This window comes from Crinia signifera, chromosome 5, assembly GCF_055691185.1.
Source record: "Crinia signifera chromosome 5, ASM5569118v1, whole genome shotgun sequence".
NCBI classification, from domain to species: Eukaryota; Metazoa; Chordata; class Amphibia; order Anura; family Myobatrachidae; genus Crinia; species Crinia signifera.
This window is the reverse complement of record NC_139221.1, coordinates 94,754,539-94,898,717: the sequence shown is the minus strand read 5'-3', so window position 1 is coordinate 94,898,717 and position 144,179 is coordinate 94,754,539. Positions and strand designations below refer to the sequence as shown.

Genomic DNA, 144,179 nt, shown 5'->3' with positions numbered 1-144,179 from the left:
TAACCGCAGTGCCAATGGACTGAATTTATGCAGCAGTATCACTGGACTGGAATTATACAGCAGTTTCACTCGAGAGGATTTTAATGGTAGTACCACTGGACTGGATTTTTACAGCAGTGTCATCGGACTGGACTTTAATGGCAGTATCAATGGATTGGATTTATACAGCAGTATCACTTGACTGGTCTTTAACGGCAATACCTATGGACTGGACTTATACAGCAGTATCACTTGACTGGTCTTTAACAGCAGTATCACTGGACTTTAACAGCAGTATCAATGGACAGGATTTATACAGGAATATCACTGGACTGGACTTTGACGGCAGTATCACTGGAGTTTAACGGCAGTACCACTGGATTTTTATGGCAGTATCACTGGACTGTAATTATACAGCAGTATCACTAGACTTTAACGTCAATACCACTGGACTATAATGGCAATATCACTGGACTATAATGGCAGTACCAATAAACTGAACATATGCAGCAGTACCAATGGACTGGACTTATACAGCAGTATCACTTGATTGTTCTTTAACAGCAGTATCACTAGACTTTTACGGCAGTACCACTGTACTAAACTTATGCAGCAGTGTCACTGGACTGGAATTATACAGAAATATCACTGGACTGGACTTTAATGGCAGTACCAATGGACTGGACTTAAACAGCAGTATCACTGGACTGGACTTTAGTGGCATCCGGTGATGTCAGCAGCCTGCCCCCAGCACCCGCCTCACAGCCGCATTGTCATGGGAATGCCCAGCATTTTCATATGAATGCCCATGAAACACCAGTGAACACTCTGTTTGCCGTGGAATCACGCACCCTGTGTCTGCACACGCGCAGAAAATATCGGTCTCCTGTGTGAACGCACGTGGGACTGCACAAATTAGAATTACCCCCTTTAATGGCAGTATCACTGGACTTAAACAAGGAAAAAATAGCTACCTAGGTAGCGTTAGCAGGTGCTGCCAGTGGTGGTTTGTCAAAAGCAGCCACTTAATGGTGAGATAGTCTCACACTAAAGACAATAAAAACAATCAATTTGATACACAATTAAAATGATTATGGGATAATCATGAATATAAAAACAAGTATAATAAAATGGACTCAGTAAATGCGGTGCGGGGCCTGGCTGGGCACAATTGTAATCCATGGGGGGGGGTAGAAAATTATGGTATTCAGTTCAGACCATGTCGCATTTAAGCTGATTGTAATAGGCAACATTGGAATTATTTTTACTGTATTTGTAGGAGGTAATACTACTAGGTACCCTGTTGCATCCTAGTGGAAGCGCAGACTTTTGTATATTTTTTACCAACAGCAATGGAAAATCGGATGGTGAGAGGATGGCTGGCTGGTTTGGGTAGATTGCAAATGGTGGAAGTGAAGGTGTGGGTCTGGTCTAATGGCTGCTGATGCGTTTTGTTGTCTAATGGTACAGCTTTATCAAGGTATGATAGCTTTGATAAAGCTGTACCCTTAGACAGCAAAGCATCCATTTTATTATAATTGGTTTTATGTGTATGATTATCCCATGATCATTCTAATTGGTATTTCATCAACCAAGCGTAACTTATCTGTTTGTAATTTTCACTGGACTTTAACGGCAGTATGTCACATATCGGAGGCTTACCTCCAGAGCAAGGAGCATCTGGCGGGGTGCGCATGGTGGATGAATGGGATCGCAGGATGGGGCTGACCAGACAGCTTCTCAGGAGGAGGCGACAGGCTGAGTCTTAGGTGTGGTGGTGTCTGCCATCTTGCTCATGTTTATGGTTAGTGCTGGTGCTGGTGGCTTGTGCAGGATGCAGATGACTCTGGTTTCAGCAGGTGTCCTCTGTACAGGGGGGGCGCCATGTTGGCCAAGACCAAGGCCCTTATTCAGATCTGATCGCAGTACAAATTTGTTCTGAAAATGGGCAAAACCATGTGCACTGCAGCTGGGGCCGATGTAACATGTAGAGAGTTACATTTGTGTGAGTTTTTTATTATAACATTTTAAAGAATTTGGGACAAAATAGTACATGTGTTGGCCAAAGTATGGAGCATAAGGTAATAATTTCCTGCAAGACCACACCCCACACAGTGAGGTCACACCCCCTTTCATTTCTTTTTAAAAATCTGATATTTATAACTGGGACCACCTGTTACCAATTTTCAAGTTTCGACAATGCTTAACATATGATTTAATCTGCATCGTACACAAGAAGACTTCTGAGATTATATATGTACTGTATATATGTTCAGCAGCTATATTGTACCTTAGAGGTTTATGCCCAGGCTTCCTCCACTAGTTATGTGCACCAACAAGCATGGCCATGCACGAAGACTTATAATGGACTAAAAGACTTTGAAGGATGAGAGACTATACTTTATACTCTACAGATTGTCATTAAGTTACTGATACTTTTTTTGCAATATACAGTACATATGCTGGGATTTGTATGTTAACTGTGTCTTAGTTAATTCGGTACTTGTTTAGTTTCACGGTGGCAGCATGGCCGCGCTCTACTTCCGGGTTCGGCGCTCGCCAAACTTTCTAAAATAAACGAAATAAACTCCATGCCAACGTGGATAGTTCATACCCCCACTATCCACATTGGCATGGAGTCTATTTTAGATAGTATGGCGAGCGTAGCGAGCCACCAAGCCCATAGCGTGGGCGAGAGCAGCGAGCCCCACAAGGGTACTTAGACGCGCAGCCATGCTGCCGCCGTAAAACTAAACAAGTACGTTCATTCTCATAGTAAACTATAAATGCACGTGAATTATTCTTATTTATAAACAAATCTACTGTAAACGGAACATTAGTTTGCAGTTTAAAAGAGCAGAGTTGTATAATAAAACACTTAAAAGTATATGTGGATTTCACTATGTGGATATTTATATTGTAAAGATATATGTAGAAGTACAATTTATTCAATAAGAACACTGTAACGCTGGGTTGTACTTACCTTCTGGGAGTGCACCCCAGCCCACTCCTTGGAAGCAGTAATACAGGTTGAGTATCCCTTATCCAAAATGCTCAAGACCAGAAGAATTTTGGATAAAGGATTATTCTGTGTTTCAGAATACTTTTATATTTGAATGAGGTATCTTGAGGTATTTTCCATTTATGGTGTATAAACACATGAAATACACACACACATATATTTTATTTGTGCATGAAACAAGGTTTGTGTACTATCTCAGGTACTGAATTTGAATGCCAAGCAATCATTTTCTTGCACATATTTAGTGACAGTTACATATTGTATCCCCAGTAGTGTTGTTAGAGATGTCCCCAGTAGTGCCAGTTACATATTATGTCCTCAGTAGTGCTGTTACAGATGTCCCCAGTAGTGCCAGTTACATATCATGTCCTCAGTAGTGCTGTTACAGATGTCCCCAGTAGTGCCAGTTACATATCATGTCCTCATTAGTGCTGTTACAGATGTCTTCAGTAGTGCCAGTTACATATCATGTCCTCAGTAGTGCTGTTACAGATGTCCCCAGTTGTTTTTCACTTTCTGGAATGTATGGTTTTCTGAATAATATGGATAACGGATATTTGGATAAGGGATACTCAACCTGTGGTGATGAGGACTTGGGAGTACTGTAGGCACTAAAAGAAAATAGAGAAAAGATAAATATTTATATCTTGATGTAGCATTATGGGGAAAGAGTTGATCACCACTAAACTTATTCTTAACTTTGCATATGGGCTAGTGGTTAAAAGGCAGATTCAGAGTTGGAAGCATAAAAGGCATGACTCATAGTTGGGAGCAAGGTAGAAAAAGGAACAATGAGTAATTACTAACTGCATCTGCACATATTCCACATACTGTACAGTACATTTGTAATTTTACATTGCAATTCACAGCTAGAACATATATCTTCCAACTTAGATTTTAGCTGCACATTTCAAAGCCCCATCTGTAGCACAACATAGTTTCTGCTCATTTACAAAAAAAATTCTCACAACTCCACAAAGTCATTTACTGTATCTATGCTGGAGAGTAACATCAATCTTATGATACATATTGGCATTCCAAAGTCCGCCCGTTATTATAGAATTGCAAGTTGAGAGATGTTTAAATTCAAGTCCTGCAGTAGTTATGTGGTAGATCTAGGAATGAGTTTAAAGGTGAGAGAAGGGAGCATTGATCTGTGGTGCCATTAGAGATGGAAAGCAGCATGAGCAGGCACCATTAGACCTTTATCTTTCTGACTTGTACAGTACTATACTTGCACCAGACAGTTCTTCCTTAAGCCTAGCTAATAAAGTAAAATCCATGTACTGTAACTAGTTAACTCTCTCTCTCTCTCTCTCTCTCTCTCTCTCTCTCTCTCTCATATTTGTATGCAGACTCAATTGTCTTGTTTGTATGACAAAGGATACTGCTTACTTGGGTAGGGTGGCTTACAGCTTAATAGTTGCTGTTTATGTGATTCGTTAATTTTTTGTATCTAAAGGTTCACAGGGAAAATGAGTGTACCTCCAGGTTCACACTCAAAAGGAAAATGAGCATATTAACCACCTAATTGTTTGTATTCAAGTGTACAGTGTACATTTGTTATAACTATAATATTGCCTTAACCCCCAGTGGCTATAGATCCTCAAGTGACATTACCCCCAGCACCACCAAATTTTCTATTTAAATAGAATCTCCCTAATCCCCAGTGAATATAGATCCTTCAGTGGCATTACCACCAGTCCCACAAAATTCTCTATTTAAATATAATCTTCCTAATCCCCAGTGACAATAAATCATCCAGTGGCATTCCCCCCGGTCCCACCAAATTCTCTATTTTAAGTGGAAAGGATTATCTTGATGGAAATAACCCCCACTCACCCAGTGTCTATAGCCAGGCCAACCATTGGGGGGGGGGGGTTACTATTTATCCACGCCCGGCTCTGATGGAGATTCCTGGGTCCCACTGCCCCCTCCTGTGCTGCCACTAGCCAAGGAGTTTGAGTAGAGAGGACAGGCCCGCGCTGCAACACACTCAAAACATTGTGGGATCAACCCGGCACTGTTTGAAAAGGATGATTTTCAATGCCATGTGTCCTCTATGGACCTTTTTCCTTGGACCACACTGACCTTGATTCTGGTCCCTATATTCACATAAAGGTATCTTTATGTTCAAACAGTAGGTACTGACATCATAAACAATCCCTAGTTTCACATAAAGGTATCTGTATGTTTCATTCTGTTGTCATACATTGTAATAGGAATACTTGGATCAAAAAGTACTGACCTGGGGAACAATCCCTATGTTCACTTAAAGGTATCTTTGCTCAGCCCAGCCCATGCTGCTCATTGCTGTGAGCTGAGTTGGGGAGAAGAGGCAGGGACAGCCTGCCCTCTCTCTATCTGACCGGGTGGTCACACCTCTCTGTTGGCCACACCCCTCTAGAAAATAGCAGGACATGGGCTAAAGAGCTGATAATAAGTATCTGTACTGATCTCCGTAGTTAGGTTTTGAGAATAAAAACAGAGTGTAATGTATGTGTATATTTATTCTTAGTCACCACCCCCCCTTGCATTTCATGGTCAGCGCCACTGTTCCAGACTCTGAAGCTTAGGGATGAGTAGCTGCATGCCCTGTGTCCTGCTGAAACCATACAATGATACTGTTAAGGAGGCAGAGCAGAAGCAAGAAGGACACATTCTGCCCCCACTACAGTTCCTGGGTAGATGCTGACATTGCTAAATGAATAGAGTTCAGGGATAAGGTATATCCCCTTGCCTCATTCACGGGTATCTCACATCAGACAGTATAGACAGTATAATGGTTAGCAATACTGCCTCACAGCACTGAGAACATGGGTTTGAATCCCACCATGGCCCTAACTGTGTGAGCTTGTCTATTCTCCCCATACTTGCATGGGTTTCCTCCGGGTACTCTGGTTTCCTCCCACAATTCTAAAATATACTGGTAGTTTAATTGGCTCCCAACAAATTAATCCTAGAAATACTGTGTATGTGCATGTACATGTGGTAGGGAAAATAGATTGTGAGCTCCTGATGCGAATGTTCAACTATACTCTGTAAAGCACTGCAGAATATGTACTGTATGCGCTATATAAGAAATTGTTAATAAATAAATCACCCCCAGAGTAATGCAAAGACAGGGGAGACCCCAGCAACATACAGAAGAGATCAGTGCCATGAAATCCCTACACTAATGTCAAACTAACATCTTGCAGTATGGAAGTCAAATTACACACACACCTGTAGTAGATAGATAAAAAAAAGCAAAAAAGGTTAGGGGTTACTGTGGGGGAGGACAATGATCGATGGGGTGGGAAACACATGTAAAGTATGTGTTTGATTTAAAGGCTGCTGGGGCCCAGTGAGGAGGTACACTAATGTTCATATGGACTCAAGAGGTAAAAAAAAAAAAGGAAATATAGTAGCATTGTGCTAAATCAGATTTCCTATGTGCAAAATGTTGGACATACATATGTGTCACCTTGTAATGTTGCAACCTTGCAGTTGTTGCCACGATGCAGTGATGCTATGACATGGCATGCAGAACTCAGTTGATCCTGTGGGCCTCCCTTTTATAACAAATAGATGCACTAAGCGATTTACAGCCAAGGAGTTTTCTCCATCATACTGGTCATACACACTAGGCAAAAAGTCCAATACCTTATGAGAACACATCTATAGCATCTAAACAGATTCTGTTGATCAATTTTCTATTGCATTTTAGAAAATGAATCTGTTTGTTGCTATAGGCAATACCTTCACTTGTCTTGTTTTAGACATTTTAGTAAATCTACCCCAAGTCTTATTTTTTCCTGGTACTGTCTAGGAAAAACAATGAGCCCAATTCTATCAAAAAAATATGCTGGTTACTTTGCTTGGGACTACCACAAAGCCTTGTTAACCAGCAGAGTTTCATGTACTGTACCTCTATTTACCAGCCAATCTGCTTTTAACTGCCATGATAACTGGTTGGTTGCCAACCAACCAGTTCCAATGACTGGAGCTGGTTGGTTGGCATTTTATCTCCAAGACATAGTACATGGACACCAGAATTACAGTAAGTAACAGTTCTGTACTTTTGTGTGAAATAAGCAATGGTCTCTAACTAATCCTTGATACATACTCTTATATAAAAAGATTAGAAAAGGATTAATAGCACACAGAGTATACAATATCTCTTGGGCAGAAAAAAACTAAAAAAAGATATAGTAAATCTTGCACATTACAAGGTAAAACTATAACATGCATAATTTTAGTGATACATTTATATCTACCTTATATTCGTATCCCTAAGGTTGCATAGGGTGATATACTCTTAATAGGCTTACTCTGGTCTATCTAATTAGCCCCAAAAGGCAGTGGCAAACACATGATTTTTAGAGGGGGGTTTCCAAATGTAATCCAAAATCTCCCACTATGCAAGGCATTGGAGTAAGTGTGCGAGCATGGTGGAGCATTAACAGCCCCAAAAAATTGGACTTTTTATACACTGGATACTGTATGGAATACAGTATTAATATTTAACAGTACATATGGTCTATAGTATAGGCTCTTTCAGTCATTTAAATAAGATAAGTGGTCAGGAAAAGGTCATATTATAATAAATACACATACATAATAGAACCAGTATCACACTTAATAAACTCACAATCTCCCACTTCATGTTAAGGCTCCTGTCTCTTCCTCCTGGCAGCTACTCTCTTGTCCAGTGCGATGTTTGAGGACTCCAATACACATATACAGTAACTGTGGTACACTGCATGATGTGGTGGCAGCTCTACTGATCATATTAAATACCAGTGCTATTGTTCTCATAATTTAAGGCACTTGCCAAAAGGAGGGTGGTTTCTGCCTATGAAAGGCCATCGCGACCTGCAGCTTTTCAGTTATTCGCTTTGCCTAAGGCAGGCGAAGCATAATCCCAGATAGCAGCCCTGTATATATGGCGATTCAATAGGTTAGCCCAATTAAACTAAGCATTTAAGCATCAGGGAAAATGGAGAAAAGCATCTGTTATTCACTCCCAATGTTTTACTGTAACTGGGATATTAGGATACCCTCCTAGTGTTTGTTCCATTTCTGAAGTATCTTATTTCTATTTATATAATCTCGGTTAGCCACAGAAGGCATAACATGGCAATTTTCTTGAAATTGCATAATAGCATTAACTACAATATACACTACAGATTGAAAACTATAAGATAGAAAATTACACTTTAGAGGACATAATTACACACATAAGTCTAATTTATATTTACAATATTCGTTAATGTAGCTTTTATCATTTTGTCAGAACCATTTGGGGATATTATGACAGTACTGAAACCAGGCTTAAACATAAGGATTTGCATTCATTCAGTTTTAGATAAAAGAAGCTATTAGATAAATTTTGAGTTTCATTAAATTTCAATGTTTCACGGTTGATAGAAAAAGACAATCAAAATGCAAACATTCATAACATGGGTTCTTAATACTGAAACTCCCCATCTCCTAGACATCATTAACATTCTAGTATACACTAATGACTCTGCTGCTTCAGATATTCAGCTTTAGTAGCACAGGAATTTGATGCATGGTCCAAATGAAAATTTAGGTAAGACAGACAGAGACAATTAGGTTAATTTAAAAGGGATTACCTGACAACCTGATATTAATATAGCATACCTCTGAACTGTCCCAATATTGGCAGGACAGTCCTGTTTTTTGGGAATTATTTTGCATTACACCCAAGGCCGGCAGTTTTTCGTAATCTGGGGTGGGTGTGGGGTCGAGGAGTTGGAAGCTTCCCCTGCTGAGTGCTGCACTGTACATTAAGTGCAAAAAACAGCTCCTGTACTTGTGTAGAAGCCAGTACTGCACCCAAGGCACTCTCTGGGGGGAAACCTGCAACTTCCGTATCCTGGATGTTCTGAAAACGGGAGTCTGGATCATGAGGCCAAGCCCTCAACCAAGGAGTTCACTCCCATTTTCCAAGTTGAATGGCTTCACTACGTAGACTGTACTCCATTAAACTTTAAATTCAAGTATTTTCAAATTCAATAAACACAGATATTGATTAAAATGTTTTCACTAATTAAACCTGCAATTAATAAATCATCTGCTACATGGCATATATACAGCAATACATTTGTGTATATTACTTTGATACTAAGTTTGTGTTTATGCTTTTGCCACCACTACTATATGTATCAAGTCTTTAAAAGCAATAACTGTAAGTGTACTATTGAGATATTTTGCAATTAACAGTACCACAAAGGTGACGGCTATATATTTTTGGAAAATTACCTACTTCTAAGGTTGTGTGTGCCAACTCATTGTGTTGGTGCTCACCAAGGCAAGGCAAGGTCATTGTTCTGCCTCCAGAGTTCATGGCTGGCTCTACCTAGACCCTTGTTGGGCCTTTCACACAGGCCTGAACCCTAGTAACTAGTGCCCACATTCCCTACAATAAACACCAATAATTTTGGAATAATAAATAAAGATAACTTCTATAAAGGGGCAGCATGTATCTGTCTCAAATCCTTAATCAGAAGTGGTGATAGACAGCCAAGGCTGGTTCCCACTATAATACAATATAGTGAGGCACCATGTGCTAATTAAAAAAAAAGTACAAGTCTAGTCAGCACACAGAGATATTGCATCAGTAAATGGAGTAATATCAAATACTACCAACTTAAACTGTAAAGTGATGTAAAGACAATAAAGTGCTGAGGTTCTTCCAGGCCTTCCCCATATTCTACCATTGTAAAGCGCAACAGAATCTGCTGCGCTATATAAAAAACTGTAAATTAATAATAAATAAATGTAATAGAATATGTGTGGGATAAAACCCACACCTACATACTCATATGTTTCGACAGTGCTACTGTAGTTTGTCCCACCATGTGACACATCATGTGAAAAGTCACACTCAGAAGCAAATTTCATAATATGAGTTGCTCAGTTTTGAAGAATTTCACCAAAAGTTTGTTGTACCTTACAGCCCCTAATTGTGCAAGCAACCACTTGATAATGCAAGTGTTTCTGAAGCTCCTGGTCTAAATTGCATACTCAGCCCATTAGAAATGTGTTAGCACAGTGTGATAGATACTGTTAATGTGTTGAGCTTCTGTCATTTAACCCTTTGAGTGCCAACATCTCTGAGAGAGATGAGCAAAATATCCACATTTGTTATACAAATTCAAATACAATATGTTGTGCAATAAATGATTATATTTCCTATATAAGGTAAACATTACAGATCATTATTATGAATAAAAATGTTTGCTTGGCAATGGTGGGACTTGTAATTCACCAAGTCCCTGCATGGGGTGCAGACTTGCTAGGACTTGTAGTTCCACAACAATACCATAGGTGTTATCTTATTTTTATACTGAAAGCATCAACCCAGTGCCCATCACCCAGGGGCACTGGGGACAGCCCCGGGCTTCAGACTGGGCAGGGTTAATGCTGGAGGGAGGGGCCTTATATAATAATTGTCCTCCGGCTGTGGCATAACACTACTAGCTGGTTGGAATTGGTGCTATTTCTCAAATTATGAGGGGGCCATACTCATTTTGTCCCCCATATTTTGGGAACCAGGACCGTCCCTGAGCTTGGTGCATGTTTTTGAAATTCCAAGTATCCCCTATTCTAAAACCAGGACTGGCTCTTTGAGCCCGGGACTGGTAATTGCCGTTTTGGAGATGGACCACACACTATTTGTAATTAATTATTTATTTATTTTTTATACAATGAAGCCTGCATGGATCTGACTGATCCATGCAGGCTGTCAAATCGTGTTTGTATTTAAAGGCCGCCAAATACGAATACAAATAGAAAAAATTATGGCCACCTACGCCATCAGGAAATACTGTACAAATCCCATAAATATGGCAGATTCGTAATTTTGCCATATTTCTGAGTCGTCGGCCATATTCCTATTTGTTAGTAAATTTTCCCTACTGAGTCATCCAGCATTAGATTAATTCAAGGCCACGGGAAGTGATTGGAAACAACTACAGATGTGTGTAACCAACCATGTTAAGCAGAATTCAAAGTAAATCAAATTGTGTTTATTGAGCTTATAACAAATGATATAGCAATCTGATTGGTATACCATACCGTTAACAACATTTCCTGATTAAAGCTGCATTTATATAGTCTAAACTAATATTTAGTTCCTGTACAGTACATCACAACCTTAGTGACCAATAATTATGCTTTCTGGTAAACTGACCGTCTAAACTTTGCTGGAATTTATGGAAGCCTCTCTCACCATCAATAGAACCCGCACCTTAAAAAATTTACTACTTAATATTATTTAGTTACTCCTATTTATTTGGTAAATGTAGGTAGTACCTTTTGTTTCTTTGATATCTATTTAAATGGTACCTTTAGCTAGTACTTTTAAATTCTTATGCGATGTTGTCTTTCTGAAGTGTCCTGTCCACTAAATTTTTGTTTCTGTTATCCGACAAGGACACTGTATAATGGTACTGAATCCCTCGCGTGGTTTGATGCGCTTGGCACACTATTATAATTTAACACTATACCAACATGAATAGCAAGTAAGAACAAGTCAGTTTAAAAAAAAATTATGTCCACCTTTTCCTGTCGACCATTTTCATGTTGAACTTTTGCTTTTGTTTACTTTTTTCAATGTACTTATTGACTGGTACTATCGACCATTAGTGGTCGACCTATTGACTGTTGACCAAATCGTCTAATCGACTGGATCCCAGGCCAGACGAGTTTTAGTGAACAATAATCATTCTGGAAAAGGAGGATATCTAAGGGGATGCACTTAAATAGTTGATTTCACATGCTCAGGTCCATGGTAAGCACACATAACACTGCCATAAAAAAAGTATCTCTACATCCCTATATACTATACTATTGGCATAGCCATGGTTGGGTTAATAAAAATGGCTTTGCTTGGCTCAATCTATCTTTCAAGGATTGTAAATAAAGAATTCAATCTATTTAGATTATGACATAGATTACATTTGTTGACATGTAGTAAAATGGTTAAATGCTGCCAGCTGTCACCATTTTATTAATCTCATCTGTTTTTTCTATAATAACCCAATGACAAAACTGATAGTCAATAACTTACAGGAAACAACCAATAAACTTTATAGAAGCACATGCCAAAGGTGTCCCTTGTCACCTTTACTATTGAATCTATGCCTAGATTCCCTGCTTTGTATGCTTGCCTCACTTAACACTTTTGTAGGTATTCCGATAAGGTAATGAAAATTCTAATGTTTGCTGACGATTTATTGCTTTTTTTGCCAGTTGCTTAGCTTGGTCCTTATACACTGACACCTGTCCTAGCTGGGCTCATAACTGTAATCTCAGATAAGCCCTGGTTAGCATACCTTATCTAGGATCAAATTACCAAAGCATCTTTCACTACTGTATCTGCTTTACATCATGAAATCAATTTAAAATGTTACAATGGAACAAAAAAACTGGCATAATCTACAACTTTCCTTCTTATTCAGTGCTCACCTTATAAACATGGTGTCTTTAAAAAAAATACTGTACCCACTGCAAATATTACTGTTACTTCTGTCTTCTAAAGAAGAAATAACACTCAACGCCTCTCTTAAAATACTCACGCCTTTCATAAATTGATATGATCTGGCAAAAAGTCAAAAATTAGACTCAAAATTCTCCAACATAATAGGAAGCAAACAGGCATTAATTCCATCACCTATAGTGGCTATCTGCCGTTATATCAAAGATTGGCTTCTTTCAACCAATCTATAAGCAAACTCTGAAATAGAAAAACAACTTCTGCCTAATATTCACTTAATAGAGTTTCTCCACATGGCCAAAACAGATATCCCTATAATACTTCTAGAAAACCCTCTACCCTCCAAGAGATCAGTATGGTTTAAAAATGCCCAGATATTTGAAATGGAACCCATGGTATTCTCTAATTCAACCCAACTTTTCAGGACGAAAATTCAAACAATTCCTTTCACACTTGGTTCATTGCGGGCCTATCTTTAATAAAATGCTTGGAAGAGGTTAATTCTCTTAAACCCTCCGCAGTCACACAAGTTACTTAAAAAAAAAACTTTAACTGTAACCACTCCTTCACTTTGCAAGAACAACATTATACTATTAATCTAATACTACACCCATCCTTAAAGCATTGGTCTAATCCCTTAGGTTAAGCAGTACTTCTCCCACATTACCCACCCACCCCAAGATAATATCTTTCTTTTAATCCATGATATGCAGAACCCTTTTTTCCCAAAACATCTAATCAGGTGAAACAACTTGGCCTAAACAATTCTCCCATCTTCAACAAACTGAAATTTTATCTGCGCTCTTGTATTCCCTAAACTGAATACCTTAAAAATGATTGAACTGTGTGGCAAGGTGAGTATGTAAGTTGGTGTGTATGCATGTGTTTTATTAAAATTTTACTTTCAGATGTCTGTTTATTTTAACATTGGGCATGCTGTTAGACTACAAGTCCCAGCCATCCCTTTAATGCCCCACATGGTGGGTCTTGTGGTTCTCCAAGCTCCTGCATGTGATGGAGGCTTGTTGGGACTTGTAGTTTAACGGGGTGGGGTCCTGGGGTGCACACCAATTGAGAGGTGCGACCATGCGGAGACCTTTCAGTAGAACTACATACAAAGTCAAAGTTGCTGGTGCACAAATCAAACTCCCAATTTAATGAATATTGCAATAAAATTTCGGATTTTTAGCGAGGTTCTTCGCTTATTTATGGCACGGACGCGGTGGGCAAGCCATTACTTATGGCCATAAATAAGCGAAGAACCTCGCTAAAAATGCAAAATTGTATTGCAATATTCATTAAATTGGGAGTTTGATTTGTGCACCGGCAACTTTGACTTTGTATGCAGTTCTACTGAAAGGTCTCTGCATGGTCGCACCTCTCAATTGGTGTGCACCCCAGGACCCCACCCCTGTATATCTAATGCCGTGTATTTACATACATAATAGAAGGCCAGAGACCCCTTCTGCGCCTGGTGGTAGCACCCACGCCCACCTGTCCTATATATTGGTTTTAATTAGGTTCCTGACATGTCTTAGACTGCATGCAGAGCAAGGTGAGACGTGCACAAATGTATAATGGATTATCAGATGGGGGGGTGCATTTTTGGGTTGTGGGCCCCCTTGGACTGGTGTGGCTGTTTGGCCTCAGGAGCAACACAAATTAACTTATTTTCATATTCCCTTTCATCCCTATTGTGTGTTTTATGTCAATGTAATTCATTTCTCACCTTTACCTCACTACTTCACCTCGCACTACTTTATCTCTCCTTTTGTTACCTCTCATTTACTTACCCCTGCTATTTTTAGCAGCTTCTCTCACTAACCTATCCTCACTTTGTTTCACTATATATTTCGGTACTCTTTACCTATCACGGCGCCCATCGCGGGCATCGCGGGTACATTTATGTCTGGCCGCGACGCGACCGACGCGATGCCCGCGATTTCCCATTGAAAACCATGTTAAACATGGAAATCGCGTCGGTCGCGTCGCGGCCGGCCATAAATGTGCACACGATGACCGCGACGCGATGCCCACGATTTGCCATAGGAATCAATGTTAAAAGGCCCGATGGACACGATTTTCATGTTAAATGGCTGAATGGACCCGATTTTACCATAGCAAACAATGTTAAATGGGCCTTAGAGCCCAAATAGTTACCCTGAACTCTGAAATGGCCCCCCCAATTGTTTACGCCACCCCACGATCAACGTCAACCCGAAGCGTGGCGAGCGCAGCGAGCCCCCGAGGGGCGGCGGTACGCGTCCTCTGACCTTTTCATACCCCCACTATCCACGTCGGCGTGGAGTTGAGAATAGAATAGTGTGGCGAGTGCAGCGAGCCACCGAGCCCGAAGCGTGGCGAGCGCAGCGAGCCCCGCGAGGGGCCGCGTATACCTTCACAGCTATACGCGTCCCCTCGCGGGCTTCACAGGTATCCGCGCCTGCTCGCCACGCTTCGGGCTCGGGGGCTCGCTGCGCTCGCCACACTATTCTATTCTCAACTCCACGCCGACGTGGATAGTGGGGGTATGAAAAGGTCGGAGGACGCGTACCGCCGCCCCTCGCGGGCTCGCTGCGCTCGCCACGCTTCGGGTTGACGTTGATCGTGGGGTGGCGTAAACAATTGGGGGGGCCATTTCAGAGTTCAGGGTAAGTATTTGGGCTCTAAAGCCCATTTAACATTGTTTCCTATGGTAAAATCGGGTCCATTCAGCCATTTAACATGAAAATCGTGTCCATCGGGCCTTTTAACATTGATTCCTATGGCAAATCGTGGGCATCGCGTCGTGGCCATCGTGTGCACATTTATGGCCGGCCGCGACGCGACCGACACGATGTCCATGTTTAACAGGGTTTTCAATGGGAAATCGTGGACATCGCGTCGGGTCCGGGCATCTTTAGCCCGCATACGACGCGACCGACGCGATTTTTTACCTCACGATGCCCACGATCAAGATCGTGGGCGCCGTGCTAGGTAAAGAGTACCTATATTTCTTTCAGTCTTGTGTTGCCCTGGGGTCAGTCGGCTGCATGGTTTTGGGGTCCCCTAGATTTGTACCCCCCAAAATGTTAGGGACTTGCCCAACTAATGAGGTCACCTGGACGTTGTGGGCAAGCCGTTACTTATGGCCATAAATAAGCGAAGAACCTCGCTAAAAATGCTAAATTTTATTGCAATATTCATTAAATTGGGAGTTTGATTTGTGCACCGGCAACTTTGACTTGTAGTTTAACAGCAGAACCCAATATTATTATTATTTATTACAGTTTTACACAGAAAACAATCAGCCCTACATCCATTACCAATATAAATTATAACCTACTAGATGGATAGAAACTATTTGTATTTGAAAACTTATGTATGAACCTAGGTGTCCCATTAATTTGGTGGATATACTAGACTAAGCAATTTTCAGGAATGTCCCAATCAATGCTATTAGTACTCCTATCGTCAAGGGCATATCCAGAGTTTTGTAGGCATCATAGCAACATTTTGAAGGAGCCTGCTGTGGATACAGCTTTCCACAGCAGTGAGTGGGTGTGCATCATTTTCGTTCTCATTCAACACCATGTTTTGGTTTTGGCAAAACCACCCTCAAGTGTTTTGGTTCATATTCAGATTTTAGGTTAAGTTAAAAAAAATCAATAAAGAAATCAAAAATCATTGAGAAAAAATAAAAAAATTCATATAAATTTTGCAATCCAAAATCACAGGAAGATGCATACAAGGGCTCAATTTGGATCAGTTTGGATCAGTTCTTCTTGGAAGAGCTGAACTGGGTTTTGGTTTGGTTCAGAGCCACAACATTTGAGTACCGTACTGCACTGCACATCTACAGGGCATAACTGTATGCCCCGAAACAGTGCTCTAATTTAGTAGTGCTTTAATTATTTTTATGCCCCATATTAAATCCCTAGTTTATAATATGAATCACAGCACTGCATTAATTCATATTATTTCACATTGTAGGACTGCCAGTAAATATTATGCAACACAGTACCCCAATTCACAATATGATCTAATGTCCCCAGTTACGATGATATCACACAGTTTGTCTAACTTTGTATTAAGCCACTCTATAGCTCCTTCACTTGATAATGTGAAGCATTACAATACGTTAGCCCATATTACTGTATGTAACATTGAATGTCCTTTTATAAGAGATAGATATAGTTTTATAAAAGATTACAATAAGCAGGTCCAATGGGGTAAATAGCTATAGTGTTAACCCCAAGGTTGCTGGTAGAGTACCCCAGGATTCTATATTTGGACCAGTGGTTTCTAACATCTTTATTGGTGACACTACAAATGGTATTTAATGGAAAGTATAACTTTTTCGGTACTTGTTTCCTAGCACGGCGCCCATCGCATTGTAAACCATAAGCCTTACAATGGTATGCAATGCGATGTTGCGCGATGGCACCCAATGTTATACAATTTAAAATCGTATACCATCACATTGTATGCCATTGTATGCCATATACAATGGTATACGATTTTAAATTGTATAAGTACCCTAATGGGTGTTTTTAATGTTAAATGTCCCCCTATAAGATTATCAATTGTATAAGCACCATAATGGGTGCTTACAATGTTAGAAGTACCCCCATGCCATCCCCAGTATCAACGCCAACCCGAAGCATGGCGAGCGCAGCGAGCCCTCGAGGGGCGGCGGTACGTGTCCTCCGACCTTTTCATACACCAACTATCCAAGTCGGCATGGAGTTGAACTTAGATAGTGTGGCGAGCCCAAAGCGTGGCGAGTGCAGCGAGCCCCACGAGGGGACGTGGAATATATGTAAAGTAATACGCGGCCTGGCGGGAGGCTCGCTGTGCTCGCCACGCTTCAGGCTCGGTGGCTCGCTGCGCTCGCCACATTGTCTAAGATGACGTGTATAGTGGGGGTATGAAAAGGTCCGAGGACGCATACCGCCGCCCCTCGCGAGCTTGCTGCGCTCGCCATGCTTCGGGTTGGCGTTCATTGTGGGGGTAGCGTGGGGGTGCATTTAACATTGTAAGCACCCATTAGGGTGCTTATACAATTAAAAATCATATAAGGGGGCCAAAATCGCATCGCATCACATCGCATCGCATGTGGCTATATAGCATGCGATGTGATACAATGCATAAGATGCCATACGACTGAAAATCGTGGGCGCCGTGCTAGGAAACAAGTACCCCTTTTTCAAAACATGGTAGACACATTAGGAGGGGTAAAACAAATTACTCAGGATCTAGATAGATGTAAGGAATGGTCAAAGTGTGGCAACTACAGTTTAATATCATCAAATGTAAAACTTATGCAATTTGGTCTTAAAATTCCAAAGTTTAAATCGTATATAATAAAAGCCTAATGCTGCTCCTCATCCCTATGGAGGTAATTCAAGTGCATCCTGGGGCACCAACAGGATGGCTGGGCCCCGGTAAAATGAAGGGAGGGGGCGTGGTTACCGGAGGGCCATGGTCGCACCCTTGTAAAAAAAATATTTGTTTGTGCGGGCAGCAGGCAGAACAAGCACACAGCACTGAGCAGCATGTACTGAACTGGGGAGAGAGGCTGTGCAGCTGCCTGTCCTCTCTCATTGACTGCCTGGCTCTTTGCAACACAGGAGGGGGAAGCGGGACCTGGGCCCCTTTATAAGACCTGGGACTGGGTAAAAAGTACCTGCTCTCCCCGCTCTACACCACTGTGGTCTACAGCACAAAACTTATCAGGAAAGATGAAGATCTTATTTCATTTGGATTTCATTTATGTCCCTACCATGTTGATTTGGGTGCCATTTAAAGCCAGAGGTGATTGATGTACATTCAAACCATACTCACAGAGGACACTGTTTCATTGTAAGTGGCATCCACTTGTCCCATACTGGCTGAGCTAGTTTTAATGTAGGTACATTAGGATGCAAAATATTGTTTTTATTTTTATAGTGCATTGTACTAGCATCCAATTTTGGTGCGATGCCAGCAGAACTTGGACATTTTTTAAAAAGGGCATTTAAAAAAACAAACTCCAATGTTTTTTTCAAAGAGGCAATCATTTGCAAGGCGTGGTTTTGCCTTGAAAATGATTACCTCTTTCAAAATAACATCTGACTCCGGCTGTCATCCCACACGATTAATGAACTCAGATGTGTTTACATCTGCCCCATTGTCTAAATGTGTCACATTGATAATGATTATTAACCCTTGGTGCAACTGCATTGGTGGGTTTTTTTTTGCCTTTAGCATAGCTGCTGCCTAGAGCTTCATATAGGGCTACATTAACTGGTACTCAGAGCAAACTGTGTTTTTTTTATATTGCCTTCATTGTTGTGTTAGGAGCCCAGTGCTCATAATACAACCTTTTTGCTGTACAGTATACATCGGAGCACACACAAGTTTTTGGTAAAGTTGTGACAAATTTGTGGAAAAAAAGCTGTTGTTTTTATATAACTTGTGTGTTCAATAAAGTCTAGTAGGTGCCATACCCTACTGCATTAATAAAGATATTCCACAGTGTGAATTTGTTATTTGTGAACAAGAAACAAAAGCTGTAATCATTTTTGTACAATTTGTGTGTTCAGTAAAACTCAATGTCATGCCCTACTGCATTAATAAAGATATGCTCAATATGGATCATGATTGATAAAACAGTAGGAGCAGCAACCAAGTTTTAGTGCTGTGACTGCCGCCAGTTATAAAGATCATGAAATTAGCACTTCAAAAGCTTTCAAAGCCATTGCTCAATGGCATAGAGGATTTAAGAAAGAAGGTCAACAGAATGAGACAGATATAGTATTTGTGTTTCTGATGCTCATGAGGATGTTGATGATGAGGATGTTTTTTATGTCAACAATATAGTCAGTCACACGTGGCAGCAAGTCTTGTCCATGATAAATGGAAGGCCATTTTCATGACTGTGCATAAGACCAAAGATCCATCTTTTCTGTGTGGGATCATTTTTACCCAAATACAGATAACAATTATCAAGACATATATAGTTTTTAAAGCTACAATAAAATTAGGTATGGTCCTTATCCATCTAATAACCTAATCCCTTTTATGTCATTTGCATTGAGTCCATGGAAAGTTTTTGGGAAAATCATATGGCATATGGCTTCTGATGTTCACTATATCAGCAACATCTAAAGCCATATCGCACTGTGTGTACACACTATAACTCTTAAGCTCTGTGCTAGCTCTAAGATCTAATTTCCTATGATTTTCAAAGGAATAATTATATTTTTTCCCTTATATCATGTACCCACTGTACTGTATTAAGATATATGAACAAATGAGATATTAAATATATGTACCAGTCAGTGCACAGTCTACTTACTGTAATTGTAGTCTTAAAATGTATATATTTATTGAGTAAATAAATAATTGGGCTTAAAGTCTATTACAAAGAAATAAAAAAAATGAATAAATGTCAAGGTGATTAACAATACAAAGCAAAATAAAATATTTCCAAATTGGGTATTGTGTTTCATTTATGTAGTTATAATTCCTTAATGGCATTGCTGCTAGAAATCCAACAGCAATATCATCATTATATACTGTAGTACTATCTGAAGGAGACAGCCAACAAATAAAACAGAAAGCAATGTCTTCTTATTTAAAGTTATGTCTATCATTCAAATTGCCTCTGTAATAATATTATGAATAAAAAGGTTTGTGACCCTCATTGATTTACCTCTGTTACTATATGAGTATACAAGCTGTGTCAGGCTACCATCTATTGTAATTCAATTGCTGCTTCTGACTGCAGGATATACAATAATTACTATTCCTAATTATTTTATTGTAGTGTGTCCTTTAATTCCTTATTCAACCAACTGCACATGATACAGAGGGAGACATTGGATTGCTGAAGATAGGATTCAATTTCTACTTGGTAATAAGCATAGGTGGCATTACTATTATCGCGTATAAAGTCTAAACCAGAAATGTCCAAATGTATTCAACTTAAAGCACATTGAACAATTTGCTAAATATGTTCCATACATTTTTTTCAAATCATTTTTATCATGAAAAAAAACACAGAGAAGTACTGTACCTAGCAGTTCACATTATGAGCCTGATTCAGACCTCCTCGCTGGGCTGCTAGTGTTCGGAGCCCATACAGATGTACATCACACATACAGATATGCGCTAGATGCATTATAATGAGGGACATGGACATGGGGAACATATATATACTGAGCTGTACAGCACCCAGGCAGCCATTCAGCAGCACCACTTGGTGATTGCACCAGCCAGATCGGTAGCAAGTAAAAATGGTACAGATATAGGACAATACAGGGGTGACACGGGGTACATATTTGGCTAGCTGCACAGATCCTAGGCAGCCAGTAGAACAGTACAGGGTACAGAGAACAAGACATAACTAGACATAACAGCAACAGAAGAACAAAAACAGAGCACAATTAACAGTACAATACACAATACAGCGGAGATATAGGGTAGTCAGTGAGAAGAGATGCAGGTATAGATTGTATGTGAGAGTGGTAATTGAAATGCAAGAAGAGTGCTGTGACAACAGGAGGGAAGAGGGCCCTGCGTGCATGGGGGGGGGGGGGGATCATGTCCATATGTGGGAATTGTGATTATGTGCAGGCAGGGTCAAAACTAGATATCAGTAAGCCCCATAGCAAAAGTTTGTAAGAGCCCCCATTTACCAACTGATGGTGATAAATGTATGTAAAACATATTACTTAGAATAGTTAAGATGGGCCCCCTTCAGCTCTGGGCCCCATAGCAGCTGCACCCCTTGCACCTATGGTAGTTACGCCCCTGTGTGCAGGGGTGATCATGTGCAGGGTGGGGGTTGAGGTTATAATGTGCAGGAGTGGGTGCTGTTCATGTGCAGGGGGTGATCATGTGCAGGATTGGGGGTGAGGTGATAATGTCCATATGTGGGTATTGTGATTGTATGTGGGTATTGTGATTATGTGCAGGGGTGATCATGTGCAGGGTGGGGGTTGAGGTTATAATGTGCACTGAATGGTGTAATACTAAATGTAGAGTAGCTTGTCTTTTCTGATTGTAATGCATGGTGAGTAGCCTGTTATTTTATGTTAATACAGATATAAAGGTGTAGCTCATTACGGTGTCATGTGGATGTTATTGAAATAGTGCAGCAGGATGATGTGTCATGTTGTTATAAATTTGCTAATGTTGGTGTGTAATGTTTTTTTTTTTAACTGTTGGAGTAGACTTTGTTGTAGATTGTAACTATACTGGCGGAGCAGACTGCATTGTCACTAATTTTTTTTCAAATTTTTGGCAAATTTTTGGCACTGCAGCTTGCTATTGAAATTTATGGTACTTGTTTTGTAGAACGGCGCACAAGATTCAATTGTACTGCATTGTAGGGAAATTGCATCGCATCCCCCGCAACATTGCAGCATGCGATGCGATTTGATTTTTAATTGCACAAACACACAGATGTGTGCTTAGAATGTTAATCCATCATTTTGTGTCACCCCCAGTGTCAACGCCACCCCCAGTATACACGCCGTACCGAAGTGTGGCGAGTGGCGGCAGAACGCGTTTTCCGACGTTTTCATACCCCTACTATCCACGTCAGCGTATAGTTGATTGTATATAGTGTGGCGAGCGCAGCGAGGTGAGTGGACACAGAATACGAGCCCGAAGCGTGGCAAGCGAAGAGAGCCCAGCGAGGGGACACGGATTACTTCACATGTATTCCGCGTCCGCTTGCCACACTTTGGGCTCGGTGGCTCGCTGCGCTCACCACACTATGGGTGCTTGTGCAATGAAATATTGCATAGCATCACATCCCATTTGCTGGCATGCGATCCTATGTGATATTTCATTGCACAAGCACTCCTGTGCATTTAACATGGAGATCGTATCTTATCGCACAGCACTAAACACAGTACACTATGTGATGAAAAAAGGCGACGTTCTAGGAAACAACTACCCATTTTATTGTACTGGTTGTATTAGTATTCAATTAAATGTAATTAATATTGTACTTGATTTTTAATATAATAGTAGCATGTAATATTTTTTTCTTTTCTTTTATCTTTCTATTGTAGTTGCTGTTATCAGTTTAATTTTTGGCCCTAATTTTATATTCGGCAATCGTCCATTTGTGCCTAAGGTAAATGTTAGTGGAGTTATATTGCATATTAATCATTACCTTTACAGTGCATTGTATTTTCCAGGGAGTATAGCCTTCAATTATTTATAAATGTTTTTGTTTGTTTTAGATTTTTCAGAAATGCCAAGATCTATGGATCACCATTTTTGGGGGGAGGTTCATTGATTTATATAAGGAAAATATCTGCCTGTGGAACACTTCACACAAGGACTATCGTAACCAGGCAAAGAGGAATGGGGCATACAGAAAATTGGTTAATTACGGTAGAACACGTGACAGTGATGTAGACTCTCATGGGTTCTGAGCAAGATTGAGAATATGCGGACAGTGGTGGTAAAGGAGCACAATCGAGTCCTGGAGTCGCAAGGTTCAGGAGCCGATACTAACAACCATTATACCCCAAAATTGTGGTATTATGAGCGGATGAAGTTCATCGTTGAGCAAAGTTCAAGGAGAGGAAGAGAGGGAACTCAGACGGATGATGACTCTCCGTTAAGTGATTTGGAGAGTGCAGACGTAGTAAGTTTTTGGTGTGACATATCTTGCATGTAACCAATTGTAAAATGTAATGATATTACAATTTTTTACTTTGTTTTTTTTTGTAGGGAGATCCCCCTGAGCCAGAGCAGCAGTCTGGATCGGTGTCGGAGGTGGTGGCTCCTACAGAGGATAGCACTCCGTCAGCTCCCCCGAGGAGGCTCAGGAGGAGACAGCCGACCAGCTCTGTTCCGAGTGGCCAAGGGCATTGTTGCAGGTATGCGGAGGAAGCAATGCAAAACCCCCAGATTCATACCAAAGTTTAGCAAATCATATTGCCTATGAGATGCGGAGCATGGATCCAGACCAGTTCCGCCACTTTAAGTGGTTGGTATGTTGCTGTATGACGCGCGCATCAGAGAAAAGTTTGTCTGGTGAGTGCAACATACTGCCATATGCCATGAGCTAAAGGCAATTGCCCCCACTGCCCAACTACCCACATCACCATCCTACGTACAGTGCGCCGGTTAATCCTCCGACTCCCCCTTCTTTTTATGCGCCGAGGCCTTGTAGTTCGACTGTAAAAAGCAATGTTTTTTACACATATCCGCCTGGAGTCCACCGCCAGGGACAGCCTCGGGCTTCACGGCCGGGGGACCTTATAGTGTCCCCTGGCTGTGACCCAATGCTGGTTCCAAAATATGGGGGACCCCAGTTTTTTTGTCCCCCATATTTTTGGAACCAGGTCCTGTCCAAGAGTCCAGGGCTGGTTTCAGAAATACGGGGGAACCGCTACTCTTTTTGTCCCTCATATTTTTGGAACCAGGTCCAGCTCAATGAGTCTGGGGCTGATTATGCTCAGGAGGGGGACCCCACTCCATTTTTTTTACACATTTTTTAAGACAGAACTATGCACAGATCTCAAATTCGACAGTCAGAATTTGAAAATTTTGGTAACATTTACCAAAAATTGTACCCTGTTACATATGCAAGTTGTATACATCTAGACGTGAATTGAAGAGTGAGATAAAATCAACAGGTCAAAATCTGTGATTTTTGCTGCAAAAAGTGCCATTTGTACAGAAAATCGCATCCTATTAATGTACGATTTTCAGAAAACTTGCAAATTCTGACTTATTTTTTTCTTAAAACCAAGCCCAAAACATCCAATTAACACATATATTGCACCTTTCTACAGGGCTTTTCTTCACAACTATTTCCATAATGCTTGTGCACTCAATATCATAAAAAATAGACTATCTTTTTATTCTTCAACTTTTAAGTCTGTTTCCAAAACACACCTCTTTTCTGACTCTTGGTACCTTACCAAAATGCCAACAACATTAAACCCCTTAGTTTAGTAAGCAACTCACTTACTTATACAGCCTTCACTCTTCACATCATCATATTTACTCATCTACAACAATTAACTCTGCATTTTACTGACCTTAATAAATCCTCCAATTTCTTCAGTACTTTATTTCTGTATTTGCATATAAATTAGCTGGGTGTCCTTTTTATAGAGCATTAAAAAACACTTAACAACAATTATCTTTGTGATAAATGCTTGTCTTGTCCACTGTACAAAGAATGCACTTTTGCCTTATGTTTTGTTCTATCTCATGTTTTTCTCTCTACATTTCATCTTCAAACCCTTTATTGAAGTATTTCTATGTCATGTCATACACATCCCACTGGAGCCATAAGTATTAGAGGGCAGAAGATACAGCACAGTTAATGCGACTCATTATGATTTTCTTCAACCCACTGTATTTTGTTAAGTATTTTTCTAACATTCATTTAGGCATATACAGTACCAAAAAATCCCTTTTTTGTATGTTTGACATAAATATATTCGAAATATTTCCACCCCCAAAACTTAATTCTTAGGTTCTATTTATTTAAAATATTTTATTTAAGATTCCACAAATCTAGACAAATAACTTTGTGAAAAAGTCATATAGAGGACAGTGTCATTAAGGTTACAAATTACACTTGCACAAGATGCATAACTTACAAGTATAGTTCTTTTCCTTGAGCATGAACTTTGTCTGCTGAAGCTTTCTGCATTTTAATCTAATGAGCTGAATGAACATCAGAGAAGCCTTATTATGATATGTACAAAAGTCCTTGTGTTCTGTGTTTACCACCCAGTGCACCCAAAATAGCAAGCAGTAAGATACTGGGAGGTTTGTAAAACTGAACACAAGAGCTTTTTACAGTAAACAGGATGGAGGATGTGGATTTTTACCAAACTGATTCAAGACGAACATATGTGAGTATGTAATATTATAACTTTCTTGGAAGCGTAGTTAAAGGTTTGTAAACATAATACTAAACTAACTTACTGTAATGATTCTACATAATATTAAGTAATATGTTCTATCAAAGTGTTTGCTTCTTTCTAAATGATTTCATTATGAATGCTTTGTTCAAATGGAAAGACTGAGATAAGAAAATTAACTACTTTAGCAAAAAGTGCTTCATTTCTAAATGAAGTCATAAAATGGATTCAGGTGGAATTAAAATTCATATCTCATTTATAATGATAAGTTAGCTGGGTCAACATTCAATTATTTTGTAGTCAGATTCCTGGATTGCATTGTTTTATTTAACTTCAATTAAAACTAAATGATCAGTTACAATTATGAATAGTAACTGTCATAGTTATCAAGCTTAACAAATAAAACAAAACATAAAATACAGTATTAGTAATTGTATTCAATCGCATAATAGAAATTCAGTTTGGTGTTTTAATTTTTAGACTTTTGTTGACAACAATGCAGTTAATTTACTAAAATGGGAATTCTACAGAAGATGGGATGTTGCCCATATCAACCAATCAGATTATATCTATTATCTTCTAGAAGGTGCTAAATCAATAAGTAGAATCTGATTGGTTGCTATGGGCAACATCCCATCTTCAATAGAACTCACTCTTAGTAAATTTACCCCAATGTATTTTTTAAATTAACATTCTCACTTTCTTTAGTCATTAAAGCATGCAAAATCTTAATTTTAGTAGACGGAAAATGTAAATTATAGGATCCGACAGTATTAAACTATTGTATATTATTATTATTATTATTATTATTATTATTATTATTATTAGTATTAATAGTTTTTTGTAAAATAGTATTGTTATGGTTGTTTCTTTTTTATTCTGTTTTTATACATAAAGAATGAAATTAATGTCAAGGCTCAACAAATAACGTTATTTATGCTCCCTATTCCAGTGTCTGTAAATTAACATTCTTTGGAGAATAGAAGCAATTTTTTTTTCATTTATTAGAACCTGACCTTATGGGCGTTCATGTTTCTTAAGATTGACAGAAACTATTATTTTTAGTTTTATTGCTTATCATTTAGCATTTTGATTTATCATTTGAAGCTTCATGATGGACTTTATTGGGCATTTGCTTACAGAGTTTGTTAAATATAGTTTACTACTACTGAGAGAGGCATGGTGGGATATAATGCCACCCGATTCGGTGGCCATGAAGGATGCCAGCCAAACTCGGACTTTTTTGAGAGTTAAAGAGATACAATTTGGGGTTGGAGTATTTTGACTGTATTTTTTTTAGAACATTTCAGATCAGATTTTTTGATAGGTTTTTAGCTTTTAAAACATATTAGTGCAAAAGTTACTTAAGTTTAAAGTTTTTACCTAAACGCTGGCAAAGAGCAGCTCAGCTCCTAGCTGTAAAAGCTGGTCTCAGAGAAGGCACATCCTGTATTCACTTGCCTTGCTGGTTGTGTATACTTTTATTTTGTGGCTTTAAAGTTTTTGTTTGTATTTACTGAACAGGTTTAATCCGAAAAACAGTTTTTCCTGGTATATGTGTTTATGGTTGGTAATTTGCTATCTTTTGCTTCTCTTTAGAACAAAATTAAAATTGTAAAGTGATTTGTTGGATGAAGTATGCAACATAGATTGCCATACCAAAGACTATTTAAAAAGAAAGTGCTTAAATTGTTATTTTATTCATTCACATTTATTTTGTTTCTATTTGCTTGTTAAATTTGGACATCGTAGGGTTGATTAAGCATTAGGAAAAAAACCTAGTTAATGAGTTCAAAATGTGCTGTAGGTTGAAGATCTAATTCAACCTGATTTTAAGGGACAACACCCAACTCTAAAATGCAATGTAAATATAGGACTGTCGGTCTGTGCGTGCAGCATGCAAGGAATGCCACGTTTGTGCTCTAGTAAAGGTTTGCTCAGTTGAATATTCTGCACCAAGGAAAAATGTGCTTCTACTGTATGTTTCAATTCATTCCCAGTGACAAATGTCCCCACAGATAAGCTGGACTGTAACAGCAAGTACTGCTATTGATGCAATATAAAGTGTTAGAGACCATTCTTATGAACAAATAATGCGCTGATTAGTACACAGGGGGTTATTCTGATTCACTCGGAAAGGCACAATCACTCTCTAATGGACCAAACCATAGGTGGGGCAGATGCAACATGAGAGAGTTAGATTTTGGTGTTTTATTGTTTCTGTGCAGGGTAAATACTGGCTGCTTTATTTTTACACTGCAATATAGATATCAGTTTGAAGTACAAACCCCACCCAAATCTACCTCTCTCTGCACATGTTACATCAGCCCCACCTGCAGTGCATATGGTTTTGTCCATTAGAGAGTGATTGTGCCTTTCCGAGTGAATCAGAATAACCCCCACAGTAATGATTCCTTATAGCTTTTGTAAAATGAAAAGGTACTATTCTGAAATGGCATTATTATTGTTTAGAATTGTGTAGTACACAAACACATACAGTACATGAACAGCAATAGGAGACACTTCTCAAATTTACAATATTGTACTCAACAGCGATGTCAGATGTCACATTTACTGCATTAGTAAGATTGGCTGCTGTTGTGCATTTTATCCTGAGGAAAGGTACAATAAATGTGACATCTGGAAAATTGATACACACATTGTTGTCAAGCACACTATTGTAATTCCAAGGAGTGCACTTATTGCTGATTAATTACTGGATATGGCACCCAAATAAGTTTTCTGTATGTGGTATGCCACCTTTCCCTCTCTCTTTCTCTCTCTCTCTCTCTCTCTCTCTCTCTCTCTCTCTCTCTTTCTCTCTCAATGTATATATAAATATCATCTATCAATATCTATATCTATCATTCATATATATATATATATATATATATATATAGATATATATAATATAATATATATATCTATATATATATATCATATCTATCTATCTATCTATCTATCTTTATATGGTACTTGTTTCCTAGCAGGGCACCCAGTACTCTATTTGTGTACAGGGCTATTCTCCGTACTAAAATCGCATTGCATCGCATGGGCAATTTTAGTTCCGTGTGATGTGATGCGATATTTTAAATGTAATTTATTCACTGCTCTGTTGGCCCAGGGGATCGCATCGCACCGCACCGCACCTCCCGCAAAATCGGGAGGTGCAATGCCATGCCATTAGATATACACTTGTATGACATACAATGATGTTTTAGTCACCCACCACTATCCACACCAGACCGAAGTGTGGCGAGCATAACTAGCCCCGCAAGGGGTGGCTGAATGTGTCCTTCTGACCTTTTTATACCCCCCACTATCCACGTTGGAGTGAAGTTGATTTTATATAGTGTGGCGAGCGCAGCGATCCACCGAGCCTGAAGCATGGCGAGCGCATGCGGAATACATGTAAAGTAATCCGCTACGCTCACCACGCCGATGTGGATAGTGGGGCTCGCAGCGCATGCCACGCTTCGGGGTGGCGTGGATAGTGCTGGTGTTTTAGGAACACATTCACACCTTCAAAATCATACAGTTGACACAGTAATGACGACATGTGTTAACTAAGAACTGTAAATATACTTAAATATATTAAAAAGCTGAATGATAAATATAATAACAATTAATCAATTAAAAACAGTAAAACATTAATTAATAACAAAGAATCACAGTAACAACATCATTATTTAAAAATCACTTAATCATCCTAAGGAAGGAGGGTAAGTGCTCCCAGGATTCTCTCCAATGGGTTATCCCCACCCAATGTTTTTCTCCACATAAATTCCTGGAGATAGGAATTGGCGTGCTGTACCTCTGTGGCGCTTATTGCACCATTTGCACACGTCCCACATTCTTTTGACATTTTGGGTATGCACCTCTGTGGACGGGTTTATAAAGTTAAATCTGTGATTCACTTGGGCGTGCTGGTACCCTGCAAGTTCAAGTTGCTCAGTGCTGTATGCCCTCCATAAGTCACTGTATATTGTGGTGCCTGGCTCGACATTCTTCAGAATAGCCACCATCAATGTGCTTGCATCTCGTCTTGGCACCATTGTGAGGAAGCACTGTCCTGTTTCTCAGAAAATTCCCCTAAATACCCACTGCTGTGGGAACATACGGCCAACATTACTTTTCCTGACGAACATGCTCTCGTCAACCTCAACGATGTGGCCTGGACCGCCAATATGGTGCTGTAGCTGCGCCATGAGGTCCATCGTGCACACCTCCCACATCCATCTATTGTATAAAACAGCCATCTTTTTTTTAAATGTCCAGCTTTTCCTGACAGAACTCAATGGATGTCACCTCCTGGGCCCATGAGGCTATAAAGTGAATCAGGGTGACAAAGGACAAGCGTCACCCAGGAAACCAGTGTGCTCCTCTAAGGCTCACCTTCAGCCGGCACGCTTTCACATGGCAGCGCCACATGCATTCTTTGACTGAAAGGCGCATCTTGTGCCCATTTGCGCAATTTTGCACCACCCGGAAGGAGATCGTGTCCTTGAAAGAAACAGATAGCCTCCTCCTCCATCTGAGGCAGCATGAACACGGTCACAGATGCAGCCATCTCAATAATCGTAATAAAATACTCCAAAATATCAATAAATCACCAGCAGCTCTGAGGTATGCTTCTTCTCACGACAGAATATCACCTTAGAGTGATTTCTGACAGGATCTTACATAGGGCAGGAATGACAAGGAGCGGGAATGGGGAAATCGCATCGCATTGCTATATAATACTTATATTTAAAAATATAAGTACTAATAGTTTACATTTAGCAATTAAAATGGGGCTGTCTCTCCATTAGGCAGCTGCTTGAGGTGGTGGGGATCTGGGGGCTGCTACCAAGTCTGCCTATTGCAAAATGTTCTCTCTTCAGAAAACTTTTCCTTCAAAGATAGTATTTAGAGTGCTTACCTCAATGGAAAAGTTAAATCATTGTTTACTTTAAACCATTGTGTGCTTGAGTTAGTACAGTATGTTCTATGATACATTTTGCCTTGAAATGTACAATGAAAACACAGTCTTCTCTTATCACCTTCATTATATCTAGATTACACCTAATGTATTTAATGTACATGCACAATGAATGGGTACTTCAAAGGTGCATTTTTAACTTGAATCTCCAAAGAAGACTGCTGCTTTTTTGGTGGAGTTTTTTATTGCAAAAGGGGTACAATTGCAATTGTAAAAGGGAAACAAAGTTCTATCCTACATATTTAAAGAGATCAACATCTGAGAGGTTCATTTCATCTTCAATTGCAATAACATTGTCATCCAGAATAGATAGATAGATAGATAGATAGATAAGGTGCGTACAGACGCATTGATTTGCTTTAGCTTTCCCCCTCTCCACCACCTTTCGATTTTGCCTTTGATTTTCCATTTGTTTTCACATTGGATCTGCACTTTTGCATTCGATTTGATTTCTACTGTATATCGAATTTGATTTACAATCAAGGTGCAGTGTACACATTTGATTTACTGGATTGAATTCGATATTTCCTTGGCTGCACAGTCTATTTTTCTTTTAGATATAGAGAAAACGAATGCCAGTCGAAAGTGTCCTAAAAACCATTCGATTGGTTAGCTTTCATTCGATTTTTCTTCTATAAGCAAAATCAAATCGAAAACAGGGAAAATCAAAGCGTTTGCACACAGCTTTAGATAGATAGATAGATAGATAGATAGATAGATAGATAGATAGATAGATAGATAGATAGATAGATTTTATTATTTTAAGCTAATATCTGTGTTCCTTGTTATCAGTTTTTGAAAAGTTTAATATTTTAAAAAAATATTTTCTGAGCCATGGTTTTAGATAATCTTTTTTATGTAATTCTCTTTTTAAAGAACGTAACCTTGCTACTAATACCATTTTATTACATCATAAATAAGTAATCTAGGTCAAAAGCATAAAATCATAGTTTAAACAATCTTGGTGCACTATTTTAATATATATATATATATATACACATTTTGCTTAAATTACAAGAATACCCTTTGTCAAGGTGATCATATATATCTGTCTGAAAGCTCTTTAATTTGGCTTTAAAAATTCCTTTGTAAATTATTTTCTTTATTTCACACTAGAAGTTAAAATACATTTTTACTTTGCCACTTAATAGAAGTGAGGTGGGACTGCATATCATTGAGTCAGTAATACTTCCTTTTTCCTTTCCTGTACCATTTTGTGTCTTCTATTTTGCAGACTCACTGGACTAATTCCATACAATATGGAGTTAAATGTTCTATTGTCAGTGTATGCTCGCTATTAGGATTATAAAGAGTTTTTACCGCATATATAGAAAATTCATACACAACTCTGTCACATCTCCGCTGGCTATAGAGGCCTTGCTGGTTGGTGATTGGGCATTCAAGCATAGGATAAGTTTAGCAACAGCCTCTTACAGAATGACATGCTATACACAGGGCTGGGGTGGGGTTTCTAGGAAGCCATATACATGGCCCCCTTTTTGTTTTGAGACATCTGGCACTTGCCCAAGATGCTACAATTCCAGTAGCCTTTTAGCAGGGCATCTGCTCCTCTAGGCTGGTGCTTTCAGAGCTTCTTGGAAAACCGATGGAGTATGCTGCTTAGCAGTAGTGATTATGAATTGCACAGGGTGTTAATGGGTGCTGAATTGCATGGTGCCATGTACACATTGGATATAGACAAATGTGTTCGATTTCAATTTGCTTATATAAGCAAAATTGAATATAAAAATAGTCCATGTGAACAATGTGTATGCCCTATTAGCATGCTAATTAATGTATGGTTGTAGCTATTTACCAATTAGAGCATTGACAGCCATTCAGTATGGAAGCGTATGGAGAGATGATGTGGGACTGCAGGAGGGGAAATTTATGATTTTCTTTTTTCCTTTTATTCATGTGAATGGGTCGATAGGAGCCCCAGTATATTGCTTTGCCAATGGCACTGGTACTTTTCAAAGGGGATACGGTCATTAGGTCGACAAGCACTGGGTCGACATGCATTGGGCCGACACCATTAGGTCGAAATGTAGAAGGGTGCTAAGTTTCAGTGTCTATGTCGACTGTCGACATTCCGGTAAAAAAACTGTGAAATCCCCAAGTCGACCTTTTGACTGTCAACCTTGCACATGTCGACCTAATTATTGTGTCGACCTAATGACATGTTGACCCAGACATATGTCAACCTTTCTGCATGTCGTCCTAATGGTGTCGAACCAATGCATGTCGACCTAACTGCTGGCACAATAAAACCACAAGCATCTGTTTGTCAAAGTCTATAACAATGGGATTTATATGTAACAATAGGAACAGGATAGGATAACAGTAGGAGTCCTTTTTCATATATGCATCCTATCTATAAATGTATTTTACTTTGTTGGAGATATAGTGCCCACACACCTTTGCCCCTATTAACTCCCTTTACCAATTCACCCCTTACTCAGCATCCATTAACCTTTTCCCATTCAGCACCCATTAACCCATTTATCTTTTGATGGGCATCCTATTCCAAAGACTGATGGTTGGCGACCATGGAATGACTTACAGTATGTCCTGTGTGAATGGATGTTTATGCTAAACATCCTTTGGCATTGGAGCAGGGACGTTCATACAGCGGCGGGCGGCCTTAGAGGGCTTACTAAGAAGCAAATCTTTGCTGCTTAGTGAGCCTTAGTGAATCAGACCCGAAGTTACACTGACCTTTGCTGCATTCAACCTTTTGGCCATGACCACATTATGGTTTGTTGTAGATGATTTTGCATTGAATTATAATTTGGGGAGTTTATTTAGATTATTTTGCTAAGAATGTCATTGTATTGTCAACACCCCCATATCATTTGTAGATCTCTATCCAAGCTGGAATAACTGATTTTGCCTCTCCAACATGAAGCTGAGATTAGAAATTTAGGGCATTTGTCATTTACAGTTTCAGTACAGTCTACAGCAGCGGTTCTCAAACTGTGGGCCCTGAACTTCTCAGTATGGGGTCACGACTCCATGTTGCTGACCATCAGGCTGATGACTTTTCTAATCTCAGTCAGTGATTCCTGGGGTGAAATGTAATAGGATGAGAGATTCAGAAAGTGAGAGATTTGGTAAGAAATCTCCAGTTTTTTTTAAAGCGGCAATCATTTACACTGCAAAACCAGTTTGATGTTGAATTGTAAATGATTGCCGCTTTAAAAAAACTGGAGATTTCTTACCAAATCTCTCACTTTCTGAATCTCTCATCCTATTACATTTCACCCAAGGAGTCTGAAAAATCTGTTGAATTGTCTGTTATTTTAGACACATAATTTTGTGCCATGTATGTACTGTCTGCTGACTACACATGTGTGGCAACCATTCTGCGGTAAATTGCTGGGGTCCTGTAATTATTTTTATTGTCTGATGGGGTCCCAGAGCAAAATAGTTAGAGGACCTCTGATCTACAGTATGCAGCGGTAGCATCATTGTCACCATTAGCATAGATTAGAAAAAAACAACTTACTGTAATGTTATGATTAAGAAATTTAAAGCTAGATTGTGAATAGCCTGGCACTCTATATTCAGAACCAATACTAAGGGAAAGCAGATGTATTTCAGCTGTATTTCAGCTGGTGTGTACAATAATTGTATCTGCATAGTGTAATATATATATATATATATATATATATATATATATATATATATATATATATATATATATATTTATGTGTAGATAACAATGATCACTTTTACTGACAGGGGTTACTAAGATGGGAGTTCTATTGAAGATGGGATGTTGCCCACACAGCAACAAATCAGAATCTACTTCTTGTTTATTAAGCATCTTCTAGAAGATAATAGATATACTCTGATTGGTTGCCCATAGCAACATCTCATCTCCAATAGAAGTCCCATCTTCATAAATAAACCCCATAGTAGAGTATATACAATACAATATATATATTGTATTGTATATACTCAATATATATATATATATAAAGCAATGGTGACCGGCGGCACTCGAATAAATGACACAGACTGCCAGGGTATTCCCAACGTTTAAAGACCTTTCGGTATTCTGCACCTTCATAAAGGGACCGAAAGGTCTTGACTACCCCGGCAGTCTGTGTCATTTATTCGAGTGCCACCGTTCACCATTGCTTTATCTAAATCTCCTGGATTGTCCAGTTGGGGGCCACCGGTTTGTCCATTGTGTGTAACAATGGTGTAACAATAGCCCCGCAGACCCCACGGTGGCGGAGAGACGAAGAGGATTTGTTTGAGAAACGGTCTTGGATAACCGAAGAGGAGAATAAAAACTCCCTGACATCTGAAATTTATTACAAACGCTTGTCAGAGTGGTTGGAGACCACTACTAACGGTACACCTGAATTTTGTTGGGGTGTCTATCTCACAAACGGTGAAGGGTATCACTGTGACGCATAAACGTATTGCACTAGGGGGCGCCCATCTCATCTTCTTTTCCAGATCTCTACCAAACGGTTCCTTTGGACAGGAACCAATAGGAGAGGAGCTGCCACTCCTGGAGAGAGGAGGAACTGTGCATTCGTGTGAAAATTACACGTACTGACTATATTAATATAGAACTAACCCTTTGACTGAAAAGGGGATTGATTCTTAGCGCTAGTACCACCTTCTACACATATATATATATATATATATATATATATATATATATATACAGGGCTATTTTTGTGCAGGCTATAGCAGGAACTGAGGCCATTATTGTAGTTCACTCTTTCTGACAAAATATTTCTTAGATGGACAAAACCATGTGCACTGCAGGTGAGGCAGGTGTTACTTGTGCAGAGATAATTAGATTTGGGTGGGGTTTTACACCTGCCTCACCTGCAGTGCAAATGGTTTTGTCCATCTAAGAAATATTTTGTCAGAAAGAGTGAACTAGAATAAGGGCCACAGTTCCTGCTGGAGCCTGCACAAAAATAGCCCTGTATATATATATATATATATATATAGAAGATATCGATCAGGCGGCACTCTCGGAGTTTGGTGAAAAACAAGTGAGGTTTATTTCTCCAACATGTTTCGGGCTATTGCCCGTCCTCAGGGAACAACCTGAGGACGGGCAATAGCCCGAAACATGTTGGAGAAATAAACCTCACTTGTTTTTCACCAAACTCCGAGAGTGCCGCCTGATCGATATCTTCTACATACCGGGTCCTACGGGTCCAGAGAGGAAGGCACCGGGTAATTAATACAGGCTATGGTCTGTGGAGTGCCGGGCGACATTGCTTTTATATATATATATATATATATATATATATATATATATATATAAAACTAAAGCACATTTCTATATATATTAACCTATTTTCATGTATAACACGGTTCTTTAAATGAAAATTTGTTATCACTTGAACAGGATATTACTTTAGAGATGCACTTAAGTTAGATCCAGTGAGTAACCCGCTGATTGTATATGTGGCTTTGGAGAATTGGAGAACCTTTAAAGCTATAGTGATGGCATAATGTTCCATGTTTTCTCTATTAATATTATTTATCAGGATTTAAACTGACAGATGTAGATATATCTCGGAATGAGATCTGTATTTGCAAAAGAGAAAAGAGCAATAAAATGATAAGGATTGTGCAACAGGGAAATAGACATTTAAAATCCCTGTTCAAACTGTATGAAGATATGCAGCTGTTTAAACAGATAATATCCTCGGTAAATGTTTGCTTCTGCATCAAATATATTGGGGATTAATAACTAGAGGAGAGTTTCTCAGAATTGTTGTGTTTATCGTTGCCTATTTATCAGTGATAGTTCAAGGAATGACATTGAAGTATACGTACTGTATGTGCTGAGTATATATTATTTAAATTAAAAATCTATTTATAATGTAGCTTACAAGATATACAGATTTATATCTATAAGAACTCTGAATACAGTTTTAGCTATGTCCTTTACAGTACATTCTTGATTTGCAAAGAAAACAAACTCTTATTTTATTTATAGTTTTAAAAATGACCAGCAAATGCCTCCTGTAAAAAAACAGGAAAGGGATTTATACACAGTATTTGCCAAACTTACATTTAATTTAACCTTTTTTAGACCAGTTTTTTATTTGAAAGTGAAACCGTCTGGTTTCAAAGTTTAAATTTTAATTAAAATTTTTCTCAAAATGGTCTACATTAAATTTTGAACAATGTTAATGTTCTTATTTTAAAGTGGCTAACCATTGGATCTGCTGCTAGCGCTAGGGCTGTTGAGCCTGACTAGACGTTGGACCTGAAAGGGTTAATAGTATTGGACAGTCAGAAAATACAGTATGACTGTTTGGCAATGTAAAAGGGCATATTTAGCATGAAATATTTGTGGTATATTCCCCAAAATACTTAAATCATTGTAATGCTGCAAATTTAAGTGAAAATATGTATCACCTGTGCATTAAAAAAGACAGATATACACATGCTACAAACCAAACCCACTTCAATGTGCATTATTGGAGTAGCTGCAGTATAAAGCCCCCCATACACGGTCCGTTTTGGCGGTCCGTTTTGTACTTTTAAAGTACCCCTCGTATCAGATTGCATGCCTTGTGCATGCTTTGTGCATGCACTGCGATCCGATACGATGTGTACCTAGTACAAAAAGCATGTGCAGCACATACTTTTTGCACTGTACTATGTGATGCGCGGGAGCGCGCATCGCATAGTACAGAACGGAGCCGGCAAAAACGGAGCGTCTATGGGCTCCTTAAGTCTGGGCTGCGGTTTATCTGCCAGGCTCAGATTTTAAAGTAAGACAAAACATCAATTTGTCGGCATTGGATCTCAGATTCTACAGAAGTCCATCCCTCTGGGATTCAGGAGCCATTCCACACTGGGCATCAGAAGTATAGGGTGTGGGGCTGTGATCTTCAGCTCTGTGACTGTGTCAGTGAAGGGCCATGGACTGCCAAACTACTGTGGCATTACTGTGACTGTGTCAGACTTTGAAGGTTGGTGAGTTGCAGCAGTGCTATGACTGTGCCTAACGGTGCATACACACGGGGGAGATATATTGCTCAGAAATATATTGCTAGCACTATATTGCTAGTAATATAGTGCTGAGCAATATATTGCTCAGTGTCTCCTTTTCATCAGCGACCAGAGATGGTCGCTGATGAGAAGGAACCTCTGCTGGCGGTGCCGCAGAGGTAATCAGCTGGTCGCAGGAGCAAGCGATTAGAACGGGGCTGAAAACGGGAGGCGGCAAGGGTGGCGTCTGCTTTAGTTAAAGGTATTTACTCACTTTTGTTTCCACTTTGCACTGTCTTGTTGTTGTTGGCTTGAGAAAGGGACGAAGCCCCGAAATGTTGCCTACATGCACAAATAAATCCAGTTTGTTTTTTTTCACATCCACCTGAGTGCCGTCCGTCTCTGCTTCCTTATTTATATATATAATAACTATATCTCACTAGTCTCACTCTCCTTAGCCAGCATCTCTTCTGTTCTTTCTGCTCCACTCCACTTCCATCCTCTCTCACTCACTCCAAATGTGTCCCCCCTGGGCCCCACCCTTATAATCTGGACTACAACACACTTGTGGTTTTGGTGAACTATAAGAGAGGATAATATAAAGAGAGAGAGAGGTCGGAAAGAAGACCAGGGGATAATTGGGATTGTGATTTGAAACACGCTCATAAAAAGTGGTTTAAGACCACTGCATACGGTACATCTTTTGACATAGGGGTGCCGTTTGTGTATCAATGTGGTGAAGGGACACAAACTGATATTCTCAAATACTACACTAGGAGGCGCCCATCTCACCCTTCTTTTTCATATATATATATATATATATATATATATATATAGTCCATGGTACTGGCACTCACATCAACATGAATATCTTGCTGGGGTGACAATCCAAGGTATGGAACTTGCTAGCAGGTCACTACTTTGTATAGAAATACAGAATGGAGTCACTCACCAGTCTCAGGCAAATCAAAGTTGATTTATTCAGGCAGCATGGCAATGTTAGTGGGCATCGACGTTTCGGTCCGCCTCTGGGACCCTTGAAAAAGGTCCCAGAGGCGGACAGAAACGTCGATGCCCACTAACATTGCCATGCTGCCTGAATAAATCAACTTTGATTTGCCTGAGACTGGTGAGTGACTCCATTCTGTATTTATATATATATATATATATATATATATATATATATATATATATATATATATATATATGTAGTCCTTAGGCAGGCACTCCACAGTAGCAATATAATAATACCCTCCGAGGGATAGCTGGCAAGTCGGTGCCCTCCGTTGCTGACTGTAAACAGGCAGTGTTATAGCAGGATGCGGGGGCGGCGGCACTCAAATTAAATACACAGCAGGCAGATGTCCCAGGGGACATCTGCCTGCTGTGTATTTTTTTTCGAGTGCCGCCGCACCCGCATCCTGCTATATATATATATATATATATATATATATATATATATATATATATATATATATATATATATATATATATATATATATATATATATGGAAGCATTTAGAGAGCCAGCAACATCTTTGCAAAAAGTATAAATTTTTTATATAGAAAAATTTTAGTGCAATCTTAGCATTGTCCATGTATACAGCATTAGCATGATGCTATGGAAAGCAAAGTCCCCTCCGGGCAGAGCATTAAAGCGCTTTCCATAGCATCATGATTGGTTATCCTGATGACGATGTAAAATACATCAAAAACGTTCGAAAAGTTTACCTGCGTTTGTGTCCTTTATTATATCCGAGTGCCTCCGCTTCACGTTGCTGTATACTCACCTTTGCATGAGGTGTTTTCTGGAAGGCACCGGAACAAGGATTGATTATTAAGGTGTGCTGCCTACCACTGAGACTTATATATATATATATATATATATATATATATATATATATATATATATAGTGGGGGGACGGCGGCACTCGAATAAAGGCACAGCAGTCTGGTAGTTTTACACCAGACTGCTGTGTCTTTATTTGATTTATTGTAATCTCCGGAGGGCACCATTTTTACTTATGTCACCAGCATCTACACATGCATTAAGGAGTGCCATCACAGGATTTGTATATAGAAGCCAATAGTTCTGTTTCTATCTATGAACAGGTGTCTAATTAACATTACTTTTTATTAACATAGTTCCCACTGGCACAGTCATTCTAGTCCATTTTTCCTTATGTGCAACTTTGTTTTTACATCAATTGGCACTTGGTCATACTGGTTTGCTGCAACTGTGAAAAAAGCCTTTATATTTATTACAGCTATACTGTATATTGTAGCGCCAGGATTCCAGATAATTGTATCTCATATTTGCTATCTTCCAACCTAATCTACTTTTAATCTATCTGTGTTCTATCCTAACCCTGTTCCTTTCTCTAGTATATCCATATTAAATGCTTTTTTGCTTACCTACACCTTTCACCAATCTCAGTGTGTGCCTTGCTTTTGGAATCTTCTATGTAGATAAATTAATTATTTTACGGGTCTTGTTCATACAGTATTTGTGTTTGTAATGCAGTACTGTACATTCATGCTAAAAATAAGCATCATAAAGTGACTTCTAAAGTATTCTTTGAACAGATAGTTTAAGGAATCCACAGACATACTGTATGTGTTAAAATGCCACACACTGTGGTTTGTTTGGGTTAAGGCTTTAATTAGCGTTTTAGAACTGAGTAAATAAAAGCAGTGAAATATATAGAAAACAGCTATTTTTTATGTTTTTCAATGTACCGCAGACTAAAAGTTGTCAGTAATGGCAGTCAACATCTTAATAAACACACACATTTTAAACATAGATGATGTACTGTAAAAAAAAAACATATTTTAAATAAATAATAAAGATTAATGGTAAACAGATGTTTTGTGTTTTTCATCCCTTTAATATATTTTCTATAAAGTATTATTTTTCTTTCTTTTTTTCCAGAATTGTGAAGAAAATGGATTTCTGTGGGTGACTCTAACACCCAAAATGTTTGTTGTAGCATAACATTTAATACATAATTTGCTTATTTTTATTTTTGAAAGAGCAATATGAGAGACATATGTATATGGCTGTCTATTGTCTTTGAGCTATCATTACTATGGCCTTGTGCCGTCAGTTTGAGTTTCCTGAACTTTGTTAATCAACAAACTAAACTTCTAAATCATGTAAGAGTCAAACGAGGATGGTCATGGGAGCCACTGTACGTTACTGAAGAACAAGAAGTGAACAAAGCATTGTTTGTTGGACAGGTAAGCATAGCAACTAGCAATGCATTTGTATTTTTATATTGTTTTTGCAGTTGTTGTCCTTTATTACTATAGAAGAACTAACTTATGCAGGTTTTTGATGTACAAACAAATTAAAGCACTGTAGAAAACACTAATAGAGGTCATGTCCATATAAGTATAACAACTAAAGGGGAAGAGAAATATGATAATGCAGAGATATTTTCCATGTTATGCTAAGCTTCATAATGTCATGGGGTGTGGTATAATGATCCAGCAATCGGGATCCTGACATTGGAATCCCGACTTTGGTGCTCTGACAGGGGGCTGAGCGCAAAAAAGCCCCTTGCAGACTTGCTGCATTTGCCATTCTGCAGGCTCCGTGGCTCACTTTGCTCACCAAAGGTTCTATTCTCCCTCTGTGGGGGTCGTGGACCCCACAAGGGAGCATAGCCCCGGTCTGTCGGGATCCGAACTGTTGGGAATTTAAACAATCGAGATTCCAATGTCAGAGTATTGACTGTTGGAATCCTGACTGTCGGGCAGTGATCTAGCAGCCAATGTCATGTTGAAGGAGCAGGGCCACAGGCCCTAAGAACACCAGAAATGGATTGAGGATTAAGGATAAATCCAGGCATGGTCGTTGACTTTACATTAGAGCTGTAATATCAGCCCCACAGACACTAGGAGCAGTCTGCATTTGCCATTTTGACAGAATTTAAACTGGATATTGTCTGCTCTCACATTGTACCTATTATGTAATAATAAAAATCTGTTTGTTATCCCAAACGGTATTGCACTATGGGCTCGATTCAGATCTGCTCACTAGGCTGTGTATTTTCATTATGTGATATGTCATCCGCCCACCCCAAGCAGGCAGGGGTGGGGTTTCTATGAGCTTGCCCACCAACGCCTATGAAATGCTAAGTGGACACTAGCGACTGACCCCCTGCCTTGCAATCATTTTGCAAATGCCCCAGTCAGTGTAAATCGTGTGCTCCAAGTGTTTGCATATGTGCACACCCCCACCATCGGAGACGGGCCAAATTCACTGCTCAACAAGAACATCTGTATCAGCCCCCATGTGCTCTCTCTAAGTTTTAGAGACAAACTACCCCTGATCTTTATGGTCTGGAAAAGAACACATGCTGATTGCCTTACATGACCATCCTAGGTCCAGACATGCTTTATTGACTTGATATGCCATGTAAGTGCATCCTAAAAATAATCATCAATTCATTTCCACAGACAAGTCTGCTCTATGTTTGTGTTTGTTTGAATTCTATAGGAATAACACCACTCCCCTATTGAGTGGATCTTTTGAATCAAGTGGCTTCCTTCATCCCCAAGGTCATATTCCATCAATATACTTTATGTGTGGTATAACTGTTATGTGACCCTTTTGTTTGTATGGTCATTTGGAGTTTGGTGAAGGCTCTCTCTATTGTCCATATAGGCTGAAATCATTTAAGTTTTGCAGTACGGATCATATTTTTGTGAGAAAGAAGGCAATAGATGGCAAATATGTTTCTTAGTAAATGTAGCCCAATGGACCTGATTTAGAGTTGCAAGCTTTGTGAATAACTATCATAAGTAAATAGTAAAAAAACAGGTCACAATAAAGGAGTTACACATGTATGATGAGTACATATATCTCAAGATACTTTGTACCGAAACACAATAGTATTTTTTTGGTCAGCACACAAATGCATCCACAACATACCGACAATTTCTTAGCAATGACGATTGATAATGTTTTATCAAATGTGGAAATTGTATTTCCTTATTCATGCATAAACTAATGTTTTGATTTTTCATATAAACACAAGACAATTGTGTCCTGTCAGTACTACTAATAGATGTGAAGTTTCATTTTCCATAAAATACTCAATTAAGAAGGGACACTCTCACATTTGTCCTTTACTTGTCAAATGGCGATAATCTTTACAGCAGTTAACCAAATAGAAATGAGAATAAGAAATGTAGACTGGAGCAACATGACATAATTGATTCTTAACACAAATTTTTGAATCTAAAGGCCCATACACACTTAAGGCCCATACACACTAGAAGATTTTCGTTTCCAAAGACTTTGCCAAAATCTCTGATGGATTTATCTATCACCAAAGTAGTGCGTACACACTGAGCTATTTTCCCCCAAAGAGCAAGAGATTTTCAGGAGGCGAAAGACTTTGCTGAAAATCTTTCATATAAAAGGATATTTACATAATGGGAGGGGTTAAAATTCCAAGGGTGAGAGCAGGGGCCATTTTATTCAGTGTATTTCTTTTCTTGGGGCCTGATTCAGAACTGATTGCTGGGCTGCGTATATTCATAGCCCAGCGATCAGGTAAATGCTGTCCTGCCCAGGGAAATCCCGCCCATGTGCATAGCTACGATTTTACTTGCAGCCGTATTGCCCCTTACACTTTATGCCACACATCATAATGCCCATTACATGTTATACACACCAGTACACCTTATGTCACACACCGCAATGCCCATTACACATTATGCCACACACCATGATGCCCATTAAGCCACATACCATAATGCCAGGGGCTTCATGCTCAATGCCATGGGTGGGGGCGAAGTGCTCGTTGCCACGGGGGAGTTTAAGAGCTGTGTATATATTACTGCAATATATATATATATATATATATATATATATGAAAAAGCAGCGTCACTCCAAAGGGCTTCAATCAAGAGAATTTATTATAACATGTGGTCGACACGTCCAGGTCGACGTTTCAATGCAACAGCATTTTTATCAAGACAGCGTGTGACCAGATACATATGTATCTGGTCACACGCTGTCTTGATAAAAATGCTGTTGCATTGAAACGTCGACCTTGACGTGTCGACCACATGTTATAATAAATTCTCTTGATTGAAGCCCTTTGGAGTGACGCTGCTTTTCGCCTACTACCTCAACTTTGCGGAAGGCACCCAAAGGCATATTACCACCCCCTTGATTGGTTTGAGTGCCGGCTCTTAGCCACATATATATATATATATATATATATATATTGCATTATAAGTATCATTGGTGGCCAGTGGTGCTAATATATACATTGCTAGCATGTGCCAGCAATGTATATATTACTGGCTTATGTGTCATTGGCGCCCAGTGGTGCAGTAATATATACATTGCTGGCATGTGTCAGCAATGTATATATCACTGCCTTAAAACAACATCATTGGTGCCCAGTGGTGCAGTAATATATACATTGCTGGCATGTGCCAGCAATGTATATATCACTGCCTTAAAACAAAATCATTGGTGCCCAGTGGTGCAGTAACATATACATTGCTGGCATGTGCCAGCAATGTATATATCACTGCCTTAAAACAAAATCATTGGTGCCCAGTGGTGCAGTAACATATACATTGCTGGCATGTGCCAGCAATGTATATATCACTGCCTTAAAACAAAATCATTGGTGCCCAGTGGTGCAGTAATATATACATTGCTGGCATGTGCCAGCAATGTTTATATCACTGCCTTAAAAAACCTTCATTGGTGGTCAGTGGGGTTATGCTCCACACAGCAGGAGCAGGGAGCAAGCCTGTGAGCCTGGGGGTGGGGGGCTTTCTGCTGGGGGCGGGTGTCCTGCCGAGTTGTATGTCTGGCCAGGGGAGTGGAGGAGAACCTGTCACTGTGCAGCAGCAGCAGCAGCGTTGGAGCCAGGAGAAGAGACAGGCAGCGTGGGGAGCGGGGAGGGGTGAGTATGAACAGGGGGAGGGAGCGGGCTGTCAGCTGGACTGAAAGACTTTCAGCTTTCAGTCCGGCTGCTGTACACACTTGGCGATGATGGCTGAAAAACCAGCCATCATCGCTTGGTGTGCTGGTAAAACCAGCAGATTGCCCACCTCGTTAGCGAGGATGCGGGAGCGCGCATCCTCGCTAGTCGGCAATCTGGGGGGCATACACACCAGGCGATTTTCAGCGGAAAATCGCTCAAAACGGCTGTTTTGAGCGATTTTCAGCTGAAAATCGCCAAGTGTGTATGGGCCTTTAATGATTTTCATTTCAAAAGACTTTGCCAAAATCTCTGAAAGATATATCTTTCACCAAAGTAGTTCGTACACACTGAGCTATTTTCACCAAAGAGCGAGAGATTTTCAGCCGGCGAAAGACTTTGATGAAAATCTTTCATTATAAAAGGATATTTACATAATGGGCGGGGTTTATATTCCAAGAGTGGGAGCAGGGGCCCTTTAATTTCAATGTGTTTCTGTTCTTGGGTCCTGATTCAGAACTGATCGCTGGGCTGCGTATATTGGGAGCCCAGCGATCAGGTAAACGCCGCCCTGGCCGTTACCGCTATAATATACATTGGTGGGCATATATATGGGATGCGGTTAATTTCCCGGCGATCGGATTCCCGGTGGTCAAAATCCCGACGCTGGAATCCCGACCGCCGAAATCCTGAAACTTTCTCCCTACGTGGGTGTCCACGACACCCATAGAGGGAGAATAAATTAGCGCGCCGAGCGTAGCGAGGCACCGGGCGCGCTGCGTGGCGAGCCCGCAAGGGGGGGCAATCCACGTCCCCCCCCCCTTGTTGGGATTTCGGCGGTCGGGATTCCAGCGTCGGGATTCCGACCGCTGGGATTCCATACCGAATCTATATATATCTATATATATATATATATATATATATATATATATATAGATATAGAGATATATACACAGTATACACACACATATATATATATATTAATATTAGGAAGCCTTGCATTGGTGTTAGTGGTTATATATATATATATATATATATATATATATATATATATATATATATATATATATATATATAAATAAATATATATAATATAATATAATATATATATATATATTATATATATATATATATATATATATATATATATATATATATATATATATATATAAAATATATATATATATATATATATAATATATATATATAATATATATATATATATATATATATATATATATATATATATATATATAATATATATATATATATATAAAATATATATATATAATATATATATATATATAATATATATATATAATATATTATATATATATATATATATATATATATATATATATATATATTATATATATATATATATATATTATATATATATATATATAATATATATAGCCTTGCATTGTGGCAGTGGTCATTTATTTATATATATATATTGGGACACCTTGCATTGGTGGCAGTGACAGCAGGGGGACACTTGCGAGCAGGGGGCGGCTGGAAGCACTTTGCCGCTGGCACCGAGTGCTGACAGAGGAAGAGGAGGACAGGTGACATGGGGGACCGGGAGCTGCTGCGTGGCGGCGGGCTTGCTGCGACTGCTAGCCCGGGGCGGCACACGGGCTGAAAGTGGTTAATCTTTCAGCCCGTGCAGCGTACACATACAGCGATGATGGATAAAAAACCATCCATCATCGCTGGCATGCTGGTAAAACCAGCCGACGTGGGACCTCGTTAGCGATGATGCGGGAGCGCGCATCATCGCTAGGAGGCAATCTGTGGGGCATACACACTAGGCAATTTTCAATTGAAAATCGCTCAAAACGGCTGTTTTGAACGATTTTCAGGTGAAAATCGTCAAGTGTGTATGGGCCTTAACATATGTTCAATATAGATACAGTACAGTTGCATTTTGATACACACTGTGCATATACTGTAGACAGCAAGAATGGACATAATGCAGATCATAAAAACATTTCTGATACATCCCATTTCTAGCTTTGCCTTACAGGTAGACTAAGATAAGTTAAAATATGATGTTTCTAAGTATGATATTTTCTTTGCCATTTGATTGAGTGACCTTTCTGCATTCTATTTGAAAATGTACATTTGGTACTTGTGTAGTTTCACGGCGCCACGAAATATGTCAAAAAAAGTAACTTAACTCCATGCCAACATGGATAGTTCATACCCCCACTATCCATGTTGGCATGGAGTTGATTTTAAATAGCATGGCGAGCGTAGCGAGCCACCGAGCCCGCAGCATGGGCGAGCGAAGCGAGCCCCGCAAGGGGACTCAGACGCATGGTGCCATACTGGCGCCGTGAAACTACACAAGTACCGTACATTTTTAGAATAGAACTTGGTGGACAAATAGCATTGTATCCCCTATGTACTGTAGCTGGAGTAGAACATGGGACTAATGAAATATGACATCAAATGTGACATCAAATGTGACACAAGATTAATATTTTGTCTATCCACTTTATGATCATGATAAATATAAATATTAAAACAGTTAATAATTATTAATCATGGAATTCTTATATAAAATACAGAGCACTGATTTTGCAGTACTTTCAGTATTTGTGTGGAAAATAAAAGGAACAACACATAAATAGATTGAAGTGTGTATTTTGCTACAACAAAATAAAATATTATTTAAGTCATATACTGTAGTACATTTTTTTGTCAGATATTTTTTTTTACCTACCAGGCTGTCTGCATGAAAAGCTTGTGGGACCTCCAGACCTCAATTTAGTGATTAATAAAAGAAAAGAAAACTTGGACTCAGCTAACTAAACATATTGCATATAGTAACATTTGATATATCAATTTTATCTTTTACGTATATTTTATGTATATATAGCCAAATCTTCATGTTGAATATTATGATTTTTTATAATTGTATTTTTTATATCTGATCTCATTGGGCCAGATGCACTAAGCTTCAAAAGTGGATCATTTCAGTGGATCAATCTTCATGATATAAATGTTATTTATATTTTTCATATTCCTAGCAGTAAAATGTGTTCCCTGAATTTACCAACTGCAGTATATTTCACAAATATGATTATCTCATTGAGATGCACAATAAAATATTAAATAGATTTATCACATTAAAATTATTATCTCAATGAGACATTTTATTGCCTTCTGTGTTTATATTTTTAATATGTTTAAAATCTACTGTATGCCAGTAGGACCCTTTAATCACACTGCCCTGTGTACAAGCCTTAAATTAACCAAGTTTTAGCTCTAACTAACTGGAACATTTAATTGGACCCATAGGGTACTGTGAACAATTAATTAACTGTTTTATTAAGGTCTATGCTAAAGAGCTAGTGTCTTTGTTCTATACAAATAAATAGATGCCAGCAGATACATCCCATAAAAAAAACATATTAAGGCTAACTATAAAGCATCACTCTCAGTTAAATAACATAATTATTTAAAAAAAAAGTTGTTTAAACATGCTTTTTCAAAGCAGATAACTGTTGGTCAATTATAACATAAACATGCAAAAAACAAAAATACAAGTGTGAATGAAAATAGAAACCTACAGTATTTGTTCTGATCAAGAACAGAAATGTTTTCTATGGATTAAAGGTAATACTGTAAGTGGAGTTTCAGTGTTTATAATATTAAATAAAGGGGTCTACTGTATGTATGTAGAGATACACAAGGTTTGGAGATAAAGTAGCAATCAATCAGCTACTAACTGCCATGTTGCAGGCTGTGTTTGAGAAATGGAAGTTAGGAGCTTGTTGGTTGTTAATTTGGGCCTAATTCAGACCTGATCACAATATGGGCACTGCAGTGCAGTTAGATTTAGGTGAGTCATTTCGTTTCTATGTATTGTAATTACCCTGCTGCTTTATTTTTACACTGCAATTTAGATCTCAATTCTAACGCACCCAACCCAAATCTAACTCTCTGCACATGTTACCTTTGTCACACATGCAATGCACATATTTTACCCACTTTGGGAACAAATTTGCCCTGTGATCAAGTCTGAATTAAGCGCCTTATCTCCACCACTTTTATTTCTCCCCAGTGTCTTTATGTGATGCCCTATTACTGGACTAAAAATCATATACTCTTGTTTTACCATGATTGTAAAGTACTCATCTTTTCCCTGTTTTTAGTCCGATCTCAAAGCGGGATCTTATTGGCTATCCAAAACATGTGGCAGCTGATAGCTAATCAGAAAAATGTGAATTTGCACTAATTTTGATGCTTTTTGTGTAGATACTTTCTCAGTGTCATGCTCTGTTTTGTTTGTGAATCTTGAGTCTCAGTTTCGACTGGCTTCAGGAGCAGTGAATGAGAAGCTGGCAGGGCTGATATAACATCAATGCATAAATGGGGGAAATTAAGGTGCATATGTTAATGTGCATACTCAAATATATCTATCAACCCCAGAGATGTCACCAGTGGTTTTGGGCAGAGTCTCTGAATGCCTCTCTGCCATCTTATCTTGGATGTCTTCTTGCAACCTCAAACTCAATATTTTCAAAACAGAATTACTTATATTCCCACCAGCTGAGAACAGTTACCATTCTGATATCTCCATCACTGTTGACAACTCGACAATCTACCCTACCCCACAAGCTAGTTGCTTAGGGGTCATCCTCGACTCTGAACTGTCCTTTCTTCACCACTTTTAATCTGTCTCCAAATCATGTTACATGCATCTAAAAAACATATCCAAAATACAACCCTATCTCACACAAGACACTACCAAATCTCTTATCCATGCACTCATTATATCCCGCATTGATTACTGCAATAGTCTCCTAACTGGTATTCCCAAGAACAGACTCTCGTCACTGCAATCCATTCTAAATGCTGCTACTAGGCTGATCTTCCTAGCAAGATGCCCATCGTACACTGATCCACTCTGCCAGTCGGTTACCTGTTTTTTTTATTGTATTCAATATAAAACCTTTCTGCTAGCATATAAAGCTATTAACCATACTGCACCAGCTTATATCTCTTTACTTATCTCAAAATACCTTTCATTTCATCTCGACCACTCCGCTCTGCACAAGATTTGGTCTCTCTTCTGCACAGATCACCAGCTCCCATTCACTATTACCGGACTTTCATCACACCCTATGGAATGCCCTTCCACGCACAATAAGACTCTCCAATAGCCTCCAAACTTTCAAGCCTTCCCTGAAAACTCACCTCCTCAGGCAAGCCCATCATATTTAAGTTCCATACGCATAACCCTCTGAGGCACTTATGTATTATATAGCTTCCCTTCTGGACCTACAAGCTATGCTATTACTGGTGCCCGTCCTTGTGTTTCCCTCCTATATCCCTATAGATTGTAAGCTTACAGCAGGGCCCTCCTACCTCCAAGTCTGTCTGTTCTTACCCAGTTTGTTTTATCATTGGCTACAATTTTAAAGCGCAATGGAATCTGCTGCGCTATATAAGAAACTGTAAATAAATAAATAAAATATGATGTGCATAATGCAAACTCCGTATCGATAGATTGCAGTTGCTGTAAGACACCCAGGAACATGATGCAGTAATACAGAAAACGTTGCAGGATCAGAAGATCAAGACAGTATATTAACTAGACTGGAACTGGGTTGGTAGTGTGGGAGTATATAGTAGTCTATAGTAGTAGAAGCTATTCTGAAGTGAACAGTCTGAAACTGGAGCGATGAATAATACAGCTAGGATAGTGGATTGACCAGGCTAGAACCAGGACATTACTGTAGACCAGTACCTGGATCTTCTCTGTCAACTATGCCTGAATAGCTGAAGAAGGCTGGTAGTGGAGACTGGACCAGATGGCAATGGATAATGATCCGGAGATGTAACAAGGAATGCAGGAGTGGGCTGGTAGTGGAGACTGGACCAGATGGCAATGGATAATGATCCTGAGATGTAACAAGGAATGCAGGAGTGGGCTGGTAGTGGAGACTGGACCAGATGGCAATGGATAATGATCCTGAGATGTAACAAGGAATGCAGGAGCAGGCTGGTAGTGGAGACTGGACCAGATGGCAATGGATAATGATCCTGAGATGTAACAAAGAATGCAGGAGCGGGCTGGTAGTGGAGACTGGACCAGATGGCAATGGATAATGATCCTGAGATGTAACAAGGAATGCAGGAGCAGGCTGGTAGTGGAGACTGGACCAGATGGCAATGGATAATGATCCTGAGATGTAACAAAGAATGCAGGAGTGGGCTGGTAGTGGAGACTGGACCAGATGGCAATGGATAATGATCCTGAGATGTAACAAGGAATGCAGGAGCGGGCTGGTAGTGGAGACTGGACCAGATGGCAATGGATAATGATCCTGAGATGTAAAGAATGCAGGAGCAGACTGGTAGTGGAGACTGGACCAGATGGCAATGGATAATGATCCTGAGATGTAAGGAATGCAGGAGCAGGCTGGAATCACTGTGCAACCAAAGGAAATGTTCAATTTATTAAGAACAGGGGTTTATTCTGGTTGACTCTCAAAGCTTAAAATTTTGCAGCTTTGCGAGTTATGTCATTGCACACTGATGAAAGCAGACAAAACCCTATATCTGTCAATAGGAGGTGTTCTAATAAACTGTATCTGGTACGTGTGCTATTTATGTTAAAGGATACAATTATTTGTGCAATAATGTTTTCGTGGACGACTTTTAATAATCAGATATACTGTAGTTAAATTCATGGAATGGTGGAAATCTAAAAATAATTGGAGAATGCAGTGTAATAGAAGGATTTGTCTGGAACTCTATTTGTGCAGATATTGGTGAGAGATGTTTCAGCAAACCAATACTGTAAGGTGAAATATTTTGTTAATATTGTAAGAGAATATGTATGGAAGACTTAAGTGATATTATTGTAGTCTTATATGACCTTTGTGTGTTTGTTTTCATATGTACTATATATTCATATGTACTTTTGAATCAAACACAAAGGCCAGTATTCAATGCTCTTGATTCGCCGAAAAAAACGTTGAATCAGGAGCATTGAATACTGGCCATTCACTGCACTCTGGTCCCGATCATTACATATGCAGGATCGGGACCAGTGAGTGCAGCTGCTCCTATCCCAGCCCCCTGCCAGCTCTAGGGCTCTCCTGGAGTCAGTGCCAGCCCTCCTTCACCCCAACAGTGTCCGGCGCCGGGAGGCTTCCATCTCCCTGCCTGCAGCCGTCCCCCAGCTCCCCAGCGTCATTTGCCGGGGGGGGGTTAAAATTTGCCGCCAGGAGCAGAGAGCCCCATAGGCGTTGAATAGGGCGGAGGGGCGGCTGCTGGGCGAATCTCCCTGAAGGGAGAATTGCAGCGAAAGTGCAGTGAATCCTATACAGGATTCGCTGCCGCCCATGATTCTACCCATTGAATACCTGCCAAAGACTACAACACATAATAATACATCACTCTATAATGTATGTGTTATGTGAATTTGCTTCATATAGCATGATGTATGATTATGTGTTGTAGACATGCTTGAATCAATAGTACATATGAAAATCTAGTACATATGAATACCTAGTACATATGAATACTTAGTACATGTTAATATCTAGTGACGTCTGGAACTATCCCATAGGGCTAGTGAATTATGTATAGGTAAAGCATGTCAGCTATAGTATGTTTATAGGTTTGTGTGGTTACCATAATTATGTAACTGATGGGAAGTCAATACTGAGACCTTTAGGTCCTGTAGTTTTAAAGTGTAGATCCACCTAAGGTCTTCTTTGTTGATATTTTTGGTGTAATCTCTCCCCAATTCTAGTTATGTTTTACTAATGATATATCTGTAATTCTGATAGAGGGATGATCGTGTTAGTGTACCATTTTTGTGATGTACCGATAAATTGTGCTTATCGTACTTTATGGATGTTTCTCATGTGTTTGCCTAACCTCACTTTAAAGGGTCTTATTGTTCTACATTCTTTAACATGGACATTTGATCAGATAGACTTTCTTGTGGCATGTCAGTTCTGATGTCTGATTTTGAACACCTGATTATATTGTTAGATGTAAATTCTGTGGTGATTTTCTTGTTATTAGTTCTGCTTGTTCTGCATCCTATACAGGGCCAGTGCAAGCCCTGCCAGCACCCCAGGCGACCCCCTACCCGCACGCCCCCCCTCCTCCACCCAGCAGCCGCTGGGAAGTACAGGACACCCAGCCGGGAGGGGGATTGCTGCAGTAGTCCGTGGGCGGTGTCCGGCGGGCAGGGGGAGGCATGCGGGCGGGGGAGTCACCTGGGGCACTCTGCGGCTGAGCAGCAGGGGGGCAGCGGGCACCAGACCCACCACGCTCTGACATTGCAGAGGGGAGACCAGGAAGAAAGCTGCTGCTGCAGCAGCAGCTGGCAAGTACAGGACACCCAGCTTGGAGGGGGGTTGCTGGTGCGGTAGTCCAGGGGCGGTGTCCGGCGGGCGGGAGGAGGGGGAGGCGTGGTCGGGGGTCACCTGTCCTGGGGCACTCTGTAGCTGAGCAGCAGGGGGGCAGCACATTGCTGCTGTCCAGCAATGGAGGGCTCCATGCAGGGAGGGAGGGAGGGAGGGGGGGGGGGGGGGGGCAGCGGGCGTACAGACTCACCTGGCTGCTCCCTGCTTGGTTGAATTCCTGCCTGGGTGTCCTACATGCTGCTGCAGCTTTCTTCCTGGTCTCCTCGGTGGCTCAGTACCGCCCTCCAGTGGCCGCCCTGATCCTATACCTTATACACAATAGTGGAATCAATGGTTTGTGTATTCCCATCTAATTTTGATATATTGATACTGTTGGTTGTTTACTTTTTTTTCTTAATGTCTGGAGCCTATCTGTAAAGAATCTTTTGAAGTATAGGTAAAAGTTTGGATAGTGTCTCATCCTGTTATAGTACGTGCCAAAGTTTGTTGATGATTTTTTTATTTCCCCTGCTGATTTGCTGAATTGTATTTTTAAAATGGACATCATTGTTAGTGTGATTGTCATCTGTTTGTCATCTGTTTGTCTTGGGTTGCATTTGAGTAAATCCAGGCTGTTCCTATTCTCTGCTTTTATGTATGCTTCTTCACCTACTGTAGATCTGAAATGTAGCATTTGTCAATAAACATCTGTTTTAATTATGTGTTGTTGAAAAACTTCTAGTTTAAAGCAGTTGTGTCTCCATCTCATAAATTGGAATGCCTTCAAGCCAATTATGGTGAAGTCCACTGTCTTAAAGGATGTAACTATGGATGTCTACTGTTTTCTATAATGTCTTGGTTTCTATCTTGTTTTTGTAAATATCCAAATTAATGCTGCTTTCCTACTGCAGACCAGTTTAAAGTACTGGTAATCTTAAATGGTATTTAAAACGGTATTAGCATTCCCACTGCAGCAGATTACCATTTTAAATACCATTTAAGTACCTAACCCCCCCCCCAGTGTAAAGAGTGCCTAATCCCTCCCCTCCCAGGTGTAAAGAGTGCCTAACCTCCCGTACCTGCCCTGTGCCCCCACCTCCCCTCCCATTGTACTTACCTTCACGGGGATGCAGGGCAGTGGGGAGGCAGCGGGGGTCCATGCAGGGTACAGGCAGTCCCAGTGCCTGATGAGAACTAGTAGTTCTCACTTTGCGCATATGTAATGAGTGCATGCGCATATCTAATGAGCGGCTCTTTATTATGCACGTGCACTCATTACACATGCACAAAGTGAGAACTACTAGGTCTCATCAGGCACTGGGACTGCCTGGAGGCTAAATAACGTTTAAGAGGCATTCCCACTGCCTCTTAAATGTTATTTTAACGTGTAGGACTCTGCTTTAAAAACAGGTTGAAATACCATTTAGCTTTAAACGGTATTTCAACTCTGGCACTTTCCCACTGCAGCCTTAAAACGGTAAAATGCGCTGAAAATCGGCAATTTACCATTTTTTAGCTGCAGTGGGAAAGGGGCATTAGTTAAATATATTTTGCAAAAAATACGATAAGCCTCCTTTGCAATGCTTCTCTGATACCGGAGGTCCCTATACTACATGATAACAGCACACATTTTGAGCCATATAATTGTCTACTGTAAGGCTACATGATAGCAGCACTTACCAATATATTTAAGTTGAGAGCCAGCCTATGCTTGTGGCTCTACAGGAACCAGTATTCCCTCTAAATGCAGGTCCCATCGAATGCCTCTTGCATGTAAAAACAGTGTGAGAGCTTCTCAAACAAATTAGTAATGCCCCTCAGGTGCTGCAAGGAAGAGGGGTTACTTGAGAAATTAGCCATCTCAATGTTCCTTAGTGCAAGAGATACTGTACATATAAAAAAAACTGGTTCTGCCTGAAATTGATGTACAGCAAATCTTCCTGATATTAGAATGCCCAACTGCTACCTTGTTTTACCACATCAGTTGCAAGAGAAGATGTGAAGAATATATGGCTCTGAACCACCTATAGATGCTCCTGCACCCATATATCAAGGCCCCATTGTATGCAAAACCTTGTTCATGATCAATCACAGAGTAGACATGCATGCAATTCTGAATATGACCCTCAATACACACTGCTAAACACCTTGGGCAAAAGGATTCCAATTGTGCATTTTATCCATTGTTCTGCAAGCTGAAAGTTGAAGTGCCCTTTATTCAATTAGGATACACTAATTTAAAAAGTGTCAATTCCCTTAGTAGGGGGCTTGCGTCATATGTCTACAGTCTTTCCCTGTCTAGCCTTCACACTGTTGGTACTCTGAGGTAGCAGATATTTAGATTGTTTAGCACTGGAACTTATTAAATTTTAGTGTAGACTGGCTATTTTATATCTTCTTTTTTCTTATTATACAGTGCACTGTGTAAAAGAAGTGTTTCAACTCATAAAAAGACTGTATACTGTAGTTGGAGGTATATTTATTAAATGTCAACTTTATTTGATGTCAGATCAATTAAAATTGATCTTAATTTGATTTTGGGCTTCCAGGGCTAAAACACAAATTCACTAACAGATGATTAGTGTACAATATTTTTTAATATTAGCAAATGTGTGTTTTAGTCCTGGAAGTTAAACATCAATTAAGATTGATTTTGATCAATTTGATATAAATTAAAATTGCTTCACAGATCACTAAACAGATCTTTAGGAGATATACTCATTGGTCTTCTCCATCTCTGAGGTGGTAAAAAATGAATTCTTTGTGAAGAGGAAATGTTTACTTCTCTCCTGCAATCTCCCGTTCCTGAAAAAAAAAACGCAGCAAATGCATAAAAAAAATTCTAGGGCATTTGCATAAAATACAAGTCTCACAGTGGGCCGAATATACAGTATATTTGTGCTATGTATCAGTCATTTTTCCTTTGTAAATAAAACATAAGGTCATTCATTTTTCAAAACCCATAGTAAACAATGTTGAGAAAAATTGATTACATTCTGCTACATAGTCTGTTCATCATGTAAGTGCCACTATTTTAAAAAATTCCTGTTTCACGTACTGTGTGATGGTAATATTGTTAACAATGAAATACTACAAACGAAGCTTCATTTATTTTCCCAACAGATAAGGTCTGATTCTGATAAACAAGATGGGTCAATCAAATATATTTTATCTGGAGATGGAGCCGGAACAATATTTACAATGAATGAAAACTCAGGAAAGATCTCAGTCCTGAAAAAACTAGACAGAGAAGAAAAGTCATTTTACACGCTCCGAGCTCAGGCTATCAATAAATTCACGGGTGTTCCTGTTGAAGCAGAATCGGAATTTGTTATAAAAATTCTGGATATTAATGATAATGAGCCAATGTTTATCAATGGACCTTATATTGCTGAAGTTCCAGAAATGTCTCCTAAAGGTAATGTGTGCTTAGCAACTGTTTTAAAATGAAATGTTATGTGAAAGAGCATCATTGGTTTTGAAAATATTCTTCCTTTATATGTGTATATTATTTAATTTAAATGCTTTTGGTTTTTATTGATTTTCTACCTTTAGCAGGCCAACAATACCATTAGGCAGTTTATGCAGCTGCCTATGGGCTCCAGAATCAGGGGATGCCCCTGAGCTTTTAGAAAGTCGGTATTGGTGTGTGAGTGGTGGTGGAAGCAGTAAGCAGAATTTTTGTCTAGGGTTCCGAAAACCTCGCATTAGCCCTTCCCTTGGGTATGGGTTGTTGGGTCAACCCTATTTAGAAAAAGTGTAGATGAATCTCTCGGCGCTAATACTATCCAAGGTCGCCTGCTAGGAGTGTAGATGAATCTCTCGGCGCTAATACTATCCAAGGTCGCCATCCTAGCAGGCAACCCTATTTAGGTCAACATGTATTGGGTCAACCACTGAAGATCGACAAGGCTTAGGTCGACACCTGGAATAGGTTGACATGGTTAATGTTGAAAAGGTTGGAAGGACGACACAAGCATTTGGTCAACAATTGGAATGTAGAAAGTGAAAAGATCGACATGTGTTTTTCACATTTTGTTCCGAATGTCGAAATAATCAACAAGGACACCATTAAAGTGTGTAACATCCCCTCACATGGCTATTTGCACTCACCATGCTCTTCGCACACTACTTTATTCTCCCACAACACCGTAGTGGATGGTAGGGCATGAAATACCACCTATCGGCTAAAATTATGATGCACCCATACAGAGTCAGCCATGATTTCTCAGGTCCAAATTCACCCCCGATCCCAATGGGGTGGGTTTGTGAATGCGCATGCATGAATATGCACATGTGCAAACCCCAGGAGCAAACTCCTTTGGCGAGTTTCATACTTGCCAGGGCATTTTCTTAATGTGGACAAGAAGGGGACAGGCAAGGGGCAGACACAGGGGACCACCGAGTGTTTTATGATCATGCCCACAAAAATGGTGAGTGCACCCATGGAAATGCTGGACATACCCCTCTGAAAGCAGGCATGCCCATACATACTTGGAGCTGGTGGCTAATGTCACATGACGTCAGCACCTAACCCCAATTAGACAGATAGCAGGCATCTGAAAAGTAAGTATCGACTTACTTTTCAGAGTGAAAGCTAGAAAAATCATTCAATGGTGAGTGACCATTGAATGAGTTCTCCTCCTTGCGGCCACATGCTAGTGAATGTGTAAGCGTACACATCTCCTCGCATGCTAGTGCAGGGATTCGCTCGGTGGGGAGGCAACGGCATTTACCTGCTCGCTAGGCAGCGAATATATTCAAAAAAGAGGGTTTGTAACCAATTGCACAGGGAGAAATAATTTTAACCCCTATATCACAAAAGGGTTGGCAATGCACTGATATCTTGTGGGGTGTGCTGCCACCAAGACAGGGAATTGACAAAATTGCGAAAGAAAGAAAAGACTGTCGTGTGCTGTGGCGCACTTGGGAGATCAAAGAAAAACAATCATAAAATATAACTTTTAATAATTTTCATTCTAAGAACTGCGACATATAAAAACATTTACCATAGGAGGTATATAGAAGATGAGAAACTTAAAAAAGGGGATAATATCCTCTTATGGTGAACCCCAATGTCGATTTCCCTGTGTGAAATTGATCTGGGCGTCTTACAGTGTGTATCCGCTTGCTGCAGGAGACTTAAAAAATCTGGTAACAATATGTCAGTTATATTTATTGGATCTCCTGTAACTGGGCAACTAGTATCGTATTATATTGGACAATAGTTAATTCGGGATAAGTGCCCAGATGAGGCTTAGAGTGTGAAAATCCCCGATGTCCCTTCCCCCCTGAAATGTATTTTGTATATGTTTAAAGGGCGCTAGGTATCTGCACACTGAGGCACTGGGCTAGAGTCGTGGGGTCAGACCCTGAACACGTACTCTACACAGTGGGGCGAACGTAGCACGAGAGTGCAGATACACCAGTAACGTTCCTTTCCCCTGTGGGATCAGTGTGCAGCAGCGCGCAACACGGATCTGAGAGGGTGAGAATCGTAGTGTCATCACACTGACCACGATTCCCCTTCAGACACCGGCGCCTTCTGACACTGACGGGAAGCGAGTGCACACATTACCGGCAGCACTGATAGAGGGAGAGTCGCGCAGTTACACCTAACCACGATCTCCTCTCAGAGGCTGAGACTGGTACGCACAGGCTGCAGAGTGAGAGACGGCGCAAGCAATTGCCAATACTGCTCTCTAAAACAGCAGCCTGAGTGTTAAAAGAAATGTATATACTGTGTTAGATGGCAACGGATATTAGCCAAAACACTATGCTACTATAAAGATACATAACCGCTCGCTGACATTCGCCACTGCCTCATCTGGGCACTTATCCCGAATTAACTATTGTCCAATATAATAGGATACTAGTTGCCCAGTTACAGGAGATCCAATAAATATAACTGACATATTGTTTCCAGATTTTTTAAGTCTCCTGCAGCAAGCGGATACACACTGTAAGACGCCCAGATCAATTTCACACAGGGCAATCGACATTGTGGTTCACCATAAGAGGATATTATCTCCTTTTTTAAGTTTCTCATCTTCTATATACCTCCTATGGTAAATGTTTTTATATGTCACAGTTCTTAGAATGAAAATTAGTAAAAGTTATATTTTATGATTGTTTTTCTTTGATCTCCCAAGTGTGTCACAGCACATGACAGTGAATATAGGCAGCCTAGCAAACAGGTCAGAATCAGGCACTTTGACTACTACTGCATGCCCACTGCTTGGTTATACAAGTGCATGCCAATTCCAGCCATGATCTCAGCTGTCTATATTTACACAGGGACATGGAAGTCATTGTATTAATAATGATGGCAAAAAAAAAAAAATGCATATCATGTTTCAGCAGGAAGGATATGGTCAAGGATATGGTCAGAAGACTAAAATAACCTTTAGTGCTCAAAAAAATTACATCAACGGGGTGTATTACCCCATCATCAGGATAAAGAAACAGTGTACAATAGTGAAGTTATAAAGGCTTACCAGACACTCCTCCTGCCACACACCTCCTGCCACACACCCCTGCCCGGGAATCTGCGACATCACTTCCTGCAGAAATAGGAGGGACTTCCAGCCGGTGGACGTCTTCTGGCAACGTGGCATGGGTGGGGGTGTGCGCCAAGAGGAGGGCAAGCCTTTATAACGTCACTATTGTACACTGTTTATTTATGATGATGATGGGGTAATACACCCCAAAACATTGATGTGGTTTTGAGCATCTTGACAAGTTTACTGTGTGCCTTCTCATTATTGGAACATATATATATATATATATATATATATATATATATACAAATGTAGAGTTCGGCATTCCAAACGATGGTAGCAGTTAGTGGTCGGTGCCTCCACAGCTCAGCAGGAGCAAATATAGGCAGTGGTGGTGTGGCACTCACGACACTCACTCAGGAACACAAATGGTATGCCAGTCAGATATGAATCATGATTCATATCTGACTGGCATACCATTTGTGTTCCTGAGTGAGTGTCGTGAGTGCCACACCACCACTGCCTATATATATATATATATATATATATATATATATTGTTGATTATTTGACCTACATTTAAAGGTTTCCTTTGTTAAAGTACGTGCAATGTGCTGTCAGATAACTGTGCACCTTTACTGAAAATAAATCTAGCAATCATTTTTTTTTTTCTCAAGAAAGGTCAGCGAGGGCTTATTGTGTTTTAAGCCATGGGATTTTGATTTTGAACTAAAAAATCTTCAAATATTAGATTTTGTACATCAGGTTCAAGATGAGTTTGAGTAAAAGAGTCACATACAAATCCGGCCATCATAGGGCAGTCACGTAAGCAATTTCTTTTGTGTGTGTCTGTGTTCCTGCATTTATTAAGCACAATCCTAGAAAGCACAACACCACAGAGCTTTTACATTTCTATTTTGCTTTGTGTCAGAGATGTCATCAGTCATATATAATTGGATTGAGATTACTTACAGAGGTATGTTTCATTAATCTACCAGTTGGCAGATTAGTATTCTGTATGCGCAAGCCGCTTTAATATGTTTAACATGATTATTCTTATGTTCTAGACATGGCTAATTGAAATGTATTAGCTATGTTGAAGTAGTTGTTATGAATTTAAACATAATGTTCTATTCTTATTAATGATTTTGTACATTTGGGAAAAGTCATGAAACTTGATTACAAAAAAGTTTAAATAAGTCTCTGTAAAAGAAGAAACTGTTGAAAATACATCTGGAAATGATTATTTTTTGACAGTGTTTCTACACTACTAGTTTCTCTGGTGAGATTGTATATGTAGCTTTTCACACTGCAGACCAGAACAACCTGTGGTGCACTGACAGGGTGAGAGCAGGCGATAATGGATCTAGTTAAAATTACAGTGTGTTCTTTTTCATATAATATTACTAACAAGGGTAATGCCTTTATTGAAATGCAGTAAGATATATTTATTTGATCAAATGCATACCAACTACATTTGGTATTAGTCATATAGCAATTACAGGCTAGTGCAGATTGAACATTACCTGTGTCTAAAGTAAAACCGTTTACCTTTATTTCATTAAGCCAGGCATTTCCAACCACGGTCCTCAAGGCACACCAACAGTGCAGGTTTTAGTGATATCCAGGCTTCAGCACAGATGGTTAAATCGAAATAACTGAGGTACTAATTAAGTCACCTGTGGTCAAGCCTGGATATCTCTAAAACCTGCACTGTTGGTGTGCCTTGAGGACCGTGGTTGGGAATGCCTGCATTAAGCTATCAGCAGTTGCATAATTAGTTAATCCTCCACAGTATGCCACACAATCTCTCTCTCTCTACACTATTCCTCAGCCAATCTACTTATCCTAACGTAATGTAGGACAGTTGTATAAGCATTTCAACACATATTGTACTATGTATGACTTTGTATGTGACAAATACATTTGATTTGATTTGAAGATATGATGTGGGACCCTGTGTGACCAGAAAAATGTGGCGTGGCCTAGTGGCAAGGTGACATGGCCTAGTGGCAAGGTTCATGACCTATATTCATGGGCCCAGTGAGGCAACTTCCTGCTTTGTCACTGTGGGGGCATGGCCAGCAGCTCTCAGAGCTGCTGGCCATGCCCACAGCCCTTCTGTCTTGAATAGACATTGTGCGCATGTTCACAACGTCTATTCACTGCTGCTCTACTCAGCAACTGCCCCCACCATGGGACACTGTCGGCCATGGGATGCTCTGCTCCCAACTGCCCCCCCCCCACCATAGGACACTGCCAGGCATGGATTGCTCAGCTGCCAACTGCCCCACCACCACCAGCATGGAACAATGCCTGCCCCAGGTGGAACACAGGACCGTCCCCATGAAAATCAGGACAGTTGGGAGGTATGCTACAGTCTGTACTGCTTTTATGTGTGACAAATTACTGATTAGCAATAGCAGTAGCCAATGAGTTTTCTATAATTAATTGTGTTAACCTACAGTATTTTGCCACAGATGTGATAATGTATGTAATGTAATGTGTTCTCTATATATATTCAGGCCCTGCCCAAGCCTAATGTTTTTTCAATAAATGAACATAGATTTTCTCACCCCTCAACATTGATATTGTGGGAGAAGCTGCAACCTGGGTGCATAATTAGTGCACCCATGTTGGGTGAAATTATACTCCCCCAGGTACTGCGTCCAGGGCTGTCCAGCCAAGTTGTTCATCATGTGACAGCCTGGGGACTATACCTAAAAAGTGTCCCCTGGCTGTGGCATAACACTGCTGGCTATTGGAGCCTGGTGCTGGTTCAAAAATATGGAGGTCGTTTTGTCCCCTGTATATTTGGAACCAGGACTGAACCAATAGCCTGGTGCTGGTTTCTTAAATAAGGTAGGACACAATCACTTTTTCCCCCCATATTTTTTAAACCAGGACCAGCTCAATGAATGCACACTCCTGTTTCCAAAAAATTGCACATTCCTGATACAAAAAAAATCACTAGAAATCACAAGTGATTTCTGGCTTTGTCTGAAAATGTACTGTACTCTCTATTACTTGTGCAAATTTCAGCCAAATATTGTACGTGACATGTGCGATATGGTGCGATTATTTAGCTGTCTAAAATATTGCACCTTATTACATCTCATCCTATAACTTAACAATTAAAGCAAAGAGACAGGAATTGCGGCAAACAAATAAATATACAAATTTATTTTTTAGATGTCTTAATAACTGCATTTTGAAAAAAAAATATCTAACAAAATCTGGTGGCACCAGAACAATGTGAATTGAAATTCATCATGATATACAAGCATGGTAAACTACCATCACAATTCCAATGCAACAATAATGGGGAACAGCTCCCATCTGGGAAGGTGGCACCAGGCCCACCCCCACCAGTGATTGTATGGGAGCCCCAAACCCTACAAACTGCCATAGTATTGGGAGCAGAGTGAGAACAGTGAGTCTATCACAAGACACCAATAGGCCCTGCAGTGGACACCACTGAAGATGTTACCTTGGAATTTGAATAAGGCAAGGGGGAAGGAATAGCAGTCTGGGACTGATGAGAAGCCAGGACTGGTAAAAGACAACATTTTTGGCGGATACATTTTACTATTTAGAGCTGCAGTGTAATGTGGGTACTCAACCACATATGAAAATTGACAAAAAAACAATAGAAACTAGAATAGTAAAGCAGAAATATAATAAAAACGATTTATATATAGTTCATGCAGTTCATGCAAAAGCTTGTAAGCAGCAAGCAAGCAGTTGTTAGTTCAGCTTAGTAGAGTAAAGGTGCATACACACAGGGCAATATGATCGCTGGCAATATATTGCTAGCAATATATTGCTCAGCAATCATATATCTCGGTGTTCCTTTTTAATCTGCGACCAGAGATGGTCGCAGATGAAAATGTCAAACTGTCGGGAGAAAAGGCAGTGGAAGTCGCTGGTCGGAGGAGCATGCTCCTCCGACCAGAGACCATTCAGGGGCTGAAAACGGGAGCACGCTCCCGGCGATTTATCGCTGGTGCACACTCCAATCACTGGCAATATGGTCGCTCAGCAACCATATTTCCAGCGATATTTGCAATAATCGCCCCCGTGTGTACAGGGCTTTAGAGCAGTTTGTAGCCTTATTAACATTCCAAGCAGTTACAGTTGGTGTAATAAATAATTCCTTAATGAGTGAAAGGCAGTTCATAGAGCAAGCTTGAAAATAAGCAGGCAGGCAGGCTTGTTTTAATTGTTACAAAACAAGAAATAGCCAAAAAAAGCTTAAGCGCTGAAACATGTCTTGCTGCTGCTTGTCCGTCAAAATAATAGTTCAACTGTAAACTATAAAAGATTTTTTAAAAATCAGTTTTGAGACCCATTTAGAATAAACTAGATGTTCAAAAATGGTTCACCACAATGTCCAGCTAAAGCTTTGTTTCTTTAAATCTGGACATTGTTTCAATTGTTAGTTCAGCTTTATGTGGCTTAAAATAAATACCGGTGAATAAATGTCACGTTTATAATTACCACTTCATCTGTAAACTGTAGCCAGAGCTACCAAAGGTACTCTTCAATAGGTACAGGTGGCCACCTGTTAGTTGGAGAAGCTCCCTGGACTTCTGGCTCTCGATTTCACTCTGGTTAACACTCCAGACTGGGTCCGCCCATTGAAGGAGCAATCTCCTATGTAGCTAGAGAAGCTGGTACCAAAAAGCAACTCAACACGTTTCTCTGCATATATACACTCAGCGGCTTCCTCATGGATGGATAAATTATCTGCACACATAGAGCGCCTTAAATAGGCAGCGGTTTCCCGCTTCAGAGACGCAAACACGCCACTTCCGCATTTCACACCTTCCTTCTGGCTCTGCTTGTGTTCCAAGCCTCAGTTTCCTTTTTGTATCTGGTAAAAGATCTAAAGTCTAAACAGAATGATCCCCATCATACAAATTGTATAGTTACCTGATTTCACAAAAAGCACCACATGGGAGTCCATTAATGTACTGATATACTACACCTATATCACAGAGAGCTGGGATTCACTCTATTATTAGACTGAATGTAATATGCTGTATTTATCATTATAAGGTGAAAAAAACCTTCATAGTTTTAAATTAAAAAAAAAATCGATGAAAAAACTTTGTTTCAAAACCATCTTAGTTATTTGATTCCGAACACCGAAAGTCTTTTATTTATCAGCAAAGTAACAAACTTCAGTTAATGCACTTTACATAATAACTGTTTTACATAAGTTGTTTATACGTCATACATTTATTACATTTTATATTGTTTTTTTTAGTGTTGACATATTCAATTAAGGTGTTAGAGGAACTGATATCATTTTCACTGCAGTATTCAGGATAAGAATTAAATTGCACAATGAAGTAATTTTAGTTATTACTTCTCTAATGCTCATTAGTCTGAATACAGTATATCTCTAAAAAAACAACAACATTTAAAGCAAATGTGAGCTAGATTACTTACACATTGTTTTCTTAATAAACAAATTAGTGGGAGTTAATGTAGCTTATATGATGAGATGTTTTAGATGTGCAGTATGCTATGGGACCAATATAGCAAGGGATTTAGGGGACAATTCTGGATCACACATAGTGATCTGTTTTCGGCCCCTGCCCTGATAGTTGGTGTTTGCATATGTGCTTTGCAAACCATGACAGTGAGCGGCTTCGGTGAGTTACACACTTGCCATACCATTCGCAGGGAGGGAGGGATGGGAGCAGTGATGGCGCTAGGCCATGGGAATGCCCATTGTTTTATGGGCATCCCCAAGAAAACGCTGGGCGTTTCCATAGGTACGTGGGCGGGCGGATGCCTGATTTCAAATCACGTCAGTCGCCCGTCCCGTCTTCATCCTGGTGGCCACAAATAAAAGTCAGTTTCCACTGACTTTTATTTGTGAAGGCAAGCAAAATCATTCGATGGTCATCGATCATCGGATGATTTCTCTTGCTGCAGAGACATGCGAGGGGATGTGTCTTCATTACACAAACCCTTGCATGTTAAAGAGGGAAATCGTCAGCAGTGGCAGGGCGGATGCACGGATGAGCAGTGTCTCTGGTGATTGGTAAGTTGGTAAGCAGCTTACAGAGCCAACCAGAATCATGCCCTTAGATTGTAAGTAATGGGAGGTGGACAGGGTAGGTCAAAAGTATTCTATACGCATAATGGGTGAGATGTACTAAGCCCTGTAAAGTGATAAAATGGAGAGTGACAAACATCCAACCAATCAGCTTCTATCTATAATTTTTCAAACACAGCCTGTGACATGACATTTAGGAGCTGATTGGCTGTTTTATCGCTCTCCATTGTATCACTTTTTAAGCTTAGTACATCTGGCTCAATTTCTCACTCATGCTGCTTTCACATCGCAAAATGAAAGTTCATACCGGGATTTTGAGATGGTTCAGTCCCAGCGCGAACCTTCATTTTGGGATGTTCACATCCCCACAGCGAACCGGCAATAATGAAAATTCACTGATGTCATCGGGGGGCGAGGCGGGGAGTCGGCGCTTCATCGGGGGCAGGGAGGAGGCAGGGAGGAGGCAGCACTTATAGCTGGCACTGCTCCAAGCGCTACCTCCTCCATAAAGTGAACGGGAAAGGTCGCTCAACCATTTTAACCCATTCACACTGCCAAGCAACATGACAACGAACCGGTAAGAACTATGCTTTCTTACTGGTTCAAATTGCCGTGTTGCTACCAGATAGCTAGAACCGGTAACCCCTTTCACATCACACTAATTACCAAGTCAAAACGGCTTTTACCCGGTAATTTGTTGAGATGTGAAAGGGGTATTAGTGTGCAATTGGGATAGTAAAATGTTCTTTCCTAACCAGAATTAGCCCTCCCTTTAAGCACCTGTGACCTCACAATCTGATTGAGCAGCTTGCCGATAAATGTGTTCATCTGGCCGAATATCAGTCGTCTATGGTGTGCTATTGAGTCTGCTTTCTTATAATTTTCTTCAATTTTCTATGCTTTTTGTCTATTTAGTTGATGCTTTTATTTGCTCTACTACCTTGAATATCAGTATAATATAGCTTGCCTATTTTATTTTAACTCTCCTTTCTACTGCTTGCTTAATGCTTCCGTATTTATCCTCATTGTGAGATAAAGCTGCAGCTGTTTGCACTGGAGATCCTCTTACACAGATTTAGACTCAGTCACATACAGATGCCCACATGTCACCCATCAAATAGATCATTGCATTCTTCTTAATCTGATCTCTAGTCTTCCTAATAATTAATTTCTCACTCCACTTCATTCCTACTGTCCATCTAATCATTTCCACTCCTGTTGTTTCACTGCTCAACATAATGGCTTGTCTCACATTCTCTCGTCATGCTTTTAAAGTGGAAGTTAAGTAAAATAAAAATTAAACAGCAAAAGGTATGAAAAGTATATTGGGTGAGATGTACTAAGCTTTGAAAAGTGATAAAACGGAGAGTGATAAATGACTAACCAATCAGCTCCTTACTGTTATTTTACAAGCCTAGCCTGTAACATTGCAGTTATTGGCTGGTACTTTCTTACGCTCCACTTTATCTCTTTTCAAGGTTTAGTACATCTTGCCCATTGTGTGGTAATATTGGCCAACACTCACAATGCCCCAACTGCACACAGATAGCACTGGAATGTAGGAAAGCATCATATAAGTACTTTATCTACATTATGATACATAACAATACAGTATCTTCTATACATAATAGAGACTTTGGGGGGTTTTCAATCGCCCACGGGGGGGGGGGGGGGGGGCGAGATGGTCGCCAGGCCCTATTTAATGCTGTCTTCCCTGACAGCATTGAGCAGAGTTTCTCGGCAAAACGAGCCCGACTTCACTAGCTGTTGGGCTCGTTCTGCCGAGAACAGCCGGGAAGTGACGAGCTGCCGGCTGCAGCTCCCCTCTTCCTGGACACAACTCGCAGCCACGCCCCCTTCTCGCTCCCCAGCAGGTGGGACATTGAATCCCTCCTGCATGTTCTCGGTCGAGCTAACCAAGAACGTGACAGGGTCACGGCCATCGAGCAAGCTCGACCGCCTTGACCTAAACATTGAGTACCCCCCATTAACCCTTGCTAAATTTCTAAAATGATTCTGAATACTGTACTATAAAAGTTTGCATATTAGCTCATATACTGTATTACATGGAGTAATTTGTTGCAGGCAAAAATATTTGAAAATTGTTTTGTCTCTTGAAAAATCTTATATACAGTATATAAATTTTTCTATGGAGTGATTTCAGTGCTATTTCTAAGTGATCTGACTAGATTGCTTAGAAATTAAGCACACATCGCCCTGTGTGTACACCCCATAGTGACAGCAATGTGCGGTCCCTGTGCATCACTATTGCCTGTCAAGATCTCACAAGATCTCAACAGAGAACACTGGTCAGCACAGATTGTTCATGACACATTTCCAGGGGCACAACATGTCAGCCGGGCCCAGGTAAAATGGAGGGGACATGACCACTGGGTAGTAGTAGTAGAAGTACGTTTATTTATAAGGCGCTGCAAAGTGTCCGCAGCGCCGTACATAGCAAACAAAAAACAAATCACAAGGTAACATACAGGGTGTATTGAAAAATACAGTATGAATAGGGGTATAGCTGGTAGAACTAAAATCAGCATCAGTTCAGAAGTAGGTGTCAAAATTGTCGAGGAGACTGAAGATAAAGTAGAGGAAGGGAAGAACAGGACAGGAGCACAGGTGAGGTAATGAGGTAGGGTGAGTACGTGAGGAAGGAGGGCCCTGCTCATAAGAGTTAACATACTAAAAATAGGTGGGTGGACGAACGAAAAACAATAGGATAAGTAGGAATGGAGGGGAACGGAGGCAGGATAGGAGGATCAAAAGAGGTTAGGAGGAGGGATAGGCTAGTCGAAAAAAGTGGGTTTTGAGGGAGCGCTTGAAGGAGGTAAGGGAATCAGAAAGCCTGATGGGTGGCGGGAGGTTGTTCCAGTGCAGGGGGGCAGCGCGAGAGAAGTCTTGGACACGGAAGTGGGTGGGACGAGGCCTCCAGGGGGGTGCGAGGCCACACCCCCCTGAAAAAATAAACAAGAGGGGGAGATAGAAGACATGCTTCTGCTGCAGCTGTTTCTCCCCCCAGATCAGTTCATGGCACTGAGCAGTGTGTGCTGAGCTGGGGAGAGAGGCTGTCCTGTGGCAGCAGTCTGTCATCTCTTTCCTTACTGCCCAGCTCCCTGCAACAGGGGAGCAAGACCCAGGCCCCTCTAGCACACGCTTCTGGTAAAAAGTACTCACTCCCCCCTCTCGATGCCACTGCACGTCGCTGGTGCATTGCATGCATGTCAGCAATGTGTGATGAGCAGCCTGGGCGTACAGGGCTTACCTTTGGAATAGAGTAGTCACATGTTTTGCAAGGTAAACAATGGGCCATCTGATTTCATTTCTACCTTGGACCCTAAGGATTACACTTTCCTAAAGAAATGTAACAGCAACAATGTGCAGAAACATAAGTCATTTCCTATGCAATGGCAACAAAACAAACAGAAGTTACTCAAACTCAGATTTTTTATTTTTTTTATTTTTTAGAAATGGGATATTTCTAATCTCCATTTCCTCAGGGGAAGATTTAAAATGTCATTGCATCCACATGGATTTAATTCTCTGTCCAAAATAAAGTTTATAGCAAGCATTTCAGTGTGTAACATTTGTAGAAACATACCTTTTCAGGTTATCCTATATAACGTATATTAATCTATGTTTTGGTGAGACACATTCACTCTGGTCTATGATTGCATTAAACAGTAAGCAATGCTAGTGAATAATATCCTTGTACTTTCTAAAAACTCTATATTTTACAGTTATCTTACAACTTCAATATAAATAAGAGGTACTTGTTTCCTATCTGGGCGCCCACGATTGAAATCGCGGGCATCGGGGGTAAAATCGTGGCCATCGCGGGCATCGCGGCCGATAAAAAATCGGGTGCGATGTGCCAGACGCGATGCCCGCGATTTTCCCATAGAGAACAATGTTAAATGCCTCAATTTACCCGCGATGACCGCGATTTACCATAGGAAACAATGTTAAATGGATCAATTTCCCCAAATTATCATAGGGAACAATGGGAAATGGGGCAAAAACACCCCTGAACATAAAAATGTCCCCCCAAAAGTAGTTGACGCCACCCCGCCATCAACGTGAACCCGAAGCGTGGCGAGCGCAGCGAGCCCGCGAGGGGCGGCGGTACGCGTCCTCCGACCTTTTCATGCCCTACTATCCACTAGGGCGTGGAGTGAGAATAGAATAGTGTGGCGAGCGCAGCGAGCCACCGAGCCCGAAGCGTGGCGAGCGCAGCGAGCCCCGCGAGGGGCCGCGGATACCTTCACAGGTAAACGCGTCCCTTCGCGGGCTTCCCAGGTGTCCGCGTCGCCATGGACACCTGGGAAGCCCGCGAGGGGACGCGTATAACTGTGAAGGTATCCGCGTCCCCTCGCGGGGCTCGCTGCGCTCGCCACGCTTCGGGCTCGGTGGCTCGCTGCGCTCGCCACACTATTCTATTCTCACTCCACGCCCTAGTGGATAGTAGGGCATGAAAAGGTCGGAGGACGCGTACCGCCGCCCCTCGCGGGCTCGCTGCGCTCGCCACGCTTCGGGTTGGCGTGGATCGTGGGGTGGCGTAAACAATTGGGGGGCCCATTTCAGAGTTCAGGGTTACTATTTGGGCTCTAAGGCCCATTTAACATTGTTTCCTATGGTAAAATCGGGTCCATTGAGGCATTTAATAGTAAAATCGTGTCCATCGGGCCTTTTTACATTGATTCCTATGGCAAATCGGGAGCATCGCGTCGCGGGCATCGTGGGTACATTTATGGCCGGCCGCGACGCGACCGACGCGATTTCCATGTTTAACATGGTTTTCAATGGGAAATCGCGGGCATCGCGTCGGTCGCGTCGCGGCCAGACATAAATGTACCCGCGATCACCACGACGGGCGCCCAGATAGGAAACAAGTACCAAATAAGACATGGCGATCAAGTCTATGTTGTAGGAAATCTTAAAAACTAAATACAGTATGTAACAAGAAAAATTGGTAACCTATACAAGAACCTACAATCATTTTTTTTTTAAACTGAATCATTTTGCATAAATCATTTATTCTTATAGTCTGGCTTCATGCAATACAGGTTGAGTATCCCTTATCCAAAATGCTCAGGACCACGAGAATTTTGGATAACAGATTATTCCGTATTTCGGAATATTTTAATATTTCAATGATATATTTTGAAGTATCTTGCATTTGTGGTGTATAAACACATCAAAGACATGAAAAACACACAAATATATTTTATTTGTGCATAAAACAAGGTTTCAAAACATGAAGCAAAGTTTGTGTATAATCTCAGATACTGAATTTGAATGTCAAGCAATCATTTTCTTGCACATATTTAGTGCCAGTTACATATCATGTCCTCAGTAGGGCTGTTACAAATGTACCCAGTAAGATTTTAGCAAAAAAAATAAAAATTCTCTCACTTTCTGGAATGTATGGTTTTCGGAATAATTCGGATAAGGGATATTCGGATATGGGATACTCAACCTGTATTACAATTGCATATGTTTGCGAATTCTGTCTATTGCATCCCTAGTTAATTTATTTTTTAACAGTTTCTTATATAGCGCATACATATTCCGCAGCACTTTACAGAGTATAGTTGAACATTCACATCAGTCCTTGCCCCAGTGGAGCTTACAATCTATGTTCCCTACCACACATACATGTACACATAGACAAAGGCGTAACTACCATAGGTGCAAGGGGTGTAGCTGCTATGGGGCCCAGAGCTGAAGGGGGACCATCTTTACTGTATAAGTTATATTTTCTAAACACATTTATCACCAATATTTGGTATTTAGGGGCCCTTACAAACTTTTGCTATGGGGCCTGCGAATATCTAGTTACGCCCCTGCACATAGACATTCTAGGGTTAATTTGTTGGGTGCCAATTAGCCTACCAGTATATTTTTGGATTGTAGGAGGAAACCGGAGTACCCGGAGGAAACCCACGCAAGTACAGGGAGAATATACAAACTCTGCACAGTTAGAGCGATGGTGGGAATCGAACCCATGACCTCAATGCTGTGAGGCAGTAATGCTAACCATTACACCATCCGTACTGCCTAGTTGTTCATTTATTTTTAAAATCATGTCCATTTTATTAATTTTTACAACATAATAATAAGAAGACAAACAGTTAACAAAAAGGCATACAACATGCAGCTACAAATACATAGTGTTTGTTTTAGAATAGTATGTTTAGAACAGAATTCACTGTGATAAATGTTAAATTAGTACAGAATTTAAATTCATTTTATAATTATCAAAGGACAGTGCTGGTAAGTGTTTATTGTCAGCAATGTCACTCATTACCTTACTGAAGAAGCCATCAATTTATAAATATTTGCATTTGTGTGTTTGCATATTGTGTACCATATTTATACTGTACATTTTGATTTAATAAAATACAATTAAGCAAAATATATATTTTTTTATATATATTTATAGGGACATCTGTTATACAAGTAACAGCTATAGATATGGATGATCCAACACATGGGAATAATGCCAGGTTGGTTTACAGCATACTACAGGGACAACCTCAGTTTTCCATCGAAATAAAATCAGGTAACAAATTTTGAAAATCTTTTAAAAAGATCTTAAAAATGTCATAATGAAGCTTAACTGAAATTGTCAATAGATTTATTTTATTATCTTAGGGCAAAAATCAAGAATTGGCTGAAATATTATAAAAAGGAAGGTCATCTGCATATACCTTAAATGTCTCCTTTGTAGCAAAGAGCCCATCATTAACTTTTTGTTCAGGTATCTTCTCAAAAGCAGTACTAAGTGGGGAGTATCATGGTCAGGAGGCCAGTCTTGGAATAGTGTCATCTGCTCTTTTCTAAGTTTGAATATTGTACATACAGTACCAGAGATGGGGGAGGGTATTTAAGCCTTCAATTTCTCTAAAATTGGAACCTGAACAGATGTAGTACTGTTGTTGAATAAGAGGAGTTCTCTATAGAGATTACTGGCTGATGACCAGATATATCACCAGGCATATCCTAAACCTACAGTAACACATTTCTATGCTACCTGTGACGGCACACTCTTCATACTATCAAGCAAGGTGTTGGACAGTGGTTCTCAATCTCGATCCTCAGGACCCCACACATTTCAGACTCATTACTGACTGACACATTTTAAAAGATCCACAGGTGGAGCTTATTATTTCACTTGATTCTGTGAGATCTGCAAAACGTGCAATGTGTGTTGTCCTGAGGACTGAGTTTGAAAACCTGTGTACTAATTGATTCAAATCACGTTGTCATCCCTAGGACCATTCCTTCCAGATGTCATAGTTTGGAGAGCAACAATATATTATTGCATATGAATAAGCATGTTAAGTGTATTTCAAAGAAAATTCCCCTGGTTGTGTACCATTACTCTGCTCTGTCTGTGTGCACTCATCTTTACAAATGGAGAGGTACGGGGTAAGGGTAGTGTAGGCAGACCCAAAATGAAGATCTGAAGGCTTGTTGCAAACTTTTAAAATTCATTGTATAGCATCCATTTAAAATATGCAGAATGCATAACATGCCATCTTAATGTAGTGCAACATTTTATGCTGTGATTATGGGGAAAGGTGGACCTTCCTTTTTATGTGTGCTCTTTATTAAATATATGTATTCATGTTTTATTATGTCGTTGTTGTTTTTTTTGTTACGCCAGCTGGAATTTATAGTAAGTCACAGGAAAACTATATTTTAGTATTTACAATGACTTGACCTAGTTTCCATGACAATCCAAATGCTGAAGTAAACCGTATTTCCTATATTGAAATTGACTACAGAGACTCCCTTTAGAATCAAAAATAGATAAATAAATTAAAAGCTTTCACGTCAAGTTTTGCTCAGCTCAGTTCTATCATTGCAGAGCAATGAAACATGAAAATGACTTTAATGTAACCCTCGGTTAAACCTTGACTATACTAATGGATGCCACCTTCAGCACAAAGTACCTAATTATTTTATTATAGTTCTGTGTACATGTATCTATTGATGATACTATTCATTGATTTATGTCAATATGTTATAATATAAATAACCTCTCTGTACATATCTTCTTACTTAACCACAATTCCTGCCAAAAATGAGTGATACGTTAAGTGACTAATTTGCATAATTCTTGCGATGCATCTCAATGTATTCTTGTAATGCATCCCATTGCATCTAGGAAATGTAATTTCCTAGATATCAAGCTGGAAAAACTGTTAAAAAAGTAAAAAGTAAATCAGAATTCAAAGAGAAAAACAAAATGCCACATCTCATTAATTGCCCCTCCCCTGAAGCCTTCTTCTTAGTGCCATTTAGATTTCACTATAGAAATTTCAGGAAAGACTTGGTTTAGGTCACATTTGTATTGACATAGAGCACTTTCAAAGAAGGTAAGTATATCGTTTGGGAATGGGCAATCATTATTTTGCTTCATTCAGTGATCCCTGCTAATACTTGCATCACTTTCAGTCATGAGTAAGGTTTTAAAGCTTTACTACAGATAAAATACAATTTGATATGCAAAAATATAGGAATAGTTGATATAAAAATGAAAATAACTTAATGTATTTGCAATAATATGCTGTCTGCTGAGAAGATATTTTGCTAAAAACTGCAAACTTGCGGAAGTAATCCCATTAAGGGATATATGCTAACATTTATGAAACAGAATCTCAGCTGGATGCAAAAGAAACCCAATATAATAATTGCCTATTTTCCGGCAATTTAGTGGAGAATCTCAAATTTGAGAGAGTCCTTACATCACTGAGGTGGGAAGGATGGTGGTTGTTCATATAAATCTCAGATGGAAGTACAAGAAATACACAGTTATGACCAAAGTGCTCATATTAAATATTTTAATTACAGTAGTTTCCCTTCTCTGGAAAACTGAGAGGTCAAATTTCTTGGCACAAGAAGTTAGTGGAAGGGTATGTGTTCGGTGTGTTGAAGCAGCATATGAGTTTATTTTATAGACAATATGGATGATGTCAGTCAAAAAATGATTATCTAACAATGGGCCTTATTTTGGTTCATTCTTTCTGACAAAATCCTTCTTAGATGGGCAAAACCATGTGCACTGCAGGTGGGGCAGGTGTTACTTGTGCAGAGAGAATTAGATTTGGGTGGGGTTTTACTTCAAAGTGAGATCTATATTGCAGTGTAAAAATAAAGCAGTCAGTATTTTCCCTGCACAGAAAAAAAATTACTCACCCAAATCTAATTCTCTCTGCACATGTTACATCTGCCCCCCTGCAGTGCACATGGTTTTGTCCATCTAAGAAGGATTTTGTCAGAAAGAATGAACCAAAATAAGGCCCAATGAGAACTATAAAGGCTCTGACATATAATTCTTTCTATTACTGGTGGAGTTAACCTTAAAGTGCAACTTTTTCATTTTGATGGAGTCTATTACCAGCAAATGCTAGGTTGCGCAACGGGAAGCAATGTTGCCCCATCTTTTGTGAACTCTTACATGTCCGAGAAAGAAAAATTTTATTTTTGTAAAATACAAACATGAAAGATAAAATAAACAAATGTATTTACTACATAGGCAACATTTTGATATTTTGGACAGACTCCTTAGAACAATTTTAATCTGGGATTCTAGAAGTGAACGCAATGGTCTCCACATTTAAGTTTTCTTATAACTGTAGTTTCTCAAAAGTACACTATTTGGATGTGCTTATTGGATGGATCCCTATCAACTTCCATCTTTTATAAACCTACAGACAAAAACATATACTTAAATGCAGTATATTTTCATCCAGCTGCTATGAAGAGAAGTCTTCCCTTCTTTCAATTTTTAAGAATCCAAAGATTTACTTGCAATGACAATTTAGCAATAATCCAGATGGATGATCTCATGATTAAATTCATGCAATGAAGATATAAAAAATGTGATTTAATGGTTGCTAAACTAAAGGCATTATCCATGTTAAGACTACAAAGTTTAACAGCAAAGACCAAAAAGAAGGAAAAAAAACAGCCACAAAAACAGCAAAACAATTATGGCCAATTATTCAAAACAATCAAAATCTCACTGTTTGAAAAATACTAGACTTTTAAATTGTCAGAAGAGGGGCTGCAATTTAAAGGACTCACTAGTTAAAAAACAATATCACAAAAACTAATCCTACTACGCAAAGTAATTTCTTATCAATGAAACCGGGATCCTACCTATTGTATATCTGTAGGATGTGCTACCTGTAACCACTTGGAAACCGCCTCCCCATTTAGGGATTAAAATAATTATTAAAGAAATACTTAGTTATCAAAGAAAACTTTAAATGTATGTGATAAAATGTCCTTGCGGACTGGCCTATGTAGGCAAGACTATCTGTTGCTTTAAAGAAAGAACTGCACAGCATTGATCAGCTATATGTCTAACCTGCTCAGGAAAATATGTGGACCAACCAGTTGCCCGCCATTTTAAAATGCCCGGCCACTTGGTAGCACAGCATCAATATAAACTGATCAACCATATTCCTCCCCTGAAAATAGGGAGTGATCGAGGACTTCTGTTGCGAGAGTTCTAATGGATTTGAAAATAAAGTACTCTAGAGCCTAATGGCCTAATTAAGAACTGTAATTTTTCATGTTTCTTATAATATGTGTGCCATCTAGAATATTTAAATACAGTGTCTTAGTCGGGTAGGTCTACATATGATTGATTCAGTTAGAAAGTATTAGTTAGATATCTGCTTTCATCATATAGAATCAAAATTATTTCTTAATTATTACACTTGGATATACCCTAATGTTATTACTGTTTGGATGTGATACACCTTCTCTTCCTTCTTGCGCAGTTGCTCTCACTCGCTCTAACTTCTATGGGAGGATCACCCTCCTCCAATAATCACAAACACTCAGAAATATAGGTGGAGTAAGAAAAAGCACTAATAGAAAGGTAGGGGGTACTTGTGTATTTTGGCGGTGCCCATCGCATCGCATACCATAACGCATACGATGGTATGCGATGCGACGCGATATCGTACGATAGTGCACGATGGCATACAATTTTGAAATTGTATGCCATTGTACATGGCATACAATGCCATACGATGTGATGCGATACGATTAAACATTGTATAAGCACCCTAATGGGTGCTTATACAATGTTAAGCACCCAAATGGGTGCTTACAATGTTAAATGCACCCCCACGCCACCCCCCCACTATAAACGTGAACCCGAAGCGTGGAGAGCGCAGCGAGCCCGCGAGGGGCGGCGGTACGCGTCCTACGACCTTTTCAGACCCCCACTATCCACGTCGGCGTGGAGTTGAGAATAGAATAGTGTGGCGAGCGCAGCGAGCCACCGAGCCCGAAGCGTGGCGAGCGCAGCGAGCCCCGCGAGGGGACGCGGATACCTGTGAAGCCCGCGAAGGGACGCGTTTACCTGTGAAGGTATCCGCGTCCCCTCGCGGGGCTCGCTGCGCTCGCCACGCTTCGGGCTCGGTGGCTCGCTGCGCTCGCCACACTATTCTATTCTCAACTCCACGCCGACGTGGATAGTGGGGGTATGAAAAGGTCGTAGGACGCGTACCGCCGCCCCTCGCGGGCTCGCTGCGCTCGCCATGCTTCGGGTTCACGTTTATAGTGGGGGGGTGGCGTGGGGGTGCATTTAACATTGTAAGCACCCATTTGGGTGCTCAAAAGCACCCTTTAGGGTGCTTATACGATTTTTGGTCGTATAGGGGGTCAAAATCGCGTCGCATCGCATCGTATGCCATCGGGTGCATGGCATGCGATGCAATGCGATCTGATCATCGTACGACGGACATCGGGGGCGCCGCCAAAATACACAAGTACCAGGTAGGGTACTTGTTTCCTAGCACGGCCACAATCGCGGGTAATTTTTAGTGGTCTGCGACGCGACCGACGCGATGCCCCCGATTTTCCCATTGAAAAAATCGCTGCGCTTGCCACGCTTCGAGCTCGGTGGCTCGCTGCGCTCGCCACACTATTCTATTCTCAACTCCACGCCGACGTGGATAGTGGGGGTATGAAAAGGTCGGAGGACGCGTACCGCCGCCCCTCGCGGGCTCGCTGCGCTCGCCACGCTTCGGGTTCGCGTTGATCGTGGGGTGGCGTAAACTACTTTTGGGGGGACATTTCACTGTTCAGGGGTGTTTTTGGGGGTTTCTTGCCCATTTACCATTGTTCCCTACGATGATTTGGTTAAATTGAGCCATTTAACATTGTTTCCTATGGGAAATCGGGGGCATCGCGGGTAAATTGAGGCATTTAACATTGTTCCCTATGGGAAATCGCGGGCATCGCGTCGGTACCATCGCACCCGATTTTTTAGTGCATGCGATGGCCGCAATGCCCCCGATTTTTACTCACGATGCCCACGATCATGATACTAGGAAACAAGTACCAAAGGAAGCAATGAAAAATAAATATACACATACTGTAGTTTCCCTCTGTTTGGTGGTGAGGTAGTCGAGATGGTTTGACACAATTATATTTGCTAAAAATTAAACTTTTTAAAATGTGTGAAATTGGTGTAGTCAATGACAGTAGTTCACCCTGGAAAGAATCTCTTAAGAATACAAAATTGCACACATAGGCTTTAATGCAGCCTGAAACACTTGAGTTGCCTCAGCTATTACCAAAAAAAAGTTAAAAGAAGAAAAAGATTTTTGTGTGGTTACTGAAATATTACTGATACATAAAAAAAAATGTTCATACACATTTTCTCACTTATATTCTGTCACATAAGATACAGTATGGCATTAAATTGTATATATTTCATACCATTATATACAACAATATGCAGTACTAATAATTAATAAATGTAGCCATTTAAAAATAAAATGATAAGGATGGACTAGAACAAGTCATATCCTCTAACAATTGAAGAATGTTACAGAAAGATCAAAGTTTTGCACTTATAGCCTAAGCATTGGCAACATCCTGTAGACACAGGCTTATTCAGTGTTGGTCGTTAGGTCCATTTTGGCGAAAACAGTATATTTTACACCTAAAAGAAAAAAGTCGAATTGGTTAAGCCTATTCAATGTCATTTTTTTCTCGCCAGTCTAAAGCATTCCACCAGGACACAGCGCCAGACTAGATGGGAACCTGTCAAGGCATCTGTAAGGGTTCCCACCTAGTCTGGCACTGTGTCCTGGTGTGTGACGCTCAGTGCGTGTGCGCAATTCATTGTCTCCATGGATACAGAAGCTGAGATGGGTTTCCCCCCTGTCCAGCACTGTGCGTGTGAGTGATGCATATTGTGAGTGCCATTCAGCGGTTCCCTGGGAGACGAACACAGTGACCGGCTTCTGCTGAGTTTTGTGCCGCATCACTTCCGGTAGTGCACCCACTTCCTGTAGCTTAAACACACTGCCGTGAGTATCTGATGTGCCAGACATAACGAGGCAGGTGTTATTGATTATGCAGGTCAACAGGTGTGTTTAATTTTCATTATTGTATGCACTATAAATATTAGTTCCAGGCCATAGATCACTTATGATCCTGACAATGGTGAAGATACACCAAAACAGCTGTCGGGCACCAGTGACCTGGCTGTGGACCACCATGCTGATTTATTTTTGGATGTGGTAACACTTGTATTTCCATGGATTATGTTCTATTTGACATTTGTCTTTGGTGTGTCCATGCTTGATTCCCTTTGATGGGATGTAACTCCAACTTACATTTGATGGAATTTACTTTCTTTCACTAATATAAAATATTTTTTTTGAATATTGGATGTGCTGGCTTCTAATTTTTTTCTAATTTACCTTTTTTGTGGCTTCAACACTTTGTCGATAAACAAACGTTGGTGTGCAGATTGCCTCAAATACATATATATATATATATATATATATATATATATATATATATATATATATATATATATATATATATATATAATATAACTGTGTGGTGTGCACAAGGGGGAGAATAGACACAGCTTGGCATTCTCTCCCTTTCAGGCTACCACAGTGACAGCATAACACTACACAGTGGATAGGGGGGGGGGGGGGGGCTGGCTCCAGGGGACAGCTAATGAGCAGGAACCCATCTCATAGTGAATATTAATGAAGCAGTGCTGACAGCCGCATAAGTTATGAGCGGGGACCAGCCTCACAGTGAATATTAATGAGCAGGTCCCAACTAATTACTTATGTGGCTGTCAGTGCCAATATCCCCAGCAGTGCTAGAGCAGGGACCCGCTCCTTAATATTCACTGCAAGCCTGGTCTCCGCTCATTACTACTGCTGTTACCACTGCTGCCAAGCCTGTGAGAGTGCCAGGTGGTGGGCAGGGTGCTGTTTCATCTTCCACCAGGAGAGTATTCTGAATAGGCAGAATATCAAACTGGCGGAATATATTCCACCTCCGCCTGACAGTGAATATACCCTTTAGTGTCTTTCAAGGAAACAATTAGTATATATTGTTTAAAAACTTAAATAAAGCAGATCAAGGATAATGATTCATCTAACCCCTTAGTGGCCAGCATTTTGAGACCATGTACCCAACAAGACTCTTTTTGCAAAAGCAATTTGTTCCAATCACTCCCCTTCTTTTTCTTACTGGCACATGATATATAATTGTGTACCTTATATATCTGAAAAATATAAATTGTGCAATTTGATCTGTAGGTAACTAATATGCCAACATTTAACATGCCGTACTAATACTACCACAAAGAAAGCACATCATAACATAATCATACATTACATTGCCAATTATTTTCTTTTTGTCCAGTGAGGCATTCAGCAATAACGAATCCACAAGTGCATTCTGATTATACAATATAACAATTGAATTTTGCAATGCATTTTATTTCTCTTGTATAAAGTCATAATAAATTACAGTATCATGAAAAATTCATAACTAGTTGGTTAGAAATCCATCTTCCAGCAGCACTGCAGCATATTCAGTTTATAGCAATGTGAATAAAGTTTTAATTGGCAAAGTTGAAAGCAGTTCAATGATAAATACAAATATATCATAAATTAAGTTCTATATTCACAACATTAAAAGATTCACACAAAATAAGTCAAGTAATGCTATGTTGAAATAGGTAAAACAAATAGGAAATATTGTACACATAAAACATCATAGTTTTTAATAAAAAAAAAACGTTTTATGACCTAATATAACGTTCTTGACAATTTATTTTAATCTGGATATTTTGATTAATTATCTGTTTTGATATACATACAGTATCTTAAAATCAAACATACACTATTTGAGATCTCTTTTAGTTACAAATGAACATGGTATCCTCTGGGTGGCAATGTATGTGAAGTGAATGCAGTCCCAAACACACACACACACACACACAAACACACATATATACTGTATTTACATATATATATGTGCCCTGGAGTAGATGGGATCTGCAAACACAAAATAGACAGGAAAACAGCATGCCTTTCAAAGTTTTGTTTGCAATCCAGCCGTGGCTAGTTTTATTGTGCTGTGCCTAATAAAACATAAATACAGTCTGATCTGTCTGGGCACTAACTAAACATGATAAATTCCCTCCCTGAGGGTGCTAGGACCTAATGTCCCTTACACAAATACAGGTACTGTATGTGCACAGTACTATTACTTAATAAATCTGCGTCTCTTAACAGGCCTGCTACCTGTTTTTCTAGGTAGTGAGACCCTGAGCCATGCCATAACACAACTTTTACCAGCATCTTACTAATTAACCTGATCTCAGACTGATTGCCTTAAGATCCAAAATATGCCATTTGGTTGGTGCCCTTCCTTTGTGTCTCACATCCACACCCCAGGAAATTGTATCCATATTTTAGTAAAATCACAAAAGCTCTCAGCAGCACAAACATAAACATCTTCCTGGAGTTTTATAAAACTAGTTTTTAAGCTAGAAGCCTGGGAGAAACATATCTCCCATTTATCACTTTACTAGTTCTTTGATTATAAATACAGATGGATCAGCTCTCATTAGAGCTGCTCCTGTAGATTCTATCACCATTCACCTCTGTTCGTCAGTCACCAGAAGGGGCTGCACGAGATGCTTACGTGTCCCTTTCTGATGGAGCCTGCTGCTGCCTTCCCTCTGCTCCCCACCCTTTCCCTACGGCTGCCCACAACCCCACTTACCCTGCCTGTCTTCCTGAAGCAGAGATGGGCAGGGTTTCCACCATCCACCGCAGAGTGAAGGGAGCCAGTGTACCTGTGAGACACTATGAGACACTCTCCACCAGCGATTGCCAGCTCAGGGAATCTAGCGATTCCCTGGGCTGGCTGATTGGCGCTACATCTGGATATTTTTTAATCTTCAAATGTTACATAAAATACAATACTGTTAATAGAAACATAGAAACATAAAATTTGATGACAGATAAGAACCACTTGGCCCATCTAGTCTGCCACTTTTTTAAACATGTTACCTCAAACCATATTTGATCCTTTTTGTAAGGATATCAATATGCCTATCCCAAGCATGTTTAAATTGTACTACTGTATTTGCCTCTATCACCTCTGATGGGAGGCAATGCTTGAAAGTTCCAGATAATACTGCAAGATGGAGTATATGCTGTGGTATACTAAAACTGAACACACACTTTTACAATTATTTTTAAGTAAACTCATTAAAAATGGGAGAAATTATAATTTATTCAGACATTTTGAACTTTTGCTCAAATTAATTTTTTCATGTAGTTTTTAAAAATAAGACATGTTGCTTCACAAATTCATAGAACTTTGTATTTTCTTTTGTGTTTTAGGAATTATTCGCATCGATTCACAAATTGATAGAGAAACCAAGGATCACTATCATGTTATTATCCAAGTCAAAGACATGATTGGTAATGTTGGTGCATTGTCAACGACAACAACTGTAACCATTCATGTATCTGATATAAATGATAATGCACCAAAGTTTCAACAAAGTAAGCAACTTACATTTGTCATTTGTTGATCAGTACATCTTACTTAGCATAAAAAAGATAAACAGGAGATTTCTGAGAGTTTAGTATTATTTAAAAAAAAACTACGGTACTTGTGAGTTATCTGGGCGTCCGATTTTTTGATTGTATGCCTTAAGTTAAGGCATACAATCAGATGCGATGCGATGCGATATCGCATCGCATCGCATCGCATGCGACCATCGGATGCGATGACCCGATTTTTCCATAGGAATCAATGTTAAAATGGACTGAGTCCATTTTAACATGGAATTCAATGGGAAAAAGGGGTCCTTTTCATACCCCTACTATCCAAGTGGGCATGGAGTTGGATATAAACCTGTGGCGAGCGTAGCGAGCCACCGAGCCCGAAGCGTGGCGAGCGAAGCGTGGCGAGCGAAGCGAGCCCCGCGAGGGGACGGTATTCCGTGTCCCCTCGCGGGGCTCGCTACGCTCGCCACGCTTCGGGCTCGGTGGCTCGCTACGCTCGCCACAGGTTTATATCCAACTCCATGCCCACTTGGATAGTAGGGGTATGAAAAGGACCCCTTTTTCCCATTGAATTCCATGTTAAAATGGACTCAGTCCATTTTAACATTGATTCCTATGGAAAAATCGGGTCATCGCATCGCATCGCATCCGATGGTCGCATGCGATGCGATGCGATGTCCCGATCCGACCCGATTTAAAAATCGGACGCCCGGATAACTCACAAGTACCAAAACTACACTTCAGCAATTTATGAAACAGTTCCACCTATTACAGTATATGTATAGCAAATACACATTTGTAGTTATGCTTATTGTTGCCATCAAGGGAGTCGCAAGAAGCAATTTGCTCAATCCCGTGCATGTGTGTTTAATTCACTCTGTGGCTCATAGAAACGCTATTGAGCAGCGAAATTGCAGCAGGTGCAACAAACAGGCAACAATCACTGCTTCTGTAGCTTTTATAAGTAACAGTAACAAGTATAAAAAAAATACTTTATCTTGATGTCATTAAAGACACATAAAAAGAAACATTTTAATTTATAGATGTTCTGCATTTACAAATCTTTGCACAAAATAATAATGAATTAAAATGGTACCAATACATTTGATCACAGTGGAAGTTGCTCTAGTCTAGACACATAAAGAAATAGCACAGCTTCAAATATATTATAACTAATGAAAATTGTCTATCACACATACATCAATAAAGATGAGATATGTTAAGTTAGAAAATGTTACTTTGTGACCCATCATGTAATAGTGTCCATTGCATGCTTAGTCCATTGTACTTCAAGTATAGTATAGTTCTTCTAGATGTCAACAGCTCATCACAATGCGCCATGTGGCAGGCATTTTATCATGGTATTTGACTGTTTTCTATGTTTTATTCATATGCACAGTGCAGAGAGGTCAACATACAAACAACGTTCATACATACATGTTACAGACAAGAGCATACTTTTAAATCTATACATAATAACTTAAATACAATACAGAGATTACATAATTAATTAGAGAATCATGAGAGAAGCGGGTCCTACTTGTAATAGTTTACATTGTATATGGATTCATAATTAGTGGAATTCATATACATATTCTATAAATTGTACTTAAGTATGCATTCAATTATAGAAAATAATGCTGAATATACTGTATTACAGATATATACAGTAGTTTTCTTTTATCTGGAAAACTTAGGTAATGGTTGATATATATATATATATATATATATATATATATATATATATATAGCATTTCATTTATTTTATATTAACATTAAAAAACTACAGTATAATGTATTTGGGCAAGCAAAAATGTTGTACAGTCAGAAAAATAAATATTACATGTATTTTACAGAAACATATAACATGTCAATAATAGAATCAGCATCGGTAGGAGAAATTGTTGGAATCATTTTCGCTGATGACATTGATATTGGAAGGAATGCAGAAATTATTTACTCAATTGAAGAAAAGGGTGATTACAATATGTTTACTATAAGCACTGATTATATAACGCAAGAAGGCATCTTAACATTAAACAAGGTAAAGTGCAAATACAAATGCGTTAAAACAGAGATGAAAGCAACCATCACATATAAATTTAATAAAGGAAATGAAAAAAATATATAAAACATTTCAAATAGACAAATTCACAAATTATATTAACATATAATAGTGTTTGTGGGTGTTATTTTGTATGTTTTAATGATTACTTACATTTTTTATGGTTCTATTAACCATAAACTCATTTATGTACATATAACATAAATTTATAATTTAAAAGTGCATTTTGTACATTAATATAGACACCTGCAATAATTGTGATGTAAATCACTTTATCACCCAGCTAGGGTAATGCATGAATACGAATATACTGTATGAGGGTAGCCTTGGGTGAGGTTGGGATGTGATGCAACAATAGCCATTAGTAAATTGTATGTTCCTTCCACAAATGTCAGAATTATTCACTTTGAAATTATTATTTTTACAATCTTTATAAAGATTGTAGGCTTTTAGAAAAAAAATATTTTGTTTGTGAACATTAATACATTGATGTTACATTTTATTCATGCTTGGAAGATATACTGTTCACATGCTGTTGTTTAATAGTTTGTCATTGAAATTATATCACACAATACTTTTTTCTCAGTATTATATAAAATTAATTACAAATTTAAAAGTGTGATGTTTCAAACAAATGAGAGTCCTGAGATCTTCATATTAAGTGTTTATATACTTTACAAATGATTGTTGTAAATTGTTGCATAAATATTAGACATCCTGCTGAACAAAAGTAAACACTGAAGAGGTATAGGATATAATAAATTTGGAATAGATTATACTTACAGTATTACCCAAGCCACAATACAGTATGCCCAGGTTCCTTCTCTCAAATCTCCTCCTCTCTCTGCTCCCATGTCTGTTATCCACCTCTTTGCCTCCTTCCTATCCTGTTACTACACTTCCACCCACATCTGCCTCACCAAGGTCCTACTACTCAACTCTTCTCTACCTGTCACCTCATGTTAGTTAAATCAGGATCACATTGTGCTCACTGCATGCCCACTTCTTGCAGTTTTCCTTCTTAGCTCAGTTCCCTGTACTATCAGTACACCCTTTGTATCCCTGCCTCAAAATTACTCTCACTTCATTCACTACTACAACAAACTATCTTTCCTGTGCCCTCTGAAATGGCATATCTGTCTATAACAAAATAAGGTACTTATGTAATATCTGGGCTCCCGTTTTTCTTATGAGACCGCTTCCGCTCGCCACGCTTCAGGCACGGTGGCTCACTGCGCTCGCCACACTATATAAAATCAACTCCATGCGTAGTTGGATAGTAGGGGTATGAAAAAATGGGGTGCATTTAACATGGGAGCCCAGATAATACATAAGTACCCAAAAATGTATTTTCACAATGCAAGACCTTTGATATGGAACACCCTGAAATTCCTAGTCACTAGAGAAACCTAAGTTCCTCCTTCTAAACTAATTTCTCCTGCTGCTCTCTCATATGATGGGGGATGGGGGGGTTCTCATATTGTTCTCACATACCCTGTCTCTAGGGTTGTCTTGGTGGTGGTTTTAGTGTCATTTATTCTCTGGATACTACTATCAACTCATACTGTCCCTTACATACCATACATTTGAGGTCTCTGCCATACACTTCTTCAACCTGTTTACTTTCAAGTAACAGTTATTTACCACCCCTCTGACAATCCTGACAATTTCCTCAACATCTTTCATTCTTGGCCTCAACAATTCATCTCTCTACACATTCCCTCCATTTCCTCATCCCAATTGATATCCCTACAAAATTCTGTGCATCTAAACTTCTTAACCTCACATCATCCTCAGGCCTCCATCACATAGTGAGCCATTGAGTATATTCATACCATGTTCTTATCCTACCTGTTTGACTCAAAACACCTGTTTTCTCTCTCCTGCCCTGAACAAGCCACTACTCTATGCAATGCCTGTTGTACTTCTGCCTGTTATGACTGTTGTTCAAGTTACTACTATTCATCCTTTCTCATCAACAAATTAAACCTTGAAACTGAAAATTCACCAGATGTCTGCAAAAACGATCAGGATCAACTGTCGAGGAAATCACATTCTAAGGAGAATATTTTTTTTTTTCAATTATATGTTCTCATCCTACAGTTCTGCCATTTCTATTTCTAATTTATTGTGTTTTAAGAACTTCATCTCCTCCCAGACTTTCTAAACCATGACATATCTTTGTCATTGTTAACCACCTCCTCTGCCCACTCCAACAATAAGTCCCCTTCTCAATCTATTCCCTGTTCTACATTTCACATCCAAAATTAACTCCTTGTCAGGACATCACATCCCACCAAACCATAATTAACGTACAAATGTAGCCCCTCTCATTGGAGCCGCTCCCAGTGAAAGGATCGCCAGATGCCAGCCTCCGCCAGCTGACACAGTGCAACAGAATTGAGGGCTTGTGCATGAACCTCTTGCGTGCCCCATTCTCGGCAATGGGGCATGCTAGTGAATGAGCCGGTTACATGTCCCCATCCATCCACCCACCAGCCCACCCTCTGCCAGTGCTCTCCAGCTAGGGGGATCTGGCGAGCGCTCGGAAATACTGAGGGCAGCACCATCTGTACCTCCTCCTTTCCCTCACCACCAATCGCCCTCTTTCTCACAAATTCAGAATTATTTTTCCCTGTAGCTGGGGAAGAAGCAATGTCTCTTTATGCAGTCCTCTCTTCTTCACTTCCACAGTTGACCCTATCCCCTCCTTTATCCCCCACAGCCATAAGCTATTTTGTCTTCCAACCTCAGAGAAAATGTAATGAATGAACATATTTGTTTAATTAAAATGTGCATAATGGCATTTATCATATTTAAAAAGCAATCTTAGAACACGTGACATTTTGTCAATAATGCTTATTTTTTATTAAATAATATCTTTTATGTTACAGTAATAATATAAAATGCTAATTATTATAGCTGCAATTTTAAATGTAAAAATACAGAATCCTATTTATTTATTTTTAAAATATTAGGTTGTTGACTTTGAAAGGAGAAGCAGAAGATACAACATTCAAGTAATAGCACAAAACAAATTCCAAACCGATTTGTTTGATACAGCAATTATAAGGATCTACGTTATAGATGTCGATGAACCTCCAGTGTTTATCAAGAAGGAATATTTCATGGAAATCCTTGAAAATGCAACTATTGGTTCATATATTGGTTCTGTGATTGCCAAAGATCCAGATATCACCAATAGCACAGTCAGGTAAAATACCTTTGTACTGCATTACAGTATGTTAGATATAACAGTATACTATAACGGAGAGAGTTCTGAAACAGCTGTCAGAAGAACAGCAGAAGTCATCACACAAGCCCTTAACTATAGAGCCAGAATGGGAAAATGTAAATTGTAAAAACCAATAGGAAATAGGGTCATATAGGGCATAACATAAGAATGCATCAATGAGCTACTATGTATGGGGAATATGACAACATATACTGTATGTGATATCTATAACACATTGCCAATATTTTCTTCAATTTAATAGACTAGTGTACTGTATGAACAGAATGAACAGATGGGATTTAACATTATTACTAATTTAGAAAAAAGGATGATTTAACTAAATAATGATGTACATAGATGGTGGTAAATTAACATTGCTGACATTCTATTAACTCTAAGGGATCTATGAATTATGATGTGTAATTTCTTTGCAAGTTGGTGCTGGCATCAAACTAGAACTCATTTTTACTTTCTATTTGTGCCTCATTTTTCTGATTGTCTAAAATTACAATATGGGATTAATTCTACTGGATGAAAACAATACTTATTTACTGTATTACATATACATGTATTATGAAGGTATGTCTGGAACTAGAGGGTTTTCACAAAATGAGGGCTTTTTTTCTAAAACTTGGAGCAATATACAGTAACTAATATTTTGAAAATAGTTATTTATATCTATTCACACTGTTAGTGTCATTATCTCTTACAAATTGTTTATAACTAATTATTAGTGGTATTTCTTATAGTAACTCTACATGTATAATGAAACACATGATGATTGTGTTCATGTTCATGTTTAATATTACTAAACAGGAGATATGCCATGTTTCTTGAAATAAGATAGATAGATTGATAGATAGCATATTTATTGTCACATGTACTGTATTTTATATTCCTGCATTGTTTTAAGTCATAATCCATTGTTTATTGTAAAAATGTCTGCATGTACATATAAATTCCTTCTTATATTGCTTGCTTCAAAAATATTTATTCAAAATGATAAATCAAAGTACAAATGTAGTTTTATTGGTGCACTGTTTATATTACATTTCCTGCAACTGGACCCATAATCATTGAGGCCTGAAACTATTGCATTACCAGCAGGAGATTATAACTAGTTTCTGTTGCTGCCTTTTTGTCATTAACATGGTGGTAAAATACTGTAGTAGTAAATTAGAATACAAATAACAGCAATGTGAAACTTCAGATAATGTTATAGAGGAATGTAATGAATGGGTTTAGTCTACAGTATAACGATTATTATTATTACTATTATTATTTACATATAACCAGTCATAGGTGCCGATTCTGTGGGTGCTTGAGTGCCCGAGCACCCACGGAAATTGATGAGCACCCACCCACTTAGCAGGGGTCCACTCACCTGTGACCCACTGCACCCCCCCCTCCCTTGTCGCTGGAACAGGTACTGTGTGGGCATTTATGTACCTGCACTGGGGGGGGGGGGCGGCATTTATGTACCTGCACTGTGTGGGCATTTATGTATTTGGCACTGTGGGGGCATTTATGTACCTGCACTTTGTGGGCATTTATGTATTTGGCACTGTTGCCAAAATTTGAATATTGGAGACAACTGTGCTGCGCAATATAAATCAGAATTATTTTTTGGCCACACCCCTTTCACATGAAGCCACTTCCCTATATTTTTGGCTTGAGCACCCACCAGCAAAAACATAAATCTTCACCTATGTAACCAGTATATTCCCTTGAACTTTAAAATAAAAAAAACAAAATATTAATAAGACAAGACGGTGTAGGTGAAAGACAGGGCCAACCATTAGGAGTACTTGCACCGAACCAAAGCCAAGAACCTCACTGTGATTCTACAGGGAGGTGGGTGTTGGCATGTGTCAGGAACAGCACTGATCCAAGAATAGCACTAGGATTCAGTGGGGAAGTGGGAGTTGGTGCATATCCAGAACAGCACTGAGATTCTATAGGAAGGTGGGGGTTGGCATATGTCAGGAACAGCACTGATACAAGAATAGCACTAGGATTCAGTGGGGAAGTGGGAGTTGGTGCATGTCCAGAACAGCACTGAGATTCTAACGGGGGGAGGGGGTTGGCATGTGCCAGGAACAGAACTGATCCAAGAACAGCACTGAGATACAGCATGGAAGTGGGGGTTGGTGCATGTCCAGAACAGCACTGAGATTTAGCAAAGAGATAGGGGTTGGTGCAGAAATAGCACTGACATTCAACATGTGGTGGAGCTTGTCTAAAAGAGGAACTGTTGCACAAGGTGAGTTTGGTCTCCGTGTGGAGGGGCACTAGGTGGAGGGGCACATTACGGAAGGTTAGCTGAACTGACATATGGTGGCTATCTGGAGGGGCACATGAGGGGCAGCTAGTAGGAGTGACACATGAGGGTGACTGGTTGGAATGGCGCATGTGACTGGCTAGTGACACACAAGAGAGAGGAGCTGGTTGATGAGACATAGGGGAAGACTGTCGGGAGTGACAATTGGGACTGGATACAGTGATTTATGAGGGGAGGCTGGAGGGGCACATAAGGAGACTATAGTGACACATGAGGGGAGCTGCAGTATATTATATAGAGCTGGCTTTTTAAGTTGGTGTGGGGCCACCTATTTTTTTAGTCCTGTGCCCCACAATTTCTTTTGGCAGCCCTGATGACAGTCACAAAGTGATAAGAAATCTTTACTTACAAGCTTACAATCTATAGTGAATTGTAGAGGATCCTCCCATTCATTGGTATTATTAAATATTTTGTGTCAAAAATCATTAGAATAGGTTAGGTTAAATTAAATCAAGAACTATCATATAAATCTAAGAAAGATTACTAGATTACAAGCATTACAGACTTTTTAGAATGTACTTAATATATAAAAAGAATACAATATTTACTTGGATTTAAAAAATAGAACAAGTCTATATAAATATAAATATGGTCTTCATTAGTTAAACATAATCTTTATTCATTAACAATTACAGCAATCTACTAAAAGTGAATTTGTGTGATCATAAACATATTTCTAGTAAATTTATGATGGAAAATACAGTAGTATAACATGCACAAATATACAGTAACAGTGATTCAATTCTGATAGTTAACCTTGGGTCATGGTTAAAAAGGTCAGCTAATGATAGACTTTAGTAATAAATCCATTACACAAAAAGACCAAATATTATCATATAGTGTGTTTTTTACACTCTATACATTAATAATTCATGATTATAATGCAATCTTTAATTACATTAGGTATGGCATTCTTCAAAGAAAGTATTCCAGATCATTTGAAATTTATCCAAACAATGGCTCAATTATTACAGCCAAACAACTGGATAGAGAGTCTGATCCTTGGCATAATATAACAGTAGCAGCAACAGAGGCAAGTAAGTGATATTTTCATATAAGAATATGTTTATTATAGCATAATAAAACGTAGTAGTAGTAGTAGTAGTAGTAGTAGTAGTAGTAGTAGTAGTAGTAGTAGTAAGTATTATCATTCTTATGCTATTCTCTTTACTATCATGATTATGGTGATTGTACATTTATACGTGCCACAAAATTTTTAAGCACCAGATGGTTAAAGTTACAAATTTACATATCTAACTAAGTGTTTAGGTTAGATATGCTTAACAAAGAGTAAAATAAACATATTTAAGAGGTAAATCAAAGAGGACAGGTTGTACTGTCGTGTGATGAGGTCACCAATATATAAATTGACCATGTTGAAACAAATATTATTAGAAAGTTGTGCTTACATGTTTGGGTGCAGAATGTGGTCTAGATCAAAGACATAGTGGTTGTAACCAGTGTGAAAGAGTTTACAGTTTCAGCATCTGCAAATGGTACAGGGATTGCAATGTCTATTGCAATGGGTAGGAAATTATGTCTATGGGGACATACCACAGGAGGAAATTACTGTAAGATTTAGAGGTAGCAGTGCCAGAAGGGTTCAGCATGTAGAGATTAAAATCTTGTAAAAATAAAAGTGGGTAGGAAGCAAGGAAGTGAAATAATTTTGGGCCTAATTTAGACCCTATTGCAGGGCAAATTTGTTCTCAAAAAGAACAAAACCATGTGCACTGCAGATGGGGCAGATGTAACATGTGCATGTAGAGTTAGAGTTGTGTTGGGTATGTTTAAACTAAATCTAAATTGTAGTGTAAAAATAAAGCAGCCAGTATTTATCCTGTACAAAAAAACCAACTCACCTAAATCTAACTCTCTCTGCACATACTGTAATACATTTCCCCCACCTAACGTGCACATGGTTTTGCCCTTTTTGCATACAAATTTGTCCTGTGACCAGGTCTGATTTGGGCCTTTAGTCCTCTGATTTACAAATAAGGTCATACTTTAATAGTATACCTAACAAACTCAATAACAATCAATACTGTATCCTATTGTACCTGTATAAACAATTCTAAAACATTATACAGTATGTAATTATTTTTAAATAAAATTTCCATTTATTTGTTTAGAAAATGACGCCCACGTATCTTATGTGCAAGTGTATATTCGAGTTATTGATGTAAATGATAATGCTCCGCAACTTGAAAATGAATATGAAACATATGTTTGTGAAAAAGCAAGAGCAGGACAGGTAATGTACCTTCCTTTTTTAAATTTGAACATACTTAGAAATAATAACACTACTGTATGCAATAACATTTTGTTGTTAATGTATTTCTTATATGCCTGATTATCTGTTAACACTGCTCTGCTGATTTATTTGACCAATCAGATAGTGTGCTCCTATTTGGGTAGCTTGGCTGCTTTTTGGAAAAAACACAACTTGAAACCACTTCCTACGTTGACTCAACCATAAGAGTGAACAGACATGAGGGCCCTGCATAATGTTTTAATGCTTTTTATCATGGTTTCTGATTACTGGTACACCCACCAAATCTCAGGCATATGAACTGTAACTCTGATACAGTACATGTGGCCTGGCTATAAGCAACTACTCTCTTTGGCTAGTGGAAAAAGAGGGGTATACCAATTTCAAACAGCGCCCAATAAAACCAGGGTGAGTGGGTCTAGTATAAATTGCAATAAGGGGAATCAAAATTTATACTTCCATATAGTAATGTTCCGCCCGCATCCAATGTATTCCTCTGAAGGGTAAAGTGCTCCAGTACATGCAAACAGAAAAGGGCTTATAATAGTGAAGCCTATTTAATTAACATGTATACTACACAAATACAATTATAAAACACAATGAAATACATTAAAATCGTGAAACAAAAAATCCAGACTTGTAGGGGGAATAAGTACAATTTACCAAGAGGTGGATCAGAACTGGGTGTTAATCAGTTCAAAGCGCTCAGTGGCGGAGTACTGTTGGCAGCATCCCAGACAGTGGAGGACTTAAGGAGTAACCAGAGCAGCGTCTGATCCCCAGCTCTGTTACCCAGGACCGGACTGGTAAATATCTGACTGAGCGCTTTGAACTGATTAACACCCAGTTCTGATCCACCTCTTGGTAAATTGTACTTATTCCCCCTACAAGTCTGGATTTTTTGTTTCACGATTTTTATGTATTTCATTGTGTTTTATGATTGTATTTGTGCAGTATACATGTTAATTAAATAGGCTTCACTATTATAAGCCCTTTTCGGTTTGCATGTACTGGAGCACTTTACCCTTGAGAGGAATACATTGGATGCAGGCGGAATATTACTATATGGAAGTATAAATTTTGATTCCCCCTTATTGCACTTTATACTAGACCCACTCACCCTGGGTTTATTGGGCGCTGTTTGAAATTGGTATACCCCTCTTTTTCTACTATTGTGTTACCCAAAGGATTTGGGATTTTTCCTTCTATACCCACTTCTGTAGTGACCATATAGTGCAGAACCCGAAAGTTTAACATCTGCTTTTGTTTTCTCTTTGGCTAGTGGTTATGTGAAGAACTTACAGGAGCTGAGGTGGTATACAAGTTTCACGATAGATTCTGCTGGGAAGGGCTCAGAAATACAATAGACAGAGCTCTACCTTATCAAAGCTGAAAATAATTACTTGATATCTGCAGATGTAGTGCACTGTAAAAAATATACTGTATCCTAATGACATTGTTTAACATTTACAGAGGACAACTATTTTTTTTATTGTATTTAAATGAACCTTGTCTATTGTGATTATTACATACTCCAACAATCTATAATTGCAGTATACAGTAAATGGAATCATATAACTGAAAAATTGCATTTTTAGTATACTTTACTTTAACTATGTTAATCCGATGGAAGAATATCTTGTTATATTTAATGATAAAAATTCAATTTTACTTTAAAACCATTTTAAAAATGGTTAATCACAATGAAATGTATGCTCTACTTCAATCAGTTTCAGAGTATGCTTTCATTTCATTATAAACAGGAGACTGAGACATTTAATATGCCCATATATAACTATACAACCACACAATGAAGTAATGGAACTATAAACAAATATCTAATACATTTAAAGTGTATTGGGTTTACTCTTAAAGTACATCTTTCTGTTCCCTCATTTCTCGGAAAGATCTTGGTTTTAAAAATTTCTTCTCAATGCTTCCAGTTTAATGAGTCCTGAAATGACACAATTCATGGCAATTAGATTGTGATCCAATCAATAACACAGCTGCTATAGTTTTCTAAAAGCTGAACCTAACCTTGTTATCTTTGTCCTAACATCAACATCAACTTTTGCTAATTAAATTCACAAAAAAGCTATGGGAATCAGTATGGTTATATGCTATTATTTTTAAATGTTTTTTTTTTTTCTGTTGATATTTATATACACGCTTAAAAAATGTAATCAGAAATACATATTAGTTATCAATTACATATTAATTTGTATATTTACATAAAAATGTTGACAATGTTACCAGTGAAAATGAAGTGGTGATCATAAATATTGATTTTTATTTGTTTAAATTGAATATTTTTGATTCTTTACTAGACAGTAGATTTGGGTGGTATTTATAATTTGCACAGGTAGCATCCTGTCACCGTACCATGCACTGAGCTCTTCAGATCTATCCTGTATGTATCCAAACTTTTGCAAATGGAGATTGCATGGCTAATTGCTTGATTTTTATACATCTGCGGCAATGGGTCTAATTAAAACACCTGAATTAAATAATTAACAGGTGTGGCCAAATACTGTTGTCCATACAGTGTATGTTTTATACCATTAACCTATATATAAAGTAGTATTTGGACTTATCTTTGACTTATTAATTACAGTTGAAGGTAAAGTTCCACTGTAGCTTGAGAGCTTCTTATGTTATAGATCTTAGGTAATATTTAGTGGTCAATTAGTCAAAAAGACCCTTGAATACTACAGTATGTGATCCCTAAAGTCAACTGCAGAACATCCCCTTCAGTTGCTACAGTATGAACATAAACCCTGAGGTAGGTTATCTCCACGTGATCAAATAGAACTTGCAGGAATTGTTGGACAATCCTTCAAGTTGGATTGTCTATAGTAGCTAGGCATTAGCTGAGTGTTATGAAGTAATCTTTGTCAGTGGAAACTATGGGCCATCATTTTTTGGCCTGAGCAGTGGTGTATTTACAAACCACTGAGAATTTATTGACCCATGGGAATTTAAGTCCCTTGTCAGTGTTCTCACAATCTTGTTTATCTTTCAGTGTACTGTCCCTAGTAATTTTTTATGCCCTGTCGCTAATGAGCAGAAGGGTAGATCAGGGATATCCTCTCTGAACAAACTTATCCACCATAGATTCCAATGCTTTAGGTATTGCAGATTCATCAGTAGTGATATGCCAAACCCGCAAAAGTTGCGAGTAGGGCAGACCACGTCGCAATGGTGCTGGATGGGAACTGTTATACCACAACAAGGTGTTCCTGTCTGTGGTCTAATGCCTGGTACACACCAGGACGACTAGGGCCCGATCCCCTCAATCTAGATCCAATTCCGACCAATTGGATGTAGATTGTAGGTAGATTGGGCCCTTTTTTTCCCTGTTCTGGTCCGATCCTGATCCGATGCACGGCCCCGCGAGTCGGTCGGTCGTTATTCAGATCCTACCTGCTGCAGGTAGGATCTGAAGAACGACCATACAGCCGGGTGTGGGTCGCCATCGGATTGGACCCGCTCACGGTGCACATCGTGAGTGGGTCTTGCCCCCCCGCGTCACCGTGAGCGGGTCGGACGAGACACTGACGACCCGCTCACGATGTGCATCATGAGCGGGTCGTCGTGGTGTGTACCCTACATTAGTGTAAATAGCAGTGTTCAACTGACCACTATTGTGGGTAATGTCTACATCAAGAAATTGAACATTATGGGCATTAGTGTGCAAAGTTAGTTGAATCACACTGCCAGTTTCATTATGTCGAGATAATAACAGGTTCAGAGATTCAGAACTTTTTGACTAAAACATTAATAAATCGTTATTATATCGGTAGTATAAAACTACTTCATCTAAAAGATGATCACCTTGGTAAAACAGATGTTTTTACACACTATGCATGAAAGTATTTGTGTAGGCCGGGGCCACTGCCTGTTAGATGAGTAAAAAAAATTATGTTATGTAAGAAATAATTCCTAGTTAGAACTAGTGACAGTAATTTAGGAAATAATTCAATAGGTGGACCAAGGTACAAAGTTGTCCATTTAGAAATACAGATATTGGATGATACAAGGATCCCATGGCCGAAATAATGGGTAGAACAGGGGGATACTTCAATCCTTTGTGTATTTTAGGGATTGAATAAAATCGGGGCTACAGGAAAGTCAAATTTAAGGGCCTATTTCAATTCTGGATGAATGTGTCCATCACGTATAGCTTGATTAAGGATAGTGTCCAATTCAACTTTAAAACCACATGTGGGATCTTTTTCAAGATGTCCATAGGTGGATATATCGCTTAAAAATCGAACACACTCATTGCGATAGTAATCCACATTTAGTACAACCACAGCTCCGCCCTAGTCAGCACCACAAATAATTAAATCCTTGCGGGCTGACAAGGACTCAAGGGCTCGGTTTTCCATCAGGAAAATACATCAACTTGTTTTTCCATAAGCAGTGTAAATGTTTTAATAGCCAGATTAATAATGATGGGGTCAAATTTGGATCTCTGAGCAATCTTTTGGAGTTTTGGAGAAATATTGGGGGTAGGTACAGTTGGCTTATTGGATGGGGAATGCTTCCCAAAATGATCTTTCAGACATAGAGATCTATTAAGTCTAAATGTATCAACTTTCCACTGGAAGGGTCAGCACGTCGAGTTGGGATAAAGGAAAGTCCCTTTGCCAAGACCTGCACCTCCATCTCCGATAAGGTCGCAGAAGATATATTAAAGTCTTGGTCCTTTTGTTCTTCTGTTAATTGATGTTTTTCTTGCCGGATATTTTGGCCTGAGCACCCCGTCCTCCTCCTGCCTCTGCTGTAGGTTCCTTTAACAACATAGCCCTTATATTGATCCCTAAAGGGATTCTCTCTCTGCTGGGACCTACATCCATCTCACTCTGTAAAGTACTTGAACCCTCAGGGTCTCTTCTACCCGTACGTGCTCTACGTTTCCTGTATGGCCTAGGCCTTCCTGATGGTTGGTTGGAATTAAGCCAATCATAAACTCGTTTTTGTTCATAATCCATCTGGTCCTTTCTTACTTTTTCCTGCTTGAAAGCTAAAAAAATAGTTTTATAAGTGTCCATTTGTTCTTGCAATTTTTCAATCCACTTGTTGCTAGCATCTGACATAAGAACAGGAACGTGAATTTATTCAAATTGTTTAAATTTTTTGTTGAAGAATCTGTTGTTCCGGAGTGGATTCTTCAACTACTAACAATAACAAATCCATGGAGCACATGTTTAGTTTCGCCAGCCATTGGCGTCAGAATGACGCATTGTGCCAACCGATGGTGGGGAAATTTTTCACCCGAAATCTCTGTGGTGTCAATTTGCTCCTATAGTAATCAGACAAGCTTATACTATGATATTTAAAGTCATATTCTTTTTGCTTGAGTCGTAACAGATGTTTAAAAAGAGATTTAGGCACTTGAGTTGTAGCATCATTCTCTATGCTATGTTTTGATAGGATAGCTTCGACCTCCATATCAGAGACACTGAGAGTCTCTCTCAGATCCATTTGGATGAATTCAAGTGCCAGTTCCATCTCCTGACTTGCTGTTATGATGGAAAATTAGATGCCCATTGACTTAATTGTCAGATATTTGTCCTGTGTGTAGGCAACAAAGACAGTATAGAGATCACAGTATGGAGAAGACGTCCTAATAAATTAACAGGTGCCATGATAGGTAAATCAAACAGCCCAATAAACATAAGCAGAATGAAATTCCAACACATAGAGCAAGAATCCGGCACTCTGAAGCAAACAAATGCTTACTTGTGTGAAGCAATAGTAGGTGCTGCGGTGCCTTCCAATTGAGGGTCCATGTGGGGCCAGCAATAGAGAGAGGAAAAGAGGGGGCGGCACTCAGCAGACTGCAGAAAAGATGTCTTTTAATATCCAACCATTTTGGGGAAACCCTCTGTCATCAGGGACAGACAGCATACACAATATAACACAAGAAATGCAAGCCAATATATATACCCACACAGGTAACCCGCTCCCTCACACATACCCACAGGCTAATTGCACTCACCTGCAAGACTGGGGATCAACTACAAGGCCAATCATGACAGGATGTGGCCCGCCGGTTGCAGAGTTCCCCCATGTCAAGCAGCCAGTCTCTCTGGTGCATAAGGAATGCGCCTCCGTCTGTGAGCCACCAGCCGAAAGTTGCACGCTGGCCAGGAAGACACACCAGTGAGGCGTACTGGATACATTTCTTGGACACTGTAGCCCCTAAAGGGCTGAATGAGAAAAATTGTCTTAGTATTTTTTTGTAGGTCAACCAATGGGAATGTCCCGGTAGTTTATAATGTTCACACTGTATGATCCCGCAGCTTGCAAACTGTACTGACAGTATCAGTTAGTTATGTTTTTATGACATATGTGTGTGTCTGTCTAGATGTAGTGTTAATATACATTATATCTTTATATGCCAATGCCTAATCTCGGGTTGCTAACACGCTAAAGTTTATTCATTGCACACCATACCTTTGGTATTTAAAAAAAAAAAACATCTAAATTCTCTGACTATCTGAAATGCTTATAGCGTCAGTTAATGATAACAATTTTTATGATAAAAATTTGCTTGGTTGAAATTAAAACACTGATGTATTAAACATGCGTTCCACTAGGGAATCCCTGGCGAGGGGTTTTGGTGTAATGTGGAAGTGAAGAACTAATTGATTGCTGCATTTCAATCATCATACTATAGCCCAAAATCACGTGCATAGTGCAGCCGAGGGGTGGAATGCAGAAGTGCGGCTGATGCCGGATCCTGCGTTCCAGCAACAGCAGGGATGCCGAGATTGAAGTGGTGCCTTTTGATAGTGCTTATAAAATTAAATCTATGAGATATTGAGTATGTTTAATCTTATGGCATGTTGTGATGTATGATTTACTGGTTGATAGCGATGGCCACAGATGAAACGCTGATGTCCTACAGTATGTGATTTTATTGAGATAGATCCAGCCCACTGTAATGAATTGAGAGATTGCATCTGACATTAGGGCATTGTTATATAATGGTTGTTTGGACTGAAGTGAGTAGGTCTAATGCTCCCACAAGTCCGGTTGTGTGTCTTGACAAAGGGCACAGTGATGCCCGAAACATCGACTTTTGCTTGGTGACCTATGATGGATTAAAATTTACTTGCTATTTATCTGCACAAGAAAAAAGCCTGGTGAGTGCTCTCTTACTTCATGAACTGTATTTGGCTCCTTCCAAATTTGGACTTAGGAGCCTGAGACTGTTTGCACCCCAGCAAGACGTGGATTACTGCTGATGTGTGTGCCATCTTGACAGAATATGTGTATATATATATATATATTGGGTACTCTTTACCTAGAAGGGCGCCCGCGATTGGAATCGCGGGCGTCGGGGGTAAAAAATCGCGGTCATCGCGGGCATCGCGGGTAAATCGCGGGTACATAAAAATCGGCTGCCCGCGATGACCGCGATTTTCCCATAGGGAACAATGTTAAAAAGGATGATTGACCGCGATTTTAATGTAAAATGCCTCAATGCCCGCGATTTTACCATAGGAATCAATGTTAAATGGGCTACAGAGCCCAAATAGGCACAATTAACCCTTAAATGTACCCCCAAATTTTTAACGCCACCCCACGATCCACGCCAACCCGAAGCGTGGCGAGCGCAGCGAGCCCGCGAGGGGCGGCGGTACGCGTCCTCCGACCTTTTCATGCCCTACTATCCACGTCAGCGTGGAGTTGAGAATAGAATAGTGTGGCGAGCGCAGCGAGCCACCGAGCCCGAAGCGTGGTGAGCGCAGCGAGCCCCGCGAGGGGACGCGGATACCTTCACAGGTAAACGCGTCCCTTCGCGGACTTCACAGGTGTCCGCGTCGCCACGGACACCTGTGAAGCCCGCGAGGGGACGCGTATAACTGTGAAGGTATCCGCGTCCCCTCGCGGGGCTCGCTGCGCTCGCCACGCTTCGGGCTCGGTGGCTCGCTGCGCTCGCCACACTATTCTATTCTCAACTCCACGCCAACGTGGATAGTAGGGCATGAAAAGGTCGGAGGACGCGTACCGCCGCCCCTCGCGGGCTCGCTGAGCTCGCCACGCTTCGGGTTGGCGTGGATCGTGGGGTGGCGTTACAAATTTGGGGGGACATTTAAGGGTTAATTGTGCCTATTTGGGCTCTGTAGCCCATTTAACATTGATTCCTATGGCCAAATCGCGGCCATTGAAGCATTGAATGTAAAATCGCGATCAGCACAAAATTTAACATTGAACCCTATGGGAAATCGCGGTGATCGCGGGCATCGCGTCGCGGCCGTTAATGTACTGCCCGCGATGCCCGCGAACACCACGATGGGCGCCCTTCTAGGTAAAGAGTACCATATATTGTATAAAACAACGAAGACCTTAATTTGCACTATAGGTGACAGCTGCAGCTCTATAGAATCCACCCTGTTAGCAGAGGAAAAGGTGGATAGATATATGTAATGATAGAGCGCGCTTAGTATTTGCATTCACCTAGTATAGACAAGCTCGAAGTGGGACAACTTATTTAAAAAATGTATTAAAACATAAAATAAAACTTTACAGAGTCAGACACAGCATCATGATGGATAGAAAACGAACACGTTTTGTCGTAGATTACTTTATCAGGGAAATAGACTACGAACCATCAATAAGACAGTTTACAATTATCTGCTGTTTAGTAGATCCCTTTTAATTGGGTTCCATGAATTAATAGGAATCTGATCGGCTCCAGCAGGATTTAGGTAGGGCATAAGAATTGAACAGTCCCAAATATTGGAAGAAAAACCAGATGTAGTAGTTCTGTTTGTATATCTCCAGTGTCTGCATGGGATACGGTCATTGGGTCACCACAAAAGTAGGTCAAAAAGCATTAGGTCAACACCACTAGGTCGACATGCAGATAGGTCAACATGACTTTAGGTGGACATGAGTTTAGGTCGACAAGCAGTAAGGTCGACATGACTTTAGGTCAACATGGGTTAAGTCGACAGGGTCATTAGGTCGACATGGGTTAGGTCGACAGGGTTATTAGGTCAACATGGGTTAGGTCGACAGTGAAAAAGTTTTTTATTATAATTTTTTTACAGTCAATATAAACACTGAAACACTGCCAACCTTACCCTTGTTGACCTAATGACCCTGTCAACCTAATGACCCTGTCAACCTAACCCATGTTGACCTTTAGTAATGTCAACCTTTGCGCATGTCGACCTTAAGCCATGTCGACCTAGTGGCGTTGACCTAATGCTTGTCTAAAAATTAGTTGTAGACCAAATGATCCATACCTGTCTGCATGCATATATATATAGTACAGCATAGTACAAGTGCTCAGCAGGAACCTAAGGCCTGATTTTGACCTGATCGCTTGGCTGCAAATCTTCAGCACTTGCCAGATTTCTCTGTGCTTTTCATGTGGTATGTATATATATATATATATATATATATATATATATATATGCTGCGTGAGCCGGCACTCCCAGGTGGATGATGCAGTCGATACTGACCCGGTGCCTTCCAGCATGGACTGGCTGGTCCTTGTATAGGGTCAATGAATCAGGCGGCACTCACGGATTTGCAAAACGTGAACAAACTTATTTATTCATCCAACATGTTTCGGGCACTCGGCCCGTCCTCAGGGATAAACAACAGTGACTTTACAACACACTTATATTCTGTAACAAGTGAAAAACTCCCTTCACAAGTTTTTCACTTGTTACAGAATATAAGTGTGTTGTAAAGTCACTGTTGTTTATCCCTGAGGACGGGCCGAGTGCCCGAAACATGTTGGATGAATAAATAAGTTTGTTCACGTTTTGCAAATCCGTGAGTGCCGCCTGATTCATTGACCCTATATATATATATATATATATATATATATATATATATATATATATATATATATCCCACCTGCAGTTACCCATTGACCACGTTTATACAGCCTTTACTCTGTGTTTTGACAGTGTAATAGTCTCCCATGCAGTTTGCGGCCAGTAATGACAAGTGCAAGGCAGCCCCCCTGTCTAAAGTGACCCGGGCCCCCGAAGGCTTAATCTGGCACTGATGCAGCCACTTAGTAAGTCTAGACTTACATGGCACTGCAATAGCCAGGGAGAGATGGAGGCTGCTGATGATGTCAGCGGACCTCCCTCCCAATGGCCGGGCATCATCTGTGTTTCCCAGGCACCACCAGAAAATGCCAGTGTGCCCCCCACAAACAGCACAGGCTGTCAATCACCTTGTGAATAGCCACGATGGCAAGCTAACATTGCATTCACTGGCAGGGGGTCCTTTCATAATCACTGGGGCTGCGAATTTGCAGCCCAACAATTGAGTTTGGATCAGGACTCTAATCCCTAAAGGAAGAGGTGTGTCCCAGTCACTTGGGCCCACCAGGGTTTTTCCCAGAATTCCTGTGGGCTTCTCCAATCCTGGTAATACACAGATATACAAGTGTCATAAGTATATCAAGTCTCTGATTAAAATGCATTTCAGGAATAAAAGATGTGCAGCAATAGCAGAGCTTCGTGGGACCTGGCTGGTGACTGCTCACCCCAGGCATCTTGCATTGCTTGACGTGTTGACGCTAGATGTATGAGGACATTTCTGTATAATATTTATTTATTTTCATATTTTTTTTAAATATATGACTGTTAATATGTTTGGAAAAACAACCTTAGTAGTTTTATTTTCTTTAGATAAACTGTTATTGAGTTTACTAGAAATACATGTTGTTAGGGTACAAAAGAAGACTAGTAATACAAAAGGGAGGGTGGATTTTTATTTTTTATATTTTTTGAGAATATATTTGACTGACCTTTAGATGTGCCAGATGATTTTTTGCCATTATTTTTGATATATCATATATTAATCTGGGCAGGAGAGAATATGAATGAGAGGCCAAAAATTGTATTACAGGTGTTGTATAAATTAGATGGTGCAGTTCCTGCCAAACTATTTTAGTTTTGATTTTCCTAGTGCCGGAGGCATGGCTGTTCATCTATCCACACCCATACATAATAATTATGAAAGAAGCAGAATCGCTATATGATAAAGACATTTGCCTTTAAAGTTAAAATAGATGCAAATATTTTATGTAATTTGTAGAATTTTATGTATGAGTAGGATTAGCTAGCTAGCTGAAGGGCAAATAATTATTCTGTTTCTAGAGTTAATTTTAGTAAGACACTGCATTATGACTATCAAACTGACTTTGATTGTCACAAGCATTAAAACTATTCAATAAGCAATAAGTGAAGCTGTCATGTACAAAATAATTAGCTTTATGGGGAATAGTATAGTGAATTCATCTTCATCTTCAAACATTTTGATCATATCACATCTGCACTTGACAAATATGTAGCCATTTGTCTTTTACCTGTAAGCTCATAATTGCATTACAATGGATGCTACATTTTTTATTGTATTTTCAGAATTAGATGATGTATTGTCTGATATTCTGTAATCGTAGTAATGTAAGCAGTTAAGTGCTACAACTGTTGCTCTGATTGAGATCAGATATTATTATTAACAGTTTCTTATATAGTGCATATTCCATTGCGCTTTATGATTGGAAACATTGATAGAGCAAATCTGGGTAATAACAAGCAGCAGCTCTTTCCTTATAGTAGGAGCAGGCTGCTGCTAGCCGCAATTCAGGCACCCCCATATGTGCCACTGCTACTCCCCGCCACCACTGCTGCTCCCAGCCAGTCCACGGCTCACCAGCACTGCTGTGGTCCTGGCGCCTTGATGAAAGGGACTGGCACATGCACAGTGCCGACCTCTGTATTGCGCATGCGCCTGCTTACGTGGGATGCTTTGGCAGCAGACCATAGAAGTGAAATCGTGGCCCATTAGTCCATCAAGTTCAACCTGTAACTCATCCTCTGCAGTGTAAATGAACCAGATGAGGTTACCATCTACTCATTATAAACCAGTCCCTGATGACCCACAGTGGCTGTCTAATATGAGTCCACTATATTACATTAACATTACTAATTCTACCCCTGGATGCTAGTTTCTGTAAAAAAAAATAGTTGAACCCATTTTTAAATGTATCAGTTTAATCTACCATCCTAACCTTCTTGGGCAGAGTTTCCATATCTTAACTGCCCTTACTGTAAAGAAACCCTTCCTATGCTGGATGAGAAACTGCCTCTCATCTAACCTTAGGAGGTGACTACATTTCCTGTGTATAGTCTTTCTAGTTCGCTGTATTGACCCTTTATGTATTTGTACTGTATATATTAATCATATGTCCTCTAAGACACCTTTTCTCCAATGTAAACATACGTAACCTGGCTAGCCTTTCCTCATAAACCAATGACACTAAAGCCTTTATAATAATCTTCTCTGAACCATTTCAAGTTCCAATATGTCCTTTTCATGGAGTGGTGACCACAACTGTAAACTGTATTCTACATGAGGCTGTACCAATGATTTATACAGTGGCAAAATTACACTGTCTTCCCTAGACTCTATGCCCTGTAATGCCATTGTTTCCGAAACAATTATATGGCCATTAAACATTTGACCTTTTATTCAATCTTGTTTGTTTCAGGTCAAAATACTTTTAACCTCCCATATATCTTGCATGATACTGTACTGTATATGTTCTTTTCTAGGCTGCGATGTGACAATACTGTATACATTAAAACAGCTATTTGTCAGCTATGTGGCAGAAACTATTTACTATTTTTTTCAATAAAATTTAAAGTATTTTAAATGAGTAAATTGCACATTTAGGTTACAGTGATTACAGTTTAGGAAATATATATACATATTGGTTCTATTGATAATGCAAAGAACAGCCATTGTTTCCTAATATCTTTGTGTTTAAAATTGCTTTATGTTTAAAAATTTTGGTGCAATACTGTATAATGAAGATTATAAAGATTCAACCAAGAAAATGCAAAGAAAAGGCACTATAAATATAAACATTAACTACTGTATAGTCCTGTTATGTGTGTACATCATGCTTTATCCTTTTAAGTTTCCATTAAGTATATTTTGAAATTGAAAATAAAATTGGACATTTTCTGATCAATTTTCCAAAGCACTCAGCATCAGATTATATATACAGTGTTATATCAGGCAATCTATGGATTAAATAACATTTTTTCAGAGATTTTATGAAAAAGGTATGCATTATTGCAATTAGTTATTCAATATTTTTGATTACCTTGGTTTAATTATGACATTAAGGGTGGTATTCAGTACCGGATGCTATTTCCGACAGGGGAAATACTGCCCCCCGCCTGTGTAATGCTGCGGTTTCTGAACGTAGATTTCGACAAAACAGAACCAGCTTTAAAACAAGTCGGATCTGTTTTTTTCTAAATGCCCATAGAATGTCAATTCATGGCCAATTTTCGACAATCTGCAACCGTCTTCGCCGACATGCCCACTTTCTGACACTCGGCAGTGAAAATATTGACTTTCCTGTCGAGCGGAAAAAAAGCGGGCCGGAATTCCGACTGTTGGGACGATCTGACAGTCGGAAAACCGGATTGAATACCAATTTAGGTTTTTCTAATTATGGTACCTGCATTTTGTTTTGGTTTATATTAATTCCTTCACAATGGTGTTAACAGTTTGAAATGTTTGTATTTTAGCATATAAAGACCATAAATGCGGTAGATAAAGATGAACCTCTACTTGCCCATCAATTCTCCTTTTCTGTGCCCCCTGAAGAAATCAGCAGTCCAAACTTTACAGTTGTAGACAATGGAGGTAATGTTCTAAATGATTACTGTTTTTTCATTTGATATTTTTAGTCTACTGTGTCACATGAATTGTTTGCACTTCCAGCACAGAAACATCAGCTTCCAGTGTTCATTTAAAATGCATTAAGTGCAACCCACAGGATTTAAGAGTGCTTTCCTCTGGAGTAGTTTACATAGGTAGGATTGCTATCAGAATGACATCTTACCGGCTGTGATTAGCTCCATTTTCTTCAAAGCGCTCCTGACAGGGAACTGTGAAATACTGCAGGCATCATTCCGCATACAATAGGTGTATAACAACTTTAATTATGTCAAGTCAGCAGTATGTATTTGTCTTCTATACCCATTTTAAATGCTTAGAAAATACATGTTAAGTCTAATTCATTAGTTTTTGGCAAATGTACTTTTTCTTGAAGCAGAGACAAATACACTGTAATACAAGAAAGGAAACTGAGAAATAAAGGTTTAGTCTTATGGGTATCATTTAGTGTGAATTATGCAAAATGTACCATAACCCATTACAGCTAATTAGGTATGATCTTTCATCAGACATTTTTTGCATTACAGTGCTATAGGTTAAGTAGTATTATATAACTTGCATTATTTAACAAAATACACATTTTCTTGATGTCAGGGTTAAGAATTATAAAGGCTGATTTATTCAGCTGCTGTGCAAGAAAGATGCTGTTTATGACTAAACATCACAGATGGTAGGAATAGATGAGCTTTCATTACCATCAGTACATCAGCATATTACATACAACATTTTGGGACACATGTCTGTGTCTGTGATGTGTACATCATTTGACGGGTAAGCTTTGACCGCCTTTAATGCCGAGTTTTAAAAAATGAGCTTTATGATATTTTTGTATTTAACCCTTTGTGCCAAGTGAACTTGTCTAAATAGGTACAGTATAAGCTAACATTTTTATTCATCATAATGACCTGTAATGTTTACCCTATATAGGAAATATAATCTTTTTTTTTTTAAACAAAATTTTTTATTTGAAGTTATATAACAAATGTGGGGGACGCTGGCATTTATAGCGGATATTTTGCACATCTCTCACAGAGATGTTGGCATTCAAAGGGTTAAGGAGAAAAAAAATTAAAAAGTTGATACATAGTAAACTTCCATACCCTATCATACCCTTTTCTAATTATCTAGATAAATCAATGTGTATGCTAATAGTTGACTATAGGTTGCAGAGCATTTTGTCCTATGTTAGTGAATTACCTACCCTGCTATTATTCATATTCTTAATATTATTCATATTATTTTTATTATTATTAATAATAATATTATTACTGCATCGATACTTCAATTACCAGCTTAATTAGAAATGTTTTGCAGCTAAAAGACTTTACAATCTCACCAAGTGGTCCTATTATTTTACCAATCCTTTATTTTAATAAACAACCTTAAACTTGAAATAGTTCATAACAACTCTGGAAAACACAGAAGTATGGTGAAAAAGGTTGCAGTTTTAATGTATTGAACGAATTGGAATGGAATTAAAAATAGTGCCAGACAATAGCAATGCAACTTCAACCACAACTTGATAAGATATTTAAATAAATTAAGGTTTAACTCATCTGGTGAAAACAGGATTTTGTCCTTCAAGTGGCATAGAACTGTCCCCATGCCTGCCCCTGGGGAAGAGTCAGAACTTTACACTTTCATAAGGGAAGTGCCACTTAATGATTCTTGCAACATTAGACATTGTTGAGGTGACAATTCCAGGTTCAGATAAGCTCATCTTGTCACCTTTCTAGTCAAATGTACACATCAATGCTATAAAACTATATTTCTTTAGAATCGTATCTGAATCATATCCGAAGATGCTATCCCACCTCCCAGAAACAGCATGTTTACTTTATCCCTAACCCATTACAAAGCTACCATTTTTGAGACCCATTCCAGAACAGAAACCATATAATTTCATCTCTTACCATACCAACTCCTCCATTGGCAAACAAGAAAAGAGAGAGTACAAAGATCAAACGGTACTTGTGTATTATCACGGCGCCCATCGCATCGCATACCATAAGGCATACGATGGTATGCGATGCAATGCGATATTGCTCGCTGTTGTACAATGGCATACAATTTTTAAATTGTATGAAATTGTATATGGCATACAATGCCATACAATGCGATGGGATGCGATTAAAAATTGTATAAGCACCCTAATGGGTGCTTACAATGTTAAATGCACCCTAATGGGTGCTTACAATGTTAAATTACAATGTTAAACGCCGACGTGGATAGTGGGGGTATGAAAAGGTCATAGGACACGTACCGCTGCCCCTCGCGGGTTCACGTTTATAGTGGGGGGTGGCATGGGGGTGCATTTTACATTGTAAGCACCCATTAGGGTGCTTACAACCACCCATTAAGGTGCTTGTACAATTTGTAATCGAATAGTGGTGTAAAATCGTGTCGCATCGCATGCCATCGGGTGTATGGCATGCAATGTGATGCGATAAAAACATTGCACGACCAACATCGGGGGCGCCGTGATAATACACAAGTACTGATCAAACTTAATGCATTGATCAACTTAATACCTTTAAATGTCAGCTATCTTTTCCCAGATGGATAACAACACAATCAGGAGTCCCAAAATGTGCCTCCGCCCCAGAGATGATACAGTAGGCAACTTAAACACAGTCCACATGTTCTAAACCACCTAATAACATAAGTGCCAAGTTACTTGGGGCTCTCTCTGTTAAATGGTGCCTACTGGTCCAATATTACAAGAGTGCCCCATGAATAACACTCCACAAGACTTCCCGGGAACACATGTACAAAAAAGTCCCAATGTCTTTAAGATAAACTCTTTAAAAAGACAACCCTAACCAGGGAGTGAAAACAAATTTGTGTGAACCAGGTAAAGGAAAAAGCTACAAATCCTCTGTGAGGGCAAAATCTTTACTTGAACTGGTAGGAGGCCTAAGGCTTTGGGTTTTGTATCAACTTGAAGCAAGAATGCCTAATCTGGCATTTTATGCCCCTTAATATAAACTTTGTATGGCAAAGATTTTCAAATTATTATTTAATTGAAAAACTTTCAATAGTGGCATGTGGTCAGCATAGGCTCTCCACCTGGTCTGTGGCTATACAGTAAGCTTACAGTAGGTGCGCTGCTTGTTCTTCGGACACCTTCCTATCATAGCCATTTTTTTATTTATTTGCAATTTGTGCTACAGAAGTTCCTCTGACCTGAAAGACTAACTATCACACCTCAAGTGCATCAATGAGCTTGGAAGCCCATGTGGTGGTATATATGTAGACTGCCATCTGCTGTCTGTGTAACTGAAACACTGCCATACGCTGGCAGCTAGTGAAACTACTGTACATCTCTTTTTCTTTCACATATACAGAAACACAGAGGCAATCACAAGGTAGCAGACTAGCTTTCAAAGCTTTTGCTTCGAGCAGGCTTAGCTAGTATTTATATATTCATATTCAATTAAAGTTATTATATAAATGGGCAAGCATTTCATAGATACATTTGAATTCTGCAGTTTCTTTGCCTTCTTTAACGTCATGTCAATTGCCATTGAAGAAAATATTATTCGTATTAATACTGCTGTAATCACACATTAAGATCAGCTAATGCTGTTTGATGTGTCCCATTTGAACTTAGCGACTTATCTACTTTTAATTTTAAGAGACAATTATAGCTTCCAGTACACTCTATATTAAAGTTAAAATCTTCAAGATAGACTCCTTTATATTAAAAAGCATGAAAGCAAAAGACAGTACTTGCTTGCTAGCCATTCTACGGTGTTTGGCGATCACAGATAATATGCTGCTTAACAGTAGTAGTAGTTACAGAATCTGAAAATAAGTTTAGTTTTATTTCATTTAGTAACAAGAATGTCTAAATAAACATATTCTAAGATACCTCTTACTATTGCAAACCTTGGTATAACCTTACATATATCAAAAACATATTATCCTAATAACATTTAATTACACACACAGATGGAGAGCTGCTGCAATACACACACAGTTGATTGAATTTAGACAAGCAATAGATTTATTTTGTAATCCATAATGATTAAGCCATGATATAGCTAAACCATTTTGTACTCTGTGTTCTTTTTAGGTCCCACTGATTTAAACTCCTATTTAACAACTTGTTAGCAAGAGCATGCTATCAATCTTTATCTCCAGCACATCAATCAGCGTGTCCCCATTTCTAAAATAAGCTGGCTAAAATGATGTACTGTCCATCAGATAATCAGAATGTTCACAACGTCACCGGTTTTAAGATAAGAATGTGTTGATATTGTTAGAGCCGATAACCTTCCCCCTTATGCTGCCATATTACTGAGCATGTAAGGACATGTTACTCAGACAGACCAAAATAACTCTACTGTACTGTACAGTACTGTAAGACGCTCACATTACACTTATGGGGAGAAAGTATTATTTAAAATGCACCTCTGTAGGAATCAGTTTACGTATCCAACTTTTTAGACATTTAACATATCCTAGTGTGAGCCAAAATACCATTTATCATATTTTCCAACTGTTCATGTTAAGTACGAAACAGCAAGAAATGAAACAGAAAATGCAGTAGCTCTCTCAACTAGACAGCTTTAGGCAAAGGAATTAATTAGTAACCAACATAGGTTTATTTGAAAAGTCTATCGTAAGCAAAAGTTTTTTTGTCCCATGGTGCTATTTATATCTCAGTTACCATGTAAAAGGTATCATTGTCCAAATATTTTCTGGTTCTGTACATCCTTTATTTTTTTCCTTTCATTAAGTAAAATGAGTACAATATTGTACCAATGCCATTACCTAATTTAATCATTAGCTTGTTTATCAGACACACAGTAAATGGTGTCTGTATGCTACGCTAGATAGTAGATATGAAAATAGATAATACATAAAAAATGTCTTCTAAACGGCTTTCTATCTATTTTTTCCTTTGCACTCATTCAGTGGACACCTTCTCTTCAAATTCAGTGGTCACCTGCTGGTCTTAAGGCCCCCATACACTACAACAATATTTCTGACCCTGAAGTTGGTTGGGATTTCCCTTCAACTCCCCCTGGACATCCCAGGAGTAATTCCATAAGATATTTTGCTTGTAGTGCATGGGGGCCTTTAGTTTTCAATACTCACTACCATGAGCTAACCACTTTCCCTTCACTCTCTATGAACATCTCCTTTCATTTAACTTTTCACTCTCTCTGTTACCTCCCTAATCTCCATTGTATTTCTCACAGTTTTGATGTATTTCAAGCAATATTCTATTATTTTATTATTCCTCTACTTTCTAAAGTGTTGGGTCATGAAACATGCAATTACAAGATAGTTGTGTAACAAAGTGAAATGTTGAGTCAATAACTATGACTATAACTGTTCTGTTTGGACGGAAAATAATGCAACATGCACTTTACATTGATCTGTACTTTTTTTATGACGTGTGTTTCTACTATTTACAAAATAGTTTTCTTTTCTATTTTTATTTCAGATAACACAGCTACTATTTTGACACTTCGAGATGGATATAGCTATCAAGAGACCCCATTATTTTACTTGACAATTATAATAAGTGACAATGGAATCCCTTCACTAAGTAGCACCAACACACTAAGCATTAAAGTGTGTGACTGCGGTTCCGAAAACAACACTGAGTCTTGTAGGCCAGGAGGATTTTTCTTAAACTTTTTGAATTCTGGTGCATTTATTGCAATCTCTGTTTTTACCTTTTTAATTTTAGGTAATTATTACTATATCTATATACAGTAACAGTTTGCAACTATTTATGTGACTTTTCACAACAAGATCCTTAACAATATATTAATCAATTGCATTGAAAATTAATGCATGTAAATAGGTCAACAAATATTTTAAATTCTATTTTAAACACGGTTCTTGGCTTAGGTGACATTTTACATAAAAATTAAGGTTTCTATTAAAGAAGCAGTTATGACCACTTTCTCCTCTTTTTTTGCCAGAGAAAGTACTAGCACAGAGAGCGCATTGATTATAATTGTAGTTTCTGTCTTTTTTCATATGGCTGATCATGAGCAAAGATTCTTGGGACATATTAAAAAAACGAATAAAACAGTAATAAATAATAATAAAAAGCATACAGTATGCCCTAAATCATCCAAAATGTTGTCAGCATCAGTGTTCAAAGTATAGCAAACTACCAGCAGTAAGCTGTAACACAATGACATTCCCTGACATTCAAGAGCCACTAAAATCTGTGGTTTACTTATTGTAAACAAAAAAAAGGGAAACACAAGCTCACTGGTAAAAAAAATATATATATATATTTTATATAAACTCATGGAGAAATACAATTTATCTATGAATTATATCAACCACCATGATCTGACCAGTCAGAGCAAAGCTGCTATATAGTATGTGGCTAGAATTGGTGTACCCTAATTGGCCTGTCATGGTCTACTACTAGTAGTGTCTTCAGCAGAAACCCAAACTATGGGTGACATGTAATGGATGAGATTTTCTGACTTTTGAGATTTTTAGTCAAAAAACTTCAGAATTTGCACATTATCCGAAAATTGCACATGTAATAGAATGCAAATAATGGTAAAAATCTGTGTCCCAGGGTGGTGGATGCTGGGCTGATAAGTGTAAAATTATAATTTATTTATTTATTATTTATTTATTTGCAGTTTCTTATATAGCGCAGCAGATTCCGTTGCGCTTTACAATAGTAAACAGTGATAAAACAAACTGGGTAACAGACAGACTTGGAGGTTAGAGGGCCCTGCTGCAAGCTTACAATCTATAGGGACATAGGAGGGAAACACAAGGACAGGCATCAGTAATAGCATAGCAGTCCCAACAAGTTACAGGTCCAGAAGGGAAGCTATATAATACATAGGTGCCTCAGAGGGTTATGCGTGTAGAACTTAAATATGATAGGCTTGCCTGAAGAGGTGAGTTTTCAGGGAACGCTTGAAAGTTTGGAGGCTAGCGGAGAGTCTAATTGTGCATGGAAGGGCATTCCATAGGATGGGGGCAGCCAGATGAAAGTCCTGTAATAGTGAATGGGAGCTAGTGATCCGCTCAGATAAGAGACGAAAATCTTGAATTAAAATACATTGCATTTTACAGTAGAACTACAAGTCTCAGAAGGCCTCCCCCACATGCTGGGACTTGGAGAACCACAAGTCCCAGCATGTGGAGCATTAATGGGCCCTTTAGACTTGTAGTTCACCTGTAAAAGAATGTTAAAATAAAGACAAACACACCAAGAAAAGTATAACTTTATTACATTCATATTACACCAAGATACATTACCCTTCCTCACTCCCTCAGCTGCAACTCACACCGCATTGACCCAGTGATCCAATATTACCAAAACAAGCCATTTCATATTGTCATAAATGTTATGGAAAGTTATCTAAACAAACATGTATAATGTAAGCAAATAAGGTAATAATATAAACCCATTGTGTTACTATTAAAACTATTATTTACAAAACATAAAAATATAAAAATGTGCAGACTTTGCACTACTTTTTTTTACAGTATCTATACTCCTATTTACGTATATGAGATGTAACAACATCATATAGATATTTAATCCCTATCATGAATTACCCTCATTATTTGATATTTTTTTATTAATTTACTTGATACAGTCAGTGTTACAAGATGCCCATGGATGAACTGTGTACTGCACCATAGCAGACTGACTCCTCTGTGTTTTGTGTGTGCAGTCTCAGCTGCTACATAAGTAGCCCTTTACCTTGTGTGTCTTGCTGCCCAGCTGCAGTGAATCTGCAGTGAATCAGGAGGCTTGCTTTTACTGGCCATCTTGATTGGGTTTTGCTCCCTTTATTACCTGCCTACCCAGGACCTATTGCTGGTTATACAGTACTTTGTCTAAACCTGTTATTCTGAGCAAACCTGATTCCTGGAGCTTGTGGTTACCCTGACAAAACCTGAATACTGGTGACTCCTGAATCTGCTTGTTTATTCCTGTTTACCTCTGCTGAGTCCTGTGTACTTAGTGTTACTCTCTGCAGTTATCTAGCTGCAGCCATGGTTCCTATTTGTATCCAGCCTATATGTGCTCTGTTTGTATCCTGTTAGATGTCTCTAAGTCCTGCATGTACAGTCTGTGCTTCTATTAGTTTCTATTCTGCTGTTTTGTATATACCGCCTCTGTCGCTATTAGCATCTAATCTGCTATGCAGATCCTGTGAACTGTTTGCCTGCCTGCCTGATTGTAACCGGTACTGTGTTGCTATTAGTGAATACTGTATCTTTGCATTCTGGTCCTGCTTGATAATGTGTCCTTAACCAATGCTGCTAAGCAGTCAGGTCCTGTCTTTCTGTTTGCCCTAACCGGTGTGGCTCCATGGTCCGATCTTGTACTTCTGCCCACCTGAACCGGGGCTGCTCCGCAGTCTGGTCTAGTAGGTCTGTTTGTTAGTATCTGACATTGCTTGCAATCCAGTCCGTCTCCTGTCGGCCTGCATAGTATAAAGACTCTACCAGCACGGCATCACTAACACCTCATCAATTGTGGTTCAATACCCAGTGCTTGGTTACCTCATCTCCAGTACTGTGCGCTATTGTGTACCATCTCCTGCAGTGGCACCATGCCAGTCACACATGGTAGTGTGCTTAAGTGTCTTGTTTGTCCTTTGTGTCTGGTTCTTCCTTTTGTGCCCCAGTCTGACTCCAGTACATTTCTTGCATTGCCCAACCTCTCATAGCAGCTTTGTCTATTTCAAGACCTGGGGGCATCTGAGTACCGGTGGACCTAATTAATTTGGGAAAGGTGGCTGTTAAAGGTGAAACCTTAGTTAGCAGGAGGCTTAAGGACTGCTGGGCAAGTGCAACCTTATCTCACTGTAACAGCTATTCATAAAATATGTATATGTGTATGTTAGGTTATTATAATCATACAATTATTCGAAATACTTACAACATATTCATCACTACTTTAAATATCTTTTTTTTTACTTTCAAATATATTCAGTATACAGTGTTAGTTCATTCCGTCAATTGACTGCTTTACATGTTGTCACATGCAGCATTAATAGTTAAATGCATGTTTTGTAATATCTTTCTATCGTGACATGACAATGTACAATTGGCGCCAATTGTATTATAAAAATTGTGACAAGTGTAGTTATTATAAAGCAGGTAAGAGTAAGTTGTTTTGCTTTAAAAAGAAGCATAATTCCATATTGATAAATTTGCGAAATTCAACTGTTCACGATCTCTTAGTCTGTAATCCATGTTATACAGTACTGTATCTGAAAAATCCAAATTCATGTGCAACTATTCAAGCACAAAATTAAGTATAAATGAATAAAAACAAACACTTAGAGCAAATGCTTTAAAGCCGATCCTACTGCATGTAGTTGCTGCCCAAGGCGACTTTTCGCATCATTCATAAATCTTAGTTCATTAAGACATGATAGATTGACATATGGGAGCATTTTTAAATGTTTCCTCATAATGTATTCATGTATATTGGTTACAGTGAAAGAAATACTGTATTACACAATACATGAAATTTTGTGGTTTATTATTCATATTAGTTACTTTTTTGTAACATTTCAGATTTTCCTTTTTCTATTGAAAAAACAAAAACCTCTCAATAGTTTAAAATGTATAACAAATTTGAAATAATATTAAACATATTATGACATTCCTTTAAAACAACTCAACTACTGCCATGATTAAGATATGCCTTTGGAAATATCACACCTTTCTCTAGAAAGCTGTATTAACATAATCATATTATATTATGTATAATGGCACTTGAGAACTGAAAGCATTGTCTTTATGTTAAACAAAAATCTGCTAAAATAAAGTACAAAAGTATCAAGAAATTATACAGAATATTGGAGGTGTTAAAGCATTTAGAATAAATGAAGCTATTGTTGAATATAATTTATTTTTGTTTTCTGTCTTTAAATAGTTTTGGCTTTACTTGTCCACCTGAAATTCCAGAAGAAACATCCCATGTTAGCCGAGAAAGGAGAAGACTTAAAAGAGAACATTGTCAAGTATGATGATGAAGGAGGGGGAGAAGAGGACACAGAAGCTTTTGATATGATAGGACTCAGGCATCACACAGTAATGAGAGAACACAAGACAAAACGAACTATAAGAACTGATATTCAAAGTATGTACAGATTGTCATTGGGGCTTGGTCCTGATGTTGCTATTTTTAGAGAATACCTTACAGAAAAATTAGAAGAAGCAAATACAGACCAAAGTGTTCTTCCATTGGACTATCTTCATAGCTATGCTTTTGAAGGAACAGGATCAACCTCTGGATCACTCAGCTCTATAGAGACAAGCAGATCAAATACTGATCAATACTTCTAATTAAAATTTTGCAAGTTGCCGCAATCTGATATATGCAATGATATGCTAAAGAGCAGGAAAGAGTTGTCAGATATTATTTACAGGACAGCATATAGTACAGTTTGTGACATTATATGAAATAAATGCTATTTGTGGTGTAAAAAAAAAGTCATAGGTTACCTAATTTTACTTTTAACACCTTTCACTTTGGTTTACTGAATGCTAACATTCTTGTTTTTGACAGATTTGTAAATACTTTTGTTACTGCTCCATGCTAAAGTAATTTTGGATTACGTTTAAAAGTTGTAAAAGATTCTAGAATGTATAAGGGTCACCCAAATTAAAGGAGACTTTTGCTGTAGCGGCGTTATATCTAATCTCAGTGGGTTAATGTGTTTGCCGATAGATGGTGTGGAATTTTTACCAGTTGCGCATGTGTAGTGAATGGCTTTGCCTCAATTTATTCATTCCTGGAAAGTTGTTTTGAATGGTTGGATTCATTATGAATTTTGTGCACAAACTGCCATAACCAAGCTTGTTGTGGACTATGTAATGCACAGTTCCCTTGCTTATCGACAGTGCAGCAATTTCACGTGTGCTTATCCGACAATTCTGATGAATGCGATCTGTCCGGACTTGGGACTCTGGTGTTCCCGGCTCGTGGCAGCAGTGGGCCAGTGGTGGATGATAGGAACTGGAACACGGAGGCTCAAGGTATGGAGACTTCATATGAAGTAACAACTGGCACTATGGGCACAGCAAGGTGGGGAGAGTTGACAAGACTCTGGTCAGAGGTGCAGAGTCTAACACCACCAACGGTTTTCACCAGGGACACCCGCAAGGAGGTTTGGACTCCATTGTGTTCAGTGGCAAGGTCACAGCTCTTTGAACTAAGTTCCCCACAGCTAACTGGCCAGTCACAGGAGATGGATAGTGACTAGTGGCAGTGAGCTTGGAACTTGGAACTTGAAACTTGGATCTTGGAGCTTGGATCTGCACTGGCCTGGGAGACCAGAGAGATGACAGTGGCTTAGGAGCCAATGGGTTGTCGATGGCCTGGAAGCCGACATGGAGGGTTGATGGCCTGGGAGCCAGCATGGAGTGTTGATGGCCTGGAAGCTGGAGGGAGTGTTAATGACCTGGGAGTCGACATGGTAATGTATACGCCTGGGAGCCGGAGGGATTGTTGATGACCTGGGAGACGACTTGGTACTGTAGACGGTCAGGGAGCCAGAGGGAAGTCAACGGCCTGGGAGCCGGAGGGGTCTTGACAACCTGGGAGTCAACAGGAGCTTGTTGACAACCTGGGAGTCAACACAGGAGTTGACGGCCTGAGAGCTAAAATAACTGTTGACGACCTGGGAGTCAACACAGGAGTTGACAGCATGGGAACTGACATGGGGTATACAGGAACTGCACAGTTGACACTTGTGTCTACTTGGGAGTCACAGATGGTATGGCCCTTTAAGGGCAATAGCACACTCTGCTGAGGGATGCTGTAGTGCTCTATCCTCTTCCCTTGGGAGCTGAAGATGGTAGACAGTGAGGAAGGTAACCTGGCAGGTGGAGAGAGCCAGGGAGCTTTAATATCAGCAGCAGATAACAGCAGCAGATTGCACAAGGTTTTGCACAGGGTATCCACAGAGACTCTGAACAGGATCCTGGAGCCTTGGAACGCTGAGGACTGGGTATACAAAGGAGTTAGAAAAACTGTTCAAGGCAGTGAAAATGGGCCAAAGACCTCAGCTTTATCCCCCCTGCTGGCCTGTGATTGTCTGCAAGCCAGAGCAATTAAGTCCATGAAGAACATGTGCACACCTTTGGTCACATGGGTCAGTGCACAGGTCAGAGTAGCAATGTCACAGGGAAATTGGACAAAGAGTCATGTGATTGCAGGTGTCATGGCAGCACCGATGTGGCGTGGGCCCAGCCCAGGACCAGCGTGGAACACTGGCAAGAGTTCAGGGTAATGCCACTCAGATCCTGCCATGGAGAGTACCCAGGGATGACACAGGACAGGGGCCTGCGCCACAAAGCATGCCAGTGAGCGGGTAAGGAAAGCAAACACGTATGCAAACGCGCACCGCTGTTTCTGACAAGATCCTCCACATCTGAAATCGTGGCAGGGTTGGTGACAATGTGCACCTGCCTGGGCCTTGGCAAGTCCTTGATGGTTTTGCGTCCCACCTCATAACGCTGACACCAGTTGAATATGGTGCACTGTGCAAGACATACACCACCTTTATCCTGCAATACATTTCTGAAGCATGATCTCCTTCTATGCGAAGAATTGGATAACAGCTTTTTTGGAGAAATCCATCATGTATACCACCTGCAAAACAAATTCAAAGGAATGAAGAAACTGAGGCAAAGTCATTCACTACACATGGGAAAAATGCCACACCATCTATCGGCAAACACATTAACCCACTGCGATTACACTATTTCTCTTAAAATACATACTAATACATATGGGGGAGGGTGACAGGTATTATATGGGTGCACAGGTAACAGGTACTAAATGGTTGCATAGGATGAAAGGTACTATATGGTTGCACAGAATAACAAGTACTATAAGGGCACATAAGCCCCGTACACACGGGGGGAGATATATTGCTCAGCCATATATTGCTAGCAATATATGGCTGAGCAATATATTGCTCAGTTTCTCCTTTCTCATCAGCGACCATCTCTCAAGAGATGGTCGCTGATGAGAAGGTACCATTTCCGGGGGAGCCGCAGAAGTAATCAGCTGGTTGCAGGAGCAAGCTCCTGCGACCAGCGATTAGAACGGGGCTGAAAACGGGAGCGCGCACCCAGCGATTTATCGCCGGGGCACACTCCAATCACTGGCAATATGGTCAGCGACCATATTTCCAGCGATTTCAGCCCCTATCGCCCTCCCGTGTGTACACAGCTTTAGAGTGACATACTATATGGGTGAACAGGGTGACAGTAGTCGGGTGCTGCAGTATGATACTCTCCTGAAGCATTGGGCTCCTGAGACAGATACAGAGCCGGCACTAGAAACAGCCTCATCTCCAGGTGTGCTAGCATCTTGATAGATGCTGGACATGAGCCGAGTGACTAAGCAGCTTGGGTCACACCACTTTTCATGCGGCTGCATCTCTGGCATGGTGGGGGTAGGAAGTTTTAATGCAGAGTGTATTCCAGGTGCTGTTTAAGAAGGAAAAACACACCAAGGCTTAATCTCTCTATCCAGACTAAAGTACAGTAATGACCATGTACAAGTAGTTTTAATAACTCAATTTAGCTTTATTGATCTCATAAGGAAATTTCTTATATAGGAGGAACAAAGTGCATCAAATGGTGTTGTACCATATAAAATCAAATCTGCCATACAGAGTATTTTCCATTAAATTGCATTGTTGTGCTAAGATAAAACACACTTTGTAATTGGTCCACCAATTATAAAGTGTGTTTTATCTTAGGACAACATCCCACAAAACAAATGCGACAAAAAGTGTGTGAAACAAAGTTTATTGCTGTTTCCTCCCCACCCACAAGTGGCTGCAGACTGTCAATCACCTGACATCTGCTAGTTTACTGTGTACCATACTCGACATATGCTGTAGGAGTCCTGTACATGCACAATGTTTCAAAATCAGCACTCTGAGAGCAATGCAGAATAATGACCAGACCTATATTAGGCCTAAATAAGCAGTATTTAGATTTTTAACCTACAATATTAGGAGTTAAAAAAACATAACAATAAGTAAGGCAGACCACAGTTATGATTGCAACATCTAAAAATAAACAAATAATAACAACATCATCAACTACAACAACAACAACAACAACAACAACAACAACAACAACAACAACAACAGTGTTCTATGTATTAATGCAGTGGTTCCCAAACCTGTGGTGACTTAGGGAACTTGCAGGAGGGATGCAGCTAGGTGGTCCAGGACCATTTGAAATGATTTATGTTGCATATAATAGACAAAACCAGTGCAGGTGGCTGCGATTCATAAACTATATGCACAAAGCGAATCCAGTGCCTTATCACAAAAATGAACCTAAGGTTGTCTTCTAAGTGCAATTTACTTAAGTTAATATATTTTTTCTGAATTTATCCCTAGGTAACCTTAGAGCCAGGTCCATGAAAATAATTCTGATGACCTACAGTAGGTTGCATGATTCAATAAAATGTGGGATACCATCATATGGTAAATGCTACATTCCCTGTTTATGTGCTACACTAGTTATCATATGGAATGTCATCTGGAATTACTTTTCTCTTAAATATTGTGTTTTAATATGGTGCTTTCTATACGCCTTTTCCTTAATAGTATTATGTAAGGAAAACCAAGCAAAATAGTATCAGGCAGAGAAAGCCAGCATACAAGGGAGCTCTCAGCTCTACCAGTCCTGGCACTGAGAGGCCAGTGAGGGCTAGTGTCAGTACAGGTGGGTGGCAGCAGACAAGTAGACAATTTTACATGATCCCTGTGCTTCCTCAAATCGCTCAGGGAGAGAGGACTGACTGCTGCAAATGCCTCTTCCACATTACATGGCACATGATGCTGGGGAGGAGCAGTCAGTCTTCTCTCCCTGTCTGATTTGCAGTTGACAGCAAAGAGGAAGGGGAAGACAGTGAGACCCATGGTCATGTTGGTCCCCTCTAACGAGCCCCAGGTAAAGAGTACCCCCTCTCAGCACCACTGCCAGCATATTGTAAAGCATATACAAGTATTATCTTTATGGGTGTCTGTCGGTCTCCTTGGAATTCTGGCTTAATGTCTTCAGCGCTTCCATGAAATAGATCTTATCCATTCCACACAGAAATGAGAATTGCTCAGAAAGGCTGATCCAACGATGAAAGAAGCAAACTGTCTGCTGGTGCAGTTGTTGTGCAATCTGCTGTTCCTTGTGGCTCATGCACACTCTGCTTATGGGGGTAATTTTGATTCATTTGCTCCTCCCGTGTTCGCATGGGCAGCAATGTTTTTTCTGAACATGCACATAATGATTTATGCGCATGTGCAGGGTCCCTGGTTGAACGGACTCGGCGACTTGCATAGTCGCCGATCCATTTGCACTAACCTATGCGGGCTGGGGGTATGGGGTGGCAGAATCGGGTGTCGCCCTGTCTTCGGCTGGAAGCACGCAAATATACGTCAGTCTCCACTGACTTATATTTGCCTGCCCTGGAGAAATCATTCCATGGTCGGTGACCATGGATTAACTTCTCCTGCTGTGGGCACATGGGAGGGGAAGTGTCTTTGAGACACATCCCCTTGCATGGTTGCAAGGGGATATGGTGATGGTGGGGGGTGGCGATTCGGCGGACAATGGGGCAGACCCACTGGGAATCGATGAGCTCTGAGCTTCGCAGCTTACCAAGTCAACTAGAATCAGTGCCTATATCTGCGAGAAGCACCTGCCTTTTGGCTTATGTCCAACTCAGGTCTAGTTACTAAACTATAGCTTGCGCATAATATTTGAAATATAGGAGTTCAAATCTTGCTGAGGTATGTCACATTCCCCTTAGAGCACTGAGGGTTACAGCGGCCACTCAATACGCCACTATCTTCTAGCCATGAATTTATTGTAGTATCTAATTACAGTGCTAGGACTGTAGAAGTAACGTGTGCCTCCAATTAATGCTTCTTAACTTTTTTATTAAATCATATGACAAATGATTACTATACTTACAGAATGATACATGAATGTTCATTATGCATTCATTTTGCATAACTTGGTATAAAGCTTTTTCTACCTTAATCAATTTTGTTAAATACACTATGTAATACAAGTATACACATATTTACATATTTGATCAAATAATTTGTACATATTTTTTTATTTTATTATTTTACAAAGTTAATAAATCAAAAGTTTTAGTAATTGTTTACTTTTGCAATTTTACTAAATAATTCAAATTTTTTCCTTAGTTCTAATGTGTCTTGGATAATCAAAAGATATGGACACATCACATATGTAAGTAAATTGTAGTGGGTTATTCTAGTTCACTCGCAAAGTCACAATCACTCTCTAATGGACAAAACCATGTGCACTACAGGGGGGGCTGATGTGCAGAGAGAATTTGACCTGGGTGGGGTTTGTACCTCAAACTGCTATCTATATTGCAGCGTAAAAAGCGTAAAGCAGCCAGTAGTTATCCTGTATAGAAACATTAAAACACCCAAATCTAACTCTCTCTGCACATGTTACATCAGCCCCACCTGCCGTGCACATGGTTTTGTCCATTAGAGAGTGATTTAGCCTTTGATAGTGAACTAGAATAACCCCCTTAGTTCATTCACTTCATAACATATACTTGTAACTATTCGTCTGACATAAGAATTCAAAGAATACTTACAGTAATGAGTTATTTAAATTACAGTTGTTATATTGCTAACACAGGGTTGTACATTGTTCAAGTCTTTACTGACACTAAGGGAGCTACTCCTTCTGGAAAATTCCTTCTTATATGGACAAAACCATGTGCACTGCAGGGGAGCAGATATAAAATGTGCAGAGAGAATTAGATTTGGGTGAGTTATTTTGTTTCTGTGCAGGGAAAATACTGACTGCTTTATTTTTACACTGCAATATAGATCTCACTTTGAAGTAAAACCCCACCCAAATCAAACTCTCTCTGCACAAGTAATATCTGTCCCACCTGCAGTCACCTGGTTTTGTCCATCTAAGAAGGAATTTGCCGCCAGAAGGAGTGAACCAGAATAACAATTTTTATTGTTTTTTCACAGATGTACATATTTAATATTATTTTAAAGAAAAATCTAAAGGCTTTAAAAATCACTTTACAATAAAACATATCCCTAATGTAGTAGTACACTGTACTGAGATATGAGTTTAATGGTGATTAATGCTTTAACTAAGATAATTTTTACACGTTTTTCATGTGATGAGGCCCATACATTCTGGAAAACAGCTCAAAAGCCGCCCAGTGTATATGGGCCAGCGATGAGCGGGGAGCTCTGGTGCACCTTCCCGCTTCAACCCAGGCCACCGCTGGTCATCTGCTGGTGTTATCCATCCTGCTATGGAAAGTCATCCACCCCCAGGAAAATCACTTGTATGGGTGGAAATCGCTCAGTGTGTATGCACTGAGCGATTTACAGCCCAGTGATTTTCCCCATTATTGCTGTCCATACATGCTGGGCAAAATCGCTCAGTGTGTATGCACTTTTACATTTGCCTGGGAATAGTTTACTTACATTGATTTAACCTTTTTCTACTATTTGTAATACAAATAATTATATTTATTCCAATTAATTATGCTAAATTTATAGGATCACAGAAAAGGACTAGATAAACTGTACAGTAATATTGCTATGTGCTAATGATGTAGTATGTACTTAGTTGCAATAGCAACACAGCTAGTTGCGTTTGTTATCACTTCTAGATGGATCGCCAGACAAGTCTTGATCATGAGCTACTTATTGTCTGCTATTCAATCAGAGGCAGGATAGAAATGGCCCTATTAATGTAACATGATTACAATTAAATATCTCAACATACTGTACAAGCTGTATGCCAAGACAATACATTTGTGCATTTTAATGGCAGGCTTTATTTTTCTTTACTAATTTGATGGGATGATATCACACAGAGGGAAATCCTTAGTGATATCTATGTATGATAACTGAGCTAAGAATGACTGGCATTTTGTTAACACTGTATGCACACAATTTGGGCCTAATTCAGACCTGATTGTGCATTTCTAATTTTTCAGATAACTGCGAGTGGTTAGCCACTGCCTCTTTCCAGACAGACTGAAAACCTGCCCTGTGTAAATCTGCCAGTGAATTGCAAAAATACTGCTATCCTCTATCTATATGCAATTCAAGACCATGTAATGATTTCCTCAGTCTGTCGAAGTGTAAGTAATTCTGACTCTTCCACAACTCTCCGACAAATACAGGCTGATTGAGGCTGGTGCTGACATCACACACCCAACCTTAAACCGCCTGCATTTCTTATGACAAATTACCACCCCCAAACACCGACTTCCCATCCTTCAAATTGCTAAGGGACTGTGGTTAATTTGTTGTTGCTATTTTTGTTGCTATTTGGCCTCACACATGCACACTCTGATCCATTCCCTTGCGCAATCCTTAGATACTATACTTTTATTCTATACAATACATCGTGTATGCAACTTTCTGCTGTAAAAATCAGGATTAGAAAGAGGCACAAAATATATTTCCCCCAGCACACCAAGGAACATTAATAATAAGATATAAAAACTTCATTGCAGTAGGTAAAACAGATATGAAAACTTCATTGCAGTAGGTAAAACAGATATCTTATTTGATATATTTGTTAAAATATGGTAAGCCTCCAGGCAACTTTATGGTTTATATAATATTGGAGTTCCCTTTACTGCATTATAGCAGTACCCATTCTGGGCCATATAAATGTCTACTGTAAGGCTACATGATAATATCACATACAAATATATCTAAAGTGAGAACCAGCTTACCATGAGTCACCTCTAAGATCCTCCTTGTGGCACTATAGGGTAGGGATGGCCATCGACCATCAATGATTATAAATCATCAATGGTTTATGGCGGATGTTGAATAGTTTTGCCATTGATGGGGGAGAACCAGATGGTTTCTCACCATCGATGTCAAGCTTAAACAAATAGTTTTGTTTTTGCTTTTTCCCTAAATTGCCGGTACACAGAGCATAGCTCCGCCCCAACACCCATTAAGCCCCTCCCCCATATTTTGATTGGCCCACAGGCCACTCAATCAGAGAAATTGGATGACCATATGCAAAAACATTGATGGTCATCCAATGAATAGTTATACACTATTGATGGCCAGTTGCACTTTTGCCTTCAATGGCAAACACCAATGGCAAAGGCAATGATGGCCATCCCTACTACAGGGATCAGCACACTTTCTATGGTAGAGGGCAGCCAGCTTAGTGCAAAAGAAAGCAGGCATGAAGCAGACAGGGGGAGTGGCTTACTGCAGAAGGTGGTACAAGGGCATGTCACTCATGGTCATGTCATCATGGCCACAGCCCCAATGCACAATGCCTCCATCTGATTACCTCGGACTGCCTACTTGTATTCTAAGTGTGTGAAAAACAGGGGTTGCAGTGGACTGCAGGGGACTTGCTCACCTTTCCAGGCACCCAAATGTCTCTTTTGAAGGCCTTTACTGCAGATTATGTCAATTATTTAGTTGCACATACAATATATGTATTTGACACATTATAAAACATAATCTGATCAATTTTATTATTTTTTTATATGTATTGAGATATATGTTATATAATAAACTGTTTTCACTTATCCATGAATTCAGATTTAATATTATTTTTTTTGCTTTGATAGTATTATTTGTCATACAGTGTTTTGTATCTATATTTGTAATACTGCAGCTTTATACAGTGAGTAAAGTCTTCATACTATTTATACAACTGTTTTTGTGATCCAGAGTCCAAAATCAAGATAAAGCATACAAAGAGAAAGAATGCAGGTTCACAAATTAATCAAAATTTTAAAATACATTTTGAATTTAAAACTATGTTATTTTGTATAATCGAATTTATGGGCTTATCTACCATGTCCAGGTAACCTCATAAAGGGTAAGTTCCTAACATTTCAGGGGTTCAGGTATATGTAGAAGTATGACGTTAGGAGATTCCTTAGGAGTTTCTGAGCATGGGGCATTCTGAATTGCTTTGACTGGGCTGCTTCTGGGCATCACAATGTATCACTTAATTACTTCTAAAACATTTTCAACCCTGTAGAACTCCTAATATAAAATACCTGCTCTCACTAACATTCTTTAACACTTCACTTGCGTTCTTTCACTAGTATGATGCCTTTGGATGGGTTGGCTGGGCGGTGCGGGGAGTTCCATTCCCTAAACTTCAATCCTTGGAATGTTATGTGAAGATTAAGCAAACATTATTTATCTTGTGTGTGCACTATAAGTAACAAATCTTATTACATGATTAGAGTGTGCAGATATTTATCGATGACCTACAGACCAAAATTCTACAAGTGAAAATAGATAAATGTAATAAAAATGATATGACATACAAAACTACAATATATTACTGTGCACAACTCTTCACAATGGGGCAGGAACTACTGCATAATGAATACATTTTTTATGCAGTTCCGTCTACTCTAAGAAAAGTAGCCATATCTTCTGCATCCTGTCCACTTGTTAGTGAGACATATAGAATAAGGAGGTTAACAGGGCAATCCTGGAGCCAAATGGAATGGTTTGGGGGTTAAAGATCCAAATTTGTGTCACTTATCTCATTCCCATAACTGCGTAATTTGTAGGCAGAGTTGGCGATGCGCAGCCCACTTCCCCATGCTGGCTTGGTGCATTGCCTATCTTGGCTTCTCACAGAGAGAAGTGTTTCAATGTAAGCAAAAATGTGTTTCTCCGTAAACAATATTCATGCCCATGTACATTTTACATGGTATGGTGAGTCCTACATTAAACTTTTGGTTTAAATTCTAAAATATAAGCTTGGAGAAAAGACCACAAAGACTATTACTCTAAGAATACCATATTACTGTGTATCATTAGAGTGCCCACCAACCCCCCTGGCAAAGGGCAGATGGGGCGCTGAAATATTCAATGTCACTCTGATTTCGATTTAATTGTCTACATTAACCATCTGAGTGCTGCTCTTTTTTGTGTGTGGGGATGTTTCTTGAAAGATCCAGAGAGCAAGGGAGACAAAACAAGGACAGGTTGAGTGCCAATCCTTCTGGACTGATATATATATATATATATATATATATATATATATATTTAATGTTTCTCATATAGATGAAATATGTTGTGCTAACTTTGCACAAAGTAAGATTATAAACATTTTACAGAACGTGAACTACAGCAGGACTGTGAGAGCTTTGCTTTTCATTAGAAGTGTTCTGTATAATGTAAGATTATATGACAACTCATAAAAGAATGATGACAACTCAAAATATGAACAACACTTCTGGAGGACTGTGCAATTTATGCATCCACCGAAACGTTCATAATTTACAAAATGCTAACTTATCTTTCTTAAAGCCATACAGATGGAATAACACAATGAAACAGAAATACATCAATACTAACATGGTTACAGTTCTATGAAAAATCAGAAAGCAGTTTTGCAGCATTCATATAATAACAGTCTTTTTAAATGATGCCCTTTGTAACAGCTGTAAATAAAGTAGGACTTTAATACAGTGAATGGTTTAATTATGATTTGAGTCACACATGGATTTAAAAAAAGATCTACATATTGGTCTGCTTAAGCCTCCAAGGAAGAAAATGCATTAGCTAAGCATTTTACTGAAGATCAATTATAATCTGTTATTACTGTGAATGGAAAAGTCATACTTTATTATATCTACTGTACTTAATATAAGATATATTTATAATATTAAAATTCAAGGTTATTTTGAAAAACGACATAGGGCCAAAGGATGGCTAATAAATACTCTATACACTAAATAATATAAAGATTTTTTTTTAACAACAAATGTGAGGCCAGATGTATTGCAGTGCGAGTTCATCTGCCATGAGGGATGCTGGACAAACTCAGAAAATTTTCTCCTTCTTCCAGCAGGAAACACTGGGTATGTAGACCATTCTTAGGTGTTGACCTAGTCTCTGTCAACCTAGACATTGTCTATCATCTATCCCATGGGTCTTTAAACTGTGGCCCTCCAGATGTTGTGAAACTACATGTTCCAACATGCATTGCCACATTTTTTTCCTATAAGAGCATGCCAAAACTGTCAGGGCATGCTGGGACATGTAGTTCCACAACATCTGGAGGGCCGCAGTATGAAGACCCATGATCTATACCGTAACTGTTCTGGCCTCCTGTAGTAGTGTACAGTAGTAGTGTAAGTAGTGTACAGTACATCTGAGACATTATGATCATATCTATTACCAGATTAGCTACTGTATGTTGCAAAGTGCTGAAATTGCTATTAAATTTATTAGTGAATAACTAAGGCCCTTATTCTGATCGGTGCGGATATTCCCGCATTCTTACGGAGCAGTCCGCACGCCACGGTGTTCTGCCGCGTGCGGCCATCGTCCGTAGAAACGCCCACGGGTCCTCCGCATTCGGACGGACTCACTCTTTAAGAACAGGGCGTGTTTACGGACGACATACAAACCATGCGTGTGCGGGAGAAACACTCAGATTCTGCACGGTATTACAGAGTATTACAGAGTATGCTCGGGAATACCGCATCCGAACGGGAGCCAAGCGGTGCTACCGCACGTAAGCGGAGTATTTACGCCAAACAACCCACTATTATGTATCTTCTGCAATACATCACATGACCCACTTATTCAATTACCTATCCTCATAAAAAACTTCTTATTTGGAATTGGAATCAATTAGATGCCAATATATCCTTACAAGCATGCCTAACACATGCATTGCACACATTAACCCTTACAGCAATTGAAGTGCAATGGTTTCAATTAAAGCACTGACAAGCGTCCTATTAGTGAGTAATGAGTAAAGGAGTCGATTCTATTGGGTTCAGGTGTTAATGCTTGTAGTCATTAGGCGTACGTTCGCCTACCGCATGAACGAGTGGTGTCCGCAAAGCAATAGTACACTTGTGGACACCGCACATTTCTTCCCTTTTTGATCGCGTGCATTCGGAGTGGTATCCGAATGTACGCCCCCCAACATAAGTGTACTCCCCCGTGTCCGCCCATGTTTCCGCCCCGTTTTGCCCACTTTGAAACTACGCCCATGTGTCATTCCGCATGACGCCCATAATACGCCCATATTTCCCGACTGATTGCGGGGAACAGTTTGGGACGGGATTTGGCCGAACTGGTACGGAGTCAAGGCCTGGCACATGCGCGTTGCGTTCTCCACGCATGCGCAGACGCCGTAAAGACGCCATCCGAAAGTATGCGGTAAAGTACGCGTCAATCAGAATAAGGGCCTAAGGCCATTATTCTGGTTCACTCGCAAAGGCAAATTCCTTCTTAAATGGACAAAACCATGTGCACTGCAGGTGGGGAAGATGTAACATCTTACATTATTACATTTGGGTGGGGTTTTACTTCAAAGTGAGATCTATATTGCAGTGTAAAAATAAAGCAGTCAGTATTTTCCCTGCACAGAAACAAAATAACTCACCCAAATCTAATTCTCTCAGGACGATCTCAGGGCTGCAGCCACCCAGGTAAAATCCGCCACTGTCTCTGCCTAAAGTGAAGCCAGATGCAGTCTGCGAGACTGTGACTGGCAGTGACTTCCTATTGGAAGTCCGACCTGCCAATCACTCAGGGCATCCCATTGGGAGGTGTTCCCTCCCTCCGGGATGCCTCTCTCTGCGTAAATGCGCGGCAGCCCCCAAAATGGGAGGCATGGGCCAGCGCATGCGCAGTATGTATGAAGTTACTGCACATGCGCTGGCCCCGTGGAGCGAGGTGGCAGTGACAGCGGCAGCAGAGTCACGGGGCATATTGCGGCAGCCCCCCTCCTCCCAAACAGTAAGAGTCGCTACTGGTGCTAAAATATAGTTAGTGGGGTGTTTAATGGAGGATTCTACCATCCACAGATGGGGCCAGACTCATTGTTTCCGCCAGACCACCATAGGCAGGTTTCTGGCTGATGGGGACAGGACATGGACATGCGAGTGGCTCACATGCTCACATGCTCATGCGTCCATTGTCAAGAATGGGGCATGCGAGCATCTCAATGTGCGTGCACCCCATTCTGGTGGAGCATGGCGCACAGCGCAATGGGAGCTGCTCAGATTAGATCGACCCCGTCTGTAAGTCATTAAAAGGTAAAAATTAGAGAGGTAGGTCCTATAGTACAGTTATGGGATAGTTAAGGTTGTATATGGCTTTTCAGATCAGTAATTGGTTAAGTTAGATGGCCAGGACCTATAGCTTAGTTGGGGTAGAGCTATATGGCTATAAAGGACAGTAATATGTGAAGTACAATATGAAGAGCAGGTCCAGTAGTACAATTAGGAAAAGGGCTGTATATAGCTATACAGGAAAGTAAAGGGATAAGTTAGTGCATTAGATCCTCTAGCACAGCTGGGGGATAGGGATTATGACAGAGGCCAGTAAGGGGTAAAGTTATTGAAAAAAATCCTGTAATAATTATGAGGGGGTATTTGGCTTAATGAAGTTAAGCTGGAGGCTGTGTAGTACAGTTAGGAGGAGTTTGCAGCTCCCCTGTCATGTTTGATATGACATTGCACTATCCCTTCTCCCAGAGTACTGTGTGGTCTGTGCTGCAGTCATCTGGCCACTGCTGCCACTACTAAATGCGCCCTCCTAGCTCCTAGTACAGTAGTGCAGGGACAGTCTGAATCACGGTAATTCAACTATGCGGCCAGGCAGCTGTAGGGGAGATCCAGAGGGTGAGGCAGAATCCAGGAGGATTGCCTACCTTTCCGGGGGGCCAGAAGGGGGACCCAATTTCCGAGAGGAAAAGGCCAATCCGGGAGGGTAGGCAACCCTGAGCTATCCACAAAAGGGCACAGATCACTGCTCTCAGTTTTCTTTCTGGTATGTTTTCTGTTCCTGATTAAGAAATGTGACATAATGGGGATCTCTACAGGTGCACATTATGCATGGCCGTAGTGTTTAGTGCCCCTAATTTCCAGATTCACATCAAAATTTGTCATGGAAATGTCTTCAGTGTCTGCCTCCTCAATTTCACAAGCTGAAGCCTTGCCATTGGTGACAGCTCTCTCAGACAGTAACAGCATTTGTAGAGCCAGCAGTTATTGTCAGGTTGCTGATGGACAATAGCAGGACATCAGAGCAGCTCAGTAAACCACTTACAGTAGCATCCCAGCTGCAAAAAAAAACACCTGGACACATCTGCAATTTCCAGGTTATCTGAAGTACTACAGCCATGGGCCTGCTTCTGGCAGTACTGAGAGGCAGAGAGAGGAGTGCTGTACTTATCATTCAGTTGGGTTTACAGGGCCAGATGCAGTAAGCTTTAAAAGTGATGAAATGGAGAGAGATAAATATCTAACCAATCAGCTCCTGCCTGACATTTTTCTAACACAGTCTGTGACATGGCAGGTAAGAGCTGATTGGCTGGCTGTTTATCACTCTCAATTTTATCACGTTTGAAGCTTAGTGCATCTGGCCCAAAGTCTCCAACTTTCCCCCTACAATAGGATTAGCTGGGAAAAATCAAATACAGATGGGGCAGGTCCCATCTTGGCAGGGGATGGCGATGACGACGCCAGCCGCCATCCCCCACCAGCGCCATCTGCATAACAAGAAGGGGACGCGCGTGCATGAGAGGCATGCGCGTCCCCTTCCGACGGCGCTTCCAGACGTTCCCCCGGGTCACCGCCGGCTTGTCGGCGGTAACCCGGGGTCCCTGCCACCTGCCTGCACCCCCCCCATAACCCTGTCCGTCTCCCTGAGGCAGAGACGGACAGGGTTCCCGTCGCCCTGCAGACGGAGATTGAGACGCACGCGTGTCTCAGTCAGATGGTGAGGCTGGCGGATCGCCAGCGCTGACATTCTTGCGATTCGCCAGCAAGGAAGAGGCCTGCCCCATCTGTATGTCTGCTTTTCCCAAATAGTTGAACTGACCATTTTTTTGCTGTTTTTTTTATGTGTGGGTGTAAACAAATGATTATCATTTGCTCCCACAAAACCAACCAACTATTTTGGTTATTTAGAACTACAGATGAACTACATTCATTGCCGGGAATCACCAGAATGCCCCTGCTGTTGATTGCCTGCACACTCCATCTGACAGGGACACGCATGCGTCTCACACGCATGCCCATCCCAGTATTTTGGCGGTGGGGACTGGAATCCCTGTTCGTCTCTGCTTTAGGGAGACGGGCAGGGTTAGTGGGGGCTGTGGGCACCGACGGGGGAGCAGTGTTGGGGTAATGAAGGGCATCGGTGGGCTCCATCAGAAGGGGACACACATGCCCCTTGTGTGCTGTATTGTATTGTCACTGAAGGACAAGAGAGCTAAGCACCAAAGACAAGGATAGCGCTGGAACAGTAGGTAAGAGGGAAGAGTGCCCTGCTAAAGGAAATGTGCAAATACACACTGATGATGGTGATGATGAGGATGATGATGATGATGGTGATGATGATGATGATAATGATCAAACTATATTATTTAAATATGCTGATACTCCAGATCTGGGCACATTTTGATATGTGTACAGCACTGCACATGTGTAGAAATACACAATTTTTATGTGCACTATTTATGGAGTAATGTTTGCCAAAATGCATCAGTTGTAGAGTGTTCACCAAACCATAATGCATGGGTCCTCAAACTGCGGCCCTCCAGATGTTGTGAAACTACAAATCCCAGCATGCCTTGCCAGTTTTAACACTCCCTTATAGCAAAACTGTGGCAAGGCATGCTGGGATTTGTAGTTTCACATCTGGAGGGCCGCAGTTTGAGGACCCATGCCATAATGGATCATCAAAAAGAGACACAAATCCTATATTATAATAGTAAGGCAGAGATCATAGTTACATAGGTGCCATTGCTCTAGGGTGCCTCCAGATGAGGCAACTTTCATTAAAGTAATACAGAATATATGACTCAAAGTAAATGTCATTGTCACATAGCATAGGACCAGAAGAGCAGAGACCCCTGATTATAGCCTAGACTGAAAATATGTTGGCTTAATATACAGTATGGTCAATTCCTTGTCCCTTTCTTAGAGATATATTAAGTGCAATAGCTTGCAAACATTGCTATCAAAATTTTTGACAGAGCTCAGGTCACAGAGACCAGGTCCACAGTTCCATTTTTCTTAATTGTATCTATAGGTGAGTGCAGGCAACCCCATGGTCAAAGAGGGGCCACCAGTGTATCAGGAAAACATTGGGAGAAGCCAGTTCACCTAAATAAACTAACACAGAACCAGTGGCGTAACTATAAATTTTGCTCCCCCCTGCCAAAAAGTTTGTGGCACCCCCCCTCCAGGCTCCTCTCCAGCGTGTTTCCCCAGCGTGTGACATGATGACGTCACACACATAACGGAGAAGCTGAAGCAGGAGAGAGGAAGAGAGACCAGCATACACTGCTGCTTCCCTTGACTCCGACGCATCCCAGGCCGCCCTAGCACACCCATCTGCCTGCCCATCCTCTACACAGTAGCCAATAGCTGACTTTGTGTAAAGTAAATTGAATCAGATTTGTAATCTCGGTACTTGTTTCCTAGCACGGCCACAACGATTTAGATCGTTGTGGTCGTAAGATAAAAAATCGGATCGATCGCATCGCATGCGATTTGGTCGCATACGATGCGACCGATCCGACCGACCGATTTTTCACCCGATTTTTTTTTTTTTTTTCACCAGATTTGTTTCAATTGCCCCCCCAAATGTTACTAAGTGGGCTAGACCCCACGATAGACGTCAACCCGAAGCGTGGCGAGCGCAGCGAGCCCGCGAGGGGCGGCGGTGCGCGTCCTCCGACCTTTTCATTCCCCTACTATCCACTAGGGCGTGGAGTGAGAATAGAATAGTGTGGCGAGCGCAGCGAGCCACCGAGCCCGAAGCGTGGCGAGCGCAGCGAGCCCCGCGAGGGGACGCGTCTAACTTCACAGGTATACGCGTCCCCTCGCGGGGCTCGCTGCGCTCGCCACGCTTCGGGCTCGGTGGCTCGCTGCGCTCGCCACACTATTCTATTCTCACTCCACGCCCTAGTGGATAGTAGGGGAATGAAAAGGTCGGAGGACGCGCACCGCCGCCCCTCGCGGGCTCGCTGCGCTCGCCACGCTTCGGGTTGACGTCTATCGTGGGGTCATGGTGGGCACATAAAAAATGTGAAATGGGTCATATTGGGCCATTTCACCTTTTTCATCATTTTACCCTATGTGAGATGGACTTAATCAAGTCCATCTCATCTTGTGCCATTATAATGGCACAAGACCGACGCGATCCTCCCGATTTCAATGTTAAAAGATTTTTTAACATTGAAGTCTATGGAAAAATCGGGTCAATCGGTCGGTCGCATCGCGGCCGATTTTAATTGGTCGCGACCGACCGATTGACCCGATTTCTGTCATTCAAAGTGAAAAAATTGTAAAAAATCGGCCACATCGTGAGGATCGTGTCCCTTAATTAAGAGCCACGATCACTCACGATTGTGGCCGTTCTAGGAAACAAGTACCGTAATCTCTGCCATGGCCGCACCCGCGCTGTGTCTGACTCGCCTCCAGTGCTCAGTCAGTGGGCAGCGGCAGGCAGCAGCATGTCAGTGCATCAAGCGGGTTGCCGACGACCACACAGACCCCACTGCTGCTTGCTCCCCCAAGTGGCTGCTAGGGCTGCCTTACAGTAATTACACCACTGCACAGAACTCACTGTGCAATCACCTGTGTGGAGCATCCAAATTAAAAGTACAGTAGATTACACAGAGGAAATACTGCTAAGAGTAATTGCAAGCTTACAGAACTCGTTCAAAGGAAAGCTTCCTTTAACCTTATATTCATGTTACAGTATGTGGGCTGGATGAAGTCTCTCTGGAAGAAATTATAACATATAAATAGCACACTGAATAATACGCTATTTCCCAAATAAATAATATCACATACGGCAACAACAGCAAGAAAAACAACAATTTCTGAAAACCTGTAGTTAGTTCTTTCATTATTGTGAGTTTCAGAAGCATATATGGGTATAACATAATGTTTAATAACATCATGTGATTATTAATATACTGACTCCTCATTGCTTTAAATCTATTTGCAATTTTGAAACTATTGATTATTTGACTTTATAACTGAGAGAAAATATAAATGTGCCGTCTTTTCATTAGGAAATGCTGTATCTATTTATTACACTGTGTCATTCAGTGCTTGATGAACAATGATTTTCCATGGAACGTTTGGATGCACATATGCTATATATCATATGCATTTTGGATAGATAATACCTCACGTCTCGAGTATATACAGTTCTCAACATGTTCTTCATGGGATCAGACTCTTCTGTGACAGTGGGCAATTCAACAACTGGTGCATAACACAAGATTAACATATTATAAGATAACAAACAAAGCAATAACATTTAGCTCTAAAATACTCTTACTGGCTCATAAGTCTGTAAATTTTTTGCTGAAATAAGATATCTTTCTACAGAGATTGGGACTTGTATGTGAAAATTAGCATTCTTTTCTAGAAGTTATATTTTTCTGGTTAGACAACAGGAAACATGTACATACAAATCTAGATATTGAGAGACTAATGCAGTATTGGCATCAAGTACCCACAAAGGCCACAGGGAGAGTAGTGAACTGACAAGCTCAGGGTCAGGAGTTCGATCCCATGAGGGGATGCATTTGATGTATTTATGATTTGCTGGAAACTGGATTTTTCTTGTGTTGACAGTTCTTAATATTGTTACTTATTTTACCTGCGCACTAAAGAGTTGAATTATTGTTTTTATAATATTTGATAGTATTACTTATTTTATCATTTCTTTATGGTATTTGATTTCTCTGTATTATTTGACATTTTCAATGTATTTTTATTGAAGCACAGGCATCACAATGCAACAGCACAATTGGTAAACACAACACACAGAACATGTGTGCGGTAGAAAGTGTAATGTGATGCTTAACATCCACCACTTTATTTTCAGTATTCCCAAAGGTTGATTTTCAAAATCTAATAAAACAATGCTTATGAAACTTAAAAGTAAGAACAGATATCATGGGAACATGTGAAAAAGGAGACTAGCTTGTTTATCTTTATATAAAAAAAAATAACAAAAACAAACAAATACAAAAGGAGGAGGGGAGGGATGAAGGATGGGGTGGAAACTTGCCTGGGGACAGAATAAGTGGAGGTAAGAAGACAATATATATTTTACCTAATTTCTGCCATCTTTTATCAAAACCCTATACTGTATTTTTTGTATCATAGTTCTTACTGTTGTGTTTTGTCCTAATATAATGCCATAGACAGTTCCTGTCTTACTATAACTATCATAGAAAAATACGGTGAGGATGTACAATATACAGTATAATATCCTCACCATAGGAAGAAGAAACCCCATCTTCTGCAGGAGATGGTGTGGGGAAGGGAATATGAGTTAAATAGATCTGATTTTGAAAGCAGTGGTGGAAGTTACTATAGAATTTAAGAAAAGTAGATCTGATCTACAAGAGTACAAATGTGTGAATTATTAGGTCGACAGTGTTTAGGACAACAGTCAGTAGGTCAATACATAAAAAAGATCGACATGCAGTAGGTTGACCTTCACAAAAGGTTGTCACAAGCAAAAGGTCGACACTGAAAAAGTTTACACTTTTTTGTGTTTTATGTTGACATTGGTCGACATCGACCATCAAATAGTATAATGCATCCCCTTACTTGGCTCGCTCTACTCACAATATTCAGACGCAGAGCTTCGTTAAATTCAACACTATTATAACGGTTATAAGTCGGTTAAAGAAAAATAAATCATGACAAACTTGTGTCATACTTTTCCTGTGTCGACCATTGGCATGTCAACCTTTTGTCAATGTTGAAATATGGCACGTCGGCCTTTTCCACATGTCAACATATTGCCTGTAGACCAATAGTAGTTGACCTATTGACCAATACACTGTTGAACCATTGACTGGATACCATGTACAAAGCCACATGTATGCCTCACACATGATAAAAAGGAGAAATGGTTAAAGAAATTAACTGCTAACACAGCACTCTAAAAAGGACATAGTAACATTTAAAAGAAATAAACAAAAAGTGGTTAACACAGATTATAAAACCCGCACAGTACTGTATATTGGTAACTATCAGGTCATACTTATCAGCCCATAAGAGAGACATAGAAAAAAACAAGGTTGTCCAATGTTTAATGTTGACTTATCATGCTCCTTATCTGAGGTTGATCCTGTGTACCAATTACCCCAGAATGGAAGTGCCACTCCTTGTTTACACTATCAATGGATGACAAGAACAAAATCTGGTCCCCATTGACAGCAATGGGATCCCGGTGCAGTTCTGGCTTCAGCTAAGTCTTCCAGTCATTGGTGCGTCCCCGCTGGATGAAAGACTCATGTGCATGGGCAGACTGTCCATCATGCATGTGAATGTTGTCTGAAGCCGTAGGCAGTGGAGTAACAATAGCCCGGCGGGGGGAGGGTGGGCTGAGTAATGCTGCCCATACACTTGTGCGATCGGATTCGATGCGACATCGCAGTGTGATGTCCATCAAACCCAATCGCATCTTGTGTTTCTAAAGTGCCCCCTTTGCAGAACCCAATGTTGCATGCCATCTTGAGATGGCACATCGGATGCTGGAAGGGGGCGGGCAGAGGGGGCGTTATGTAGCGCAAGAAGTGCTAACGGGCGGCGGGGGTCAGTCAGCGGTGGCGGCAGAATTGTTTAAACACTGGGCAGCCCTCTGATTGGCTGAGATAGCTCAGCCAAGAGGGCTGCCCAGTGTTTAAACAATTCTGCTGCCACCGCTAACAGACCCCCGCCACGCGCTAGCGCTACTTCTTGTTTTTCCATCAATACATTTTTATTGGTACAGAAAGTTTATAAGGGGTACAAAAGGAAAGAAGGGACATTTAGGGGGGAGGTGGGGAACATGGACATCAAACATAGCCAAGATAGAAATCGGTAAATAACACATAAATGTACGCAGAGAGACCAGTAAAAGGAGCATGGTTATGAACATAGCAAAATATGGCTAAACACAATAGTTCCCAAATACAATGAATGAGGGTAAGTCAACAATCATAAGAGGTAGAAGGAGCAGGCATGAGGTTCTGGTCCTGGGGTGGGGAGGCATCGGGAGGTTCATTCAGGCTGAACTGTGACAGATGCGAGGAGGTTGCAGGGGGGGGGAGAATTTGGCGCCATCTCCTTCCGTGATATATATGCACCAAGGTAACCAACGGGAGTGGGGGGAGGAGGGTCTAGGTGAGAAGGGTAGGGAGTTAGTTTCCATAAGGTAATGGTGGTTCATTTTCAGGATAACCTGAAGAGGCCGCACTGTAGGAAGCGAGTGTTGAGTGGAGAAGCGGAAGGGTGGTAATAGGGTTGGTCACAAAAAGTAGTATGTCATCCGCAAAGAGACTAAGCTTGTGGCTGATAGGACCTGTATGTAGACCCGGTAGGTTGGGGTCGTTGCTGATGGAGATAGCCAATGGTTCTATGGAGAGAACAGAGATTAATGGGGAGAGAGGGCAGCCCTGTCTGGTGCCATTGGAGATCTTAAAAGAGTCAGATACGAAGCCGTTGCTGAACACACGGGGCAACAGGGAGCTATACAGCGACAGGATCGACGTAAGGATCCAATCTCTGAAGCCGAAGCATGACAACATCTCCTGCATATATTTCCAGTTTAATCTATCAAATGCTTTTTCAGTGTCTAAAGACAAGAGGAGGAGGTCTTGCTCTACAGAAAGAGAATCAATCAGGTCAAACACACTTCTGGTGTTGTCCGAGGCTTGTCGTCCCGGGACAAACCCCGTCTGGTCCGGGTGCACCAGCAAGGGCAAGAATTGATTAATACGGAGTGCCATTAGTTTGGCAAACAGTTAAATGTCATTATTCAATAATGCAATAGGGCGGTAGTTTTGACAAAAGGCCGGGTTTTTGCCTGGTTTTGGGATGGTTACTATGCGGGCTTCCAATAAAAGATTTGTTAGGTATGGGGACAGAAGGTCGCTAAAGGTAATATAGAAGTCTGTGATAAACCCATCAGCTTTATTGCGGGGGAGAGATTTAATGGCCGACTGAACCTCTGCCTGCGTCCATGGGGCGTTCAGGGAAGCTAATTGTTCCAGGGTAAGGGAGGGAAACTGTAAGCCGTCTAGGAAGTCAGAGATGGTGTCAATGGTAGGCTGTGGAGTGGAGGGGTCTGAGGATAGGTTGTAAAGCTTGGAGTAATAGTCTGCAAATTGGTTAGCAATGTCTTTGGGGTTGCTGAATTTCTCTTTATTGGGGGAAATTATGCATTTGATTCTGTTCCTAGTTTGTTGGGTGCGCAGTTTACGGGCGAGCATTATGCCTGACCTATTACTAGAGAGATACAATTTGTGTCTTAGCCTATTCAAGGCAGACTGGGTGAGTGCCAGGAGAAGCTTTTGAAGTTGGCTACGTACAGCAGCCAACTCTTTCTTCAAAAGGCCAGATGAAGACGTCTTGTTTTGGGATTCAAGAGCAATCAGCTTAGCCTCTAAGCCCTTTTGAGCCATGATGGCTCTACGTTTCATGTTAGCCCCTACTTGTATGGCCGCACCTCCTGTGACTGCTTTAAAGGTGCACCAGTGGTTGGTTATGGAGGTGTCATTTGGCGAGTTGTTGGACATGTAGGAGTTGATTGTTATTAAGATGGTGTCTTTAGCTATAGGGTCTGTCAGCAGATGTGGGAACAGGCGCCACGGTCTGGGGGGGAGTTTGGATGGGTGGAAGTCCCATTGCCACATGACGGGGCATGGTTGTACCATGTGATTGGGAGGACGTTGACTCCCGTGGTGTGCTGCAGGGACCATTTATCACAAAGGATCAAATCGATCCTAGAGTACGTATTATGCACCAGAGAGTAAAAAGTATATTCACGGCCGGTTGGGTAAGTTGTTCTCCAGGTGTCGTTCAGGTCGAATTCTAGCAGGAGGTTGCGAAATGCTAAGAATGTGTTAGCGGGGGGGGGGGGGATTGGTGGCTAGAGGGTTGTCGGGATTTGTCCAACAAGGGGTCTAGGGTCAGATTAAACTCACCCAATAATATCAGGGAACCCTTAGCGGATCTCCTAACAAGGGAGAATAGTTTGCGTAGGAAGGGTATCTGGTTTGAGTTGGGAGCGTAGATGCAAACGACAGTAGTCAGTCTATCATCGAGGAGACCTGTCAACAGTAAATATCTGCCATTCTTGTTGGCTATCTGGGAATGGTGAACGAAGGAGGTGTGTTTGTTAAACAGGAGCGCTACACCATTTAGCTTCTTGCTGATTACTTTTGTGTGCGGTCCCAGCTCTCCGTCTCATCCTGGCTCTAGCTCCTCCTGCAGTGCTAACGAAAACCAAGGGTCAGTTTTCATTAGCACTGCAGGAGAAGACGGAGCCAGGAGGAGATCTGTGGGTCCCCTAATTTTGCGGCGGCATGTGGAGGGGGAAGGGGGAGCGCCTATTTACTAGTTACGCCACTGGTCCAGGCTGCCAGCAACAGCAAGGAAGATGCAGAAACACAATACTATAGTACGCAATTCCAGCCCAAGTACATACAGACATTGAAGAATCACACAAAAATATACACCATATTAATGGCTGCTATTCTTGTAATTACATTTCCTGCATGATACCATAAATCAATTGGTTTAGTTCTAACTCAACACCTGTTCTTAAATTTTCGGTATATAAAATTATGCATAGATACATATATTTTATATATATATATATATATGTATATATATATATATATATATATATATATATATATATACTGGTTGGAGGATACGCACACTAGTTGATCACGAGGCAACAGGGAGGTGCTCCACTTTAAAGGAATCGAAATCCCAAATATAGTTCTGTTTGTTGGAAGCAGGCACTCACCAAATAGCATCAGAGCAAGTTGAAAAAGATTTTTAATCAATCATCATGTATGTCGACGTTTCGATCCGCCACAGGGATCTTTGTCAAGACAGGATATGTCATAAACAAGACAAGCAGCACCAGGGAGTGTACATGTGTGGTGTCAGTGGTCGGCTTTTATGGGATCACTGTGCTTAATGGGGATACACCCACTTCCTGTTGGACAAAAAAACGGAAGTAGGGTGAAAAGTACCATAAGCGATAATAGAAAAGGCCCAATTATGTATTGTATAGAGAGCCATATTGGCGATTAGCACCCATCAGAAGTTTGCATGGCATAGCGGCTGTGTAAACTAACAAAATATTAAGCGGGGACGCAAACAAACGGAACCGGAAGTGACGTGCGTTCCACTGCCGTGGAACGCACGAGCTTCCGGATACTACGCTATGAGGAAACAGCCGGATGTTGGTAACTACATTTTAGATCAACCCGGATGTAGCGTGCGTTCCAGCAACGTGGAACGCACGCGATGCCGGAACAAGAAAGCACAGTGAAGCGCCAATAAAAATAGCGCATAAACGACACTAACAAAATTGGAAAATTTGATATTAATAGATACACGCTGCATGCCAATCCTAATTACTGGCCAATCACCAAAATAATATCAAAAATTCATCTTGTAGAGAAAAATCTATAAGATATATATGAAAAATTCATATTATAAAGACTACAATTTGGTCTTCATAACAGGTGACCATAAATGTCCGACCACAACACACTGCCCGATACATCACATGATATGATAACCTAGCAACTAAAAATTATGCATATTAAAAAACATGTAAAGAGACTAACAGATATCTGCTAATAGAAAATGATGACAAAACTATGACGAAGGATGCGGTGCACGATAGCATGTGCCGTATTTTTATTTTCTTCCCGGTGTGCGGATGGGGGAATGTTTGTCCGATCAACATCGATCGACAGGTGGTACAATCCGTACACCGGACACACCCAAGACGTTGTGTCGGTAACCAAGTGGCTGTACCTATGCTAGGCTGTACCTGTGGCCTCATAAGCATCTGCTTCAGGTTTGGTCCACGTCGAAACGATTGCATAGGCGGTATCTTGCTTACATGGCCCATTCGCACACCAGTGGCCACAATTGGCCAGTACTTCTTAATGGCCTTACCCATGTCGTCTGATGCTGTGTTGAATGTGGACGCAAAAATCATGCGATCCTGCCCAGATTTTTTGGGGGGATTCAACTGCTCTTTTTGGTGCCTGTTGCGTGCTTTGTAGAGGCATCTAGTGATGGTCTTCTGCTGGTATCCTCTTTCAAGGAACCGCAAACACATCTCATCAATTTGTGCTTGCGCTGTAGATTCAGATGAATTGTTCCGTAGAACTCGTATAAACTGAGAAATAGGGAGGCTTTCCTTCAGGGAACACGGATGGTGACTGGTAGCGTATAGCAGGGAGTTACGATCTGTGTCTTTGCGGTATAATGTGAATCCAATCTGTCCATCATTTTTAAACAAAGTAACATCCAAGAAATTGATCTTGGTTGCAGAGATATTGTATGTAAAACGAATGGTGGTGTCCAACGTATTCAGGTGATCTATCATCTCAGTGAACTCCTTCTCGGTGCCCACCCAAATCAAAAAAATGTCGTCAATAAATCTCTTAAAACTCAAAATTTTTTCAGAGAATAAAGGCATAATCTGCATGTTTTCATACTGGTGCATATACAGGTTTGCATATGAGGGAGCTAGGGATGACCCCATAGCGGTCCCCGAACGTTGCAAGAAATATTCTTTCATATAGCAGAAATGATTTTGACGTAATATCATCTCAGCCAATTCAAGTAGGAATTCTGATGGTGGACCCCTATGGATACCCTCTTGTAAGTGCACCCTCAATGCATCCAAACCACCCTGATGGGGGATCATCGTATACAATGAGGTGACATCCATGGTTACAAAAAAGGCGGAGTCAGGGATACCACCTAAAGTCAGGACTTTTTCAAGGAAGTCGGAGGTTTCCCTCACATAACTCCACATGTTCTGAACATACACTTGTAAAAAGCTGTCAATATAGGTAGCCAAAGGCTGCAACACGGAGCCCACCGCCGATATAATCGGACGGCCAGGTGGATCATCCAGTCTTTTGTGGATCTTGGGTAATGTATAAATATATGGACAGACTGGATGATCCACCTGTAGGTAGGCCAAAGTGTCCTTGTCAATCAAATTAGCCTGCAGACCACGAACAAGAGCAATATCAACCAATTTTTTGATATTATACATAGGGTTGGTACTGAGTTTTTCATAAGTATCGGAGTCTGCAAGCTGTCGCCGGATCTCGGCATCATATGCCAACCAGTCCTGCACAACAACTCCCCCACCTTTGTCAGCCTGACAAAAGACGAGTTGTCTGTTTCCCATCAGGCTACGCAGGGCTGAGCGCTGTGGCGCAGAAAGGTTGTCATATCGTGGTGATAAATGGTGTACAGACATCTCCTGTTCAACGAGCCGCGTAAATGTGCGGATACTGGGGTTCGCCGAACCAGGGTCAAACGTACTGTTTTTCTTGAATTTGTTGACCTCTGACATTTCCTTAGTCTGGGGCCCAAAAAATTCACGAAGACGGAATTTGCGACCAAATTTGAAATTATCAACGGACCAATCAAATTTGTTTGGTCTAACTGTCGGGACAAAAGAGAAACCCAAACTAAGGACCTCAAGTTCAGCCTCTGTTAGGTCATGGCTGGAGATATTAAACACCAGTTCACCTACTTTCCCTTCCCTCCTCTTCTTCTTCCCCCTGCCGCCCCTCCTCGTGGGGTATTTACTGGGCGGTGCGAAGGATCCGGGAATTTGCGTGTAACCCTTCCTAAAAAAGATAAAGATGATGATGATGATGAAGCAAAGTCTCTAGGTGGTCTACCCTCACCCTCTGAGTTCGACTGGGAAGAACTGTTGTATGAAAAATTTGGTCGGGATCTAAATGAACGGGTATCACCCCTATTCTGAAATTTCCGTGTTTCACCTTTAAGCCACCTGTACACCTGGTGGTTGGTATAGTCTTGGTTAACAACCTCTAATTTTTTCTTTTTGAATGTTATGAGGTTGTTTTGGTAGGTACTGATTTGTTCACCAAGTTTCTCAAGCCAATTAGTGCTAGAGTCACCAGCCAGGACCGGCGCAGAGGCCAAATTAAGGACAGCAATTTCACCCTTAATTTTGGTCAATTCTACGCCAACCTCCTCGATTACCAAAAGGAGGAGGTCAAGTGAGCATTTATTCAACACACCACACCATCGGGTGCAGAAGGCAAGATTACCACGCCCGATAGTGGGTGTGTTGCTCACTCGAAACCCTCTCGGAATTCTTTTATTCCTATAGTAGTCTGACAAAAATTTACCATGGAGTGTTAGATCGACCTCTCTCTTTCTAAGCTTGAGGAGTTTATGGTATAGATCAATCGCCTTATCATCCGGTAAGGACGAAAATT

General features: G+C 40.0%; 1 protein-coding gene across 2 annotated transcripts; it reads left to right on the top strand.

Annotated features, from left to right (window-relative positions):
* The first annotated feature begins 25,258 nt into the window (after nt 1-25,258).
* On the top strand, nt 25,259-118,454 carry LOC146080423 (cadherin-19-like). Of its 2 annotated transcripts, none has more exons than XM_083187712.1 (12): nt 25,259-25,379; nt 40,288-40,595; nt 55,822-56,116; nt 71,722-71,841; nt 81,992-82,156; nt 84,019-84,206; nt 87,206-87,441; nt 90,707-90,840; nt 91,936-92,057; nt 105,674-105,791; nt 111,283-111,531; nt 115,732-118,454. In XM_083187712.1, exons 2-12 carry the CDS (start codon nt 40,395-40,397, stop codon nt 116,142-116,144), a joined length of 2,241 nt encoding a protein of 746 aa, XP_083043838.1. In that variant the 5' UTR covers nt 25,259-25,379; nt 40,288-40,394; the 3' UTR covers nt 116,145-118,454. The 2 variants fall into 2 exon arrangements, with proteins under 2 accessions (XP_083043838.1, XP_083043837.1); XM_083187711.1 differs by having other exon boundaries at nt 25,260-25,375.
* The last annotated feature ends 25,725 nt before the right edge of the window (nt 118,455-144,179 follow it).

Excerpts from the sequence above, each read along its gene's own strand:
- LOC146080423 (XM_083187712.1), top strand. The coding sequence starts at position 40,395 with ATGAGAGACATATGTATATGGCTGTCTATTGTCTTTGAGCTATCATTA. Across the intron at positions 84,207-87,205 it reads GCATCTTAACATTAAACAAG|GTTGTTGACTTTGAAAGGAG; the intron begins GTAAAGTGCAAA and ends TTAAAATATTAG. Across the intron at positions 111,532-115,731 it reads TTTTACCTTTTTAATTTTAG|TTTTGGCTTTACTTGTCCAC; the intron begins GTAATTATTACT and ends GTCTTTAAATAG.